Here is a 144179-nt window from a genome sequence, read left to right as displayed (position 1 = left end):
AAGTTCAACATCTTTCAAAAAATAAATAATATTTGTTTTTGTGTTACAGAACTTACATTTGTGAATGAAAAATTTAGCAAGTAAGAGGACTAAATTAATTATTTAAATTTTTATATATATATATGTGTGTGTGTGTGTGTGTGTGTGTGTGTGTGTGTGTGTGTGTGTGTGTTGTTGTTGTTGTTTTTTTTTTAATTGTTTTTTTTTTTTTTTCCTGGGTATCTGGGCCCACAGAAGTGATACCAATGTAAGTCAGTGACAGGCATCAGTCGTGCGTGCGTGCGTGCGTGGACCAGGTTAATATAAGTGATCCACATGCGGTTCTGTTTAAACTGAGGGATCCGTGCGTGGAATAGACTGACCCAGGACACGCTGGAGGGATTCTATCCTGGAGCCGGTGGATGTGTGTGGGCACAGGGCTGTGTGGGCTCCTCTGCTGAGGCTGATGACCCCGAGACCCGGACCCGGATCGGAAGAAGACAGTACGGTACGGATCCGGGACAACGGAAGATGAGTGATCCGCATGCAGTTCTATTTCAGTTGCGTGATCCGTGCGTGAAGCCACGGCTTACATTGGTATAAGTACTGCGGGCTCATGAACACATTTAAAGTCCGGCCATTGCACGGAGTTCTGTGACAGACCGCTGTCACTGATAGGAGGAGGAGCCTACGGGAGCCCGCAAGCGCACGGCCCGCAGGCACGAGAGAGATGAAATCGATTTTACCATTTCCCTTTTTTAAAAATCGTACTAATTAAAAAATCCGATTTCGATTTAAAATCGATTAATCGTGCAGCCCTAACTCATATGGACAAAAGTTTCTGAAAAGGTATGGATAATAGTGTTAGGTATGATTATGACATCAATATATGTTTGGTTTCAAAACAACTGACGAAGTGCCTGCTGAGAAAAAACAACTAAATGTTCATTGTAAATTTTGCTTCCCCACCCTGTATATATACAGGGTTCCTACAGGTTTCTACAATTTAAATTTAAGACTTTTTAGACTTCTTAGAACAGAACTTAATGCCCATGTCACGGCCATACTGGCAAAAATTTGTAACTCCTGGAATTTAGGAAAATGTATTTAGTTACTCCAACGCCTTGATTCCCACCATTCTGAGTCATTTCTCACCAGAGCTGTAAAGTTAGTGATAATTGGTTCGTAATTTCAATATAAATTGTCAGGAGTCGACTAACGTTACTTTCTTTGCAGTTTGGATATTTAACAGACACATTTAAACACAATACAGTTTATGGCAACATATCTTAAGACCTACCATATCAAATTTAATACCTTTTAAAGACTTTTGTATGGTATTAAATGCAGATTTAAGCAAATTTAAGACTTTTTAACACCCCATGGGAACCCTGTATATTGTAATAACACCATATAAAGCAAACAGACAATAATAAGCTCTAAATTGGACTTGTGTTTCTCATGCCATGACAACTATCTACAAGTCTAAAATCCACTCTTTCTCAGCCCTGCTTTAGCCTCTTTAGCTGCGAAACACTTTACTATTCTCACCAGCTCGCTGCTAAGTCTGTCTGGTATCAGTGCAGAGGTGTTGGCACCATTGGTTTGTCTGTGGCTTTTTGAGCTCTTGAAAACAGGATTGGTAATACCATGAAAATGAGACAAAACAAAACAGTTTCTGCTCATGAAACTGAACACTGTATTAAAGATGATACGAGGAAGTGCAGAGGGTTGTCGCTGTGAGTACACCAGGGATTTTCTCTTGTTCAAAAAAGTTACAAAGAAAGATGGTAAAGAACAAAACGGTTCACTGGAGACCTCTTCACTGTCCTGTTCATTTTTAGAGACTAGTGTAAAAAAAAAAAAACGCTGTCCTGTTCATTCCAATGGACACGATTTACAGATTACGACTCATTCTTACATCTTGACGTCACACCAGTAAATACTTAAAATACTTTCTCACATCTTGTCACGTTACAACCACAAACTTAAATGTATTTTATTGGGTTTGCAAAAATCTTGAACACTATGTATTAGTTTCCTTCCATTTCACAATTATGTCCTACTTTGTATCGGTTTATCACATAAAAACCCAATAAAACACATTAAAGCTTGTGGCTATAATGCGACAAAATGTGGAAAAATTCCAGGGGGGTGAATACTTTTGCATCTCCTGTGCTTCCTGACATTTAAACTGCATTCTTCAGACACACAGATCAAGTATAAATAGATATGGAGGCATGTCTGTCTAAGTATCATCCACTTAGAAGACGGGACGTGCACTATTTCATATCATTGGAGACGCATACAATGAAATATCTTTGCATATTTAGAGCAACTTTGGTTAAAAACATGTCCAGCTTCCTTTTTATGGACGTACTCTGAGATATAAAGGGTTCATATTGGCCCCTGTCCTACCCTTCCAAGAAATTGCAGTAGTTTTTGCGTAATCCTGCTCACAGACAGAAAGTGATCACATAACCTCCTTGGTGGTGGTCATAAAACAATACGTACTGTTGCATATTTAAGACAGTCAAACCTCAAATCATCACTTTTATTGCATAATTAAGACATTCTATGGCTTCTGAGTCAGATAAATTGACTTCTGACGACAGGATTTTTGTTCTGGCAAAGGCCACTCACTGTTGTAATGAAGCGGTAGAGGGGCTGCCTCCTCTCTGTGTACTTGACTGTGATTGGACTGAGGTCATATCGGAACCAGATGGCTGGGATGATCCTGCCTGTGTGACTGTAAGCAACATATTCCTGTGTGGGACAGAAACAAAGAGCGTGTTACGGATCCAGATGCCTTTTGGAGCCGTGCCTGGTTGAAACAAATGGATTTGGAAAAGCTGTTAAATCCCGTTGTGTGTATAAATCCGTTTAGAGTTATCGTTTCAGTCTTATCTGTGCAGCTGGGGGTGATGTTTATGTGTCATTACAAAAGTGGGTTCAGATAAAAAATCCATCAAAGTCATAAATGATTCATTCAAAATTAATCTTGGCTGATGAAGTGAGTAGGAGGAGGCTAGTGTGTTTTTCTTACATGATAACATCCGTGAATTCACACATATTAGATTTCAGCAAAATCCCAAATCCTCCTCTATCGTATTTAAAAATCAGCGAGAAATAACAACGGAAAGAGATGTTTTTGCTTCGGTCCGAGCCTCATTCCAGAGATTTATAAATATTTTGCCGATGAGATTTCAGAATATTTTCCTCAGGCGCTCATCGTCCCTCCTTCACAGCTGACCTGCACTGTTATTACTCCAAACCCAAACCCAGCTGTCAGTCAACACAGTTCTAAGAAGTGTGTTTATGGTTTGTTGACATCTAGAAAGCCCTTCCAGTTACTAGGGCTGAGCTTTCACTTCTGGGTGAGCGCACATGTTAACGGCAATACGTGCTTCGGCCATATGTTGGGATCATGGTCAACCTGATAGCATCAACAGTGTATGACGAAAACATGGGAGCGGGAAGAAAAAGGAGTGAAGTTGCCACGGTTACCTTGTTGGCTACGGTGTACTGGTAGGAGAACCTCTGTTTGCCCGATAGGTCTTCGTAAACTGTCGGAACGATCTTCAGTATGTAGTCATGTGAAGCTAGAGCTAAAAGATGAGCAAAAAAATTATTTCTGTTAAAAAAAAGTGCTTTCTCAGTGACCAGAAATAGATCTAAGTTTTGCTGTGATGTAACCCTCTGAAGCCCTTAAAGTCCAGATGCAGTGTCAGCTATTTCCATCAGTTGTCCAGTAGGCGCCTCATACTACTACATCATCAGTGTCAGCAGACGAACTTCCGCCACATTCACACAGTGGTTATAATGAGTGGAAGGGCCGGTGTGTATACGTACGGTTTGATGACAGCTTGTCAGCTCCTCCTAACGCGTTGAAGGCGCCTTGGACTTTATGTACCTATGTGACATCAGAGAGAGAAGTCAGCTGAGTTTCATAGTGAGCTGTGGAGAGGCAGATGTGTAGCTTTTATTTGTGAGATGTGTGACATAATAACCATGAACATTCACAAATAAATAGCACAATAATGAAAATGAATGAACAAAAATAGATCAGGATAAGTACATTAATCTAAATTTAACATAGATGATAATACCAAGGGGCTGGGATACAAAACAATAAAGACAAATGTCATAATATAACTTTGTATTACCATAAACATAATCAATAAATGTTTCATTTTCTTTAATAAACGTTTTATTCAACAGGGTTAATTTTGGATACTGTTGTTTACATTTACAGAATGCTTTGTTGGTTTTTACTTAATTGTACTCACATAATAATCAGCCTTAATCAGCCTTAAATACTGATTTGACATTTATTATGAAAATTATTGACAACATTTGACATTAATTTTTTTTTATCATGATTATATTTACAACAGGAATTGGTCCCACAACCTGGAAGTATGATGCGTTCCAGTATCTTTTTCTTTCTTTCTTTTTTCTGTTTTTTACATATAGGCTCAGATAGGCATTTAGTGTTGATAGAGCTTTTCTTAGTCTGTTTTTCTGTAGTTTTTGAGTCTAGGGCTGTTATTTGTTTTATAAATCACTGATTAACAACTTAATTGTCATGCCATGTTAATTTCATGCCCCTAAGAGGCCGTTTTACACGTAGCCGAGGGTTTTTGAAAAAGTAGACTTTTCTCAGCATTTGTGCCTATCGTTTACACGACGACGGGCACATGCACGAAGAACGAAGGTTTCTAAAGACTCTGGCCAACGTGGAGATTTCAGCAACTCTCTGTTCGCATTTGCATGTAAACAGAGTGAAACACTTTATCCTTTCTCTGTTTAGTCCAGTGCAGTAGAAGGTAAATGAAGTCATACTTTACATCCATGCACAGCGGTCTTCATGAACTAAAGACAAAACAGGACTGAAAAACAGACACAGCTGTTAACGACTACAGAACTAACACGGTTCGACTCAGCGTTAAATTCTTTTTTCATCCCCTCGCATCACAAAAGCAGTTTATGATTGTAAAAAAAGTCATCAGCTCATCCATCTGCACTGTAATGTATTGGTTACATGTCTCAGATGCAGAACCAGGGAAACTACATCTCCATAGGTTCATAGCGGAAGTAACGTTTCGTTGTGATTCTTTTCAGAATTCTGATTGGTTAATGGTACTCGATTGTCCCACTACACTGCAATCTACAAGCCTGGCATGCTGTTGATGGTATAGATATATGGGACCATATAAACACAGAGTTTTCCAAAAACAATCAAGTCTGCACATTTTTTTTTTTTTTTTTTAAATGGAGACTGGGAAATTTCTGTTTTTAAAAAATACTCGCCTATATATAAACGTAGCCTAATATGTTAAAAGATAAATAGTTTAATAATAAAGCTTTAGGAATCATTATTAGTAGCCCAGTAATTTTCTGTAGAAAGTAGCCTTTTAACATGATCTTTTCATACTCTGTTCTGGGAATATTAATGTAGATGTCATTTTTAAATTGGATGTTACTTGTAACTGAAAACAATGGGGTGAGGATTTTTCTTTTTTAAATCAGATTTGTAAACCAAACTTTACATGTGTGTTTTCTCAGATTTTTGACTGATTTGCACACGAGGAACAAGTCACATCTATGACAAACGAGGACTTTTCACTAGTTTGTCACAGTCCAACAATTTTTTCTGAAGCTCTAAAGCTCATGAAGAAGAGCCATGTGTAGGTATTAAACACTGGAACACAGATAAAAAGTTGGAGGTGCTAATTCTCCACTCAGGTGCTTTTAAACTGTAGAAAAAGAAGGGAATTCAATGTCACTTCATTAAAAGGGCACCAGTGAAATCTCAAATGGGAGGAAATGACAGAAATAGTGATGAAGTAAGACATTTTGGGTTATCCAGATGTTTTTTTTATACATGCGAATGGAAAATATTATGTACAGTGGTTGTGGCTTATTCAAAAAAACTGAGATATAGGAATTATGTAATAATTGTGACCTATATGTGTCTACCTGAAGCTTTTCACCAAATGCCAGCTTGTGGATGGTGTGTGTCATGTCAGGGCTTGTTGGTTGTGCGGTAGCACTGTGCGTCGACACATGGAAGTTTCCCGGTACCTGAAAACACACACACACACACACACACACACACACACACCTAGATTTGTTATTATCAGCTAAAGTAAGAGCACCTGCATCACATTTAGTTAACTAATGACCAGTTCTGAACACACACTCTGTTGGAAACTAAATGTTTCATGTCTCCGGAAGAACAAATCCACTCATTTAACACGTTTCACATATTTCTACTTATTCCACAAGCAAGAGTGTTAAATGTGCAACCACTGAGTTAATCATTTTAAATGTAGCGGAAAGACTGACGCACAAGCCAGCACAGGGAGAAAAAAAACAAGGCTGGACAGAGCCTCTATTTAACAGAAGTCAATGAAGAGCAGCCGCTGTGTTTAACTCAGGCCAAAGACAAATTACTTCTCATCCTAATGCAATTATGTGGCTGCAAATAAAGTGGAGTTTTGCATTTCTCTGAAGGCAACTGGCCCAAAGACAAAGAAAAGTACTTTGTTGATGGTGAATTCTCCTTCGAAGCGACATCCATCGCCTTGGTTTAGAGGAATCTTCATTGAGTTGTCTATGTGACCGACCTCATGGCGGCCCATTTCATCCTGGATGTCCAAACCCACCACTGAAAAAAACAAGGACAGACCGAGAAAATAGAGATTATGTAAAGACTGAGACAGAATATGAAGAAAAATAGTCATTGTTGAAACTGTGCAGGTTTAACACTTGTCAGCTTTAAGTGACCACATGATTAAACAAATAGGTTAAGAAAATCCATTCACCACAACTCATTAAAATGTACTACTCCTGTAGCTGTAATTACAATAATGTTTTAAATATGTATTGATCCATTATTTATTATTAGTTCTTTAAATAATAAAAAAGTCACTTTCATTGGATGAAGAGTCCAAACTGCAAACAGTAGAAACACCACAAAAAACAGCAGAGCAGTTTCTTTCTACACAACTGAAACATTTTTTTCTTTTTTTCTCTGAATGTAATTGCCTGGTTCCAGCTGCTCTTGATATTTGATTCTAACGAAATGATCAACTAATAATCTTCAGTTAACTGTTGAACATAAAGCAGATTTCCTTAGAGATGACTGGAAGATCACACATTCCGAGCCTGTGTGCAGAGTTTGACCCACATAATAAACACACAAAACCCAAACAGACACCTTTCTGCCTGTATCATTAGCGGCCCTCTGTCCCCGTACTTTTCCATCTAGACTTCACCATCCCCCCTCCCACAGCCCACTGTGTGTTGGCACATTGGCAGTGGCCTATTTTCAGAGTGGGTCTGAGTGCTGGCAAGCAGCAAGAGAGGGATGTCTGCCGGATCTCAATTAAAACCCCCTCGTGTCATGTGTGTGACCTTTGACATTCAAGACAGGTTTCAACCCCGTCCAGCCTGATCTCAAAATACAGTGTGCAAATATAAACAAAGTCTGCCACTGTGGCCTGGTTGTTTCTCCTTTTTAAGACATTTAGACTTGGAAGTGTGTTCATATAAAGTGGGTCCGGGGTGTGTGTGTGTGTGTGTGTATGGGGGGGGGGGGGGGGTTATTATAAGGTTACTACAGATGGATCTGCTTTTCCATGGAGTCACAAATCAAGACCTGGCAGCTTGTAAAGGTCAACAGAGAGCTGGTGTTCTAGTCTGATACATGGTAGCATAGCAGATAAATAATAAAAAACATGGAAATAGCCTATACATGTAAAGTAGCAAAGTGTGAGAACCAGTTTAGAAGCAGGACGGAGCGAAAAGGAAACTTTTGGCTCATTACAAACAGCTGCAGTTTAGCTAAATTAAAGTGTTTGAGCTGGTGCTGAAGAGAGACCCACTTTTCAGCAAAAAAAGAAAAAATTAGCAAATAAACAAAACCGCCATACAATCATCAAGAGCTTTAATTGGATATGGCAGGAGACGGCCTTTGTTTAGGCGCACCATGAAGGAACTGGTCTAAACACATGGCTAACAGCTGTGCGTCTGCATGCCAAAGCTTGGCTTGCACAAATCTGGACTCAATTTTTACCTAAGTATTTATTAGCTTTGCCATTTTTGGATATCACTTGAAGTGAACCACTGAATGTGTTTTCTTTGCCGGCGTGCACGTGAATGTGGTGTTTGTGCCGTTCGCTGCAGTCGACTGTGCGATTTGTCACAGAGCATAGTTTCTGAGGGGAGTCATGAGCAGTAAATATCCAGTGACTGCTCTGTGCTCTGGCACAGTTCAGCTGGACTGGCACTGTGACGCTGTAGTACAGTAGATGAGCCAACAGAGGGGTCTTTATGGCCAATGCAGATCTGGAGTGTGTGGCAGCGTGAGATCAAACAGGGGAAACATAGACTGGAGGCTGGACTAGTGTTATCTGGGGGCATGCCACAACAAAGCTGGGTAAACAAACCATTACACCGTTCAGATAGTCTGCTTTTTTTATCTAGGGCATCATTTATCTTTTGAGAATATGCCGTGTTATATCAGAAGTCAGGACAAATCATGCAAGTTATGGCCCTGATAGTGTCTGATAAGAACAGCAGTGTGAAAAACAAACTGTTAAGAGCAGACCATAAACAAGGAAAACACACAAACAAAATGTAAGGCAGACAAATTGAGACTTGTATATATGTATATATATGTATATACTCACAATCACAGTGTAAGTTTGGCAAACTGATGTTTAAACTCACATCTATCTTCCCACCACTGTCTTTATCAGGATCATCCACATACAGTTCATTTACACTGTAACAGAAAGAGGAGAGAAAAATGACATCAGATTAGATTAAGTCATTTCACTGTAACACTATTTTCACATTTCCACTATATACTGCACTTTTCTAACAGCTATGGATTCATCTTTTGCCAAATAGTGAGAAAAGGACATTTGTGCTTCCTGTGTCATTTCCTTCCTGTCACACCCTGAGCATGTCATCCCTTATTACACATTACCAAAGGGCTGACGCACACACACAAAAGCCAATTTCCTGTGAGAAAATTGACTCCATTTATTGGTTACACACTGGCCCGGCGGCATACATCATAATGAGGCTAACGACATTCACGATGAACCCTCTATCTTGTGTGTTTTGGGTTGTTTGTGTGGCAACAAAGAAACTCTATGTGCAGAATATTTCGACTACAGGATATTACGATGGATACACATTCGGGGGTTTGATACGTACATGTCAGTGGCTATGAATCCCGTTAGTTCAGACAGGAACAGGAAGAATATGAAGACACAGCAGAGAATGGAAACTGTGAACAGAGAGGAAGAACACACTGTTTACATTTAAGTCACTGCTGATCAAACAGGGTTTAAGAATGGTACTTTTAATATTACATCTCAAATTACACCAAAGGGTGATGCAAATCAAATGAACCGCAGTGTTCCACTGTGTTGGAATGGCTGACCTAAGCTGTTGACATTAATGAAATATGCTATAAAAATTTCCTCTAAATAGCTGTTTTACTGGTGGTGTTAAGCCTGCCATTACGCAGGTTTTTAAAGAGCCTCCTACACTAATTACACATTAAATACCAGCACAGCAGGCAGTCATTACAGCATATCTGCTTTCAGAGAGGTGAGCTCATTCTGCGTTAGTCCAACAAACAGCTCATTTTAGGTTTCTGCACACTGACAATCATCCAGACCAAAAATGGAGGCTACAGAGAAATGTGGCTACAGGAGATTGAACTAAATGAGGAATATTAACCTTAAATAATAAGCGTCCAGAGTGTGCCAAAATACAGCCAGAGCTTAAAAGGAGAAGAAGCCAGGCTGCCTGTTTCATTTCATATGTCAAACTAATCAGCCAAACCTTGTCATGTGTTCGCTAAGATAAATATGGAAGGAACCGATCTGTGTCTGAGCAACTGTGGTCTATCTGGTATGGCGAGAGGCTCAGGCAGAAAGCTCTCACTCAGCAGGTGAGTCGTGTTTACGTGGCAACTGTCGCCTAGGATCACACCGTCACATGACCTTGTGGTTGGCCGGGCGTCACAGGCGAACCTGTGGCTGGTGGAGGCTTTACACAAGGTAATGTTTAACTAACAAACAAGAGGGCGTGTTGCTATGACACATAGGTCACTAATTCAGGTTCATCAAAGGACTCGTACAGTAATTCTTCCCAAGTTTCAATGGAAGCAATACTGAAATGGGGTTAGTTGGAGGCTACTTACTGGTTTAGACTTAAACAGCTCTATAATGGAAATACTGACAGGACTACTGATGTACAAAGACATCACATGGGTAGTTTTTACTCAGACTAAAGGTGTAACCCTGCTCATCCTTCCTGTTTTCACACAGGAGACGCTTTGTTCTGACAGAGAGGAAGCTGTGATACAAAGTACCAGATAGAATAACACCACCAATGTGACATTTGATACGTGCCTTACATTTCCGTAATCAGATGTTCCTTTTTTTCTTCACTGACCGCGGCTCATTATTGCGCATAAAGCACGGACAAATGAGAATTTTCTTTGAGCTCAGGCAGGAAAAACAAATGCTACGACACTGTTTGACCAGTCAGCTCACACAACTGATTGATATCCTCATTATATCTACAGAAAGAACAGCTCCGGAAGCCACTGTGGCAAAAAACAGAAGTATTGTTCAAAGTAAATACCGTAAAAATTGAACTGGATGGAATGCAGCCTTTGTGGGGGGAAAAAAAAAGAAAAACAAAAGCAGACAGGGTCAAATATTTGGCCTTTTGTGAAAAGGGGGAGCCTGTTTCTGGTTCCCTCTGAGCCACACAAGCCAAAATACGACCTGACCGGCCACGGGTGAAGCTGCAACACTTGCTTCACATCCAAATCAACCCGATGCCCTCAGGCCTAGACGGTGAGCTCCAGTCGATGGAGACAGGAAGGGTGTCGACTGTGTACAGGAAGAACTTCCTTACATTTCCTCATGGGTGGAAACTGTGGCGTATATCTTTAGCACACTCATTCTCTTCGCTGTCATCCAGGAAAGTGTTTATAACCGGCTCGGAGCGGTTCATTATTCAGTGATTTCACCGCGTATCCATTCTGTCATCGTGGGTTGACATTTACTTCTTCCTTGAGCTGTCATCAGCTGACCAAGTTCAAAAAAAAAAAAAAATCTTGAAAATGACAGAGGGGCTAAAATTGTGTCATCCTGTCTTTGGTATTCAATCAGCAATGAATAATCAATACCATCCCTGATTACACAATGACTGGCTGATGACAAGCAAGAAAACACATGGTCTTACAGGAAAAGCATTCCGATTTCCACTGAAGACTTGTTCTATGCCTGTGGCAACGAAAGAGCTCAATCATTAACATTCCTAAAATACTAGCTGTGCTAAAACAGGTATTACTCCACCGCTGACTGACGTTTCCAAAACCTGTATCTGTCTCATCTGTATTCTATAAGGCAGGCAGGTACTTGAACTCATCTTTATCGATTCCTTCTCCTCTCTGACTAATGACTGGGACGTGTTTTCATTTTCCATATGGTAAAGGTGCACAAATATGCTGTATTTTACCTCTTTATCCTATGATCTTAAAATTATACAGAGGTACAGGGTTTGAAGACGTAACTTAACTTTCAGTGAAATTTAAAAAAAACAAACTCTAAACTATAATTTGGATTAAATCTGTAGGTGAAAAACATGTCAAAACCAGGACTAGTGCTACTGTGGTGGACAATATTGTGATCCGAGTCGACTTGTATGGTTACAGTTGACATTTTGATGTGTGTTTTTTCAACTCAAACATACAAACTTGAAGTGGTGTTTGAAAAAGCTCTAAAAATAAAAATGCTTGTTTCATATTTTACACAGTACTTCTCTCTGCTCAGTGTCACAGTTTCCAAACTATCACCATAAATGCTGGATTAAAGCAGTGTAATACATTCAATTAATGTAAGTTTTGAAAAAAATCAAGGGAAGGAATGCTTCTAGGACCCATAAAAAGAGTTTGTTAGAGGTGCTCTTTAGAAAAGGGATTGATAAAGTAGATAACAAACAGGAAGAAAACTCCAAGGCACTCTCTTTAAGCATTAAAATGCCTTTATTCTCACATCTGTGAGAATAAAGGCATTTTAATCTTCCTGTTTGTTATCTAATGTAAGTTTCGGTTTCTGAAAATTGTGAAAAATGCCTACATCGGAAAACACATTGTAATATTTCTCTGAAGACTCATCAAAAATTAGTCCCAATACATAATATTCCACTGGACCGCCTTTAGCTTTGTTTACAGGATGCATTCATTGTCGCCACACAATGGATATGGTACTGTCACACGAAATGTCACAACATAATTTTCCATCTAGACTTGGATTCATTTTTCACCCAGATCTTGCACTGATGACTGGCATTGGAGCACTGAGTAACACAAAGATTCTCAATGTGGTTCAGGTTCTGGACTCTGTTGTGTCCAATCCATGTGTGAAAATGATGTGTCATACTCCCTGAACCACTCTTTCACAAACCATATGAGCTCAATGAATCCTGGCATTGTCCGATCTTTATGCTGTTAAAAACACTGATGGTTGTAGAACCAAAAACAAACAAATAAACAGAGATTTTATTATTTGGCCATATTGTTCAAGTCTACACTGGACTTTTACACTGCAGCTTTAAATATACAATCGCACAAGCTAACACTGCAATTCATTTAACAGTGTAGCTCTAGTTAAAACCCACACACATTAAAAAGATTACATTATTGGTTAGGTTTGTTTGTTTGTTTGTTAACACTCTAGCACAAAACTATTTGTTGAATTTATACCAAGTTGGGTTTATAGATTGCCAGTGAGCCAGAATAGATCTGATTATATTTTGGGAAAAGTAGGTCAAAGTTCAAATTTTTAATGAATTTTTAAAATCTTTTTTTTCCCCATTTACTCATGATGAGCAAAATTTCACACATCTGTAGCAGCAAAAATGTTGGTTGAATTCATACTAAACTGGGGTTGTAGATTGCCAGTGACACAGAATAGATGTCATTACATTTTGGGAAAAGTAGGTCAAAGTTAAAAATTTTCAGGAACTTTTTAAATCTTTTTTTCCCACATTTACTTATAATGGGCAACATTTCAAATGTCCATAAAAACAGCAATTTTGTTTCAATTTACTTCAAACTTGGCACATATATAGCAGCAATTGATATGCTGACATCAGCACACGTGTAGACATGATGACATGAGGATTGATGCCGAAATAAACTACAATATGTGCGAGGGGCGGGGTTTGTTGTACCTGGCACCACATGTTACACTATTAGTGAATTTATATCAGTTTCAGCCCTTCGTGTTCATACAACATGTGAACCTCCAAACAAACTGGGACAGACCTGTGCAGAAATCTGACCAGACACTTGTTACAAAGATAATTATGTGGGACATTTGATTAATTTTGTAGAACAGGAAACATTGTGATACACAAGGGATTACAAGCAAAATGTTTCTCATGTATGTAGAAAAATGGTCTGTGTACACATGGTACAAACAAAAAGTACAATTTATTGTCTTGTGAAAAATAACTATAATGTGGAAAACCATTGGCCACAGAGGCAGTGGGCTTAAAACTATCCCACAGGACAGACTTTGACATTTTTTGTTCATTTTTGTTTTTCTTACAGAGATTTACTCTTTTGTAAGGTGACATGAATACTTGAGATACGCTTTTTTGTTGCAGATTTGGCTGGGTGAAGAAGAAAAGGCAAGAATATTTTGTTTGGGATCTAGCTGTAAAGGAACCGGTGATATGTTTAAAAAAAACAAAAAACAAAGAACAAAGAACATCGTGCGCTGAGATTATGCCTCTGATGTCTAGTAAATCAAAGAGCTGAGCGCCTTTGTGTGCAGAAAAATAAAGAATCAATATATCAATTTTAGGCTTTTCACACGAATACTGCAAGGTTGATTAGGAAACTTCCTTTTGTACATAAAAAAGAACATTTGTGGATGATACATGGATAACATCAACGAAACACAATAAAACGATTGTGATGATGTTGGTCTGTTGTGTTGGGGTCTACTCACTGAAGGCTCCTGTGTATGTGGGCTGGGTGAGATCTTTTGGCACTTTCCTGTAGATATCGAATCTGAGGAGAGAAAGGAAAAAAAGAGGAAAGAAGTTTAAAAAAAAAAGGAAAAGAGGGTGAGAAAAAAAGAAAGAAAATGTAAACATTACGTGCTGAGAAAAGAAGCACATTCTGTACCCATCAGGCTGTGCGATATTACAGAAGAGTGGTGGAATGTTAGCTCTGGACCCTCGCCATAACACACACACACACACACACACACACACACACGCACACACAGTCTTTTTACAGGGTTACACCTCTTCCTTTTTCAATGTATGCCTTGTAATTCTGACCTGACCCCGGGAAAGGTCTCGGACTCTCAACATACACACAAGACACAACACACAGAGCCAAGAAAAACACACACTGACCAATGAACACACACATACACACAGACGGATATAAACAGAGCTACAATAACAACTTCACAATTCACATTATGGCACAAAGTGATATAACACTGCTGACAGATTCAGCGCAGTAGGATCACGTCTGTAGATTTATTCTCACCTAAATCTTCAACTTTCACCAACTTCTATATTTTTAGAAAAGTAAACATGCACATAAATCAGTGAATCAGAGGCAGAGGAGTACCACGACCGCCTGACACAATCAACGTTCCTCTTGTGAAATACAGTTGTTGCCATTTTGGGGAGCTAAGAGGAGGGGGAACAAATCTGCTACTCAACACCAAAACTATTTGGGTTCTTGAGTTCTTGCGCGTGTCCTTTTTGGGCAGTGAAACGTTTTCAACCCAAACTCCATCACTGAGCGAACAAACCCCGCCCACTCGTCCTCTCATCTCCGCCTTTCACTCTCCCTCCTCATCCAAAACAGTCACATCTGTTCACATTTCTTCCATCCAGACCTGCCAGTGCGGTTCTCACAGTTGATGCAATGCAGGGAGGAAGCAGGAGGGAGGGGCTTCCTGTCCGGCCCAGACCCCGCTGCTACACTTGTTTTGCCTCAGCTCCTGCTCTGTCCCTTTTGTTGTTTTTTTTTTTTTTTTTTTATCTGAATCCTGAAAACCTTGTCCAATTTCCCCTCATCTCCTGGCCATATCCATTTCTACAAAGTCCTGCCTCCAGGGTTCGTACAAGTTAAATTAAAGTCTTTTTAGGACCTTTTTAAGACACTTACAACAGAATTAAAGCCCATTTCACAGTCTGGTGGATAATGATCTTTTCTCCAACCAGACATTATTAAATTTGTACATCCCCAAACTTCTTTTTCACTTGCAAGTCGTCCCTTAAAGGGGTCATATTTTGCTAAACCCACTTTTATTAGTCTTTGGTACGTTTATTTGTGTATTTGGACCCTAATAGTTCAAAAAGTTTGAATTTGAACCCTCCAGGTGCTGCAAAACTATCTTTATATTAATTTTGGCAAAGACTGAGTAGATTTTTACAACCTGTTTTAATTCCAGGCTTCCCTAATCCAAATGACAAATGGCATGGAATAATGGCCACTGGGGTTAGGGTTAGGTCATTCATTATTCCATGCCATTTGTCATTCAGATTAGGAAGGCCCTTTAATTCCTGCTTAATTTGTTGCGTCTATAACTACATTTGCACATATAAGGTCAAGACTTCCGATGAACATTTCTTCGAGTACAGAGAAACGGAACAGAGCAGCACAGTCAACAACCTGAAGGGGGTGGGGCGTGAAGTGGCTCATTTGCATTTAAAGGGCCAGCACTTAAAATGACCTTTCTGGTGTCGTTACTCAGAAATAGGATTGAAGATGGACCTGTGGAGTTGAATTAATGAAGAATTCAGACCCAAGCATAGCATTTACAGTTTATGTAGACTACAGGGAAATTGTTTAAAATGCAGAATTCCATTTAAAAAAGCAAAATATGACCCCTTTAAAGTTCCCAAAGTAAGCTTTCTCATGTGTTGAGCTGAAAGTTCTGTGATCATTTCTCACTGGGGGCTACAAAGTTTGTGATAATTAGTACCTAATTTCAGTCTAAATTTGGGGTTGGAACAGGTGGAACTGAGCAAACTAACGTTACTGTCTTTGCAGCTTGGACATTTAGCAGATACATTTAAACACAACTGAACAAGTTTATGGCAACATAACTTAAGACCAACCATATCAAATGTAATACCTTTTAAAGCCTTTTTTAAGGTATTAAATGCAGATTTGCAAATTTTAAGACCCCACAGGAACCTGGTACACATTTTTCAAGATCAAATTCAAACACTTCTCAAGCACTTTTAAGGGTCATTTTAAAATTTTCAGCACAGCACCTTATTGCTGGGGTATAATAAATATCTACAGGAATACATATACTCATGATTATTTTTTTTCACTTTTTTATCACAATGATGTACATTGTATTATGCTATAAATATCTAAAATTCTGTTTCATAATAGCAAAAAGTTTAGAAATTGAAGGAGAACACAAAGTTTTATCCAAAAAAAGGGAAGCCACTTGGCGTTCTTCAGACACACTTGCACCAAGATGAAGATTAAGATATAAATATACCTGGAGTCGACCTGAGAGCACCCAGTTATTTTCTTTTTTGATATAAAGTTTTATTTTTTAATATGTATCACCTCTCTGTCAGTAGCTTTGGCTTGACATCTTACCTGGTAAAGTTAATATTAAAAATAAATTAATTAATCACATCAGAGTCATAATTGCAAGCACTTAAACTAAAATTCCAGCACTTTCCAGACCTTGAAAACACAACATTGAAATTCAAGGATTTTCAAGGGCTTCAAGCCCCTGTACAAATCCTGTGCGCCCCTGTCCCACTGCACTGAGATCAGCTAATGTCAGGTCTGGCAGGAAGTGCAGGACAGACGAGCCGACAGGGGCTGGGTGGGGAGGCTCCGTCTGTAACACACTTCCTGAACGCTGAGAGGCTCAACACTGTGCTGACCTCCTCTCCACCCTCTTCTGAACTGTGGAAACCAAACAGGTGGAGCATCCCCTGTAACTTACATGTCATACAAAATCTACTCTCAAGCTGAGATGAGACCTCACATTTATTTTCCATTTCATATTCTGCACCTCCCAGCTGCCTCCTCTGTGAGCGGAAACACAGAAACTGTGTCGTTAAGGAAAATCTGATGACTGAATGAAAAGCAGAGTTCTTGAAAAGCAGACTTGGACTGCAGGACGACTAGCACTGACGCAAGGAAATAGGGATCATACAGCAACATCCATATAAATCATATCATTTCATCCCATTTAGTGCATTTTCTAAGTGATCTGTCCATTTTTTCCTCTTCCTTGTCTTTATTCTACTTTGTAGCTCACCAGCCGATAGGCCAGTGGTTACCAACCTTTTTTGGCTTGTGACCCCATTTTAACATCACAAATTTGTGACGTCCCCAGACATTCAAAACAGAGCCTTTTTTTTTCCCTAAAACTGAGATAGTTTGCTAATAAATGTATATTTTGTATTTGTCATGTCATTTATGTATGTGATTGTCTCTCAATTCACCATATATTTTTTATTAGTAAGTTTTTATTTTTATCAATTAATAGAAATTTCAGGCGACCCCATGTGGGGTCCTGACCCCAAGGTTGAAAAACACTGTGATAGGCCATGAGGTATCGTGAGGGTGCTGTGTCCAGCCTCATCTTCATTGGCGGCAATTTCTTCAAATATCTTCTCTGAAACTACTGGTTGGATTCATTTCAATTTTATATGTACCTTCATTGGGATAATGTCTACAATGTTTGTTCACAGTTTTCAGAAATTTAGATTTGTGCGTTTTTTTTTTTTACTAATTTCTGAAATATTAAAAATGTGCCTTTCCATATTTTTGATGGTTTATAACATGGAAATGGTTACAGATATCAATACAGTTACTATTGAGCACTGATAGGAAGTCATATATGGACTTTCATTTAATTTGTTGAGTTCTCCTCCAGTGAAAGTACCACCCACTTCTGTTGGGAGATTGATCTCCTGCATCAACACCACAAGACTCTAACATAGCATCAGAACTCGACAACCTTGCAAATTCCACCTGCTATTGATTCTTCATAGAACATGCCAGTGAGATACAGGGAAATTGGTTCTATTTTCTTTCTTTCCTTATTGTATTCCTTTGTCTCTTAACTTTTCTCTTTGCACTTTTAAAAATGCACACTTGTCACTTATAACATTGTAACTACACTTGTAATAATAATGAAGAATTTAAAAAATGGACTCAAGATAAGTAAACAAGTAAACATGTTGTAGAGCTGCATGAGGGGGTACCATCCCTAACTGAGCACAAACAGCACGATAAACCCCACACAGCTCAACAGTGGATTTGCCTTTAAAAGACAATTAAAAGTATGGGTCTGAGGTGGGGTTACAAATAGCTCCATCTCTAGTTACAGTACGTAATATGTATTTTTAGCTGCCAAGGTTTCCTTCTGATATATTAATGTGTGAGCGAAACAAGATCTTCTTCAAGATGTCACACAAGACTGAAACTGATGTTCATGTGAACAGCAAATAGCTTCAACCGGATGTAGGTTGTCAATCTGTAAATATCTGGTCATGACATGTAAATGACACTTCACTCTGGGTGCATGCTAATAGGACAAAGTGTATTTTGCAATAACTACTGTAGCATTAGTTATACAATGTTATGGTTTTTATATGAAAGGACAGGTTGTGATTTATAACCAAGTCTCTCCAGTTTCAAATATGTAGAGAAATTTAATAAGAAGATGTATTTTTAGGCAAAATGTATTATAGTTGACATGAAATATGCTGCCTTCACTGACTGCCATCGGCAAATAAAACAAGATGACATTCAGCGATCGCAGATATTAAAGTTGTTTCTTATTATGCGTGATTAAATATGACATTTGGCCTAAAAGAATTTAATGAAGATTTTGTTGTTTCCCATAAAAGTACACCAGCATCACACTGACTTGAAATGTATCAGTGTATATTTTTCCTATATCAGCTGATAAAATGTATGCACCTCTATTTACCAGCATATGACCACTTAAATCATGATTTCAAAATACAGATATGCATCCTAACCTTTTACTTGAATATTGATGTAATTTTGACTGACTTAAATGAGTTAAGCCATATATGTAAAATACACAATACACTGAAATGGATAAGATTCGCTCTTAAATTAATTTTTAATTCTTTAGAAGTAATTTTGTGTATGTGATGTAGATGGATCATTAATAACTGTGCATTTTTTCTTTAGGTGAAAATAAGGGCTGAACTGGGAAAAAAAAAAAGAATTGCAACATTTCCAAGTCACCGGAGCTTCAGTTTTCTGATGCAAGTAAAATGTGATACGACATTGATTATAAATGAGGGATTGTGGTGAAACAGAAGTCCCTGGTCTATAAATGTTACTCTGCAGTAGTGAAGTTTACATGTAAAAATTATCAATTTGACTAAAATCGAGACTATATTTATCAGAAAAAAAGCAATACCATTTTTTGTGCACCGTTCGAGCTCTGATGAGAACAGTGTCACTTCATTTTAATATTCATGAGTGTTCTGTTGAGCCCAGAACGTGCTCATGTATATTTACGTTGACTCTTACAAGTGCACCTCTTGGTCAACTTCCTGAATTACGGTCAATGCATCTCCCTCCATCACTTTCCACTGTTCTGTAAAGAGCCCCCACATGTTTTGTGATGAGTGAGGACATGTTGTACCACCATGTCTCTGTTGACAGCAGTAAATGAAAGCACACCGCTGCTTTTTTCGAGGAAGAGCCCTTACTAAATAAACTATATCACCCGTATGAGTCACAGTGAAGTCAGTTAAGTGAACCTCGAACGTACGATCCTCACACATCAAAACATACAATAGGTAACAGATATGCATGGTTGTAACTCATGTAGGTGTTCACCCAGTCATCTGTCAGGACATACACAACAAGCACCAAAACACTTACTGATCATGGTCACGATAACAGGGATGTGAAATCTATTCATGTGGAAAGGACATGAATAAATGTCACATCTTCACTGAAGCTCAAAAGTATTCATGACCTAATCCTCAAGAAGCAAACACTACACGAGCAGAGCAGACCAAACAACACCTACATGTGTAAATACATGACATAATCTGAAGGCTGCTGAAGGTCTGTCACCATAAACAGTCATTTATTTACTTTCTTAATCAGAACACACATTGTGCTGTCACTCTCAGGTTACTCAGTCTACAAGAATCTGATTCTTTTTTACTGTGTAAATATTATATTCGCACAGTTTAAAGAAAGTAAAGAGAAGCAAATCATCATTTAGGAGGTTTTCAATAAATTCCAATAATCTGATCAGTTTCAAAGGTGACACAGTGATAGAGATCAACATTTTTAAACTAAATGACCACAAGTTTATCACTGTCACAAAGCTAAATGCCACTAAAAATGAATAGTTCATGTTGATATATCATATTACATAAATGTCAGAAAAAATGAAATCATTCTGATGTGATGTAAAAAATATTTTCAAGACAAATTCTGGGAAAACACGTTGCACATACTGATGTCATCTACAGCGTTGCACACTCAGCTGAGTTGACTAACATCTCTGTGTTTCTGGGTGGTAGACACATCCACCACTAAATGGTTGGCCAATTGAGTTGCATCCAACTGTTGCAACTTTTGGACAATGAGGGCACACACCACCAGGGCATGACCCGTTCATCATCCTGTGACACACCCACTCACACACCTACCTCATGTGTTGTAGTAATGTAATAAAGAGTCATAGATGAAACAATTCACGTTGTGAAACCAAATCTTTTACTATATTGTATGAGTTAAAAGAAATGGAACGAGAATGATCTATCTATCTATCTATCTATCTATCTATCTATCTATCTTTAACCTGTTGATTATTAAATTGTACTTTCAGTGACAAAGAAAACGTCTTATTAGTCTCCAACAAAGGTGTTTATCTGACACACATGACTATGTTATGTCTCTTATTAAAGATAATTTAATACGTAACTAATTGTTTAAGCCTTTCCATAATGTGATAGTATTTAACCCTATGACTTAAATGACTTAACCACTTAAACTGTCAACTCATTGCTTAACAAATCCTGTTTCTTGATAAAATAATTATGTCGATCCCTTTTCTGATTCTAATACATGAATTAAATTAACATAAATATGATCATGTGTTTTTGACAGTTCCACTTTCAGGCAAACCTCATTAACCACATGACTCTGATGATGACAAATACAGTGAGTATGTGTCATTGCCCAACAGGATGACTGGAGCTCTATGTAAATAAAGTTAACGGCAAACATCCTTTCCATGACTTTGATTTGGGTGTTCTCTACTGACTGATCATCAGCTCCATAGGTGTGACCATTAGTTTAATGTCCAAGTGTCAGTGGAGAAAATGAGTTTGTGATTATAGCTGTGAATAAGGGCTCTATTTATGTACTGTAATAAATACTGTATTTTATTGCTACAAAAGCCAGGACATTACATTAGTTTAGTATATAATATTATTGACTCCGATAGTGGAAAGTGCTGCTGTGAACTGTTACTACTGTCATGTACAGCTCACATAAACATACATGAGTAAACCTGCACATGCGCAAATAGGAACCAGGACAAAAAGTCAGTAAGAATACCTGAGCATCACTCCCCCCACTCCACGCAAACCCTACTACAATGTAGCCCTTTCATGCCAAATGTGAAACACCTCTATTGCAAGTTGGAGCCGCTCATCAGTCCGCGATGCTTTTTGCTAAACCTTTGATTCATCTAGAGCTCCCAGAGTGCAACACGCCGCCTGCATCCCTCCACGTGCGTCCCCAAACAAACACAAGCCCCGTACTCACCTCCTAACATCGAAAGTCATGATGTTTTCACGTTTGACACAAGGGGATTAGCGGACAAAGCTACAAACAACGGGCAACCATAGGGATCCCTTCACCGCTACCGGTTGTTCATCGGTACCGGGCTGACGTCAGCTTAGGACGCTTTGCAAAATCTGATTGGCTGAGAGCTACTTCCGGTTTGCTGTGATTCTTCTTCCTTCTAGAGCCTCGCGTTAGTTTAACTCACTTAAAAGTGTTAAAAACATATGTGTAAGTGGATAAAAGTAGATAAGAGGTTGTTTTTTTTTTTTTTTTTTTTTTTTTTTTTTTTTTTTTATACAGATAATGTGTAGTTTATACTCAGAAGTCCGTTTTTTCTGTCGGTGTAATGTTTCACGAGCAAAATAACTAATTGTTATTAAGATATTGTAAAATAAAAATAGAAGAAATCCTTCAGCTTTGTTGTTTTTGCTTAGTTGAATGCATATTTATTTCTCTTTGTCTTTTCTTCAGATACCTTAAGAAAATTCATGAAATACGTGCATAATCTTAAAATACGTACAAAAAAATTAACTAAATGGTTTCTAAAAGCTAAAGTCAGTGTTTAGTGTGACCTCTGTCCCCATGACAAGAAACAGTTAGTTAAATGAAACCTGATATAAGTCAGAGCAAGTAATGTAAACAGCAGATACTCTTACATATTTCGTGTTTCACTCTTGAATACTCTGCCTGTCTTCTAGACTTTGTTTTCTCTATTTTGCTGCTGTAAACACTCAATAAAATCATATCTTACCTTAAATCGTCAGAAAATTAATGCAATAAATCTCCTAACGTCTGAACAAAAGGGTTAAAGATATGTTAAGTGCTACGGGAAGTCACACTAAATACAACCATTTTGGTTTATAGAAGCTGTTTTTCCCTGAATTATGTTTTAAATACTGTACATGCTCCCCATAGATCCCGATTGTATCACTGTGTGGCTATTAGAACTTTACTAAATCAACAAACCTAATGTTGGCCTGGACCTTTGTACAGTACTGTATTTTATCTACAACTAATGAGTATGGTGAGAAGCAACGTAAGCTACAATGCATTTTCCTTCATCTCATATGTATATATATATATATATATATATATATATATATATATATATATATATATATATATATATATATATATATATATATGTGTGTGTGTGTGTGTGTGTGGGGGGGGGGGGGGGGGGGGGGGGGGGGGTGCCTTTGAACATATGTATTCTTTTTACAGATAATAAATATTATTTTCTTTTTGTTGTGTACAGTGTGATTTGAATAGGTTTAAATCATGATCTACTCTGAACACGAGGAACAAGAATTTGTAAAAAATAATCAAGACCGGTTACTTATGATTTTACTTTTTAAAGGAGATAGATCCTTATATGCTTTCAGTGCTATATTTACCCAAATGATTTGTTGTTAACATGGTTTAAAGCAGCAACACAGCTACTATATGCTTTATGAATTCAAATAAAACTTTTGTTTTACATTTTTTAAACTGGCAATATATAGATACAATACCCATATTAACACAGATAAGTAATGACATTAATGATTAATATTAGTAGTAGTAACAGTAATAATAGTAGCAGTAGTAGTAGTAGTAGTACTATTTTATTTATTATGTTTACTATTTAATTTTAGTGTTTTCTCTGGTTATATTAACTGCCTTCCAAATTTATTTTAATTTTCTTAATATGTTTTGCTATGTCTTTTATCTACGCTGAACGTGTTATGTGTTGTGGATGCTCCACAGGGCAGAAACCAAAGGCAAATATCCCTGTATTGTGAGAGAACAAACTGAATCTTTTTTTGTCTATTTATTTCATTATTTTTAACTGATTAACTCGATAACAGAGTATATTTTTAAAAGCCATGTGGCCCTTGTGTTCCTTTTGTTCAATAGCCACTTACCGTGATTTACGTTTTATGAGCTGACATAATGGGATTACATGCCTGATATTGGTAAGTATTTTGGGAAATCTTGGACTTTATTACCATCGTAACCGAAAACACAGAGGTTTATGTCACATTAAGTGTATGGAAAACTATTTATATCATGCCTAAAAATCCACTAACTCTATTAGCTATGATTTTCCCCAGCTTTTTGATGTCCTCATAATCACATAATGAAACTAACAGGGCTCCAGTAATGTGCCTGTTGTTACGCCATAAAAGACAGGACAGACCCTGTGTTTTCCCATGATGGCTCAGCTGTTGCCCGTAGTGACAATGACAGTAAACAGACACAAGTGACAGCAAGTGACAGCGAGGCTTGGACCACAGGAAATGCCTCTCTGTCATCTTCTGTTTCATTTCCCTTTCTGAATGAGAGTTTGGGCTGGTTATGGGTCATTATTATGGGAATGAAAAACAAAGGAACACTGCAAACTCTATTTTCAGCCTCCAATTTCAACTTTCGGTCACTTGCAGTAAAACACAAAAATACACATGGGGTTACAGTATTCTTATATTCTCATGCTGGGAGGACATGTGGCTTTTTTTTTTTTAACAAAAGTGCACATTCGGGTTTCATAAGCCGCCCTTTTGTCAAGCACAAAGAGTTTTGGTTTTTTTTTTTCTTATAAGACACCAGATGATTTGGTCTGGTGGGAAACCAGGCTTTTCTACTGACAGTAATAGAAACACTCACTTTATGGAGTAACTTTTCCACTATGTGTCTGTGATCTCCCCCCTTCATCAGGTGTCTAATTTCTTCCTTAACCTCTAGCACGTAATCCCATCACCAAAGACGAATTTACAGTGAGAACAAAATGTTTGGGTACAGGCTGTTTTCAGTGCCTGTTTGACCTCCCTCTCTTTCCTCTTGTATAGTGTAACATTCCTACTTTGTTGCATGTGCCTCACAGTTGACTCATCTCACAGGAGTGTGAGGTTAAACCGGCTGGAGAGTTTTTGCACTCTGTTGTGACTGGTTAAGTTTCTGTCCTTTAAGCTTCCACTCCCATCCCCCTCTTCCTCTATCACATAGCACATCTATTTTTCTTACACTGAGGCAGAACAGAGGGCCAAAACAGTATATATATGGGAAAGTATTCACTTGCTTGTGAGGATGACGACATGGCCTACACTATGGGTCAGCTAGATCTTTTGAAGCACAATATATGACATACTGAAATATGATCCGACACAGTAAAGTACAATAGGTTTACCAGTAATTACAGTCTTACAGATGTTCAAAGCAGAAGAATAAGATAATCTGTTCACAATTAATCACTATTGAACTGAAACTGAAATGGGATTTTGAATGAAGCGCCATGTCGCAACACCACCTGCTTAGTAAACATTCATGCCACAACAAAACAACCCTGGTGTGTGTTGTGGGGCATGGTTTTAAGAAACAAAGATTTACACAACCTCCCGTCAGCAAACGCTTGCTGTCCGTCAACAATGATCCTCTTGCTTCCTTGTGGGACACCACTGTAACCCTCTCTGAGTCAGCAAACCACAGTACAAATCAAAAGGGTTTCCCAGAGACACTATTCATGTTTGCGTTCTCAAATGACACACTAATTTTGTGAGAGAAAGAGAGAAAACACCCTATCTGTGTGTTTCAATTAGGCCACCAATGAAACAAAACTGACAGGTCAACAGATCTCCATCTGCTCTGGTTTTCCTGGTAGACCAGTGTTTTGTTTCCAGCATGTGGAAATTTACTGGACTTCAGATTTCTATACAGTGATTAACTTTTATGGTTAGCCTTTGCTCTCGGGGCATTGAACACTATGTACCTATGGCCAATAAAAACAAAAGACTGAACTTTTATGGCCCCTGTGGCAGATATTTACTTATTATCTTGTTATTTGTCAACTCTCAGGTGAAGAGGCAAAATAGAAATCTAATTAAACACTAACATCATGGAAAATTTGGCAAATTCCTTATTTGCTGACATTAGATTAAACAAATAGGCTATTAAAATTTGGAATCATAAGGGGAATTATAAATGTTTGATAATGGTCAGTTGATGAGTAAGTGTAGCTTATCACAAATAAAAACAGAGCAGGTAATAATTAGACTAAATGAGTGAATAAACTTATTAATAACATTAAGCAGCTGTCACAGGAAATCCTTTAACCATGAAAGAACTAAACAGCTGCCAGCTACCAGCTGGTCTAAATTGGTTAATAAATATTAAACCATTAATCCTATCAATACAGTTAAATAATTCAGGCAAAATGCAGTTTGTCAGCTTTTCATTGTCATCAGATATTACTCACTTAGATGTTCAGATGCCCCATAGTGAACGTGAAAACACCAGCATCTTCTGCAATATTGATTCACCAATAACACTTGTATAGTTTGACAATTGACAGTGGTTGTACACACTTATTTCATATTGAAAAAGTCACTTTCTCCTAAGTTTGTTACTGTTCTGATAGAATAACCTTTGAATTTACTTTTAGTTTCGATATACATTTACATGATCAGTGACTCAAATATAGGAAAATACCTAATTACCACTGAAAAATGCAAAATACAAAGAATAATATTATGATAAATGGCAATAAATCACTTAAGAAATGCTAAATGAAGAGAATAATTCACAGTAAAAATAGTCCTAGGTCTTAAAGGGTTAAGATGGATTAGGAAAAAAAAACAACAAAAACAGGTAAGTAAAATCACAACTGTGTGTGATTCTATGAAGCACAGATATGTATTTTTAAGTTCAAAGAAAGAAAGAAAGAAAGAAAGAAAACACAGAGCAGTGTCACCCAGTGGCTGTAAAGTTGGCTGGACGTGCTCGCGTACGTGCGCAGCGCCTGTACAGAAATGTCCCGCATGTGCACGTTCTGCACGGCTGCGCAGAGGGCGGGCGTGATGACGTTAGCACGGTTGGCCGTTAGCCAGAAGGGGCGGGCCTCTGACGTCAGTGACCTCTCATTCACAACCACGGGTCGTATATAAAAGCTTTTCAAAGCGTTCAGAGACAGAAGCTGCTCACTGTAAAGTAGAAAAAAAAAACTAAGCTTTAATAAGAAGAACCGCAACAACCGGATACACTTAAGAAGAGAAAAGAACCTGCTTGTTTAGTCTTAAAACTTTTTTGTGTTACTGTGTGTGACTTTTTCCGTCTGTCATTAAGCTAATCTAACCGGAACAAAGGACTGTAACTTTGGCGGAAGCCTCTTCACCTCAGCCTAAACCTCTGCTTTCCCGTGGGTCGAGCTTTATGTATTTGGATTTAACGTTTCTCTCCCGCCGTCCTACTATGGTCATAATGGAGGTTCCCACCATCGACTGTGCGTCCCTCCGTGGTTTGCTGGAGGGCGACGTGGCCGGCTGCCTGGTCCTGGACTGCCGCTCTTTCCTGTCCTTCAACTCGTCCCACATATCGGGCTCCGCCAACGTGCGCTTCAGCACCATAGTCCGCAGGAGGGCCCGGGGTGGTCTGGGACTGGAACACATAGTCCCCAACGAGGACACCAGGAACAGGCTCCTGTCCGGGGAGTTCCAGTCCGTGGTGCTGCTCGATGATCGGAGTTTGGATTTAGGTCAGGCCAAGAAGGACGGGACCCTAATGCTGGCTGTTACGGCCCTGTGTCGCGACCCATGTGGAGCCGGTGTATTTATTCTCAAAGGTAAGGGGGAAAAAGTGCTTTGACTCTATAAAAACCCCAAGTGCAACTGTTTGGTTGTATCCTAACAACGGGGCAACAAATGCGGATTACAGCTGTCACCACACCAGCTGGTGTTGGTGTAAACAGTATTCCAAAATAGCCTCCATGAGCAGTTGTCACCCATTTTAAGACCCATATTTCTATGTAAATGCAGCTCTACGGTGATTTGACCTTGCCTACTTTCCTTTTATACAGGTGGATTTGACACATTTTCCACAGAGTACCCAGAGATGTGTACCAAGCCCTCCCCTCCACAGGGACTGAGTTTGCCCCTGAGCTCTCATCCTGAGAGTGCTGACCCAGGCTGTAGTCCCTGTAACACACCTTTATATGACCAGGTTTGTGTCTTTATTATCTGTATGTTTATAGATCACACACCATGACACTTTGTTTGTGCTTCACTTTCTGTTTTGCTGTGCTCCACCTGACTAAATCGTGTTTATCTCTGTTCTCTGTAGGGGGGTCCTGTAGAGATCTTGCCTTTCCTGTACCTTGGCAGTGCTTATCATGCCTCCAGAAAAGACATGCTGGACATGCTGGGGATCACTGCTCTTATCAACGTCTCTGCCAACTGCCCCAACCACTTTGAAGACTCCTATCTGTACAAGAGCATCCCCGTCGAGGACAACCACAAAGCCGATATCAGCTCCTGGTTCAACGAGGCGATCGAGTTTATCGGTGAGTTTATTCACTATTTTAACTCCCTTCACACTCCTTCAACTGCCAAATGTGAGCACCTACCACAGCTGTCACCTCTGAGCCTGTTGATGAACACAAACACCCAGCCCCCCTCCCGTTCCCCTCTTCCTCTGCCTCACAGATTTAAATGTTAAAAAGTTCCCTCCAAAACTCACCAGCTGGCTCGACACAGGCTCCCCACTCCACAACAATGGTGCTTACATCATCATCTCTCAGGCGTGGAAAAAGGGATCCCCCCCTTTTAATCAATTGTGAGGCAGCGTCCCCAAACTGGTTTTGTAGTGGGTAGGCTGGCTGGGTTTGAATAGCTCCCTCCACACCGCTCTTTGTTCTCTCTGAACAAAAGGCAATTTCTCCTCACTCACTGTCGGCCTTCCTCCCAGATCAATACCCCCAGCAGGAGACAGTTCCCCTCCTTTGTCCAGATTCAGACTACCTCCTCTGGGAATACCACCCCCTAGGCTCACACCGTGAACCCCTATTAACGGTGTTCCTGTGTCTTAATGAGAGGCGCTGAATTTAAATAGCAACTGGAAGTGTGCAGTTGAAGTTGTGTTTGTGCCTTCCTCTGACACTAGTTTAAGCTCCATTGCATATTTCAATACTGTATTGATGTTTATGTTGCACTAATCCTGCTTTGTTTTTTCCTTTCCTTTCAGACTCTGTCAGAAATAAGGGAGGCCGCGTGTTCGTTCATTGTCAAGCAGGCATCTCCCGTTCCGCCACCATTTGCCTCGCCTACCTCATGCGAACCAACCGCGTGAAGCTCGACGAGGCTTTTGAGTTCGTCAAGCAGCGCCGCAGCATCATCTCCCCAAACTTCAGCTTCATGGGTCAGCTCCTGCAGTTCGAGTCGCAGGTCTTGGCTTCGTCTACCTGCTCCTCTGAAGCGGGCAGTCCGGCCATCGGCAGCAGCAGCACAGTCTTCAATTTTCCCGTCTCCATCCCTGTGCACACATCAGCTGGGCAGCTCTCCTTCCTCCACAGTCCCATCACCACCTCTCCCAGCTGCTGAAGAAGGCACAAGGAGCAGAGACGATGCTAAAACACACAACTAACTTTGCAAACTGAACTGCACAGAACATGATCCTAATCCAAAATCCTTTATGGTGATACTGGTATCACTGGACACAAAGGATGGTTGGGGTCATCATCTGACTCTGGCCAAATCTCTGGCTATAGGTGGGCCTTATCATTTCAAGGGGAGACTTGATGGCTACTGTCGGGCAGTATTTATGTTTAACCTCCTGCATAAATGTGAAAATCATTCACAGATTTAATCCTAGATAGCAGGGGAAAAGGCCGAAATTAAAATTTAGGTTATTCCTGTAGTGGAAGTTGGAAATATTTTGTGTTTTTTTTCTTCAAAAGACTTTTTTTTTTCTCATGAAGGCAACTGCTTTTGATAATCACAATCATTTTGAAAACAAAAGTAAATGGGCAGGGCTAAATGTTGTCTCAGGAATGTAAAATCCTTTCTCAGTCAGTTTTTTTTCTTCATAATGGAAGTAGTACACACCACTTAGCCAGTCTGGCATGGAAGTTACTCTTCGTTTGACGAACAATGAATGTATCCCCCTCTTTTTAATGTTTTTGTGGCAGAAATGCTCAGTTCAGTGTTGCCATTGTTGTAAATACCTGCCTTTCAAGACATCACGAATCCTTGATGATCTGACGCATTGAGGAAAACTGACCATTAAATACCTCATGTTTCTGTACTGTGTACTGCAGCACTGAGACAGACAGAACCCCAGAACTACTAAAATGGGGCCACGTAGTCATCAGTGACTACATTCTGACATATTTATTGAACTAAAGTAATATATTTCTTTATCATATCTATTTTTGCATATGTTTGTTATATATATATATGTTGTTTTTATACTGTTGAATAAATCTCATTTGACTTTTGTACTAAGTTGAACATGATGATTTTTGTCTTATTTTGTGTTTGCACAAGTTAATGGCTTTAAATAATGATTTTTAAGAGCATAAGCCAAGATAATCCTTTATTATTCCCACAACAGGGACATTGTGTTAAAGCAGCCTCAGGGATAACAATATTAAAAGTAGGGATTAAAGTAAAGGTAGAAAACATATCTAAAATAACATTCAGTAAATACAGTAATAATGATTATATACAGAAAGATATTTGTAAAAGAGAGAAGTGTGAACAGTATTTACAATAAGTGATGCCATATACTCATTGATTACAATGCAAAAATGAGTTTACACAGTCATAGAAAAGGTCAGTACATATTTAGTCTTATTATGAACATCATGTATTGGATTCATAACCAATAACTCGTAATAATTCACAAATATTGTAAATCTCCCCTTACTTGTAATATTACAATATAAATACGCGAAATGCACCATATCAGCTTTCAAAGTGTATTCCTCAATGGTACATTATGATGACAATAAAATTCTTTGTCCAGATTCTAAAGAAATCTGGGATGAAAAATGTTCATAGCTGGGAGACATTGATCAACTGGATTGTCACAGATTTCAATGGGTGCATCCTTTCTTGTGGTGCTTCATGCGATGGAATCCTATCATATATCTGCCTGAGGTTTTTTGCCCACATAAGAAGCATGACATCATGGTGTCTGCCATTGTTTAGGCCACACTCTCTTTCTGTGAACCCATCTGAGGCCAGGGCAGCAGCAGGAGGCCTAAAGAATCAGCTAAGGAGCCCTCCCTCTGCGGCCACAATAGGAGCAGCTGCAAGGCGTTTGGGAAAAGTGTGACAACTAAAGAGCATTCAGGACTCAGTCAAGCACCGGCCTTGTGTCCTTCGCCACACACACCAATGGGAGGTGGAGACGGGAGACGGCTGTGAAAGGGAAAGGAATATGTTTGGGTTGCAAATTAGCCAAAGCATTGCTTATGACCCTTGGTGGTGTGTGAAAAAACAAAAAAACACTTCCTCTATAGGTGATAATGATGATACCTCAAGGCTTCCCCTACAAAACAATAACATCATTTATTCAATTCAGTGAAGATAGAAAATATTAACAGGGAGAAGCACTATTTTAACTAGGAACACACACACACACACACACACACACAGATGTACAGATACTGAATTGTATAAAACCTGATGTCATGTTTGAGTGTAACGCAAAGTTTTTTGTGTGGAAGAAACACAAGCAGCAGCAGTGTTTCTGTGATGAAAGGCTCTTTCATTACCTCACCGGCTCCCTTAGACAAACTGCGGTTTTGGTGACATATGTGCACCCCCTTTCACCCCCTCCCTTCCCCAAAAGCAGCCCCGACCTGCCCCCAGCCTTTGTGTCTTTAGATTTCCTGTTGTCAAGGGGGAGGTTGGCAGGAGCGTGTGTTTGTGTCTGTATGTGTGTGAAAGTCGTTAGCTTGGGCGTCTTTTATGATCTGATGAGGGTGGAAACCTTGGCGGGTTCGGGACATTGAAGCTGTGATTGTCACTGTGTGTGAGACAGTGTGTATTTGGTGTGAGACAATGTCAAGGGGATCTCAAAATGAAACCTGAAACGAGACGGTTAATCAAGAAAAAGTTTATTAATTTCCCTCTTCTGTTATTAAACCCCCTATTTTTCATAATATCCTCCGTTTATCACTCGGGCTCAATGGGCCACAATGTTATTTGGCAGTTTTATTATATCGTCACTCGCATTAAACTCTCAGTTGGCTGTTCCATTTAACAACTGAGCTCTGACTCAACTTCAAAGTCATTTTAATTAACACGATCCTAAGAAAACAAAGGTTGCGTAACGTGTCAGACCCCGCTGCCTCGACTAGAAGAGACATGGTCCCACTTCTTCTTTTGACATCATCCAGTGTAAATCGAATCTGTGCGACTTGAGATGTTTCACACCAACTGTGTGGCTGAAGAAATTTACATTAAATCCAGGCCTGATCACACATATAGTAAAACTGTGCATTTCCAATACACACTCTAAAGACTCAAAGACCTCCTTAACCCATACAGACCCAAACATCGACTAATGGCCAAAACTATCTGACGTAAAATGTTTAATAACTGTTGATCCATTAATCCTATTGATACATGTAAATGATTGGTGTAAAATATGGTTTGTCATCTTTTCATGGTCATCATATATGACCCATTTGGACGTTCAGAGGCTCCTTAGTGAATATGGAAACATTATCATCTTCTACAACATTGATTCACCAGTAAAACCCACGTAGCTTGACAAATAACAGTAGATGGAGACACTTGTTTTCATGCTCAGTTAATGATATATTTTACTAAAGAAGTCACTTTTCTTCAGTTTTCTCCATTTTGATATAATAACCTTTGAATTTACTCACAGCTTTTATGAACATCTACATGATCTGTGAATTAAATATAGGAGAATACATGATTTACACTGAAAAAACTCAAAATAAAGAGGATAATATAACAATAAATGGTGATAAAACATTTTTAGGTAGGTTTAATATAGAGACAATTTCATTTAGGAGCTACCACAAAAATATCACTGGGTCTTTATGGGTTAATGATACGTTTAGCTGAAAAAGTCCCTTTATCTTATTTCTCATAGTCAGGGAGTCTTTCATGTGTTTTTTGGGAAACTCTATGTGGGCTTCATGTGTCTCACCCTGGTGGAGGGCTGCAGTGATGGTTGACTTTCTACAACTTTCTCCCATCTTCCCACTGCATCTGGAGCTCAGCCACAGTGATCTTTGGGATCTTCTTTACCTCTCTCACCAAGGCTCTTCTCCCCTGATTGCTCAGTTTGGCTGGACGGTCAGCTCAATGAAGAGTTCTGCGCTGCAAAAATCTAAATCTTACCAAGTGTATTTTTCTTATTTCTAGTCAAAATATCTCACCACACTTAAAATAAGACATAATCACCTAAAGAGTAAATTTTCAGTGAGATATAAGAACTTATTTTTAGACAATAGATTTTTTGTTTGTTCATCTGACTGTTAGCATGATAACTCAAAAAGTTATGGACGGATTTGGGTGAAATTTTCAGGAAATGTTGATACTGCCACAAGGAACAAATGATTACATTTTGGTCGTGTTGGGGGGTGTGTGGCACTGATCTGCCTTGGCAGAGGTCTGCGCTCTCCTAGTGCTTTTCTAGTTTTCACTTGTTCCATTGGCTTGAGTTAAGCAAAAAAAATCTTGAATTAAGCAAAAAAATCTGCCGATGGAACAAATGAAAATTTTCTTGGTAAGATTTCTTGAAATAAGATTTTCAAGATCTATTGTTATTACCTCTGCCAAGGAATGATGGAGGGTATGTTTTCATTGGGGTTTGTCTGTCTGCTGTCTGTTTGTCTGTTTGTTTGTCTGTTAGCAAGATAACTCAAAAAAATATGGACAGATTTTGATAAAATTTTCAGGAAATGTTGATACTGGCACAACAAACAAATGATAACATTTTGGTGGTGTTGGTTGGGGGGGGCTGATCTGCCTTGGCAGGGGTCTGCGCACTTCGAGTGCTTTTCTAGCGTAAAAATAAGTTCTTATATCTCACTGAAAAGTTACTCTTTAGATGATTATGTCTTATTTTAAGTGTGATGAGATATTTTGAGTAGAAATAAGAAAAATACACTTGGTAAGATTTAGATTTTTGCAGTATGGTCATCCCAAATGTCTTCCATTTAAGGATTACAGAGGCCACTGTGCTCTTAGGAACCTTAGGTGCAGCAGAAGCTCGTACCTTGTAACCTTGGCCAGATCTGTGCTTTGCCTCAGTTCTGTCTCTGAGCTCTTGGGGCAGTTCCTTTGACCTCATGACTCTCATTTGCTCTGACATGCACTGTGAGCGGTAAGGTCTTATACAGACAGGTGTGAGCCTTTCCTACTCAAGTCCAATCAATTTAATTAAACACAGCTGTGATATTTCGGTTTTTCTTTTTTAAATAAATCTGTAAAAATGTCTACAATTCTGTTTTTTTATTTCTGTCAAAATGAGGTGCTGTGTGAGGAAAAAAATATTACTTAAATGATTTTAGCAAATCGCTGCAATATAACAAAGAGTGACAAATTGACGTGGGTGTGAATACTTTATTATCTACCCACTGTAGATAAGTAGATTAACGTCAGAGTAAGGAACTGGTAACTGAAACATATTTGTTGCTGAATATTAATGCTATTGTCCATCTGTGTGTAGTGTGCAGCATCAGGGATCGTCTACAACTTTTATTATTTTCTTTATATCTTTGCAATCACAAAGCACATTTTGCTTTTATTGTCATTAAAACAGTTCCCCTTTTCACTCTGAGTTGATGAGTTGATGTTGCGCTTATATTGATTAGCCCCTGACGTGTCTGTGGTGAGTGTTCTGAATGTATGATTTAATCTAAATATTCATAAAAAATCTACCATTTGCTCAATAGGAAAAATTTCAACAGGTGCTGATAGAATAGACCTTCTTCTTTCCATAGACATCTGAGCATGCTCAGTTCATCCTCTGCTGCCTGTGGAATAGGAGGTAAAACACAGAGTAGTGAGTGAGACCGACTCATTTAGGCTTTTTTTTTTATATATACATTGTTTTCTTTGTCTTTTTTTGTTTTTACTGTTGTTTGCAGTGTTCTCATAACTTTCCTTTTTTCTTTTTTTTTGTTTTTTTAACTGTGTTTTTACTGAGTTTTGGCCATGTAACTGCTTTTGGCACCTGGTTGAACTCCAAAAAGCAGTTACACAGTCAAAACTCACTATAATGATTTAGAAAAAAAGAGTGCAAAAACAAAAATTAATGGGCCAAAATTGATGGACATTCTGAATGCCTTATTCAGTAAAAACCTGTCAAACTTCAGTTCCTCTCTTTGTCTTTTTTCTGTTTTTCCGCCCTGTTTTGACCCTAAAACACACAGTGAAACAAAACCACTGAAGAAAAAGAACACAAGCACATACTCACAGCAGCTTTTATGACACGTCCACAGATGCAAATTCACAGTAGCCTGTTTCACTGACATAATGTCTAAGAGGTTAATGGGTTAAAACATAGAAAGAAACATGTAAAAACACAGTGTTTGCTGATCCAAAGTCCTGTGGTCTCAACCATTTGAGGTCTTACAACATCAGTCTTTATCACATGAAAAGCATCTGAACCATATGCACTCAGATCCTGTACTTAAATGAACGTAACGCCACATTACGAAAAATACAAGATATGTATTATTAGCAAAATGGACTAAAGTATGAAAAGTACAAGACGTCACTATGCAGTAAAGTGCCCCTTGAAGCAACACTTAACATTTAGTTTATTGCAGACATTATAAGTCAGTGTACTTAGATGTATAGTTTTCTAAAGAGTGGATTTGAAGAGTCAAACTGTCAAATACAAAGGAATAAAAAAAAAAAAAAGATAATATATAACTATAAATGTAGTGAAGTATAAAGCCACACATAATAGAAAGCACCTCAAGGTTGCACTTTAACTTACAAAGACCCAAACATCCACCAGCAACCAAAACCATCTACTGATGTAAGCTCTTTAATACCTGTTGATCCACTATTCCTATCAATTCATGTAAATAATTGGTGTAACACACAGTTTGTTATATTTTCATGGTCATCAGATGGACCCATTTAGACGTTCAGAGACTCTGTAGTGAACATGGAAAGACCGTCATCTTCTACAACATTAATTCACCAGTGAGTTGGATCTATGACAGTTGTTTTATGTTTAGTTAATGATACAGTTTACTGAAAAAGCTTTTTTTTTTTCTTCAGTTTTCTCTGTTGTGATATAATAACCTTTGGATTTACTCCGAGTTTTTTTGAACATCTAAATTAAATAGGAAATTAAGCATAGGAAAATACATGATCTACAGTGAAAAATGCAAAATACAGAGGATAAAATTACAATAAATGGTGACAAATTGCTTAAGAAAGGTTAAATGTAGAGAAAAATTCATTTGGGAAGTGACACAAAAGCAGCTCCGGGTCTTTACAGGTTAAGTACAGACCTTGAACTACAATACATTCCAATGCTGACTACAACATTAGGTGTATATCATATGAAGGGCATTTCAGCCACACAACACAAGCATCGTCTCTTTAGAACATGCTTGAAATGCAGTTATATTGAGTAAATGATTAATGAGTGGGCTCACTGCCACAAAAACTACAGCAACACCATGAAGAAATCATGTATAACTGGATCTACATGATGATTTAATGGTGAAAAGAAAAATTAAATCCAGAGCAGCACTGTTTTTGTTAATGAAGTCACTGGATATGTTCATATGATATGTAAACATCACCACTGTATGACAGAAACATGACCAGGTTCCTTTTGTGAATGTGAATGTGATTACTAGAAATTACCGGATGCGGCTGAGTAATTACACCTCTCTCAACTTCATAGTATCCTGAAATTGGATTAAAGTCTCACTAACACACTGGCAGACACACACGCACACACACACAGACACAAAACTCTGGCCGAGAAGATTTAGTCCACACACTGATGTCATGGCAAAATACTCACCTGCTGTAAATCTATAAGAGGATTATGAATGAGACTGGAGGCCTGTGTGACATCCTGTGGATGCATTGTAACAGCTTGTTCTAACCTTGACATCAAGTCAAAGTGTATGCACCCACAAAAGCAGTCAGTTTTAATAAATGCCATATCTCCACTTTCCTCCAGAAAAAAAAAAAAAGAGGTTGAGTTGAGGCAAATGGCGTCATAAACGTTGACGTACAGAGCAGAGGCCGATAAAGAGCAGGAGAAAGACAGGGTTGCATAGGCTGTGATAGTGTGATAAGCTGCATTCCACATTTGAAAACGTTTTCTTTAATGTTTTTCCGCCACTTACACTGAAAAACCGCACCTTTATCTAACCCTGTAAAAGCGGCCAGACATGCTGTGGTTGCATGACAGGCGCTGAGATAAGACCAGATCCTTGACATGATAACGGAGGCTTGTATAGCTCAAGGAATGTCAGGATATTACATATGGTTGCGCTGTGAAGTGGCTTTTCCTTGCCAGCAGGGCTCCCCTTCCTCTAAGAACCCTGTCTGGAATGTGAGACAATGGTGGAACTGTGTGGAACTCAAAAGTGTGCACTACTGGAAGACATGTTGTACCTATGTGGAATGTAATTTAATATGAATCTACAAGTAACACACATAACTTTAGCCTCAGAGCATAACTGCTTAACCCATAAAGGCCCGTCGCTGCTTTTATGTCAGTTCCCAAATGAAATGTTCTTCATAATAAACCTTTCTTACATGATTTATTACCATTTATTTATAATATTATCCTCTGCATTTTGTATTTTATCAGTGTAAATAATTTATTTTCCCATATTTAACCCTTTCATGCATGAATTATGAGAACCTAAGTCAATATTTTTTTTTTCTGGAGTGTTTTTATTCCTCTTTAGGCATGAAAAAAACAATGCAATAATTTTTTTTTTTTTTTTTACCTATTTTTCATGGAGTTAAAAAAGTCCACTCAGCTGGACATTTTTTAACTCCATGAAAATGTAATTAATTATTGTAAAATACAGTTCTTCATCTTTTCATGGTCATCAGATATGACCCATTTGGATGTTCAGAGGCTCTGTAGTTAACATGGAAACACTGTCATCTTCTACAACATTGATTCACCAGTAAAACCCATGGAGTTGGATCAATGGCAGCGGATGGAGACATTTGATTAACGATAAACTTGCTGAAAAAGTCACTTTTTTTCCTGTTTTCGCTGTTTCTGATTTAATAACCTTGGAATTTACTCTGAGCTTCAATGAACATCAACATGTTCAACAGATTAAATATAGGAAAATACCTACTTTACAATAAAAAAAACAACAAAAAACGCTAAATACAGAGGATAATATAATAATAAATGGTGATAAATACTTAAGAAAGGTTAAATAGAGAGGAAAAAATCATTTGGGAACTGCCATAAAAAAAAAAAAAGCGCTGGGTCTTTATGGGTTAAACATTAATAACATTTTATTTCCTTGCCTTTATATTCACTCATGCAGATATTATGCAGGTACTGTTATAGAAGTTCAGGTTAAATTACATTGTAGAATAGCTGTCCACTGTAGTGACGACTATGCAAGCTCAGATTAACCCATAAAGGACCCAGAGCTACTATTGTGTCAGTAGTACCCAGTTAAATTTTTCTCTCTATTTAACCTTTCTTAAGTGATATACCACCATTTATCATCATATAATACTCTCCATTTTGCATTTTTTCAATGAAAATCAGGTATTTTCCCATATTAATTTACTGATCACATACTTTAATCATCGTGCTGAGATTCCATTTGAGGATTATCATACCAAAAACAGAGAAAAAGTGGGAAAAAGTGAGTTTTTCACTCAAATAGATCATTAACCGAACATAAACCCAGTGTGTCTATCCACTGTCATGGATCCAACTCCATGGGTTTTACTGGTGAGTCAATGTTGTAGAAGATGACGGTGTTTCCATGTTTACTACAAAGCCTCTGAACATCAAAATGAGTCATATCTGATGACCATGAAAACATGACAAACTGCATTTCACACCAATTATTTATACGAGGGCTATTCAATAAGTTCATGGCCTCACCCAGAAATACTGGTTGTTATAATACAGGATGTTACATTCTTTCGTGATGGGATAGTGATGCTTGAACATCGATGGACCAAGTGCATTGCATTGCATGGAGATTATGTTGAAAAATAAAATATAAATTATCAGTCTGTGTTGTTCTGTTCTGGGTGAGGCCATGAACTTATTGAACGGCCCTCGTATGTATTGATAGGATTAGTGGCTCGAAAGTTATTAAACATTTTAGATCAGAAGATGCTTTTGGTGACTGGTGGATGTTTGGGTCTTTATGGGTTAAAGTTGAGGGTTATTATGTCAAAAACAGAGAAAATTGCAGAAAAAGGGACTTTTTAAGTAAAATTTATCATTAACTGAACATAAACCAACCATTGGCATCCACTGTCATTTGTCAGACTTTTAGTTGGTGGTGGATGTTTGAGTCTTTATGGGTTAAATCATACACTATATGGACAAAAGTATTGGGACATATTGAATTCAGGTGTTTCTTTTTGAACAGAGAAAAAACAATAATGACAAATATCAAAATATAGTTTTATATTGTGATATATACCATATTGATTATTAATATTGATGTTCATATGTCAAATCTGCATGAACAGGACATCTTGTGGCTGTAGCCATGATGTGTCCCAACATTTTTTCCATGTAATTTATAAACATCAATATTTCCTTTTAAAGTTTACAAGGATATTTTTCTTCCTAAATGAGATGTGAAGAAAGTAGATAGTTATTAATGGTAGAAAAAGATTATTTACAGCCAGAATAGGAAAAATATTTTTAGAAATTTAGTGGTAGAACATTTAAAATCATAGTAATGGATAAAAACAACAAAAAACAAAGCCAATGTTGAGAGGAATTAAGTAAAAACCATCTCTGAGGTATTTTGGAAACAAAGATATCAATTTAAACAAAACCAATGCAATGATATTTATCACAATATAAAACTATATTATGACATTTATCGATCATGTTTTGTATCTCAGACCCCTGTTAGAAAAGAAACATCTGAATTCAACGTGTCCCAATACTTTTGTCCACATAGAGTGTATGACTTGGACAATTATACTATGAGGTGAATGATAAGATACATTTGTGGTGTGAGTTGAACAAACTAGTAGCTGAGAAAAAACCCACTCATACTCATAATATTTGAGTGATGGCCAGAGGTCAGACACCTTTGGATCCTCACAGAGCCTTTTGAACCCCTCTGACCCTGAACGCAGGCTGTATTTTTCCACTCGCTGAAGGTGTAGGGTTGTGTTCACAAGCAGAGTTGAGATCCTGTGTGGAGTATTCATGGAATGTCTGGCATCCTGTCTTCTGCACTGACTGCGCTCTGACTCGATGATGTCACATCCAAAGAGTATTTGTACGAGCAGACTTAGACCCTGAGGCCACGAGCAGATGTGTTTGGCCCATAAACGTTCAAAAGGTGAACTACTTTGACTCTCCATCAGTATTTTCTAATTAAAGTGTATGCTCATGTGGCTTGAATAATGGTTCACACTAAGTTAACATCATCTTTGTGGATGTGCCGCAGGAAATAAGGCTGTTTCGTCTGGTTTCCATCAGAGAACTGTGACCTGAAACAAACGTACAAACCTCCCTGTTCTTATCCAACCCACAGCATGCACTGCAAAAAAAAGGGACATCTAAAAATAAGATAAAAGCACTAAATCGGAGGAAAAAGGTACTCAAAACAAGTGAAATATCTGTCCATGCAGTAAGATAATTACACTTGACAAGATTTATGAATTAAGACTGAAAAAGATAACAAGATAATTTATAGATAATTTATCTAACACTTCTAAATCTAAGTTTTTGGTTTTTTTTTTTTTTTTTGTAAGAAGCAAATAATTTGCAGTGTGGAACCCATGTTTTCTGATGTTTGCAGAAAAGGCTGATATTGAACAACAATAACAAAGAGGGAATCAGTAATCTTATCCTTTCATATTTTCCCATGAGACCTGCTTCAGACATTTGAGTATTAGACAAAAACAATCCTGAATCCAAACTTTTAGATACAGTGGTTCACAAATGGTTTCAGTTCCCACATGGCTCTTATGTTTACAGCTCATATGGTCTGCCAATGGTTCTACAAATTCATGCAAAGTCTTTCCATGATTTTATTTTATTTAGTTATGTCATGACTTTAGTTGGTTTATTAAGAAAAAAGAAGAAAAAAGTCTGTAAATGACATAACATTAAACTGACGCAATGCAAAAACACATCACAAATCAGTTTTTTGTGTTCCTTTAAGAGTCAACATGAAGCCTCATGTCCTCTCACTTTGTTTTGACATCTCACATTAATTTATTATAAATATTCTAACTCTGAAAGTGGAAAATCCAAACCTTATTGACAAAGAATCACAAACTTCACATAACAAAAGATCACATAATCTGATAATACTCTAAAACCTCATGGTTTAGCTCTATTTATTTGTTAATAGAGATATTAATTTTGCATTTTTACACAAAAGGTGATACAAAATATTATACAGCTATGAAAAAAAACAAACAAACCATGAAACATTTCAATGCAGTGTCATTTCATATGACATCATCATATATTTTTGGCTCATGGCCATCAACCCAGGTGAATTTTTAACCCCTTAGCAGAATGACTTTGGTGACCTTTGGCCACAGTGTAATGTCACAGATTAACCTGTGACAGAAGGGTCACATATATGGAGCAAATGGTAAACTCAGGTTGAGTGTCACACATATGACAAGACGCTGAGCAACTGTTTCCAAGTTCACTGTCGGTGAGCGCCACCCTGTGGACAGTAGCTGAGCTCCATGTTGAGAGGAGGATCAGTTCTCTGTCCTCTCCATGGAATCAGAAATATCAACTGGATCAGTTCTCAAGGTCTGTGTTGACATTTGATGATCACAGTGGGAGGACAAAAGTAAAGTTCAAACACATGAGTGGAACTGTGGGATGTTGGATTAACCTGACCTTAATGTGGGCCAAAGAGAAGAGCTGCCACACGTTTCCACAGTCTCTCAGTCATTTCATTGAGCTGCACTGTTAATTAGAAGGCAACCCAAAACCAGAAGACTCCAATAGATGATAAACTGAGTGCACTGACAGACTACACCTCTACTGGACTAAAACAAGTGAATCTAATTCAAACTGTTGGCTTTTGACCAGTGATGTTAATAAGTAATGTTGTTGTCAGTGGGTGTTGCAGAAATCCAATGAACAACACAAACACTGAAAGAGTTGGTTAATAATGAACCTTTGAAAACTGCATACTCAGCATTTCAGAGTTTAAAAAAGAGTTTGTAAGTAAACCATTAGCCCATGCATTGTTTTTTGACATAAAATGTTCATTGTCATCTCTTAAAGACCAAGAGTATAAGTGAATTTGGTTCTGTAGTTGAATTAAAAATGATCTTTTTCAGAGCTTTGAAAGTGTAACAGTGAGCCCACATGTACCATGTACAGTATTAATGTGCTTGCATAAGTTCATGCGAGAAGATTAGCAAAATGTTTACGGTTAAAAAACTCATCTCCATTTTCATTTTAGCCTGTTATTTCTATGTGCTGTTTGTTTTCTGAGTAAAAGAATTTAAACACTTATTCCCCCGCTGATTCACCAAATCAAGATGCCTTTATAAAGCCCCATTATTACTATTTACACCATGCAAAAATAGCTGGGTAGTGGGCGAGGTGATGAAATAGGCTACAATGGACTGTCTTAGTGGTGAGTAATTTGTGTTGTGTATTAGCTGCAGCTTTGTGTTTAATTTGGAACATGGCGCTGAATGTGGTATGTGTGCGCAAACATTTGAATGGCCACCTTCCCCTCGAGGACGGGGGTATTACTGAACCCACCCACTTCACCTTTTTAGACACTGTGCGGTGACAAAAGTCAGTCATATATATCTATATCTTTATCTATATCTATCTATCTATCTATCTATCTATCTATCTATCTATCTATCTATCTATCTATCTATCTATCTATCTATCTATCTATCTATCTATCTATCTATCTATCTATCTATCTATCTATCTATCTATCTATCTATCTATATCTCCCTATTTCCCTATGGGGACCCTTTATTGACATAATATGCTCCCTGGTTCCTTACTCTAACATCACAACTGAATCTTTGACTTTAAAGTTATTCTAACTCAAATCCTCAAACTGAGTTTTCAAAAAGCAGCCGGGAAACATGAAAAACTTGCTTTCCCCTCAGTGACTGGACACTAACCCTTTGTTAATGAGCACTTACAAAGTCCCCACTGGGATATAGAAATAGAAACCATGCAGACACACACACACACATACACACACACGCACACACACACACACACACACACACACACGCACACACACACACACACACACACACACAGACAGTTTCTCCACGTGCCAACGTCCTTCCCCTCTAGGCCTGGATTTTATTGGACAGAATGGAGAGATAACAATAGACACGTGCTCATGTTTACACACCTTCAAATTTCAGGCGGGATTCGCTCTTGTTGCTAAAATAACAGTTTCAGACAAGCAGAGCTCATGAACTAGAACCAACAAACAGACTGGACTTCAAAACTGAACTTATTTTAGCTACTTTAGCTCAGGCCAGTTTACACTTTCATTACACAGGTTGTGAATGGGAAACAATATGGGAAACAATCAGTCATCCAACGTGTGTACATCCTTTGGTTTGTGCAGTTTGCCTGTTTCTAACAAAGGACAGAAGCTGAATTTCAGCCCAAAGGGTACGTCAGCATTTTCTTTTCCTCTTCTATTTAATGTGTTATTCACCTCTAAGCTTGTAAGTACTTTCTTAGTCTAAGAGTATTTTTAATTTTGTGTATTTTGTGTATTGTACCCTTACATAACCTTATATGTGTGTGTGTGTGTGTGTGTATATAGATAGATAGATAGATAGATAGATAAATAGATATAGATAGATATATATAGATACATATATATATACTTACTGTACTGACCTGTTTTTACATCTGTTGTGTTCTACTTTGCTGCTGGTGTCCAGTCTTCCTCCTTGCGTAGCTCCTTTGTGAGACACATTTTACATACATATGTGTTCTTACCACATCTTATCTTCATTAAACTGAGATTTGTTATTTTAGACGGACAGGAAATGCCTGTCCCTCTTCTGTTGCAGAATCAGCCACATGTGGGTGAGAGAGGTTCACAGAGACCTCTAGTGATGTCATAGCTTTCCCAGACCCCTGGGGGATGATGGGAATGGTTGGGAAAATAGAAAAGGAAGTCACTGGACAAGAACCAATGTAACTTAGAGGAAATGAAAACAAACTCATTCTGGTCTTTTATAAACTTCTGGAAGGTCCCTCACTATCTGTGTCTTCCCCTTTCCTTTATATGTTTATGTAACTACTATAGCACTATTGTCTGTACTATTTGGTCTTTCTACTATTTGTACAGTTTTGTTATTTGTCTCTTTTTTTACCATATGCTTTTTACTTTTATTCTATATTTCTATGTATTTATTCTGGTTTACATATGAGCTAAGGATATACAGCGTCAAATCTCCTGTTTTGTGCACAAACTTGACACACAAAGCTGATTCTAATCCTGATTCTAGATAGTTTATGCTGTGTTTATGTGATAGTTTATGCTGTTAAAATGAACTCATCTACCATAACTGGCCATGACAAATGGGCTCGTTTCATTCAGTTCAAAATTCATGATATAGTACACTAAATGCAGAAAAAATGTTACATTAATTTTATATCTTATTATTACAGAAGTAAATGTTGTCTTTCAACTACATGATTCAGTACCCTTCAAGGTCAAAAACACAAAAAAATGCTGAAATTCAAGATACAGACAAGGAAGAAGGCATTAAAAAATATATATTATTATACCATCCACTAGAGGGCGCTAGTATGATATATTTGTATCCATAAGTGGGGGAAGGCCATTGAGGGAGTACCTCGGGATCTAACTTTGGCAAGTCAAAGGATGAGTTCATTGAATTATTGTAGCCAAGCTGCACTGCATCTTTCATCATTTTTTCTCCTATATTAGATCACAACATAAAATATTAAACATTTTCCCCTTTGAAATATCAGTGCTCCAGAGGCAAATGCACATTTTGTGAAACGGGGCATTATTAACACATGCTGTCCAGGGAAAGTGTTTGTCTTAAGCAACAGGTGTGGTTGTGTAACATCCCATCAGGTCTGCTCTGTACAGTACAGGGGGACCTCTCCTTAGAAATGTTATGAGAGTGGTTTGTTTGGAACATTCAGCCCAATGTCAGTAGAGAACTTCATACCATCAGACAGAAAAAGTGTTTTTATTAGAGGACGAAGGTGGAGAAAGACGTAATTAAGACCTGAGAGTAGAGTTTCAGGTCAGACAAAGATCCATCATCATGACTGCCTCATCTGTTGTTTTCACTTCACATCTGTTTGCTTAGTTTATGTCATGTTGCTCAACTGTACGCTCAACCAGGAAAATGAGGATGTAACCCCCATCTGTGTGTGTTGGTGTGCATTTTAGTGTCTGTGTTTGTGTGTGTGTGTGTGTGAGTGAGTGTTATTTGCGTGATTACGACCTTGGCTATTTCCCTCACATGTCATGACCCTCTTGAGGGAGTCGGTTAAACATTCAGCAACGTCTTAATTATTCAAGACTTCTGCACTGTTTGTGTGCAGAGAAGGAGACAAGGAGAGAAAGATACACAAAATGACTCACAGTGATATTATCATTAGAGCTGCAGTGATTGATTATTATTGTAATCGATTAACCTATCGATTATTTTCTTCAATTTGATTCGATTAAGCAATTATTTGAATAGGCAAAAAGAAGAGTGAAAACATGAAAAACACATATCTGAAAATGACAAACAACTGGTCCCTTATTCCAGAACCAGCTGAAACAACCACAAAAAGTATAAAAGTAAAAGGATATATAAAAATATCTGCATAAAAATAACAACAATAACAACAGTATAAAAGTAGATATAAATATATCTACATATACACACAGCAAACAAGTCAAATAACATGACACAAACTATGTACACCACTGTGTTCAACAAATTAAAAAAAACACTTCCAAACAGTTTATGATGTAACTAACATACACCTTTGTGTTGATCCTGCCATCATGTGCGTCACAATAAGTGTCCGTGTGAAACTCAAAAGTGGAACCAATGTTTAACGGCAGCGAAATTACGGAAACAGAGTTTTGATTCAGGAAAATTGTAATCGAATAATTCTTTAACTGACTTGAGTTGATTTATTGATTAATCATTTCATGTTTAATTATCACATTGTACTTCTCTATAGTTTCAAACAGAGTGGATTACCTTGGATTTCTGTGGAGGTTAATACACTATTGTATATCATGAGCCACATTTTGTGTCTTGTTTTATGTAAAACCAGTTTTCGGCTAACAGACAAAGAAGACTAACCACACAAAAAAATGGTAATGTATTTGAGAGGTTTTAGCCCTAGAGTTGTTCTTGTTTTTAATAATCCTCTGGGATATTAGATATACTTTAGGAAAGGAAGTTCTCATATTTACGAGATCCAAAAATAGCCTCGTCACCCAGCACTCTCAGTATATCAGTGTCCTTGTCCAAAGCAGGGGCCCCGCTGAAGTTTCCCACACATGTCACAGGCCACAGTCATGACAAGAGGACCAGGGAGGGAGGACTGGGCCCAGGGAACAGGCGGCCGTAAGGGCCGAGGAAAAGAATGAGTAAGATAAATAGAAGCTTACAGTCATGTTAAAAGTGCAAAGAGGTTGCGATAAAAGGCTGGAATGGTAGTTGACCTGACGGCAGCAGAGGGACTTTAGGAACAGGAAAAAGGGCACAGATGGGCGGAAGCACTCAGTGGTGTAGAAGTGTTAAAGGTGAAGCGAGTGTCTGTGAAACTGACCCGATGTCAAATCAAAGACACTTATGTAAGGGTGTTTAGGGGCCCAGGGCTTTGTCTTTCATCTCACAGATAAGGAATGAAGGCGCTGTCATTCCTACCTGTTGCTTAGTCGAGTTGTTTACCTGTTGGAGCAGGTGCCCGACATTATTACATTATAATATGTGAACGTCCTGAACATGAGATCGAGTTACAGAACGAACGCCCGTCGGCTCATACCGTCGCATGACAGTTGTCTTTGATGTCTGGTATGCAGTCCATCTATGGAGTGAGCCCCCAGCGTCCAATCTATCATAGTACACGCTCCCTGGAATTATCAGGTACATTTTAACGACAGTTACTGGAAACCACCTCATCTGTGGCCTAAGATAATAAAAATCACACACATTAGAGGTACAGGGGTGGAAATAAAGAGGAAACCACAAAGCAAGGACCTTGGCTCCGAAATCAAGTCACTATGTTAATACATTAAAGTCACATTAACACTGACGACTACTGGATTCTACAGAAGAGGATTAGGGCCGCTGGAAAAAAAAAAAAAATTAAGGTCCAAGATATTTTTTTAAATTATTTTTCTGAGATTAAAGTCAGAATTCTGAGAAATAAGTCAGAATTCTAAGATTAAAGTCCGAATTCTGACTTTTTTCTCAGAATAATAATAAGAAAAAATTTATTGGACCTTAATTTTTATTTCTTTTTTCCTGTGGCCCTCATCCTCTTCCATAGAGTTCTGGCTCTAAAATGGATCTCTATTGAACCTGTCTCTAAAAATACTGAGTCAGTGCATTCCTTCCAGGTGTCATTCTGGTTTTTGTTTATTTTATTTGGACGCCAAAGGGTTCTGGTGGTCTGTCATTAAATTATTTCTCCATTGACAACATACATAAAATAAGCAGTGATGCCTGCCTTGTGGTTGTGACAAATAAGTTATACTAAAAAGACTGGAAAATTAATTAGCTATACCAGTGTTTGAAGATGGCTACCAGTTTACCATAGCGTTAACCCAGCCATCTGCATTAGTTCACTCATCATCACTCATACTCCAGGAGCTCCACCTTGTGTCCAAATATGGTCACTTATTAATCAAGAAAGTCTACACAGCTATGGCCAAAATGTAAAGCTCTTTTTTGAAAACACTGAAAACCAATGGATTTCACAGTAGCTGCAGGATCAGGGGTAAAAACTTATGACAGACCGTAAACAGAGTCCAGAGGAGGTGCAGAAGTCTTGTTTCCTCTTAGCCCCTCGAATTATAATACTGTCACTTTTTTTTGACAAAAGTGACTTTTTTTTTTTGATAAATCATCATATACTCAATTTGTGGTTAAGTTTTTTGTGTTTCCTGAAAAATATAACAAAATTGTATAGGCGATTATTTTAGGTAGGTGATGATATGCAAATGCAACTATGGATTTTTTTTCCCCAGAGACTTTAAACACATGTAAGATTAGTGTGTGCTTGTGTGAAATTTGTGTTGGAGTCTGTTTTATAGCTGTCATCTGTTGACATTGGCCACATTACATCACACTTTTTTCTTTATTTATTATTATGATTACAATTTATGTCATTTTTAGTCACTTACGCAATTTCAGATTTTTTCTTTATCTTCTCTTTATTTTTCTATATGTATTTGATGCCTCTTGTCTTGTGCTGCTGTTACATTTGCATTTCCTTTCTTGGGGACAAATAAAGTACAGTATATCTAACAACGGTCTCAGTCACCTTCACCCTGTACTATGACTTTTTTTTTTTAGATGATTTTATGAATCCTTCAGTGCCTCCATGTTATGTTCCTTTATAGCAGTAACACTGTTCAACACAGACTATCGTTGGCTTAGAAATAGTCAACAACACTAAAGAGTCCAATACAAACTCCACATAAGCATGACTCAACACGCAAGTCTAACAGACTTTTAAGAAGTATGTTGTTCAACATAAAATAGTCTCATCTACCCCAATATTTTCTAATTCATGACACATATGTTTACTTTGAATGAATCAGTGTGCTATTGTTTGGAGCTCAAGTGGAAGTATCCCATCAGTCATCTGTCTCATTTTTATACAAAGAAATGCCTCTTTTCTTTAAAAACAGATTTTTGTCCTTTAACTTCAATTTCAAAAACTTGGTAATAATGTTGTTTTTTGGTCTGGTACTTCAGATGGGTTGGCCAAAACAAGTGGATCTGAATTATAGGAAAACAGAGCCAGCTGAGCCTTTTGCTGCTGAGCTGATCTGTCTGTTTCCTGGTTCAACTGCAGCTTTGGGTGTCACAAGTCATCAAGAGTTTCTGTAAATGATTTATCTTGTGGTGGCCTGGAGACCTACTTACAGCTAATTTTTTGTTTAGTGAAGATTAGCATCGTAAGATAAATAACCATGATGGCTTTAAGAAGGAAACAGATAAAGACATTTTTTAAATAAACCACAAGTGCGGATCTGGAATGCATGTTTTTATTCAGTTTCGGATGATGTGTACTATGTAAAGCTGTAGACACGGTCTCTTAGTGATGCTCTCTGGTACTGTCAGAATGTGATGAGGATAAAGGACCCCGTGGGGTTACCTCAGGTAGCTCTGCACAAGGACACCACAGTGTGCTCAGTGAAGGGCATTCATCCAGAAGTGGTAGCAGTGGAGTCGCTACACACCTTAGCTTCAAGCTGCTCCAAGGGAACAGGGACAGACGGCAGCCGTTTCCCTGGAGACCTGAACTAACACGACCCACTCTCTAATTACCTGCACCCACCCAAGTCGGCAACAGGGCAGGGGGCATGTCTTCGCTCAAGACCCTTCACACTGAAACAACCAACATCTCTTTGACTTCATGTTGTTCTGACTTTGCTCTGCAAGAAAAATACAAAAAAAAAACAAAAAAAAACCCTCCAGCATTTAAATCCATGGAAGCAGGAAAGGAAGCAACACAGGAACTTGGGATACAATACAGTAGAACTGAGCTGACAGGTTAAAAAAAAAAAATACAGCAAAAATAAGCACTGAAGTTGCTCATTTGTGAAACAGGTGGCAGCATGATTTGCATTATCACGCGACGGATAAAACTACCTTGCATGACGGGGGGCTAGCTGTGTAAAATAAGCTTGCAACATGTGACATTACGCAAGCTAATTAAACCCCAGCATGACTTCTGCGCTCAAGTCAAAGGGCATGATTGTTGGCATGCTACATAAAGTCAGCCAATGATATTCACATTCATTAAAGCCTAAGTAAAAAGAGCTGTAGGCCTTGAAATCATCCCTGATGTAAAAAAGAATGGCATATTATTACCAGACCTGCTGCTACATTTCTGTTAGTGGCATGGATGTCTTTTATGACAGTTGACTCATGCGCCCCAGAGATGTAGAAGAACAGAATTGTGGCCCTCAGCGTGTCAATTATGTGTCCTTCACAGTCATGCACAGTCCAGTGGAAGAAGAAAAACCACTTTGTGTCATGGCTTCTGTTATTTGTGCTCATACTTTTTGATCCTGGCTTCTGTTTTTGGAGTTGAGCCATGACTGAAGGACAGAGTTTTAATGATATCCTGAGAAAAAAAAAAAAAAAGAAGAAAAACACTGATCATGATTTATCAGGTGAAACCTAAGTGAGACATTTCCGCCCTCACTTGGATAAATTCTGCAGCGATGCAAAGAAACAAAATTACTTCTGTGACCTTTGACGTGTGCAGATCCAATGCGATTCTTCTACCTTGTAAGGGAAATGTGGAGCTGGGCAGCTTCTGTGCCACTCGTAACCTTTACAGAGGAATGGGGAATGGAGAACTCAAGAAAAAAAAACAAAAAAAAAACATCAGACAGGAAAGCTCGAATTGCACAGAGGTTACCCTAAACTCAGATCTGTCTTACTGTCCGTTGAAAGGAAATATGCTATTATGTAATGTGGTACCTGGAGCCCCCGTTGTCCTTATATGCCCTTTTTCTTGGAGACCGTGAAACAAAGCGAGCACATACTAATTTTCAGTATATACGTATGACAGCTGCTGGCTGGTCTTGGACTTCTCCTACTTCGTGGAAACCATGAGTTTATCCTGTTGTTGACAGGGAATTAGACAACTTTTTCTTTTTTTTTTTTTTTTAGCTTACCTAATGACTGGATGTGGTAATAATAGCAAAAGTATGTGGTGTCACAACCTCCAGGGCCTTTAGTCTGTTGCTGAGCCCTTCACGGTCAAGGTCTTTATCACCTTGACCACCAGCTTCGTGTAAACATGTTATAGCAACGTGGGAAACATTATATTTGCCTCTGACTGATGTGCTACATATGAACAAAACACTTTATATCCTATTCATAAAGCTCGTCCTCTTGTTATTTTTTATAGCATTCATTCTGTGACTCAATTACTTTGTACATTTTAAAGGAAATAATATAATATGTATAGTCTTGGCTGAGTTTAGTACTTTTTAATTTTGTGTACCTATCTGCTGCTTTGGCTTTTTTTTCTCACATTACAGGATCAACACATGAAAGAGAGTTACATAAAGAAATTGATTAAAATGGTAATGGTTGTGGCTGAAAAGCTCTAACCAGGGCCGCTCAGCAGTTCCTCAAACCACTCACATTTCTCTAATGAGATTTTGGATTCTTTTCTCCCAAATATTTGAGAGTGAAGCAATTTAGAGGTTAGAATCTGGGAGCCTGAAGGCAAATTCTGACAAGCCTTAAATTACTTGGGAAACGGTTTCCTTTTGAACTGTGTCATAAATTGTAATGATGTTAACGGGCTTAATTGGGTTCCTCTTAACTATAGGTTTTGTTTTTTAATATGCACCAACAAACCACAAGAATCCACTGCTTCCCCCTGTGTATGCCCGACAGAATTAATATGAATATGGCACAAGACATTTTACAACTGTGGTACAGCAATGAAATGCTGTGGGTCAACAACATCCATCCCTCTTTTATAATATTATGCCACAAAAACACACACAGTAATACTCTTGGTGTAAATATGCACACCATTACAAAACTCTTTCATTGTTAAACCCGTGGAACTTATTTACACACTTGGTCTTTACTTTCAATTACATACTACTAATGTTTACAAGAGTTCATTTAAGTTTTATCTGTTTTCAAGAATGATTAAAAATATATGGCTTCACCTTGTAAATTTTAATGTTCGAATGGGTATTTTTGTCTGATGGGCTGTCTGACTAAGCCTGTTATTTGTATGGAGTCAGGCTAAAGATGACAAAGACCTTGACACGGACGCCTATAAAACCTTGCTATTACTGTTTGCATAGAGACCCGACACCCCCCAGAGCCACGATTAGCTCTTTTCATGAATGGCCTGGATCCATTACGTTACTTCGCTTTAGTTCAGTCTCTTGCCATGTGTCTGACGCCACTATGCAAAAGGCTAGAAGAAGTTGGCCGTGTTGTTCTGGGCCAAGAGTATTTCCTGCATCTCCTTCGGTGGTGCATCCGCTCCTCATCCCAGAAAACACTGAGACAATAGAACAGATGGAGGAAGAACACTGTCCGTGCATCTGGTTTAATGCATTGACAGGCCATTTTTAGCAGGTCTCCTACTGACAGCGAGGCCTAAAACAACATTTTAGTGGAGCCGAGCCACCCTTTGATGCTTCTGTAGCAGAATGTGAAAATTATAGCAAAGTGCAACAGTGGATTAATGACATATTGTGTAACGTGAAATACTGTTTAAAGGCAAATGCTGCTTGTGATATTGTATCAGGGTAGGTGGGGTCTTTTAACCCATAAAGACCCAGTGCTGCTTTTGTGGCAGTTCCCAAATGAATTTTCCTCTATATTTAACTTTTCCTAAGTGATTTATCACCACTTACTCTAATATTGTTTTCTGTATTTTGCATTTTTCAGTGAAAATCTATTTTCAGTCATTATTTTCCTATATTGAATTCACTGATCATGTAGATGTTCATTAAAGCTCAGATTAAAGTTAAGTAGTATTATATCCAAAACAGAGCAAACTGAAGAAAAAGATACATTTTTCAGCAAAATATGTTGTTAACTGAACATAAAATAAGTGTCTCCATCCACGTGTGTTTTTCTGGTGAATCACTGCTTTAGAAGATGATGGTGTTTCCACATTCACTACAGAGCCTCTGAACATCCAAACAGGTCATATCTGATGACCATGAAAAGATGACAAACTGCATTTTACACCAATTTTTTTTTACATGTATTGATAGGATTAGTGGCTCTAAAGTTATTAAACACTTTAGATCAGAAGATGCTTTTGGTCACTGGTGTATATTTGGGTCTTTATGGGTTAAAGTTGAGGGTTATTATATCAAAAACAGAGAAAAAGTAACTTTTTAAGTAAAATTTATCATTAACTGAACATAAACCAAGCATTTCCATCACTGTCACTGTATTGTACACCAACTATTTACATGAATTCATCGGATTAGTGGATCAGAAGTTATTAAACATTTTAGATCAGTAGATGGTTTTGGTTGTCGGTGGCTCATTGGGTCTTTATAGGTTAATTTTAGAGCCTACCGTGTTATGTAATGAATTTGGAAGCTATAAAAATCTCAGTCAACTTTTTTGTCCACTTCCACAATTCAGATCACATGCTGTATGGTCACAATGTCCACAGCCACAGGGAACTTCAGTCACATGACATCCTTGTGCATAAGTTTCCTCTTAGACTATTTGATCTAAAGTATAACAGACAAATAAACTTCTGAATAAGGTATCAGCTGCCAACATAACACTAAACACTCAATCAGTGTAAGTATATTTGAGTATGATAATAATTCCTACATGCTTTCTTCCAGCCAAACAAATTTAGTTTCATTTTATGGCACTTTAATCAATAACACGCTGTGCTTGTTTTTTGAAAAGAAAAAAAAAAGTCCAAAAAAAGAAAATCAAAAGTTCATACTATAATGAGGTGTACTATTCTTCATATTTAATTTTATTTTACTGAGCTAAAGGGCAAATGAACTTCCCTGAGGGGAATCAATAAAATTTATGTGAATGTGGATCTAAAATCTCAGCTTCTTCCTCAGACAATGGTTTGCTCTGTCATCATGGAAATACTGAAAGTATGAGCAATAAAGCTCCATCGCCATGGCAACTGATGAAACATTTGCTGAAGAAGACTATGAGATTTGATTGAAAGTTGAAGAAAAAGCAAGTAGTGAAACCTGCAGTTCTTTTTTTCTTTAGCTTGGTTGAGAAAACAGGACATTTTTTTGTCAAATGAAGAAGAAACAAATCATTTTCCCCCACAGTCTTGGACCCAACCCATGGTGAGACTGGATAGTTAAACTGCCTGAGGAGGGGCTGACATGCCATCTGCTGTTTCAGTGTTACAATTTCAATGCAATCTGTGAACAAAATGAGAAATCAGCAATATGTTATTCCAAGTCTTAATACTATTCATCAGTTCATGGAAACAATTTAATAAGAAGAGCACTTGGTGGAATACACGCCCCAAGTACCACTGATGTTTCATGAAAATGGAGCAGTAATTTTTACGTAATCTTTCAATGTTTAAGAAAAAGTAAATCAGTGATAAACAAAAATCCAGCCCCCACCCCTTTTAATGAATCTGGGGTTTGTCCTTGGCCCTTCCACCGTGTTTTATGAAAACTGGTGTCGTAATTTTTGCGTCATTTGTTGACCGATAAACCAACCAGTAACCTACCAACAAACAAACCGACAACCAGATGTGGCCGATTACATTACCCCCTCGGTGGAGGCAAGAGATACTTTTGCACAATTAAATTATACGTTGAGCCTGAACGTCAATTTAAGTCAATTTACAGCATTACTGTGCAGCATGCAGAACAGCGGCAGTCCTTTGTTTCCCCAATTTACACCACTTGCCAATGATTCAGTTGTTAGTTGTGTTTTTAATTTACTGGAATCTGAAATTGCAGAAGTGAAACCAAGCATGCATCCATTTTGTCTACTCAACCCTGCCACAGCATTCACTCTCATGATCTGAAGATTTTGGAAATTAGAACAATCTGTAAGGGCACATGAGCACACAAAATCTCTGACTAAAATGAGTCCAATTAAAGGCAAATGTTACAGAGTTGCTTTCATTAAGAAAAAAAAAAAGCACTTTTTACTAAAACACTTCAGCTTACTATGTCTCATCATCACAATGAGGGACTTTTACTCACACAATGGCTTTGGCAGCAGTTGAACTCTGAGTTCTCAAAAAGCAGGTGCTTGACTCCAATGGTCTGTTAAGAGTCGACTTAATGAAAAGACAGGAGTGCATATTAAAAACAGATGTGAATGCACTGTAGTAGAAAACAGCGCTAGAACAAAATGAGGTGACCAGAAAAACATTGTTGTATGAAGTGGCTCATTGTGTTGGCCCATGTATGTTTGATGGAGATGGTTGTGTTCACATCGAAGGTGGGTATGACTCACTTCATCCATTAGATCAGTGGCTGGGGTTTGGACAGCAGCCCTCCCCTGATACCGAGACCACCACATACAAACTTCCCAAACAACCATCTGCTCAGCATTTCTACACTGCCTTTGAATCTTTAAAGAGAGTTAAAAAACTGCAAATGTAACACTTTGCTGTCCAAGGACCAGTCACTCCTCTGTTCTGCATGGCAGCAGTCACACTGCTGTGGGCCAAGTTTCCTTGAGCAAACGAGGCATGTCTGCCCTCCTTCTCTGGAAATAACTTCATTCGCTGTGGGGGCCCTCGTGAGATCGCTGCATCACAGATGCCTGATACCCAAAAAGGGGACAGTGTATATTATGGTTCATATTAGAGCAAAGCATTGCAGTTGAAAAAGAGATGCAGCTTTCTAGGAGTGGTTGTATAACACGTCCTTCACCCAGTTCTGTTAATGTAAATCACAACTCTTGCCCCCTCCATTTTCACAGTAGCTACTCACACTAACCTCACGGGACTTTGGCAGAGGGGGTACCTCTGTGTAGGTTAAAAATATTGTGTTGAACTGTACGAATTTGCGATTCTGCCCTAATTCTGTTTGTATGAGTGGTCAAACCAACACTCTTTGTTCTCCGCATCAACTTCCAGAGGCTTCTTTGCCTTTGTCATGAATGTCAGAGCAATCGGACTGACATATCTGTGTTGACTGTGTCCAGGGGTCAGGGCTCGTGGTAATGTCGGGCTGTAATTGAGGCTTTGGCTGATGAGGAAGAAAACCACTGACATGCTTTCTGAACCACTGACTTGTGTTTTCTGTCCACAGACCTTCAAAACATTGAGTGACATTTAGATAAAAATATGACAAGTACAGTATAAATATAGAGCCTGATAAGAGTACACTATTATATTTGAGTGTTTTGGCCAGTGCATGCAAAAGGATCTCAACTGAACAGTAGCAGTCCATGGGAGGTGGTAATGTTAACACTTGTAGGTATTTCTGTAGACACCCAAATATTTTTACATGATTGTGCTGAGAATTATCCTTAAAGTACTGTTCTTGCCTTTGGAATAAAAGTTGCCCCAGTAATCATGATGCTTTCATTAACACCCCATAGTCTGCGCTCAGGCAGTAAAGCAAGCATCAGGGGAAACAACACTTGTTACTGCGGCTCTGCTGTGTTTACAGGGAAGGCTTGATTGCAGACTCCATCGCAGCCTCATATTCACTTCCTGTGTTAATCCCCTCTTTCTTTTCTGGAGCGACTGTGAGGGTGTGGGGCGGGGGTATGTGTGTGCGTGGGGGTTTCACTTCTGCTTCGCTTCACCCCAAACACCATTCACCCAAGGCTCATATAAGGACCCACCATATCCTGCTAAAACAAACACAACTGAGGAGGTAGAAACAAATGCTTTTGTCTTTGAGTTATATTTAGTTTCACCATGCCTTCACCCAAACGCCACCTCTCACTATAGACCCTCAGAATTAGAAAGTTAGATCATACGTGACCAAAGTGGCAGCTGTGGAAGCCGGGGAGCACGTTTCCTTTGTATGCCAGATAGATCATGTCAGTATTATTGGCCTGCATACATGGACAAGAGAGTGAACCCTCGAGTTCTGCCATATAGTTGTGATAGTGTTCATTATATAGTTACATAGATGGTAGTGGCTTCTATTATTTGTACTAACAACTGCAGTAGTAGTATATCCACTGTTAACCCTTTATAGGGCACTCACAAATACTCTGAAATACAACATTTCAGGATATAACAAGAAATTTTTTTAATGTTATGTAGAAAATCAAGGTCAATGAAGATACCATATTTGGTTCCTTACCCATAAGTGGCAAAAATAAATAAATAAATAAATAAATAAATAAATACAACAAGCTAGATATTAGATACAAGTAAATATAAAAAAATACAAGAAAAATACATATGATGTGAAAGGAACGTGTATTTATAGAACAGTAGAACATCACTTTTAGAACATTAGACCAATGTAAGTGCTGATCCAGACACCTGTCCACATATACATTATCCCTGTAAACATCATTACTTACATTAGTACCATTACTTAATGGACCTGAGATTGTTGTCTCACTGTCCTCACTGAAACTGTTACTGTCACTGTCTGGTAATGTATGTGGAAATGACCAAAAATAGCCCTTTGCCTGATAAAGGGTTAATACTTGTTTTTGTAGTAATAATATTAACAGTTATGGACATTTGCTCTGGCTATTTGTAGTTATACTAGCACCAGCTGTTTTAGTTTTTAACAGCTCTAGTTCAATTTACTGTGCATCCATGTGCCCCCCCAACCCTCCCCCAATCTCTCTCTCTCTCTCTCTCTCTCTCTCTCTCTCTCTCTCTTTCTCTTCCTTTAACCCTCTCTCTTTAACCCAACTGGTCACAGACAACCATCCTCCATTAGTCAGGCTCTGCTCCAGGTTTCTTCCTGTTAAAAGGTAGTTTTCCTTCTATTGTCACCAGGTGTTTGCTCCTGGTGAATTCTGTTGAGTTTCTGTAAATTGGCTTAAGCTCTAAATGTAAAGTGTCATAAGATAACTTTTGTTATGATGTGACACTATATAAACAAAATTTGATTTGATATGTTATGAGTTCTATTTTCTAATAGACACAATCTGTCAGACATCACATAGATCAGGGGTGGGCAACCTGTGGCTCTGGGGCCACATTTTGCTCTTGGGCCCTTTTCAAATGGCACCATGTAGTTTTGTTTAAAACATCTGGAAATGAATAATGCTTACTTTTTACACATTTTGCTTTTCCTGTCACAACCATAAAGCCATTCTGCTGTAATGCAGATGTAAACATGTCCACTCCAAAAAACAGAAAATAAATAACAGTAAAAAATAGAAGTAGTAGTTGAAACAGACTGCTTTATTTTATGACATTGAATATATTCATCTGTATTCTTCATCGCAAAGAAAGCCTTCACATACCAGTCCACAATAACAAAAATTTTGCCATTTTCTTTAGTGTATTTCTGTAAATGCACCAAAACTTTGATTTCTTCCGTACAAACTAATCCTAAACATCTTCTTAAAGAGTCCCCACTTTGAGGTAAAACATATAAGGATATCATTTGGCTCCAGACAGCTTTATTTTTCTATTTTTGTCCTAAAATGGTTCTTTAGAATGCAAAGGTTGCCGACCCATGACATAGATGAAATAGAATAATTTGCATTTATCTCTATTTCCATGCCTTTCATAACTTGGACCCTATATTCAGTATGTGTAAAAAAAAAAAAACACAGCTGCTTTGACGCCTAAGGCTTCTCTAATTCTGCACTTGGGGAGTGAGGATACACGCTCCCAGCCCTCCCTGCTCTGATGGTCTCGGTCCTACAGTGCAAACCCTGCAGGCCATGGATCCTCAGAGAGCAGTGTGGTCCAGAAGACAGGAAACAGCTTGAGAGAAGCCCAACAGTCAAGGCTGTGGGAGGGTAGAGGATAGGGTGGGAAAGAGGGGATTTCCTCATATGCTGCTTGGACTTTAATCAAAACGGTCTTTATCTGGCTGTCCTAATATGAATATAAAATCAATCTGAGCGCATGATCTATATGTTACTGTAGGTTAACACAGGCATAGTGAAATGAGAATGGAAGTTGCAATATCCAGGTTTCTGTATTAATTTTAAGCACTTTAGGATGATACATGAGAGAAAATGTGTCGAACAACCACAGATGATTGTACAGTCTTCATGCTGTTATCAAAGTTTGCACCATACTGTCTGCACCAGCCTTTATATGCAAATCCACTGTCATCCTGTCATCCTGTAGATTACACACATCCTCTTCAAGCATGATGTTTGGTGACAGACCTATAGGCTATGCACTCATTAAGCTCAAACAGCAGGGTTTGAGTAAATTATTAAATGAATTATGCAGAGGCTGTGTGATGCTTTTGAGAGGGATCCCTGCTTACTGTGTCTTTAAAGTCGTGCAGAGGGGAGCCTATACTAAAGAAAGGAGGGGGCTGCTGTGCGCCAGTTGGAGGTGTCTGCCTGTCGCAGCGGCTCGGGGTTGACATTAAGAAGAGCGCGTCCATGCTTCAGCTTGGAGATAAAACGCAAAATTGAAGGCAGTGCTCCTAAAAAAAAAAATTGATCTTGGTTATTCTGAGCAGATACTCAAAGATAAGACGCACCAGATCGGAGATACATGGATGGACAGACGAGGATTGCAATCGGAATTAAGTTATCAGCCGGAGCGAGGAATTTCTGGAAATAATGGGGAATACGACACCTAAACCTTTAATAGGTGAGACTGCTTATTCGTTTTTTGTTTTATCTTATGGGTTTGTAACGCACATATGTAAGCTGCCTCTCCTCCTCACACAGCTCGGTCGAGGCAGATATACACATGGCTCGTCCTAATTCCTGTCGCTCTCTCTGCGTACAGACGCGCTTCCCATCACGGGGGAGCCGAGCGTGATTCCCAGGGAACAAGTCCAAAGCAGCGCTCCTGCAAATCCACTTTTTCTCCATCACTCTAAAAAAAAAAAAAAACAAAACAAAAAAAAAACAAATCAGTCATGCAGTACTAAAAAAAAAATGCTGAACTAAAGTGTGCACCACTATTAACAAATGTGACCTTATAATGTTATATTTATCATCATCATTATCATCATATATGTCTGATTTGCCAAATTAATACCTGTCAAACTGCTGGGAGTTTTACTATTATGCACAATCCATATCCAGTCTTACTCCTTGTTGCATGCTCCTTGTCACTTGCTGTAAACATATCAATATGCCTTTCATTTCATCCATTTTTCCCCCCCCTCCCTCATCTGCAAATGACATGCAGTATTATTTCCTGGTGTCAAATCTGCCTTATATAAAGTACTACCTCAAGTGATTGCCACTGAATTATTCCTACGACTTGATTGTCAGTACTGGTTCTTGCATAAAACTGTCATTACGAGCTCTCAGAAAATCACTTTATGAACCACTTTGTCATAACACCTAAGCACATTACTTGATAATCAGTTCCCCATATCACTTTGATTTAATGTCCTTCACACTCCCACGCCCCTAACAGACCCACTCGGTTAAATGATGTGGTTACTGCCACCAGAGCCAGCTGACGTAGGGTTTGGACTGAGAACAGTTAGTCACAGAAGAGCAGAAGCGCTGGCAGCTTGGGTCCTATTGCTTGCACTGTATGGTTTCAATTAACATGGAATTGATAGAATATCTGTGTTTGTTAATGTTGTGTTCGATGCACCAGGCAGTGCATGTTTGTTGTCTTCATTCCTTTTAATGCCCAGGCTGTTGGTGTGATGAAGAGGTGATGATGCCAGCTATAGGAGAAGAGCTTCTAGTGTTGTTATTGAGCTGCTCCTATTTCTTTTCATAACTTCTCAGAACAAAAATGCAGCAAAACACATCCTGACATTTCTCTAATTCCCTTAAATCCTCAAAGGCTTGTGTTTTGCTCTGCACATACAGCCTCAAGATATGTGAGAATAAAGAGCCTGATCATCTTGTGGCCGAAGATGACTCTGACGCAAGCGCATAATCAGTTTTACATTGTTAAAAGCTTTTCCTTTGCACAGTAATGTGTCATGTGCAGTCTTATGATTGCATTTATATATGTATAAGGCTTTTTCTTTCATCAGCATCAAGCTATGGAGACACAATTCCCACATTTCAGATATGACCCACCGGTGTCAAACGTGAAGAAAATAAATCGTGCGTTTTGTAGGATTTGTAGGGTTTGTTTTTGACAGTGAAACTCAGCCGAGGTGTGCACAGTGAAGGGGCCTCTGCCTTTTTCATGCCTTTTTAAGTGGAGTTGAAGTTTGTCTCATCAGTTTCCAGGCATACAGAGGTACTGTTTATCCTGTTCTCTAGTACTATTCATCTCGGTGGTCTTCACAAGGACGTTCAGGCACGGTATCATTTTCTCTTCACATCACATGGTGGGCTTTTTATAAATGCTTTAAAAAAGTTCACACACAAACAGGCTTGAACTAATGTCTGACATTAACCCATAAAGACCCAGTGCTACTTTTGTGGTAGTTCCCAAATGAATTTTCCTCTATATTTAACTTTTCTTAAGTGATTTATCACCATTTATTGTAACATTATCCTCTTTTACTTTGTGTTTTATCAGTGAAAATCACATATTGTTCTATATTTAATTTACTGATCATGGAGATGTTCATAAAAGCTCAAATTAAAATTGAAGGTTGTTATTACACAAGCAGAGAAAACTGAAGAAAAAGTGACTTTTTCTGCAAAGATATCAAAAACTGAGCATAAAACACATATCTCTATCCACTGTCATTTATCAAACTTTATGCGTTTTACTGTTGAATCAATGTTGTAGAAGATGACGGTGTTTCCACGTTCACTATGGAGCCTCTGAACATCCAAATGGGTCTTATCTGATGACCATGAAAAGATGACAAACTACATTTTACACCAGTTATTTATATGTATTGACAGAATTAGTGGATCAACAGGTTTTAAACATTTTAGATCAGTAGATGATTTTGATTGATGGTGGATGTTTAGGTCTTTATTGGTTAACCTCATGGTTTTAGTGATTATCTGTATCTCACTGACCAGTCCAGTGAGCCGTGACCTCTTGTGCTGTGCTTTTTTATTTAATAATGGCCTAAAACACCACTTTTTACCACAGACTCTCTGGACGTCTCTGAGTCAGATGCCTAAAGGCTGGTGTTCTTCACTATACAGTTTGACCAAAGTATATTTTAATCCCTCGAAAGCCAAATTCCCAGAGTAGCCTGAGTTGTGCTTAAAAAAAAAAAAACAGGGGCACCCACATGTCATTTGAGATGTTACAGATGTTCTTGCTGCCGCTTCATAGTTTAGAATATAATCAGTGATAATGTCTAATTTGGGAAATGTACTGTGGAACATTTCACTGAGTTATTGTCTTTACCCAGATCACAGTGAATTTTAAACAGAAATGTAATCACTACATGGCCCTGGGGGAGTAGAAACACCGCCTTCCTTTCAATACTGGATTGTAGCCAGTCTATACCATGAACAGTCATCTGCAGCTTTCATTATATTTAATATCAAAACCAAATAGTCCAAGATTCACTGTTTATCTTGTTTGATTTCTGATCTTTGCTAATTGGATGTTTAAGGCTGTGAAAACAAGCAAGTATGGTACTGACTCCAGTGAAGATGGGATTAAAGATGAAGCCTTTTATTGGGGTGTTTCTATACCGACCAGGCACCGTGTGATTCATTCTCCACTTCTGAAGATAACTGTGAGGAATGAAAGGGGCTATTCAGGGTTTGTTTATGCTGTAGGCCAAGGGTGTGTGTGTGTATCCCATAAATAAGAAGAAGATTTAACCCGCCCGTTGTCGATTTTCTTTAGATCTTTTTGATTATTTAGCCCTTTCCTAATACCCTTTTTTTTGTTTGAGCTAATATTAGCATTGCTCAAATCTGTCCTCATGTTATATAAGCCATCATGTTGTTGTACATTATTTTTCAGTAATATATACACATGGGTTTGGTCTAAATTTACAGAGTTATATTTCTGCGATATAAATGTTCCATATGGATGTGGTAAGGGGACTGAATTGGGACACTTTGCCTTTTTAACGCCGTAAATGTAGGTTACATGTTAAAAGAGACTCTTTAATGCACTTGTTGAGAGGAGTGGAGTGTCTTTATGGTGTCTGTGCGGGAAAGGAAATACCTCAGACTGTGGGCTCCTTTACAGAACTGGCCCCTGCTCTCTAAACCAACTGTCATGGACCACTTGCAAACGAGTTATAATATGCTGATATGTTGCCTCTTTTTACCAACAGCTGCCGTCTCTAACATTGTGGTTTTGACCTTGTCTGAGTCATAAAAGCAGACCTGCTGTTCACATACCAGGCTGTTCTGGAGTTGTGTTGATCAGGTCATTGATGGGGTTTCTTTTCTCTCACTGTGCCCTTGATATTTTCATGTCTACAGATGCGACTCTTCAACCCCGCCCAGTGGCAAACAGGCAGTACTACACCCTTCCTAACAATGGTGTGGAGAGACGCACCTCTGCTCCTCCAGTCAACATCAACGTGGAGTCACCTCGCTTTCACCCCCACGCCAAAGGCAAAAATATCAGGCTGGATGGGCAACTTCGCCGTGCAACACGCAAGAACAGCTTCTGCAACGGCATCACTTTCAGCCACAGGCCAGTGCACCTCTATGAGAAGGTATGTGCTCATCTCATGTGTCATCCACTGCAAAAGATAAAAACAGTCATAATTCAACAAAGTGTCATCCCCTTCCTGCAGGTGCGTCTCCGGCTGACCGGCGTGCACACGGGCTGGAGTGGAGCTCTGCGTTTTGGATTCACTAGCCTTGACCCCAGTGAGTTGGTTGCTACTGATATCCCCAAGTACGCTTGTCCAGACCTGGTGACACGACCCGGATACTGGGCCAAAGCTTTGCCTGAGAGACTCGCCTTGAAGGACAACATATTGTCATTCTGGGCTGATCGCCATGGACGGGTTTTCTACAGCATCAATGAAGGGGAGCCCATCCTTTTCCACTGTGGGCTCAGCATCGGCTGCCCACTGTGGGCCATCATAGACATATACGGCATCACTCAGGAGGTCACACTGCTTGGTGAGGAAAATATGGCAGTCTCTCTCTTTTGTTTCATCTTGTCTCATAACTCATCCCTTAAAGACCCATAACTATACTTTGGTAGCGATTGTTTCTCTACATCAGGGGTGTCAGACTCATTTTAGTTCAGGGACCACATTCAGCCCAATATGATTTCAGCTGGGCCAGACCATTAAAATAATAACTTAATAAACCTATAAAGAATAACTCCAAATTTTTCTCTTTGTTTAAGAGCAAAAAAGTGCAATTTTTACAATATTATGCGACATCTTCTCATTTTCGCATAACAGGCATAATATTGTTAAAATTACACTTATTTTTTGTTACACTTTTCCGGGTGTTTGTAATTGTTCAGATTATTAACATTTTTTGTGAAAAGATAGTTTGTTAATGTAAATATTTTCATGCAATTTTACTTTTTTCACACTGAAACAAAAAAGGAGAAAAAATTGTAGTTCATTTGGAGGTTAATTGATAGTATTTGACCTATCTGATCCACTTGAAATTAACTTGGTCTGTATGTGGCCTCTGAAATAAAATGGGTTTAACATCCTTGACTGTTATAATATCTTCAGTGTAATTTTTGTATTTCATAGTCATCCCTGGGCCACATGTTTGACACCCCTACTCTACATTTAAACTTTCTGAAGTGATTCATCACAGTATGTTATTATAATATGATCCTCCACATTTTGCTTTTTTTTTTTTTAATTTTTTTATTTTTTCTACATTTAATTTACTGACCATATATACAGGGGTTGGACAAAATAATGGAAACACCTAACATTGTGGCATCATAGAAGGTGTTTCCATTATTTTGTCCAACCCCTGTAGATGTTCATAAAGCTCAGGGTAAAGGGTTGTTATATCAAAACTAAGAAAACTGAAGAAAAAGTGAGTTTTTTTAATCAAAATATATCAAACTGAACATAAAAACAAGCATCTATAGCTATTGTCTTTTATCGAACTACATTGGTTTCACTGGTGAATCAGTGTTGCAGGATATAATGGTGTTTGCACTTTCACTATGGAGACTCTGAAAATCCAAAAAAGACAGATCTTAGGATGCTTACAAGCTGAGAAGCAACGTTTTACTTGATTCTTTTAGGTTTATTGATTGGATAAACATAAATATGATAAACATTTTAGATCAGTAGATGCTAATAGAGGCCAGTAACTGTCACTGAAATATATCCTATAAAACATTAAATGGGCATTTGTTTTCTTTTGACTTTTGACTGACTTCAAGAGTCAACCAGAAGGCCATTTATTTTGAACATGGCTTTGACAACCCTGAAACCACAGGAACTTATTTTTATAGTGTCCACACATTCACAGCTAATTTAAGCAGCTTCCTGAGAGTTCAGAGAGCAGCTGTGTGTAAAGCTCCACAGCAGCAGATTAGTTGGTGGGGCCTGTGGCTGCCCACCAACTCAAGGATCCACTAGCTCTGGGACAAAACTAGTCTGGGTTTGTCTAAAAAAACACACACTGAACAGACTTGACATGATGAGACGGACGCGGAGCAGGTTTGAATGTCGACCCCGATCTTTTAAACGCTTTCTCCGAACCCACCCTCACGTTCCCGCGCTTTGTTGCTTTATTCTGTCCTCTTTTCCATCACCCTCTCCCTTGTGGTTCCCTCTCGTTTTCATTGAGGCTGTTTATCTTCAGTTTGACAGGAGCTATGGCCATGTTTGGTCAAGGCGGCAGATCCCAGGAGCTTTGGTGAGGGGCCAGTGCTCTCAACTGCTCCAGCATCCCTAGAAATAGTAATAATGGAATGTATCATAAGTCAGAGGGGACTACTAGCACTACACTTGTTTATATTAAGCCTTAATAGATAGATTTCAGCCGTACTATGAACCGTGTGCATAAACATAGCAGAGGAGAGCTCATGTAACCAATATTTTATATTACTTAATAAATATTATATTAGATTTTGTAATCATACTGAAAAATTCAGAGGAGATGAGGCGTGGAATATTAAGGAAAATTTCTTGGTTCGTGAGAGATAAAATGATGGCTCAGAATATTTAATTCAGCAAGTATGTATAAAGCTGACAAAGTCAATGTTGTTATTTTTTCTCTTATTTATTGGTTGAAGTGTCAAGTGAAGTGTATTAACTAATAAACTGTCAGAGAACAGTAGTTGGAAATGGATAAGCACATAGTCACAATACTGCATTTAAAAGACAGCAGAAATACATATGAATGCAATAATATGTAAATACAGTAAATAATTCAGAATGTTGTTACTTAATCTACATCTATACAGAACTGTCAAAAGTATTATCGCCACCATTAGCTTTGTTGGTTTTGCAGGGTTGAAATGAGCATACATATTTATTTCTCATTCATTCTTCTTCAAATATAACAAGTAAAACAGCAAAGATGTGCCATAGAAGACACACAACAGACTGAACTAAATGGGATGTAAAGGTTTAAGTCAGCATTTAGTGTGACCCCTGACCCCATGACAACAAGCAACACAAACAGTAAGAAACATCTGACATGTGTTGAATGAAACCTGGTATAAAACATCAGCAAATTAACGCAATAAATCTCATAGTGTCTGAACAAAAGGGTTAAAGACATGTCAAGTGTAAAAGGGAGGTCACACTAAGTATTACCGCTTATTTATAGAAGATATTTGTTCCTGAAACCTCTTTTTACAGCTGTTCATGCTTCACATATGTCAAGATTAAATCATAATACAGAGACTGGGAAAAACTTTACTAAACCAACAAACCTAATGTTAGCCCAGACTTTTACACAGTACTGCATATAATAAGGAGCAGAGGTGTGACGATTGGCATTAACAAGAAAAACCCTGTGTAATCAAAACATGTTAATTTCTGATTGCTTCACAGACAAATAAACACACAGGAAATGTTCTAAAGGGAAATAACTTTATTAAACTAAAAAAACATAATGTTGGCCTCGGACTTTTACGCAGTTCTGTACATGATCATTTGTCCATCAAATATAACCCTCCCCCCGCGCGCGAAGGGGAAGCGAGGAGTATTGTTTTTGGTATAGTTTGTTTGTTTGTTAACACTCTAGCAGCAAAGCTATTGGTTGAATTCATACCAAATTGGGTTTACAGACTGCCATTGACCCAGAACGGATGTGGTTACATTTTGGGAAAAGTAGGTCAAAGTTTAAATTTTTAATGAATTTTTTAAATCTTTTTTTTTTTTTTTTGCAGTTTGTCATACTTATGTATTTTTGGTCAAGGAACAGACTAGTGAAAAGGACAAGTTGATAGGACCAATATTTTTAGGAGATATTAATAATTTTGGAATACAATAGCCTGACACTCACGTTGCTATACCCAGAATGCTTTGGTGGTGACTGCTGGACAAATGTGGTACAGCATGCAGGAATACACAACAGCATACAAACTACCACATAGAACCCATGATCCCCACAGGTCAATGCGCTAGTTTATTTATAATGGACAAAATTTAACATGTCTGTAGCAACAAAATTATTGGTTGAATTCATACCAAATTTACTTTACAGACTACCAGTGACCCAGAATGGATCTAATTACATTTTGGGAACAGTAGGTCAAAGATAAAAATTTTTTAATGAATTTTTAAAATCTTCTCATTTATTTATAATATGCAAAATATGTGCAAAGGGTGGGGTTTATTGTGCCTGGCACCATTTGTTAAAAATTGTATTGTAGTCACAAAAAAGCACATATAGCAAATGGACCTGCATGGAGATAAAACATCCAAGAATGTAATGAAGCTCAGTGATCCTGGTCAGGGATGGTTTGTAAAATGTTAAAATAAACAAATAAATTATTTTTTTAAAAGGAAAGGAAAGGATGGATGGATGGAGCGTGAGATTGACAGACGGATCGGTGCAGTGTCTGCAGTGATGCAGTCGCTGTACCGGTCGGTTGTGGTAAAGAAGGAGCTGAGCCGAGAGGCGAAGCTCTCGATTTACTGGTCAATCTACGTTCCTACCCTCACCTATGGTCATGAGCTTTGGGTCATGACCGAAAGGACAAGATCCCGGATACAAGCGATCGAAATGAGTTTCCTCCGTCGGGTGGCTGGGCGCACCCTTAGGGATAGGGTGAGGAGCTCAGTCACCAGGGAGGAGCTCGGAGTAGAGCCGCTGCTCCTCCGCGTCCAGAGGGGCCAGCTGAGGTAGCTCGGGCATCTGTTTCGGATGCCTCCTGGACGCCTCCCTGGGGAGGTGTTCCGGGCATGTCCCACCGGGAGGAGACCTCGGGGAAGACCCAGGACACGTTGGAGAGACTATGTCTCTCGGCTGGCCTGGGAACGCCTCGGGGTCCCCCCGAAAGAGCTGGAGGAGGTGTCTGGGGAGAGGGAAGTCTGGGCATCCCTGCTTAGACTGTTACCCCCGCGACCCGGCCCCGGATAAACAGTGGATAATGGATGGATGGATGGATGGATGGATGGAAAGGAAAGGAAAGGACTTGATCTTATTTGGGGTAAATGACATGACACTATATGTAAACCATGTATTCATATTGTCCATCTGTTCTTCCACAGAAAGCACGTTTGCTGAGAGTGTTGGGTCCAGCTGCCTGAGTGCAGCCCGTCTGAGTGCCTACCTGCCCCAGAGTAGCCACGACTCGGCCAATTACAGCAACAATCAGCTGGAGAACAACCAGGCTGCTGCCAAGATGGCCGACCTGCAGCTCAATAACTACACTCAGCTCATCCCCTGCTGCTCCACCACCTCGTCCTCCTCCACACCGTCCTCATCTTCTTCCACTGGATTCAACGTCCCCAGGGTGGTCCGGGGCCTTCCATCCCCCCTGGACAGTGACTTGCACTTTCACCCTGTGCGTGGCTCAGATGTCATACTGTCTGCAGACCGTTCAGCCGCCTGCATTCACTTTCTGGACAGTAGTCGGACTCTGGTGTTCAGTGACCGGCCGCTGCATTTGGGTGAGACTTTGTACGTGGAGGTGGGTCACCTGGGCCTGCCCTACTTTGGAGCGTTGTTGTTTGGTTTAACATCATGTGACCCAGCTAGTCTGCACGCCGCAGACCTGCCGGCAGACCCTGAGGTTCTCCTGGACCGTAAAGAGTACTGGGTGGTCCACCGGGGCTTCCCCATGCCTTGTTCTGGAGATGTGCTCAGTTTCAGCCTGCTGCCCACTGGAGAGGTGCACTATGGGGTTAACGGGGTGGGACGTGGCAGGCTGCTCTGTGTGGACTCGTCTCAGGTCCTGTGGGCCTTTTTCACCCTCCACGGGGCTGTCAACAGACTCAGGATACTAGGTAAGACCAGTCTGGAGGCTGAGTGTATTACTGCACCCAAAACCATTTATACTGAGATGGTATCAAGAGCAACAACAGATCTTTTCGCTTGTTGTTATTACATGAAATGAGAAATAGATTAATTGCAAATGGAATTCAATTAGAATACTGAGTGCTTAAAGCTACAGGGGAAAATCAGGGTGAAAGCACACCAGATACCTATCTGCCATGCTGCCTCTGTGACAAGACTCAGACTACAGCAGCTGAGTCACGTCTAGCAAAGCCGAGATAGAGATCGGTAATTAAAGCTGTCAGTCACATGTTGAACCAACCTGCCTCTGTGAAAACAGCCAGAACTGACCAAAATCGTGCAGTGCAGTGTAGATTTTCCACACAGATCAGAGGAATTTTCTTGTCAGATGACTTAACTCACAATGTACTGAAAGGTAATTATATCAATCAATCTGTCCAACTATATTATAGACTTAAGTAAAAACAACTGAGATGTTAAAATAATAACTGCAGAAGAATATAGAATATGTACCCACTGATGTCTGAAAGCTACAGCTAAAACAATAATGTTTGGCATATTTAAACCATTTATCGTCAGCCTGTTCTGGAGCCTGTTCAGCTCATGTAACTGATTTTTTCCCAGACAAGAGGAATGCATTTGAGTGGTTTATGTCTGCATGTGGCTGTGCACTTTGGAGCTGGGACCTTCTGTCTTATTCCCACTCCTCCCACATGAACTCCTATCAATGCAGAACCCGTTTTCAATTATTATGGATTTAACCCTGTAAAGCCTGAACCATTAAATCATTGACAGAAAATGCCAGTTCTTTGAAACTGGAAACTTTATTGGTCCTTCTGAACAACCCTAACTTTTTTTTTTTTCAAACATCAATTTCCTTGTATGATTTTCAGTTTTGTATCAAAATTGATACGTTGGGTCTCAGTGCTCATATTTTATTATTTTTGAACAAACAAAAACATAATATAACACAAACATGTCTAATAAATTGATAATTCCTTTTCAAAATTGGCAAAGTTCTGCCTCCTTCCTCATTAATGACAATGTTGTTGTGTCACTGGAAAGGCCTCTGGTGAATGAATTCCTCCCCCCTGGTGGATTATCCGTCTATTGCATGTATCTAATTATATACATCAGGCTTTCAAGAAATAAATATCACACTGATCACGTAGAGGGCTTCAAAACTCACGTATCAAATATGATATGTTTGGCGTTATAGGGTTAACAACCCCACGCTCAAGCAGCACTAACTAAAATAAAACCACCATGAAACTCCAAAGGTGCATATCTAATCCAACTGGTTCTGAGTGGTTGGTCCCAAGCTCTGAATTTAGGTTGAAATCCCTTGTTTAGTTCAAGGACATGTGTGGAAATGATGACATGAGTCTAAGTATCTGTGGTTTGTTTATATGTATTTATCGTGGTGACACAGGAACACTGCAATCAAGTCCTCCCTCCACATCTCCCAGTACTTCTCAGAGCAGCAGCCCAGACGACAGTGACTCAGACCTGGCGTTCAGTGTCAACAGATCCTCCTCTGCCTCCGAATCCTCTCTGGGTAGGTTTCCAACCGATGACAGCACTTAGGCTATGTTCTTGCGTAAATATACACGCCACTTTTAATTGGCGTGTTATCTGTACGGATTATAAGATTTCCGCATGTATGTTCACGCCGCGTCAAATACAACGCGATTAGCAGTTAGGGTTTAGTTTAGTTTATTAGTTTAGTTTATTAGTTTATTATATCGGGGACAATCCGAATTAATCAACTATATCAATAACAGTAAAAAGAGGCAGCTTTAGCCAACATGGTTAAGTATCCTGCTGTAGTCCCCTGATGACAATAGGCATCCTAAAAAAACCCAATATATTACAGCACATTCATTAAAAAGAGAGAGTTAAGACAGCTAATATACTAGATAAATCGATAAAGATAAAAAAGATAAAAGAGAACAGTGAAACATCAGTACATTCATACAGAGACAGCACACAGGGTTAGCGGTTACTGATATGTAAATCAAAAATGTTGGCATAAGTTGACACGCGATCAAATGGCATTGATTAACATGCAAAAGGATGAAAATGCGTACGTATAGCATGCCAAATGCCATAAAAACTGACGTGACATACAACGCAATTTCATGAGATCTGTCTGACAGCAGGTCTTAATGCACAATTTGGATTTTTTGGTGAAATCCGATTTTTTTGTGTGCTTGTTCATATTACACATTAAATGCAACTCAGTTTTGGGTATCAGCTGAATGCGACCCTGAAATGACCCGCATGTGCAAAAAATGTCCTGATATAATATGTGAACATGCAGGCACGCACTGTGTTAACGGAGGTAAGTATGTATTTCCCGCCACACTGTTCTGTTCTGTTCACAATTCATTCACAAATCATTTAAAATAAGTATGCAGCTTGTATTTATAATTTACAGCAAGATATGATTTTGTAAAAAGGGTAACCCCAGAAGCATTGCAAAATATCAGATATGTATCAGATTTAGGACTGCATATGAAAGTGGCCTGGGTCGGATTTGAAAAAAATCTGACTTGTGCTGTTCAAACTGGCTTTAACAGATCGGATACAGGTCACATATGGGCAAAAAAATCGGATTTGGGCCACATTTGCCTGCAGTCTGAGCGCAGCTTTAGAAACTTTCACATGATCCCTGCAGAGGTGTTTATAGTTTTCAGTTGCAGTAATTCCTGACGGACACTGTTAATTTCTTTAGTAATGATTTAGCACACATTCTAAATTCAGATCAATCTTTTAACCCTTTAACCGCTGAGACATTAAAACAGGTAAATGTCCTGCTGTGAATTTGCGTTTGTAGAAGTGTCATTAAAGCTGCTGTGAGTATGTGTTTGTGTTCCTTATGTTCAGTGGTTTTGTTTTACTGTGTGTTTTAGGGTCAAAACAGGACGGAATAACAGAAAAAACAAAGAGAGGAATTGAAGTTTGACAGGTTTTTACTAAATAAGGCACTCAGATTGTACATCAGTAAGAGATTTAGGATGGTGAACATGAACTGTGAACTGGAACACACTGAACAACAAGTATTTGACCCTTTTATGCATGAATTATGAGGTCCTTAATCAAGATTTTTTTCCTGACTGTTTTTATTCCTCTTTAGGCATGAAAAAAACAATGTGATTTTGTTTTTTGTTTTTTTTATGAACCTATTTTCCATAGTGCTACAAATATGTCCACTCAGCTGAACACTGTTCGTTTATTTTTTAAGCAAAGAAACATGCATTTACTGACATACTGTGTGTAAAATATGAAATAAAAGCATTTTTAACCCCCTGAGACCCAGCAATGCATTTCTGTCCTCTGTAGGGGACAAAAGTTTGACAGTTTTACTTAAAAAAAAATGCTGTCCATTGTAAAGGACATCCCATTTAAAGAAAAAAAAAAAAAAAGTCTCAGAAAAACAAACAAACAAACAAACAAAAAACTGTTGCATTATGTAGTTTCCAATCAAGACAATTGTTAAATGGAAAAAAGCTAAAATTTTCCCTTTCCTGGGACTCAGGAGGTTAATGCTGTTAATATGATGTTTTGTCACATTTTAACATACTCTAATATTTGTTATTACTCACTTTACGGAGATAATATGCAAAAACAAAAAACAAAAAACCTTTTTGTTAAAAAAAACCCCTGTTAATTACAGTCTCATAACAATAACAAGGAACTAATTTACAGTCAAACATGTTCCTGCAGATCAGGAACAGCAAAGTTACAGCAGTTATATAGATTGTAGTGTATGGGATGGTGCATAAGCGTCCACTGTGTCGGCTGATATGGAACTAAAACCATAAAATCCATGAATATACAAAAGAACACCATTGAATAGCTGTCCACTGGAGTGACCAGTATGCATGAAAGGGTTAAATTTAGGCCCAATAGTTTTTGTTTTGGGGCTCTTTTTTTCTAAATCAGTTCTGCTGCTTTATAGGCACCTGGTTGAACTCCAACATGGTCAAAACTCAGTGAAAACAAAGCAAAAAAAAAAAAAAAAAAGGAAAATCACTACAACACTGCAAAAAACACAAGGAAAACAGTATATAAAAAAAAAGTCCAAACCCTCTATTTTTATTTATTTTTATTTTTTTTACAGTGAGTCAGTCTCACTCACTGCTCTGCGTTTTGCCACAGATCTCAGATGTCTATGGAAAGAATAAGGTCTATTCTATCCGCACGTTTTGAAATTTTTGCTATTGAGCAAATGGTTGGATTGTGAGAAATATTAAAATAAATCATACATATAGAATGCTCACCACAGACATGCCAGGGGTTAAAGGGTTAACCTGGAATTTTGTATGTGATGTGGTTCATAAATAGATAAAACCCCTCAGTGCACATGCATGGACTGATAAAAGGCAGACAATCTAAAGGAAGCTGTAGGAGGACAAAGCAGGGACATTAGTCATCCATGTTCATGCGTTCATGTCTGCTCCATTTCAAACCATGCACATGTTGTTTCTTTCTTTCTGTTCCTCTAGTGACTGCTCCCAGCTCCCCACTCAGTCCTCCGGTTTCTCCTACCCTCACTGCCTCCGAGCTGCCGCCTTGTGGTAAAAATGGAGAATGCACCATTTGCTTCGACCACGAGGTGGACACTGTCATCTACACCTGTGGACACATGTGTCTGTGCAACGACTGTGGGCTGAAGCTGAAGAGACAGATCAACGCCTGCTGTCCGATATGCAGGAGGCCGATCAAAGACGTGATCAAAACCTATCGGCCGTGACTGACGCGTGTTTAAACCTTAGGTGCTGTGACTTCTGGATGCCACCTGCTTTCTCTCTCAGGCTCGGTTGGACGTGGATCTTAACTCTGGAGATTTGCCACACCATGCAGGACAGAATTGTGCCTAAGGGAATATTTCCATTTAATATGGGTAATCATTTCTAGAGGTAGATGAATATTAGGCTTAGGTAGAACTGTGATGATGCTCATCTACATTGACTGCATAATTGCCTGTCATACTCTATGTGGACAAAAGTATTGGGACAAGTTGAATACAGATGTTTCTTTTCTAACAGGGGTCTGGGATATAAAACAATAATGACAATTATCTATTGTGATAAATATCATTGCATTGCACTGGTTGCTTTTGTTTAAATTGTTATCTTTGCTTCCAAAATGTCTCACAGATGGTTATACTTAATTTCTCTCAACGCTGATTTTTTTTTATTGATGACTAGGATTTTGAATGTTCTACCTCTAAATTTTTAAAATATTTTTCATGCTCTGACTGTACATAATAATTTTCTACCACAACTAACCATCTACTTTTCTTCACATCTCACCATTAAACTTTAAGGAAATATTGGTGTTTATAAACTATATGATCAAAAATATTGGGACACATCATGGCTACAGCATGTAAGGTGTCCTGTTCATGCTGATTTGACATATAAACATCAATATTAATAATCAATATGATAATATAAAACTATTTTATGACATTTGTCATTATTGTTTTGTAGCCCAGACCCCTGTTAGAAAAGAAACACCTTAATTCAACGTGTCCTGATACTTCTGTCCATAGAGTGCATTTCTTAGGCAATTATGCCAAGAGGCAAACAAAATGTGAGCTTCTATATTTTGACTAAATAAGAAGACTACATGCACCTGTTTTGTATTTTCCATGTGATTTCTCTTCTTTCACAGAAATTATTTGTATTTGCTGAGCAGAAAACCCTGCTGTGAATATTTTTTTCCGTACCCTCATGTTCCCAGATCTATGTGTGCTTCAGCAGAATATGCCGACCGTAGTATCTGACTCCTAGTGCCTTAGATTTTTGTCACATTTGTGTCCAAGTAATTATGCTACCAATCCTAGCCATATTTTCAGTGTATTGTGCTGAAGGTCTGTGGTAAGAAGGCCACAAAGATACAGAGGTGTAAAAAAAAAAAAAAAAAATAGTGAAAGGGTGTAAATGTATGGCAAGTGATTTCTGTAGTGTGTTTTAAGGAAAGTATGTTTGGAAAATGATGAGAAAAAGTTTTGCACATTGAGAGGTTCAATAAAAGTGGAATTATATATACCAACTTGTTGTTTTTTCCCTTCTTTTTAATGTGACTTCAGGATCAATGAAGTGTATTATTCATACTGATGAGCAATGAATTTGGAAATATTCCCAAACATAACTTTGTTTTTAATTTTGTTTATGAGCTAAAACAAAACTATTTAAGCACACTCATTTAGTTGTTTTTAAGCATTTTTTGTAAAGCCACTGACCAGAAAAAAATAACTTTACAAACAAGTGAAAAAATGCAGTGGTTTTAACTTTAATGTCATTTCACTGTTTGATGAAACACATTTAATGTCCTCAAGGAGGCATCCAGCTTCTGTTGCAGAGCACTGAATATTTCTTTTTTATTAGCAGGGTGTTTTTAATGATAGAGAGTTGGAAAAGAACGAGATGACAGTATTATGGTGTGGAAATTTTGTGTAAAAACAACAGCACATTTTGCCTGTTTCATTAAACATTGAACACATAACTTATTTACATTTCCATCCACTATTGATAGTATTAACCCTTTCATGCATACTGGTTACTACAGTGGACAGTTATTCTCCAGCTCTTCTCTTTTATATTCATTGGTTTTGTTGTTTCAGTTCCATATCAGCTGACACAGTGGACGCTTATGCATCATCCCATAATACACTGTAAATCATACCATTACTGTAACTTTGCAGATCCGGTTGATAAACCTGATCTGCAGTAACGTGTTAAATCAATTGCTAATTGTTATTAGACTGTAATCAACAGTTTTCTCAATCAAAAAGGTTTTTTTTTTTTGCATATTGTCTGCATGAAGTTAGTAATAACTAGTATTAGACTATGATAAAATGTCAGAAAACATCAGATTAGTTGCATGAAAAATGTTTTTATTTCATAGTTTTCACGCAGTTTATCACTTTCTGATGATGGGTTTTAAATACATGATTTTTGCTTCAAAAATTGGTGTATTCAAAAACATATGCAGCAGCCGTAGCTAAAGTATCTACTGATCTAAAATGTTTAATAACTATAGATCCACCGATCCTATCAATACATTGAAATAATTCAGATAAAATGCAGTTTCTCAGTTTTTACTGGCATCAGATATGACCTATTTGGGTGTTCATAGTGAACATGGAAACACTGCCATCTTCTACAACATTGATTCACTAGTAAAACCATGTAGTTTGGCAAATCACAGCAGTTGCAGACACTCAGTTAATGATATATTTCATTGAGAAAGGCACTTTTTCTTGAGTTTTCTCTATGTTTATTTAATAACCTTGATATTAACTCAGAGCTTAAAACTTTTATGAACATCGACATATTCAATAAATTAAATTTAAGAAAATACATGGTTTTCACTGAAAAATACAAAATGCAGAAGATAATATAATGTAATATAAATGGTGATAAATAACTTAGAAAAGGTTGAACATGAGGAAAAATGTAGTTGATGTTTAAATAGTTCTAGTTTTTTGATGGTTTATGTACGAGTGCTACATTAACTATTCACACAGAACACATTTATAGGATTATGTTTGACTCTCGGACACACATAAGGTTCATTTTAAAGCCTTTTTACTCACTTAAGCAAAAATAATTGGGGTAGAGAGACATGAGTTTGTGGGTGTTGATGAACTCTTTATAGGGCACCAATAAAATTCAACCTTACTGTTATTGGAGGACATAACAAGACTTTATTACTTCTGTGAAATTTTTCAAAATGTCTTATTGCCATGTACAAAATCAAGGTCAATGAATTTACCATATTTAGCCCTTGGCCATAAGTGGCAAAAAGAAAATATCCCAAAAGTACATATAAACAAGTGGTTCCAGGCACAACAAACCCCACCCCTTACACATACTGTGGGTTATTTTGGCATCGATCCAGCTGATGTCATCACGTCTATGCATGTGCTGATGTCAGCATATCAATTGCTGCTATATATGTGCCAAGTTTGAAGTAAATTGAAACAGAACTGATGTTTTTATAGATGTGTGAAATTTCGCCCATTGTAAGTAAATGGGAGAAAAAAAGATTTAAAAAATTTATAGAAAATTTGAACTTTGACCTACTTTTCCCAAAATGTAAACGCATCTATTCTGGGTCACTGGCAATCTATAAACCCAATTTGATATGAATTCAACCAATAGTTTTGCTGCTAGAGTGTTAACAAAGAAAGAAAGAAAGAAAGAAAGAAAGAAAGAAAGAAAGAAAGAAAGAAACAAACAAACAAACAAACAAACAAACAAACCAAACCAAAAACAGTACCCCTTGCCTCCCCTTGAGGTTGCGGGGTAAAAATACAAGAAAAACCCATGTAAGGTGAAAGGAACACTTATTTTAGAACATTAGAACATCACTTTTAGAACATTCGACCAACATAAGTGCTGATCCAGACCCCTGTCCACATCCACATTCTCCCTTTGAACATCATTCCTTACATTAGTACCATTACTTCCTGGTACCTAACAAAGCAGGTACACTCACTGTTCATGCAGAGGTGGACCTTACAGACCCTGTAGACCACATTGGACCTGAGATTGTTGACTCATTGTCCTCACTGGAACTATTACTGTCACTGTCTTGTAATGTGCATGGAAATTACCAAAAATAGTCACTTGCCCGATAAAGGGTTAAGATACAGAACACGTTTTAAAGTGTGAACAGCACAAATACAACTATTCATTACTGTTGACATAATGATTATGTGATTTCAACTTTATAAAGGACCGTTTTATGCAATACATAATAGTTTTATTCAGTTTTTCTCTACAGTGCAGTGTGTTCAGCACATGACTTGTTTAAGCTCAGTGTCACAGCTCATATAATCAGTTCCATACAGGACTAAAATAACTCAATAAGTGGTTTTTCTCAGCACAACTGAGATGTTATTATGATGACAGTGATGATTATGATTATTGTTGTTGTTTCAGATATTATACTGTTGTTTCTTAAAGTTGGAATAATTTTATCTTCAGACACATTTCCTTTTTATTCCTGTTTACACACATCAGTAATCACTTTTGACCAGGTGCAATAATTACATACTGAGTTCCTGTTCTAGAATAAATCACATCATAATCATTTCATGACAGGAAGTAAAAAATATTTTATTCCAACATTATGGACAAAAGTTTATTATTGTCATTTTTATTAGCATTTTGTGTAATCTATTATTTTTAGTGCATTTAGAGGACGCATTTTAGAAACATTCAACACAAGCACATCCCAAAAATGTAATATAAATACAGGCATACAGGTTGATTTGAGTTAAATATCCCTGTTATAACACATAATGCTCACTTTGTGCAATAACTCATTTTCTTTCCACATACAAAAAATGTTCAGTTACCTTATTAAAGAAATGACATCTCATCTTCTTTCCTTATTGGACACGCAAGATAACATGACGATCTTCACAGTGGTATATGGTCTATGTGCAGCGGTGGTTTCATTGCACTGTTTTTCCTCTGCAAGATCATGATTGGCTCCAGAATAGTTGCAGTGTCATGCCTTGAAACTCTGCACGGAGGTGAGCACAGATATGCTTTCTCCCATTAGCAGATAAATGTGAAAACATCCTGGCGGTGTCAAACTGTGCACAGACATGACAGTGAAACTCCAAGATAACAGGGAGGCAGGGAAACGTAGGCCTGTGGAAGAACAAGTGACAACGACTCAATAAAAATGTTATTAATAAAATGATATTGATCGGTTTTGAAGCTGCTCTCAGGAAATGAACCATTATCCTGCAGTAAATAAACATGACAAACTGAGGGAATATGCAAACATGAGGAGGAAATACAGGGAGGACATTGATTCTTTTAACATCATATAGTCTATTTAACTAGTTGGGTGACACAGCCCCCACTTTAAGACCAAACAATCACTTTGATAAAGATAATAAATATAGTTAATTCGGTTTCAGCTGCAGAACAAACACACATTCATGCAGAGATCATCACTGAATTACAGCCCTTTTTAATATAGGGGATATAGTTGTAAAAGTTTTGACATTTTTGTCTGTATCTTGGAGCTCTTTTAAGTCAGTGTGTTCAAAATGTGACACAAACAAGTTACAAGTGTCTGCTATAAAATGGCAACACTGCAACACTGACAGAAAAGGCATGGTTTAGTCTCAAACACAAGGAGAGAAATGTTACAATCCACCCCATCATCTGGGTTAGTTGTAACACACTCCAGGGTGAGATGTATACTCAGTGCCAATGAAAACGCAACACTTGAATGTGTTTTATTGTTCCTGAGCTGCATCAATATGTTAAAGTTTCACCTGTATAAGATAATCCCAGACAATTTCTCAACAACCTGAGACAGGTTGAGCTGTTGTCACGCTTGAATGAACTTGTCTGCATTCATAAGACTTGTTTTTCTCATTGCTCAGCAATGAACTGCTCAACTTAAGGAACTGTGGTCAGTTAAGGAGTGGTCATGTTCTGTATATAAAGGCAAGCTGAAAAGCACGAAAATCATTTGCAATAACTCAGCGATGCCTAGACTGACACGTGACCAAAGATGCCATGCTATGGGGCTTCTGGAGGCCGGAATCTCTGCTCGGCAGGTGGGGCGCCGTTTTGGATGCAATGTGTCCACCATAGTCAGGATGCAACAGAGGCATGAAGAAACTGGCTCAACTGCAGACAGACCTCGCCCTGGACGAGCACGTGTGACCACGCCACAGCAGGATCGCTACATTGAGCTGCAGCACCTCCGGGACCGCTTTGTGACTTTTGGTTTTGGGGGTCCTTGAGTTTCTTCCTTTATCCTTATTTTTTGTCAACAAATTTGGATGCGATTTTTTATTTTTACTGTGAAGAAATGACCTATGATTAATTCCAAAGAGCTTATGGAATAAAAATCCTCATCGATTTAAAAAAATTTAAGAATCTTTAAGTGTTGCGTTTTCATTGGCACTGAGTATAACATTATTAAATAAGTATTATAACAAAAATTTGATTTTGAAAGCTTTTAATTGCACACTTTCATTCCTGTTTAACATAACTTGTGTGTGTGTGTGTGTGTGTGTGTGTGTGTGTGTGTGTGTGTGTGTGTATGTCAATCACACTTTTTACTGTGAATCATTTTAGTTGCAGGTATTTTAAATGAGCAGCCCTCATCAAATAATTTGTCAGTTCTGTTTCTTGCTCTGTGGTGAAGACTTTATTTCCACTGTGGAAGCCAACACGTGGAAGCTCACTGGATCCCTTCTCTTCAAGTTTCAGTTTTTCTTTACAAAATCTGTATAGAGTGACATGGCATATGCCGTACAGTTTTGCCACTGCTCTTCTTGACTCTCCCTGCTTCTTCACATCATTTGAGGCCCTTTCCAAACTGCTGAGAGCCCCCCCCCCCCCCCCCCGCAGTCAGTCTTTTGCTTCCAGCTCCTAGGCATACTGAAATTCAATTAAAAAATGCACATGCATGTTTAAAATGTTGGTTGGGGTAGGTTGTAACATTTTTCCTTTTCGTTCCAACTAACCCAGAACCCTTGTACATAGTCATGAACTAGCTTACCTTACAGCTAACAACTAAAACATTAGCACTGACCACTTGCATGAATAATATCTACATGGAAAGGCCATGGCTCAGGTGGTAGAGCGGGTCGTCCAATAACCGAAGGGTTGGTGGTTCGAATCCCGCTCTATCCTAGTCAGTGTGTTGTGTTCTTGGGCAAGACACTTCACCCTCCTTGCCTCCAGTGCCACCCACACTTGCGTATGAATGTTTGGTGGTGGTCGGAGGGGCTGTAGCCATGAATTGGCAGCCATGCTTCTGTCAGTCTGCCCCAGGGCAACTGTGGCTACAGATGTAGTTTACCACCACCAGAGGGAGAATGTGAGAGCGAATGAATAATGGATCAATAATGTAAAGCGCTTTGGGTGTCTAGAAAAGTGCTATAGAAAATCCAATCCATTATTATTATTATTATTATTATTATTATTATTATTATTATTATTATTACATAGACACACATATACATGATTTAAGTTTGATTAATTTAACTGTAAACCAGGTCATACTATAACAAAGCTAAGTTAAGCAAAATAAATAAATAAATACTTTCTTACCTCAAAATTTCTTTTTCCCTATAAAATTTTTTCTGTGTGAGACAGGCTGCTACTTTTTCTCATGTGGGACAAGGACTAAACTGAGCATGTGTGGAGTGTATCAGGTGATTTGTAACTTGTTCCTGATTGGAGAAATCGAGAGTGTTACAACCAACCCATGTTACAACTATCCCCGGTCTCCCCTAAAGGTAGAGGAAAATATAAATTAAATAACTACACTGGTAATATCTGGTAATAAACTTTGCATAAGTTATGAAAGATGAATCATTTTTGCGTCTCGTGCGTGTTTTACTGTTTGCAGGAGTGTCCACTGGACGCATGACGGCGCCATTTCCACGCACATGACGAGGCTCAAAATGAAGATGAATTAAGCAACTAACAAGTTTGTAGTGACAGCGGCTGCAAACCTCACCGTTCATGACAGCTATAGTATGTTTTTGCCGCTCCACGTTAAGCCCGCCTGGTTATTTCCTCCCGTGGGAGTGGATGACAGACACCTGTCAGGACGCAAAAAACGCGCAACCATATAGTTTTAACGCACGACTCGCACGCCAGATTTGATTTTACGCAAGAATGTTAATCCGCCTGCCTGAAGACACAGCTTCGGGCAAACAATGTTTTATTAATGGCCGCAAAACCCAACACCTCAGTCTGTGTTGCCGTGTATATGAGCCTTGTATACTTCCATTACGCACAGGAGAGCGTTCACATGCCTTTTGGACGGGCTCTCCAGGCAGAATGGAGCAGCGCGCAGGAGGAGACTTGGTGATTCATGAGGACCACACGGAGGGCGGCAGTGAAACACGAGTATGAGGCATCTTTATCACCTTATTAAATTAACTTCATAAATTTCCCTTCGAGTTGAGGCTATTAATATTATACCTATCTGATCATGGTGCGCGTACTCGTGTTCCACAGGCTCAGGAGTAGATTTCGTCCTCCAAGAAGTTCAAGACTCCCTCCAGTAAAGTCCTTCTGATTATTTGCTTGTACATTTCTTTCTTTTATTTTTTTCTTCAACTGAACAACGGAGTATTTGCGCTATGGCAGTTGAACCCTGAGGGGAGATGGATTTAGAAGTGAAGGATGGGAACGGGTCGAACTGTTTGTCCCGGAATGAGAGCGACCCCGGACTGAGCGCGTCCTCTCCTGGAGTGTCCACTGCGCTGGCCAGCGTGCTGATCTTTACCATCGTGGTAGACATCCTGGGTAATGTCCTCGTCATCCTGTCCGTGTACAGAAACAAAAAACTCAGGAATGCAGGTGAGGTTTTGAGAGGAAGAGATGGAGAAGATGCGCAATTCTTCAATTTTTATTATTTTATTTTATTTATTTATTCATTTATTTATTTATTTATTTGTAAAGGTGTAAACAGCTTTAAAATAAATGCATAGGTTATATTAAATGTAAAAAAAAATATATATCATAAAGGAAATTATTTTCTTAGTTTAGAAGTCCTTACTTAACTAGTTTTACATTAACATATGCTTACAAATCAGCTCACATTAAGGGATGTTTCAGTGAACTACAATATCTGGGCTGCGTCCAGCTTTCTGCCTTCATTCATGACTACAATTATGTAATGTAACGTGCAGACTGACCTCTGTGTTTGACAATAATCAGCAGACTCACAGGCAGCTAACTAAAGTGAGCCTCCAGTCTCAGTGTGATGGACTTCCCACAGCCTTGCCTGTCTGCCTTCATATTTCTTCATAAATAATACCATTCCTTTCCTGGCTTTATCCTTGGTTCTTCAGCCCAGATAAATCAAACGCCTCCTTATATCAGGACCTGTAGTGTCCCACGAGCTGTCAAGGTGAGAGACGCTGTAGCTTGCATGTCCTTTTGTACCCCTTTAATGTTCAACACAACCTCGTATTTTGTTGTGTTAGATTGACAGTGTGAAGGTGAGTGAGACATTTGTTATGGTCATCATTCAGATGCACGTTTTCAGTCCAATCCAGCACTCATCTCAGGCCACTGAGTTCTTCTATGCCTTGCAGTATTTTGAAAAATCTGTCACTAATTCAAGTCTTAAAAAAATGTAATTGTCTGCTGGCGTATTAATATGTGGTGATGCACCTCTCATTCCATAAAAGATATCTTTATATTCAAAGCTGGCTTGTGTTTCTGGCATCTGAAGAACAAAACAGTCAAAGAAATAGTCACAGGACAGTGTGAATATAAGGAAACCCTACAGGGTTTATGACGCAATTGTCATAGAATATATACTTTACCATGTTTGATTTCCAGCAAGAAATCAGAGGGTCATATCTTATTTCAGTTATGATTAAATCTTGTGATCATGCTATGGAACTAAACATAGAAATGAGACTGAGAATAAAAACAGTATGTTGTTAAAGCTGAATTTGTTGAATCTTTAAAGTCCTGAAGATTAAACGCAACACAAGTGGTTGAAACAAAAGGAAAGGAAGTCCTCTGCTGAGACAAAAGACTGAACTCAGTGATCATAAACCTATGCTAATGAGAACATGCGGATAAGGCAGTGGGATTAGGTCAGTGAGCGTTTGGAATAATGAGCTTTTAATTACAATTTCAAAAATATTATGTAACACATCTAATGTGCTCCTGTGTACACCAACAAAAAGCAGTTTGGTAAAAATCGTAGGGGCCCCTGAAAATAATTTGATTATCCGGTTTGCAAAAATGACACAGTCGACTGGTCTGAAACAACAGGGCAGGAGTAAATGGCCTGTTCAAAAGTCTTCTCCACACACTGATTACAGGCCTTATGTCAGTGCTCTCCAACACTAATTGGACTGACTGACAGGTTCAGTCACACGAGAGACCTTGCAGTGTCGAGCTGTCCCGCTGCTCAGCATGTTTGAGTGGAAACCTGAAACTCCAACAAGAGCTTAGCACCTCTGTCCCCTGCTATGTCTTTTTTTTTGTTTTGTATGTGTGTGTGCGTGTGTTTCTTCATGGGTGTCCTTAACTGACTGAAATGGTTACCTCTGGTAGCCCATCAACAATCTCTGCTCTGTTCATAAGAAGCTATTTATAGTTTTAGCTGAAGTTGTATGAATGTTTAATTGTAGAGTATCTGAAAGGAAAGCATAGATGTGGCAGAAGAAAGTAACGCTGGGTGTGGAACACATGCACAAAACAAAAAACAAACAAAAAAAAGCAACCTTGCTGGGGTCAAGCTTTGTTATGTACAGTCAAGTCCTCTGGGCCTTCACACCCACTCAGATTAATACACGGATGCGTCGTTTGTGATTGACAGGGTAGTAAAGAACACATACCCATATTCTTGTGGACTCGGGCGTGTCAGGCAGGCAGCTGAAAACATCTCCTCTCTTCATTACCCCTCTTCACACTCACACAGTCTCTCACACAGAAACACACACACAGCAGGACCTTTCCGCTCTGCTTCACCCTGACACACTCGCCTTACACACTGCTTCCATATATTCTTCTGCTTCCCACCACTTAACCTCCAGTCCTTTTGGTTTATGGACTTTGATAGATGTTTTTTCAAGTGACAGTGCAGTGCAAACCTGTATCTCTGCCATAATACCTTCACGTATTTGGTGATAATAAGAAGCTTATGTTCCATTTTCACACATTTGTTGGCTCTGTCAAGTGTGTAAACGTACCACAGTCATTCAACTGAGGGTAGAGTTATACACTATAGAACTGCCAATAGGGTGTTAACATTAGAGTTTCCCACTGGGGTTAACCATACTAAAAATACACTCACCAAACACACTCATGAGAGGAAGAGCAACAGAGGAAGAAAATGATGGGGAGCAGATGGATGAAGGAATTAGTGTGTCCATGTCTGTGTGTCCATGTATGTGTGGGCTGGCACCTTCATGTCAGGAGCTATGGCTCATGGAGTGTGTGAAGCTGTGGATGGAATTCAGTTTTGTGAAATCATGCATTGCATCCTCGTAGTCACTCGACGGTCATGAATAAAAACCTAAAAACTGGAGTGTCCAGAGGGGGGTTAATTGAGTCAGTGGACGTAGTGACTCAAAGCAGAAGCCGATCTAAATTGACAGCACAGATCCACAGGGAATATCACTTAGCACACTACATTAAACATGCCTTCTTTTCCCGAAAATGAAATAGCAGATGACATTTAGGTTCCTAATGTTGTAACTGAGGAGGTAGATCATGATTAGATTAGGGTGATGTGAGTGAACCTCACCTGGATGAAAAATTCATCTCATGTTTACATAACTTGCAGTCGTCCCTTCAACCTTAGGAGGCGTTTTAAGGCAGAATCTACACAATTGACTATCATCCTCGGACATTTTTTGGGAACGTGACTAACGAGTGAATCCCAGTCTAACCAGACGCAGTGTGTGTTCCGATGGTTTGATTTTCTCTCCGGGCGAGTGAGTCTTATTTTCTCAGACATAAGAGGTCTGATTGGTAGATGAACTTTGATGATGACGATGATGTTTTTGGCTGGGCTCATAGCAGGCTGCATCACCAAAGGCAGCTTGTGTCAGTTTAATGTTAAACTTCTTAGAAAAAATTCTCTGGCCCCTTGAACATGAGTTCATGAAGTAGTCACTATTAATTCATCATTGCTTACGTCCTTGCCGAAAGGTTATTCTTCCTTATTTCTGATAACATGTCCGATGTAATCTAATTTGGTACATACACATGTAGTAATAGCTGTGTGCTGACATTCAGCCGGATTCAAGTAATGCCAACACTCCTACACATTTCTCTGAATTCGTCTTTCCTTCAAAGGTGTGTAAATATAGCCTGGTGAAGCGAAGCACAGTGTATCACGTTTCCAGTATGAGCAGTGAGAGTGATGGGATACAGACTCTAGGTTGACAGATCAACATAAGCCCTTGAGATTTTCAGCCATGCGAGTTGTCAGATGCAAAGTTGACTTGGCCCGCGGGCTTTTGCTTTATCTTCCTGAAATTTGTTTGTTTCTTGCATCATGCTTATTATGTACCTATTATTACAGCAGCATAACTCCCATACTATTCCCTACATTGTTCTTTTTACTACTCAGAGCTGTTCAGCGGGAATGAAGCAATGTGCCATAAATACGGCCCCATTGTACATACACACAGATCCTATTTTAATACATATCAGGATTTATTTGAGTGGGGGTGTGAGGCAGCTTTTGTCTGATATATTTTTGGATACCCTGTTGTGCATTGGATTATTGTGGTGACAAATATCTGGTTTCACTCACGCAGAGCTGTGTAGTTTTCGGCTGTCCAGTTTTGATAAATGTTTCATCTGATTTATGTTGTTAAAAGAGCTGTGTATGATAGACAGACAAAAAGTGTAATACGTTTGAGTACACTGGGATTGTTGCCTAACTCTGTGAAAGCATTTGAAGCTGTCGTGTTAGACAAGATGATTACAGAGCCATTGGTGAAGTTGAAGGAGTCTAGTCAGCTTTCCCTGATGGCCTGTAACCAATCAGCTATCAGGTTAGGCTCTTCTCAGCTCACACATGTTGATAATAATAGCTCCCAAAGACAAATGACAGTGGGTATGAGTCTTCTCTGCCACCTTCTCTGTGAACCTCTGTCATGGTGTGTTTTACACTAAAACAATAACCTGTTGGCTGTGATGAGCACCAGACTGGCCAAGTCAGTCAATTTAACATGGAGACGTAAGGGTTGTTCCACTGTTTTAAAAATGGACGCCAACAAAACAAAGACACTCATCTGGCTGTTTCATATAGCAATCCTCTCAGTGGTGTTTTAACACTTACCTCATCCTCTTGACGATAAGGAGGAGAGAGGGTTCAGCCAGAGAGAGCTAACACTCTAGCATGCCCCGTCCAGTGCACATGATAACACTGAGCTGCATGATGTCAGTGAGGAATCAAACCTCTGCACAATGACAAATGCACACAGCGAGTACTGTGAGCATCACAAATACAATCTGACAGATTTGCCCACTGAGCTGACTCGAGGATGAAGAACAAATGCTTTTATTTTTATCTCAACAGGCTGGAGAGATAGCTCACACTGTTTTTGTGACTTGAACATTTTCTAAATTACTGAACACATGAGATAGCCTTGTGGAAGAATTGGACAACAAATGTTTAATTTTGCTGAAAAAAAAATAGCATAAAAGGTGTAGGTGCAAAATATATCAACATAAAGTTTTGGACTCTGGCAACTTTCTGATAATATTTACAGTTTATTATTCTAGTTTTATGACATTTTAAATCTACTAATCAAGTCCAAGACAGTAAATTAAAACTGCACTGGTTGCTAAATAACATGTACTCTTGGGTACAGGGATTATAACAGGCTTTGAATGCTGTGGACGGATGGCCGACATATGTTTTAAATCCACCGCTATCGTATATGCCAATCAACACTGTTGTTTCAGCTGTTGTTTGACTGAGTAAGTAACTTGCGCCTTCAGATTTCAGCTTCAGAAGAAGGTTTATGTTATATTGAAACAGGAATCTCCCCAGTGTCTGACGCAAAATGTTCTTAAAACGTGGCACATTATATGTAATCCATCACAGAAAACTAAGAAAAATCATAAACATTTATGTTGTTATCAGTGATGTAATGACCCACAGTACAACCAATATAATGGTATATTTTACAAATGTTTCTCGTTATTTTTACACAAATTTTGTTTGCATCAGTTTGTTGCTAAAATTAAATTAATATAAAAATACATTATTTCATTGTACAATGAAACTTATGGGAAGAAAATCTTCTTTTGTTAATTGAGTTGTGTCTCAGCTGTATGTTATTGCCATCTTTCTTCTTATCTGACCTTACATTACAATTTGATTTATAGTTTTCCCCCCACCCAGAACAGCTGCACTGTAACATTATCAGATGTCATTTTTTATGATTCATGTCTTGTGAGGAGATCCAGTGTCCCTTCGGCTTAGACCCCAACAGGAGGACAGGAAGTTGTTTGGATGTAATCAGACACTAAAATCACCCATCTCCCCTTTTTATGCACTTTAAATTAGTGTTCATTTCTCCCTGGAGGCAAAAAGAAAACTTAAAACAAGAAAAACACAAGACCTGGCCAAATAAAATACTGTTTGATTAAATATACATTTGTGCTATATGTATTGTGTAGCTTAGTCTGGTGAAACTGTTAGTTTTAAAGACAGTTAGAAGAAGAAAAGCGACACTGTGAGCTGTGATTATAAAGCTTTAGCCTGGATCCGGGTCTGAGCAGTCAAGAAGAGTACATGGTAAAAGCCTCATCAAAATGAGTCTCAGAGGGCACAATGAAGCTGCTCTTTTATGATGGGGAGTCAGTCTTACCTCCAGTGACCCGGTTTATTTTAAGGGACATAACCTGAAGCGCAAAGTGAAAGAAGAGTGGTGTATGCTTTAATCATAAGCCAGTTGGGGTCATGTTTTGTCTTATATCTAAACCTGTTCTGTTCCTTTAGGCAACATCTTTGTGGTGAGTTTGTCCATCGCAGACCTGGTGGTGGCGCTGTATCCTTACCCTCTGGTCCTGACCGCCATCTTCCACAATGACTGGACCATGGGCGACTTGCACTGCCAGGCCAGCGGCTTCATCATGGGCCTCAGCGTCATCGGTTCCATCTTCAACATCACAGCCATCGCCATCAACCGCTACTGCTACATCTGCCACAGTCTCCACTACGACCGTCTGTACAGCCTGAGGAACACCTGCTGCTACCTGGGCCTCACCTGGCTGCTAACCGCCATCGCCACCATACCAAACTTCTTCGTGGGCTCACTTCAGTACGATCCCCGCATCTACTCTTGCACCTTCGCCCAGACCGTCAGCTCGTACTATACTATCTCCGTGGTGGTTATCCACTTTGTAATCCCCCTGCTGGTGGTTTCGTACTGCTACTTGAGGATATGGGTGCTGGTGATTCAAGTGAAACACAGAGTTAAGCCTGAGCAAAGGACTAAACTCAAACCTAGTGACGTGAGGAACTTCCTGACTATGTTTATGGTGTTTGTGTTGTTTGCAGTATGCTGGGCTCCTCTGAACCTCATAGGTCTGGCTGTAGCTATAAACCCCGTGAAAGTCGCACCAAATATACCCGAGTGGCTGTTCGTCACCAGCTACTTCATGGCGTACTTCAACAGCTGCCTCAATGCCATCATATATGGACTGTTGAACCAAAACTTCCGCAAAGAGTACAAGACAATCCTCCTCGCTCTTTGTATCCCTCGCTTGCTCATCATGGAGACTTCCAGATGTGCCACAGAAGGCCTGAAGAGTAAGCCTTCACCCGCTGTAACAAACAATAATGTAGCAGAAATAAATGTATGAACTCAAGTGTCACGGGGAAACTGACATAAAGTTACACTGGAGCCTCATTGCTGACGTGTGCCACAATCCTCTCAGTGCCTTTACCACAGAGCATGCTGTTTTTCCAGTTGTAAAGATGTAATTATGTTTGGACAGGACACTGACACCAGCCTATTTCTTTCTTTATTGACTGGGAAAACAATTAAGTATAGCACCAGGGTAGTGTAATGATCTGTGAGAGTCCGGACAGGAGTCACATTAGATCCACTAACTGGTTAAATAATTCAATTAAAAAAATACTGACGATAATAAAAACAACTCTCCTCTGCTGTGATGACAATCTTCTTGAAAGCTTTAACACTGAAAGTAAATATATATCCTGGATATGTATTTGCATCCTGGATCTCTAAATACATAACCTGGATAATTGTTTCCTCATATTCTAAATACATATTTGCTGAATCCAAAACAAACCATCTTAATGTTATCACATCGATCCCTGTATTTGGATTGGAACACTATTTCAGCTACATCTGAGCATGGGTGTATCACATGCACACAAATGACTTGCTGCATATTTGCACAGATCGATTATGAGTCCATCATCAACATTCTGAAAAGAAATTAAACATTTTTCTCCATTCCCACTGTGTCTTTCACAGTCTTAAATGCAGCATTAATGATGACAAGCCTGAAGGTTCGTTGTTTTTCTTCAATAGAGCACTTAATCTAATTTTAAACTGAATCGCTTTCGTTCACCGCTTAGTCCAATTACCAGGGATCTAATAGTATTATTAGTATTTTTGCTCGTGAATATTAAAGTTGGAACAGCGCCAGGTCTAGAAATACATTTTAGCTATGTGTTGTGAAGTTACAGTCCCATATTTCAGAGGGGTATTCCGTACAAACTTTGCCTCCATTTCACTGAGAATATAAGCTGTATTAATACACCGTGATACTGTTTCACCCTCAGGCTTGTCTTCTGAGCAGCGATGCCTTCACAAAATACACTAGGAAGATTGTAGAAGCTTTGGCTCTGGTTGAATTCATGGGTGAAAATGTGAGAGTGGTTTTGTGAGCTAAAGGAAGATGTTGTGCCTTGCTGCAGAACTTCTCTCATTGCTGTCACTTCTTCCGGTAAACAAAATTCTCTGAAACTATATTGTGCATGTCTTAAAGTAAACTACCTCCCCATGGTTAAGTACATCAGACTGATTAGTTGGATTAATGAATTCAAAGCCCCAGGCATCCCTCTTTCAGACCTTCAATGATTCAGGCATTTGCAAAATTTGAAGGGGGAAGAAGAGAAAATAAACAAAGCGATGTTTCTTGTTTATTAAATGCCTTCAGGATAAGATATGATATCAGGAACCAGATGTAATTTTGTGATAGTGGTAGTGTGCCAGAGCACATGTCATCTTAGCCAAGATCAGCTCTGACAGCCTCCAAGCAAAACTTCAACTAAGCAAATAGACAAATAAAACTGTGAGCATGTCACCTTACAAGGAGTTTCAAAATTGTGACACATTCTTGATAAGATGCACTGTTAGCGGAATATTAAAGAGATTACACATCTCTAATGTCTAATTCAAATGATTTATATATTTACAGATTGGTGTCGAGTTTGTGATTTATGATTTTGCTGGTGGAAACTAATCTTGGATAGGCTACTTGAAACTATCTCCACAGACAGTGTATGTGATCAGATCTGTGTGTCTGTGGGTCTTAGATCATTACAAGAAGCTGCAAACTATCAGGTGCTTTCATATTACCGAACAACAACATTGCACAAACTGCTCAATTCCACTTGCAATCTTACAAGTCAGTGTGTGTGAAGTGGAGAAGATGCAGCCCACATGCCAGTGCAAGGTCAGCCACAGATGAGTGGCGAAAGGGACTCGAGGCAAGATGACAGTGTCTGCTCTACTACACCAAAGAGTCACCGACTAATGACAGGGTCATTCTTCATCCTACTGCTGTCTTCATTCTCTCCTGTTCTTCCTCTTTTCACCTGTATTTATGTGCCCTGCTCTTTTAAGACCCCGTGACCGTGAAAAATCTTTACATTAACTATTTAACATTAAACCCACAGTGCAGGCATCATTTATCCAAGAAAACTGAATTGGGGGTAGCTTCTGCAGTACTGGTGTGATTTCCAAGATATATGACCTTTATGTAAAACATAAGCAGACTTTTTTATTCTAAACATGTTGACAGCACACAGTCACATACATCGCACTACATAAATCAAAACCACAACACAGGATCCACAATGAATAGCTGAAATGACTGGTTTGTCCACCCACACTGTTTGTCATTTCTCCTGTGATTTAATATGATGCTGATGACTTGTGGAGACATTTTTCTTGCAGTTATGTTCAAAGACAGTGTGATTTATACACACAGCCCTATGCTGCAAGATCACACATAATTCATGGCTTTATTCAGCCAATTTCACATATATGTGGTTCTGTCCATGTGTGAATTATGTCCCTTTTCTGAACAGTCTTTTGCAATCTCCTTGCTTTGTCTTTAACATTGGCTCCATTTGCCTTTATCCTTGTTGCTGTGATGTGTCAAAAGTAATATCTTTACTGCCAGACCACAACATAAATATACTGTCAGAGTTTGATATATAACACAAATTAGAGAAAGACTCTGATGAAGATGGTGTCTTGAAGGATGGCAACACCCCCATCTAATGGGTAGGAGGGGTCAGTGGTTAGACTAATGAGCATAAAAAAGATGCAAATCATGTGCTACCTTTACAACTGTCAAATATCAACCCAGCTTAACTCCCCTGGGATTTTCTGAGGTAACATGCTATACAGCGCCCTCCAACATCATCATCAAAACATCACGAAGAAACATATTTTGGAAAAATGATATTCATCCCTAGAGTAGAGATCTGACCGTGACCCAACAACTTTGATTCTTCCTTTAAAGCAGCAGCAGTCAAAATCAAGAGAAAAAATATGCAATGGAGAAAACACACCTTCCCTTTGCAGTTCTCCTACTTTGGTCCAAGTCAAAAGTATAAATGTAGATCAACTGACACTTTTTCAAAACATCTGTATTCAGCCACAGGCTAGAGCAATAGATTCACCTCTGACTGAATCTTATCAGTGATTGGTAATTACAGCTGTCAATCATACATTTAAAGTTGTTCTATGTGGTATTGATGTTCCTTAATTCTCAACAGCACAGGGACGTCATGCAGTAGAACACACTAAGGACCAAAACCACCAGCAAATCAACCCTATGTATCCACCGACTGTATCACTTCAAAAAAAAAAAAAGTATGAAAGTCATTGTTTATACACATATTGACATTATGGTTCTTCTTCCAATAAACAATTCATAGCTGTTTATTTTGGCAACAACAAAAAAAAAACCACTGAGTTTTATAATCTTTACATCCTCCATTAGTTTACTCTGTTAGCTTAACTCTTAAGCTAAACTATAGTAAACACAAATCACCTCTGTTTTCCATATGGTTTGTGCTGTTACATGATATGATTGAAAGCTATAGAAATAAAACTGAACTGAAGTGAATTAAATTGTCAGTAACTGCACTAAAGATCTATTTTGAATTGTTCAAACCGGGTCATAACTGTCACCATTTAGTCTGAACTGTGAATCAACAAATGCTAAACTTAATGAAGATAATAACTTTATAACTTCATAAAAGCTTGTATGTAGAAGAAACGTTGCCATTTCAGCATCAAACTCCATCGTTTTCATTTAGAGTTGTGTCCAGTGGTGAAAACAACAACAGTGCTTCAAACTTCTATCATTTATCATTTTCTTTTATTGTAAAAGTTGTTTCTTAGTGGTTCTCATGTCATCTCATCACTTTTTCATGCTTTGCTCAAAGGCCCTGTGGCATTAGTTTTCTTCACCAAGGGAGACCGGAGTGGCTCACTACTCCCTCTAGTGGACACATAAATCTGATGGTCCATCAGGCTAAATAAGTTTAGTTCATATGCAAACCAGTACATTTGCACCTGTAGTAAATTTTGTAACTGTTCATGCCCAACACTCTAATGTTATGTTTAGTTCATTTGCATATTTAATATTTCAAAGTAGAAATAGTAGCCCCTTTGACCCCCTTTACCTGTCTGAAAACATCAAAGCAAAGTCTGTGTCACAGGGTACATTTTCTACAGCCTGAAAACAGAGTCTTGGGAAGGAAGAAGTATTGTTTCCTGTCAGACTTGAATTACATTATGCTGTTAAATATGGAATTTTTTTCACAATGATGCCAAAAAACTATCTAGTGCTGCAGCTTCAATTCATCACCCAGAGGGTGCAATTGAGGTATCTCTGTTAATCTTATTTTTTGTAAACATATATCTAAAAGCTCTGCATTGCATATCACTGAGTATTTATTGCCAGAATCGGATAAAGTGTTAGAGGAGCTGGGCATAAATATGATGTTGTCTAAAGATGGGATAGTCTTTTCCTTCCACTGCTGTGTTCGTACATGCTAATTTTCTCCTCCTGCTCAGTGGCATGTGAGCAGGAGAGGCCTTGAAGAAACAAATTCTCATTTATGGAAGATAAAGATTATTTCCACAACAGCAGAACGCTACCGCAAATGTGGTTAACACAAAACGGTTGAGCAATGAGGCATTATATGGCCTAACAGTAGCATGACATGATGGTTTTCGCCCGCTGGTTGAAGCCAGTCACAGCTCCCTCTTTGCACAGAGGAATTTCAACATCTCTTGCACATCATTGCATTTTACAGCAGTGGGGTCTCACTGTGGGCCTGCTGCCACAATAGCAAGTCTCCTAATGGATTTGTGCATCGGGTTTAGCACTGCCTGTGTTTTCATGCATATGATGTGTTCCTACATGTCCCGATGGGCTGTGGGTCACAATACTACCAGGAGGTTTTAGGTGTCACGGGTCCAAGGAAGCAACTAAGAGCATGAAATAAGGCTGATGATTATTATTTGTGTCAGATTTTTTGACTATAAATTTAGTGAGTCATGCTCTGCTAAGGGGATTATAAATGCATTCTAACATGTTTAATAAATTCTTCACCGTGTTCATACGCTCTATGTGAGTTGTGTGCCACGCGAAAGTGCACACCAGTTGACATGAATTAAGGTTTACAATACTTTCACTGATGGTGATTTTAGGATTTCAAATGGAAACTTTGTGTACAGTTATAGCTCTGTTATGGCGCCTTAAACACTGTGTTGCTTGGTCAGAGCAACAGGTGTAGAGTGCGGTTTGTGTCATGTTTGACATAGAGTACTGGTGACACAAGGAATGCAAAAGGCATAGCAACAGGAACCCAGACAAAGAGAGGCATGGGAAAAAATACAGACGGCCAGAGGTCAAGATCCATGGGGAAACACAGGCTAGTATTCCATCTACACCGTGTCTTAAGAACATGGCTTTTGTGAAGCTCTTATTTTGGAATCTGTTGTTTTATTAGTATTAGTAACAGAGTTGTGTTTGTCTGGTGGGTGCTTCAGCTTTGCCCTCTGTGTGTTTTACACTGATTTCCAAAGTTCAGTGCAATAACCTATGTAATTTAATTAATATTTACTTTTGTATCTGTGTCCAGGAAAAATAACATCCTAATGTTTTGGGTGGATGTCATTTTGATCTGGAATTTGATGCTCTGTTTTTGAAAACAGACGGTTTGTTTTTTGGCATTTGTGAAAAAAAAAAAAAACAGTTGTCCTTACTGTGGGACTGTAACATTTGAGATGCTAACCTAAAATATTGATTTACACCAGATACAAAAATGTTTAATCAGAAGCTTTGTATCTTTTCTTACATGCAGGTGGATTTTGCATAGGGCTGATCAGAGCCCTAAATAAAGGGAGTTGAGTCACTGTTTTTCACTTAGACTGATTCATAAAGTATGACATCTGATGGTAAAGTTGCACATTGCAAACACATGGATAACCCCCTTCACCCTCACTTATGGTGGCCACAAAAACATATAATACCCTTGCTAGAGTATTTAGTTTTATTTGTTCTGGACTTTTTCACGAAGACGATATTAATTCTGGTCTACACTCAAACATATTAGGAAATACTATAATGCACTTAAACTGCCGTCCGTCCATCCATCCATCTTCTACTTATCTGGGTCATGAGGGCACCACAGTGCAGTGCCTCCACCTGATATAAAAAAAAAAGGTGTGAAAAGGTTAAAAGAAGAGGAAAAAGTCTGTTCTGAGCTGTTGTAGAAACATGGATGGGCATCATGACCAACTTTATGGAAGCGACACCTGTTCCAGCCTGTTCCAAGGTAACATACACACAACATTTCTAATTCTAACACTTTTTCCTTTTAAATGCATGTACTCACAATGCTTTAAATTTAAGCTCAATATCTTTCTTTCTTTAAAGATGAAAACAGTCTAATGATAATAATAATGATAATACATTTTATTTATAATAGCCCTGTTTGTTTTTTTCTTCCCTTTTAAAAAGGTGTATTCAAATAATATATTATAGAAATATGTTGATTTTTCCCTGTTCCATCCAAACTTTGCCTCTATTGACAGACAGGTTATAAAAATAGCGCTCATCTACATGTGGTGGTACTTTAACTCTGTACTTTATTCATGCAGTCTGTTGTCAATGATGGAGGGTGAGAAGGAAAAGCTAAATAACAACAAACAACAAACAAAAAAAGCATAATGTACTTCAGAAGTAGTTAAAATTATTCAGTGGCTCAACCAGAATGTGATTTACTGGGGCACTTCTCTGCAGCTGAAAAAGTTGGTGACATCCTGGGCTTTTTGTAACTACTTGGGGGTGAACTTACTGCAGAATGCAAAATGATTATTTTGAACACACATCACTGAATTGTTCTTAGTGGTTCTGTCAGGTCCCATTGGAGAGTCTTTTCAAATGAAATGTGTCTTGAGGAACCTGCTGAGCATGGGACCTGTGAGAAGAAAGCCAACTGGAGCAGAAAGTGCCACTCCTTGACACTCAGCCAGAGAGACTTCAACTGGAAACACAGCCAGTGCACTGACACTAAATGTATACGCTACGCACGAAATGGACTAAATGGCTCTCTGTTACCTCAGCAATTAAACAAGAAACAGTCCAAGGTGTTCCATTATTCAGGAGTGTGGCGTGCAGATACTATACATGACATGTACACTTAAAGCATGTCCAGCCAGTGGGAAATCAGATCGTTTCATGCTCTTTTATGTTGTTTCCCTGAAAACATGCAATTATTTAAGAACGTGTGCAACAAAAATTATGTTGAGCTTTGTTTTTGTATGCTATTAAAAACTATTGTGGTAACAGTATGTTAGATATGGATCATGACATTACTTCTCTATCTTCAATAATACTAAGTGTTTGTTTTTTCCCTATAACTTCCACCCTCACAGTGGAAACATAGATACTGCCTCAGTGAGGCTCTCCAAAACAGGGCAGTCAGTGTTTGCATCACATAGAGCTCTATTTATTTTGACCATATTTATTATGCTATTCTGCAACCTCTGTAACGGCTATAGAGGCTATTTTGATCTCCTCCCTCATTTCATAACAAACATAAATGTCATGTTTTACAGCAGGTCCTGCAGGATATCTCCTCTATATTAAGGAACTGGAAAAAGTTCCAGTAGGCTGTAAAATTGCGTTACTGCTAATATCGAGGATTAAAAAAACAGACAAAATGCTTTTAACACTCCTCTGCTCTTCTGATGTTCCCTGGATAAACCTTCACACCTGTATTCAGTAATATTACCTGTTCATTTTTGAGGAATTAAGCAGACTCTCGACGCAGTCTGGCATCGCGAGACTTCTTCCCTCTTGTGATAGTCGCGTGACGTAATGCGGAAGAAGGGATTTCAGTTGTGACAACACAGTGCAGACTGGGGTAAACGCTACCATAAACTAGCTTTCCTTAATCTCTTTTATCTTTATTTTGCCTCCCATCGGCCCTGCAATGGACGGATCCGCAAGAGCGTCCTCAGACGCCGCACCTGGACCCCCTCCGTACTTTAGAGGGTGAGAAGGCCACCACTTTTAATTGAGCTTTTAGCATTAGCATGCTAGCGTCTCATCGAGTTTGCTAGCTTTTCTGTCTGAAGGGTGACAAGTAGTCTGAAAATCCCAAAGTCCTCGGTTATTGTGGTTTGCTGTTAGCCAGCTTGAACTCAAATTATTCTTGCAGACAGCACTAATCATCGCCAAACCACAGTCCCACATCAGTAGTCAGCATGTTGGAGTACGGCTGCCTCTTAACAGTAGGTCTTGTTGTCTTGCTGTCTTGTTTCATCTTGGCTGAGTCATGAACTTGTATTCCTCTGCAGAAATGAGAGCTCCTTGGTTTCAGCCCTGAAGACACTGTTGTTCTTCACAATCCTGATGGTCACGCTGCCCATCGGACTATACTTCGCATCAAAGGCGTACATCTTTGAGGGTGAGGTTTGTTACAGCAGCACTGAGTGTTCACATGGCACTGAAGCTTTTATGTGTTCATGTTGTGTCACTGATTTTAGATGAAAGGAAGAGAACACCACAACATTATTTTCACGTACTTTGATATCTAACATCTCATCTTTGTTCCTATAAAGAGAACAGTGCCTGAGTTTTGATGTCGACTTTCAGATTATTTTTACTGCAGTAAAATTAACTTGCAACTTCTTTCTTGTGGTCAGAGTAAACTGTGTCTATATTTCAAAGAGCATATTTTTAGGCAGGTTCTATCCCTCTTTTGGAGGCTAGTGTTCATTCTATATTATTTATATTAATAATCATTTATCTATCTGTAATGACATTGTATTTGTTGAGGGACAAAAGTTAAGTTTTTATTTTCTTGAATTTCTTGACAAAGCATTTATGTGTAACCCAGGCTGGCTTTAAATATCCTTTCTCAGTTATTGACACTATCCTCAAGAACACAGCAGAACCCCACAATATCTAAGGAATATTTTCCCACACAGCAGTAAAGAAAACGCTTTGTTGTTAATAAATGACAGACTTTGCACTTGAACATGATGGATTGTATATGCAGTTGTGTCTCATCACTAGCTTTCCACTTCCTCTTCCCAGGTTCGATGAAGATGTCAAGCTCTGACAGCTATTTCTATGCAGCCATTGTCGCGGTTCTCGCTGTGCATGTGGTTTTGGCTTTGTTTGTTTATGTGGCCTGGAACGAAGGCTCGCCTAAAGGGAAGGGCAAACATGATTAAGACTGTCCTTATCAGTTCATAAGACCGGAGGAGACGGACAGACAGGGGCATGGATCCACCCCCCACCACCACCACGGACTCCAGCACTAAACACATTATCTACTGACCAGACAGCTTGGGGATCTGGTTTGCGCTTAGGCTTTAACCAGAAGTTTAAAGCATGAAACGGGGGAGTGGAAGCTGTTGGGTGTTTTCTCACCAGCCTCAGTGGGCCTGCTTTTTGACTTTCTGTTCTCTGAAAATGGTACTTTTGTTGATGGAGGACGGACCCTGTTTTTTAAGAGGCTTTGTTCTAAGCTGTATTTGGCTAAGAGCTATAAGTCCCGTCACTGCAAAGTGTTTGTCATGCAGGAAAACATCTTGGGTTTGTGATGTTTGCTTGTGTGTGCCCAGACACTGTTTGTACTTGTAATGTATTTTTATGAAAGATTAGATTCCAAAATGTTTTGCAGCCATTCTGTGAAACTGTGCACTACTGAAATATTTCAAAATATTTGGATCCCGTCAATCAATCTGTCCTCAGTTTTAAGTTCTTCATAAACAATTTGTGACATGACTGTTCGTCAGTACAAACCTATAATGTGATTAAATTTCATGGCGCATTTTGAGAAAAAACTCTGAATGCTGTCTGTCATTAAAATAATCTGATGCATCTGTTTGTCCTTGTAAACAAACATTTCTCTGTTTTAGTGTTTGTGTACTGTAGTTAAATGTTGTTTTGGAGCCTATTGCAACAGCAAATAGCTTTTAAAGAAATCATTGCTGTTTTGTGTTGAAGATGTCTTTTTGATTTGAGATTGTACATCTAAGTGAAAATGCAAAGGAGAATGACAACTTGGTTAAATAAACTGGAAAAACTGTACATCTCCCTTGTACTTATTCTCAAAGGCATTTTTTTCATTACAGCTGTTATCTATCCAAAAATGAATAATACAGCTGTTTATCTGATCTGATGAAGGAAAGAAGAGTACTGTAAATCCTGAAGAATATTTCAGAATGTTGAGGAAATGAATTATAGTTATTCACAACGAAGGAAATAAAAAGAGCCCCTTTTATGTGTGTTACTTGTTTAAAGAACAGAAGCATCTAAAAAAAAAAAAACTTGGTTTAGGACTTTCCAATATGACCAACCAGTCACATTATGTCTTTTTCAAATATGGATTCTTCTAATGGAACATATAAGTCTATCAAACCAATTCAAAAATCGTCAGATTTCATTAAACCTATCACAAGCATATTACACATAAAATATATATATCTGTGACCTAAAATGCAACTATTTGAGAGGATCCTGTGATGAAATCCAGGATGGACATTTTTTGTAGGTGAGCTCTGCGTGTGCGATTAAACAGGCTACATCACCAAGAGGCCATGGTTTCCCCGACCATCTGTTGTGAAAGCCACACCAAAGTAAAATGATTTGCACAGAGATGCACGCACTGTATGTGTTGATTTACTTGGGGACTTTTTTGTTATGAGGATTATCAGGATAGCTTTATCTATGCTTGGGCAAACTCACTGCTTCTGTTTGGACAAAATAAGGCAGAAAATCTTTGTGGTTTTCTGGGAAAGATAGCTTTGTTGTTGTAGATTGTTTATCCCAGTGGTCACAACACAGTCACAACAGGAACAAGACTGACAGGCGGCAAGAAAATGATTTAGTGAGAAATATTAAAAATCAGTTACCGTCTTTATTCTCTTTCATCTCAAAATGCACGAACAAAAAGGCATTGTAGTGATAAATAATAGTTTTCTGTGTGAACGGAAAAAAGCCCTTTGACTTCTAAATTGATTACCTTGATCATTCCCAGGCTTAATATGGATTATCTGGGCAAAAGGTCAATAAGAACAGACGCCTATTCTCATGACTGCTGAGATGACAGTCCACGGGCTGCAGGAGCATCCTGTGTAGCGTAGAGCAGGGGTCTCCAACCCTGGTCCTCGAGATCTACTATCCTGCATGTTTTAGATGTAGCCCTCTTCCAGCACACCTGATGGTCATTATCAGGCTTCTACAGAGCTTGATGATAGGCTTATTATCTGAATCAGGTGTGTTGGGAGAAGACACGGTGGTGCAGTGGATAACGCTTGTGCCTCACAGCAAGAAGATCCTGGGTTTGATTCCAATACCAGTTGATGGGGGTGGGATCTTTCTGTGTGGAGTTTGCATGTTCTCCCATGTCTGCGTGGGTTTTCTCCAGGTACTCCGCTTCCTCCCACCATCCAAACACATGCACTAATTTAAATCTAAATTGCCCATAGGTGTGAATGTGAGAGTGATTGTTCATCTCTATATGTCAGCCCTGTGATGAACAGGCAACTCGTCCAGGGTGTACCCCCCCCCCCCCCAAAAAAAAGGACCTGGGATAGTCTCCAGTGACCCTAGTGAGGATAAAGCAGGTTCAGAAAATGAATGAACGTTGGAAGAGGGATACATCTAAAACATGCAGGGTAGATCTCGAGGACCAGGGTTGGTGACCCCTGGTGTAGAGAATTTCAGCTGTCACATGGTGGCAGCACACAGTCCTGTTCCCAATGTACAGACAACAAAATATTGAAGCCAAGAAAAAATGACAGATGCCAAGGCTTAATGACGTTTTCTGCCTCAGAAATCATGTCAGCAGCTGATTTATGCTTGTTTCCTTCTGCGTCGTTTGAGTCTCTTTCCAACAGCTCCCCAGTACAGCTAACACACACTACATTCAGCCGCGTTTGCTGTTTGGATGTGAGGTCTGCATTGAGTTTAACAAGGCTGGTGTTGGTGATGAGGTGACAGGCCTGCAAGCAATCAGACTGAATCAGTCAGCAAACATTAGAAGTCCTATTTTGCTTTTGGCTGATATTTCATAAGCTCACCCTCACGGCACCACAAAGTTGGTGCAAGGGCAGGCTTCGCTTCTGGCGTTTTGTCATTTATCACACATTAGCAGGTTGAGTGCATAATGTCAATGTGATGAAAACCAGACCAGAACGAGCTGAGCAGTTACTAGAGTCATTAAATAAACTCTACAGCTGTTCATTGATGATTTTATGCAGCCTGTCCTGTCTATTTTACATTGACGTTCACATACAGCACAGACCTTATTTCCTTATTACATGACTAGATAATGCATGCACAACTGCACTCTTGCACTTAATATACTCAAACACAGAAGGCACTGGGAAGTTCACATTTCCAGTTGGACCAGGATTTATATTCCTAAATGTCCAGCAGATGGCGTGGTCAGCTGATGTACAAACCCTGTCAGTGTTTGAGAGGAGGCAAAGGGAGAGGGCAGTAGTGCACTGTACTTCAGATGAGGTGAAACAATGGCAAACAGAAAACCACAGGGAACAGGATAAAGTGATCGAATAAGTCACCTGGATATTTGAAATGATATCTGTCATTAAATAAAACCAAGACGCTGTGTATTGTTTTAGTCTGCTCTGTTTTTTCCCATGACACTTGAAGATGGTTACTGCTTTTGTTTCAGTGGTGTTGCACTAACAATGCTGGCATTTTGATTCCAAGCATGGAAAATGCATCACAGTGGGCACAAATGCTAAGATGTGCTATTTGGATATTTGAATCATGTGCAATCTCAGACCATGTGAGGTGTCACATTTATTTAACCCTTTCATGCATGAATTATGAGAACCTTAATTAAGATTCTTCTTCCTGAGTGGTTTTATTCCTCTTCAGGCATGAAAAATAAAACAAACAATGCGACTGAATTTTTTATGAACTTATTTTTCATGGAGTTACAAAATGTCCACTCAGCTAAACACCATGTGCTTAATTTTAGAAGCAAAGAAACATATATTTACTGATATATTGTGTGAAAACTATGAAATAAAAACATTTTAATACAGCTAATCTGATGTAAGTAAAGTTTATTTATAAAGTGCTTTTTACAGCTAAAAATCACAAAGTGCTGTACATAAAATGGGTGCAATAAAACAACATAAGAATAATGCATAATGTCCATATTTATCTATATTTTCCTTTCAAACTTAATCTGAATATACTAGTGTGTGTGTTTTTAACCCATAAAGACCCAAACACACAAACTATCTCCAGATATAAACTGTTAAATACCTGTTGATCCACTAATCCTATCTATACATGTAAATAATTGGTGTAAAATGCAGTTTTTTCATCTTTTCATGTTCATCAGATATGACCCATTTGGACGTTCAGAGGCTCCATAGTGAACATGGAAACACTGTCATCTTCTACAACATTGATTCACCAGTAAAACCCATGGAGTTGGATCAGTGACAGTGGATGGACACACTTGTTTTTACATTCAGTTTGCAATATCTTTGCTGAAAAAGTAACTTTTTCTTCATTTTTCTCTGTTTTGATATAATGAACTTCGAATTTACTCTGAGTTTTCATGAACGTCTACATGATCTGTGAATTAAATACGGAAAAATACATGATTTACACCAAAAAATGCCAAATACAGAGGATAATATTCTACCAAAAAAAAAAATGGTGATAAATTGGTTAAGAAAGGTGCAAATAGAGAACAATTAATTTGGGAACTGCTACAAAAATAGCCCTGTGTCTTTATGGGTTTATATGTGAAAAAGTCCATCAAAGATAGCTTATAAAGACAACTAAACTAAAATCACCCAAAATCAGTGTGAATGTAATAGGCGGTTTTGATTTGGGAGTAGGATAGTCAAAAAGAGAAAAAAAAAAATGCCAGTAGACACTACACACATGCAAATATGACTCATCGTATCTTTCTCAGTGCAGTGACATCTTCATGTTGGGTTGGTCAGGAAACCAAATATCAAAGGTGATCATTCCGCTGGTAGCTCAACTTGAACTGCAGCAAAACACAAATAGGGTTTCCCTTCAGTTTCTGGAGGGATCATGAGCTGGATGGGTGGTGGTGAAGTGTATGATCCCCCTGCCCCAAAATGTTATTTGAGGAAACACAAGTTCGTATTCATGCATCTTTACTTAACATTTTCTCATAAAGTTGAAAAATATAGACAAAATTAAACAGAAATTGATGATAAAGAGACAATATTAGACCTGTTTTCATCTCAGTGAAACAAGAAAATAAATCTGCAAAATGATGATATAAGCACACAATTCCAATATTATAAATAAATACACAATCCCACTTATAAAACATAATTTTCAGAAAATAAAGCAGTCTGTTTTGGCAGATATCATTTCTATTTCTTCAGTTTAGGTGCATTGTAAAACATACAGGTGCTATGCTTAAGTCTTAGGGAAAACATTCAAAGAGCTGACACTTTTTTTTAATAACTATGTTGGACTTCCTTTAAATTATAATATAAAATATAATACTGCAATATGTAGTGAAATATACTCAGACATCTGTGTTGGTCCAACTTTATGATAGAGTTGATACATCTTGGCTTTTCACTAGAGGGATTTAATTTCAAAGTGCTGGATATCCGCATATAACCATAACTCATATCTATTCAGCTGTCAACATTAAAAAGCCCATATGATTCCTTTCCCAAAGATGACCATTTATATTGTTTTAAGATGATGTATGTGTTAAAGTGACTTTAAATAACCTTCATGCTTTATTAGACTATTTTTTTATGAATTAAAGACTATTCTGGTTTATGATCTGATTGATGGTGCTTCACACTGCAAAAAACGCTGCCAACTATTTTATTTTGTTATATTTGTTTTCTCAAATGACATATACATAGGGAATGTGAAACATATTGTTTCTGGCACCAATACACATTAAAGCAGCATGTTCAGACTACTCAGTCATATCTCAAAACTGCAGTTTTAGGACAGAGTATTTCTATTGAAAATTTCTAGTGTTTTTATTCCATTTATATCTAAGTAAAACATTGTGTTTTTCTTTGCCCTTGAAACTTTGAGTGTTTACGGGAAATAATGAAGGTCAGCCCTGAGATTCCTTGTTATGAACATGCTCATCTCATTCAAGGGTTTCACACAAGGGGTGTTGACAGGTGACATTTTCCTGCCATGGATGATCTGCATGTGTAGGACATGCAGACAGTAATGGCTTTACACATGACATGTTTATTCCCGCTCAACCAGGCAGAAATGAGTGTCTGTATATGACTGAAACTGCACCTGTTAGATTCCAATTTCAGACTGTCAGCATCGCATTCAGTAAATATATATAGAATATATATATAGATAAAACTCAGCCAATATTATAATGTATACTCCAGGGATAACCTTGTATTAACCTGTTAATCTATTTGAAAACAATTAGGGAGAATAAGTAAGGATGAAAACAAAAGAAAGTCATAATGCAGCATATGTTCCAGTAAAATGTGTCTATATATACATGTATTTATATTTCATGATAAAGACTTGAGATTATAAGTGAACTGCTAACTTAAGACAGGTTTATTTCAAGCAGATTTACAAATATGGTTATCACCAAGTGCTTTACAGACAAAAAAATGACACAAACAGGATATAAACAATGATAAACAAAACAATGTGCTTATAATTATGTACTTGCTATCTGGCGCAGTAAAAAGAGACAGTACAAATCTGTGAACTCCTGAGACCAGTGCAATTTCTTTTTGAGGCACGTCCTGGAATTAGTTACACTATTTCCAGTGTCCAATATGTTGTAAGTTATTGCACAACATTTCATTTCAAGTCTAAGCAAGTGAACTATGTTGGTTGGTGACCTCAAAACAGTTAAGGAAGTTAAAATTAACTATTTGCCCTATCTTATTTCCTCAAATGAGGTCAGGTCAGAGCAGAGAAAGTCTCTGCCTTGGATTTTATTCTCAAAGTTTGGGCAGCTTTTTACAAGGAGTTGTATTTTTCACATTCATTCATATTCATCACACGTTACGAATGAACAAAAAGTCCATTTAAAACCTGAACGCACCTCTGTCATTCTGACTTTGTGGATGTTTTTGCTAGATTCTCTTTGATGAGATTTCATTCACATAAAAACCAAAATATATTACCTTTCCATGAACGGTGTTCCATGAAATCTAATTAAGTTTTCAGAAGGGCAAAAGGAAATTTCAATCGATTACGGGACATTCTTCAGTAAGGAAGAAGTAGAAAATACTGTTCTGAGGAACACCATCAGTCTTTACAAATTACAGTACAAGTTTCTTCATGTGCCCTATAAATCTCACTCCTCTCTAAGCTGGAATGAGTCAAACCTGTGCCATCTTAAAGAGGAGAGTCAGTCAGACGTGCGAATGCCTCCAAACAACATCTAATCCTTCACAGCAACTTAAGACCCCTCAGAGAAACATAAACCTCCTCATATCTTCAGATCGTCTATTCTAGTCTTGTTGTTGCTGTGTTTGGCATTGCGACCGGGCCTGGCCTGCGTAGGTGACCCGGGGGCAGATCCTGCTCCCTTCTTTCCTTTCAGGTCAGATTCCTCAGGCCTGGTGCTGCTCCTTTCTACCGCCAAGTTGTCTTTATTCTGTTTGTAGGCTGTTTTGCTGTGATAGGGGTGAAAGGACGAGTCTGTGCCCTCAGACAGAGGTGAAAGGTTGTAACTGGGCACTGGGGCGTACGGAGGCTGGACTTGCCCGTGGAAGTACTCGTCATAACTTGGAACAATGGGGACCGCGGCCTCACTGGGCTCCTTGGAGTAGGTCCCCGAGGACTGCTCACCTCTCCTGAAGGTGATGCCCTGGCGACACTTGGTGAAGCCCAGGTGGTAGATCTCTATGAGGTTGAGAAACAGAGACACACTGGCCACTCCCAGCATGAAAATGATGAAGATGGTTTTCTCTGTGGGACGGGATATGTAGCAGTTCACCACATTGGGACAGGGCGGCCTGTCACAGGTGTACATGGGCTTAAGCTCAAAGCCATACAAGAGGTACTGGGCTACAATGAAGCCCACCTCAAACAGGGTCTTAAAGATCACATTAAAGACATATGTGCGCAGGAGCTCCCCCTGTAGGCGCACTCGCCCCTTTTTGTCTCGGATTAAAGCCTTCTTGTGTTTATCCCCGATGAGAGCCTGCTTCTCCGAATGATGTGCATGGTCTTTTTCCCTTTCCGTTTCTTTTTCTTTTTGCTTTTCCTCCATCCGCACCAGATGGAGGATGTGTCCTAGGTAGATCAGCGTTGGTGTGGACACAAAGATGATCTGCAGCACCCAAAACCTGACATGGGAGATGGGGAAGGTGATGTCATAGCACACATTTTCACAACCGGGCTGTTTGGTGTCGCAGGTGAATCCTGACTGCTCGTCGCCCCACACCTTCTCTGTCGCAGCACTCAGGATCAGAATGCGGAAAATGAACAGGACAGTGAGCCACACCTTCCCCACCACAGTGGAGTGCTCCTGGGCTTTTTCTAGAAGTTTTCCCAGCAGATTCCAGTCCCCCATGGCTATGTGAGGTCAGGCCTATAATCAAAGGCATTGGAAAAGAATTTAAGAAAAAAAAAACAAAAAAAAAACCCACTTGATTTATGGCTTGAATCAACTTGTCTATAATTATCTATAAAGGAAATACATGACATGCCTAAAATAAAAAATTATCTGCAGGTTAAGGTAAACTTCAATGTTCATGACGACTACAGATATTTAATATTTCTTCTACACTAATATGTCTTACCAAGTTCAGCAGCTTAGACTAAATGAGTCTCAAGGGAGCCAAGCTCTTAACGGACTGTACAAGTGGAAGACTCCTGCTGAGCAGGTAGTGGCCTTTTGCCACGTGGACGCAGACTGGATTATATTTACTTTAGGAGGGTATATATTTGGTAAGTGTGGACAGGGGGTAAGGCAGCTTCTCGTCATGTTTGTGCAGCTCCTGGCCTTCACAACCTGAGTCACAGCCACATGATGTGAAATAAAACACCAGGCATAAGTGGTGGAAGTGTGAATTAGGGGCAGTTGAGTAATGCTAGTACTGCCACATATTAATGGGGTATAAATACATCAGAATGACTGTACTGTACAGTAGCAATCAAAGGTCTGGATGTGACATCTAACTACATACTGAACAATAACTTCATACAAAGTCTGAAACCAAATTATTCTGACAGACAATGGAATTCTCCAAGGGATCCTAAGGAACTTCCTATGAAGGAAACAATCGCAAGCAAGAAGCTGCATCTTCCCACATAAAGTAAACAAACTATTCTTTGTCCTTTTCAGTGTCTAAGGCCTAATTATGACCGACATCTTCTAGAATGACTTCTTCAGGAAGGTTAAAGCACACCGTCCCAAAAATAAAACATACATTCTTATTTACTAGGTAACCCACCTTGTCAACTTATACATCCCCTGTGGTGAAGCGCTGCTCGTCTTCGAGGATCCATGAGGCCGCCTGCTCTGCTGACAGGCCTCAGTGCAAGACTGGTCTTGGACTGGCCCCCCACAATGCCCTTGAATGGAGAGGAAAAGTGGACTCCTGCTAGCCGCAAACGTCTGATCCACACCAACAAACCCCCTGACTCAGCCCTCAGTCTTCAAAAACAGCCGAGGCAGGATCCAGGCCCTGGGGGTCTTCCACTGACCACAACACACATAACCTCTGGCCACTCTCTCAGCCATGTCCGGCCTGGCCTCCTGCAACCCCCTCCCCTCCATGGTTAAATTTGGCACAGAGCACACTCTAATGTAAACTATCAAAGCCCGTCTACTTGCTTGTTACAGTGAGTGACACAGCAGCTGGCCAATGATGTTGTCTGCTAAATCTGTCTGACATAAGTGCTCCTGCAGTCTAATTATAACACAAGGGTCTCTCCTATCATGGGGGTCTAGATGTGTGTGTGGGTGGAGGGGGGAGTAGATGGAGATGAGTTGCCATCTCCATCTTCAAGCTTCAAATCTCAGTGATAGGAAAGAAAAAAATCAGTGAAAAAGCTCAATTTAAGCCTATTCACCTTAATGTGTACAGGCACCACAGTTGGACATATTGTTATTGTTAATTTCTTTTGACAGAATTCATTGGATTATCCTTCCAATGCAAACCATTTCATGATACACTAAACAATACAATGACTTGTCAGTGCTTGTGTCAAATTAACAGGTAGTTTATTTCTGTATACTACATAATTACACATTTCAACCCATTGGACAAACTGACTGGATTGTTTACCTGGATGTAAACTGATATATGTACATATCTGCACAGATGTCAAGGCATCTGCTTTCATTACAGTGTGTAAAAAAACAGGTTAACTTCATACCAAAGCAGGTGCATAGATACCAGCGTATGGGATATTTACAGGACCAGAGAGACATCGGATGATAAACAATTCAAAGAGAAGCAGGTGACAGTGATGGAGTTCTGTTAAAACACAAGTTAACATCACACATTTCTCTGAATGAACAGACAGAAGCTGCAGTGAAGTAACTAATCTAATATTCCACACTAAAAGTAGATGTGCAAATCTAATAGGTTAAATTCTGAAAGTGAACCAGCAAAGAAAACACAAATAACTTTTTTTTTTTGCTGTTTTATCAGTTGGAAACCATGTAGCATCTTTAACAGGTGAGTCTAACCTGGTCAGTGTGTCCAGGATGAGCTTTACTGAGGTGTCACAGTGAGGATTAAAACAGTTTTGGGACATATTTCTGATAATCACTTAGAATGAATTGAACTAATTGTTAAAAACAGTACATACATTTTTACCCAAACCAGAATATTCACTGTGTTGTACATCTCCATAGTTGGACAGTACTTTATTTTAACCCTGAAAGACCTAGAGCTGTTGTTATGGTGACTTCCAAGTAACATATTCTCAACATTTAACTTTTTTAAGTGATTTATCACCATTTACAATAATATTACACTCTGCATTTCACATTTTTCAGTGAAAAGCAGGTATTTTCCTAAATTTTGCTTTAATGGCTGTGTAAATATTCATAAAACCTCAGAGCACATTCAAAGGTTAAAATAAAGCTGAGTGTAAAAACTAGCATTTCCAACCACTGTCATGTAAAATGACATAGGTTTTAATGGTGAATCAACACAGCAGAAGATGATGGTGTTTCCACAGTCAATACGGAGCCTCTGACCATCCAAATGGGATATATTTGATAACGGTGAAAATCTAAGAAACTGCATTTTACCTTAATTACCTCCGCCAAGGAGGTTATGTTTTTGCCAGTGTTGGTTCGTCTCTCTGTCTGTCTGTGTGCAAGATAACTCAAAAAGTTATGGACGGATTTGGATGAAAATTTCAGGAAATGTTGATACTGGAACAAATGATTAAATTTTGATGGTGATTGGGGGGGGCACTGATCTGCCTTGGCAGAGGTCTGTGCTCTCCGACTGCTTTTCTAGTTATTTTAATGCATTGATAGGATCAGTGGTGAAAAGTTAATAAACATTTAAATCAGTAGATGTTTTTGGTCACCAGCAGCTGTTTAGGTCTTTGAGGGTTAAGTTGTCTTTGGTTTTATAGCACCATGTGTAACAATATTCCCATTGCAGTTTGCTAATACAATGATCTTATAGTTGCTGCACAAAGGTTTGCATGGTCAATAACTCATGACATCTGTGCAATAAAATCTAACCATTCCATTCGTGGTTTAAAAGGATTGTTATTAAAAATCCTTTTACCCACATCAACATTTGCACTGGTTTTGACTCAGCTGGAAAGATGGATATTTCTAAATATACCTTAGCAATATTTTAATGTAGATGAAAAAAGTTCACTCTCCTATCCAGCATTTAAATGTCTAAAAGGACCAAACCAGTGTTTCAGAACATTATGGCCAATTTACTGGAAATGCTATTTGTTTTACATTAATAGTTATTATTCTCCAACTGCTTTCATGCCTTTCCAGACTTAGTGTATTTGTAATAAGTATTTCGTCATCACTGTAGTAAAAGCTCAAATTTAGTTGTGTTGTAAAGCAGCTGAAATAATGGGGAAATCTTTCAGATGGTAACTACATTCAGCTGCCAAAAGCAACCTATATGATACAGATATTTAACCCTTTTTAAGCATCTGATTAACTTCATATTTATCTAGGATGTTTGATTTTTTTTCACATCAAAACTCATGTATAGAACTGTATGACAATAACAAACACCAATTCGCCAATATATTCCAACGTTATAGTATATTACACCACATTAACCAAAATACAAATTAAATGAATCTAAGATGGGATGCGAAAAAGCATCTGAAAAATGGGTCAAATTGTTTTTCAGACAAAATAATTTTTCGGTCATCATATCTTTTTTCACACACAAAATGCTTTTCCATTATTTCTTAATGTACCAAATGGCATGCCAAAATGTCTTCTAGATTGATGAGTGAATATAATACCCTGCTTTGCTAACGTGAGGGGTAATGATGCAGAAAGTCGCTAATGTTGACAGCAATGCCAGCTATGTCGGATTTGTAGTAAATTGACTATAAAACATAAAAAACACTGCTATGGTCCTTTAACCTTTACATCTGGTTCCAAGTACTTCAGAAGAACTGCCAACAGCAACTAAAGCTTGTGTCAGTCATGAAAAGAAAAAGAACAGTAAGTGAAAAACAAAATGGCATGCGTTTGTAATACTGATCAGATATACAGTATAAGTGACATAATGCTGAGCACCGCGCTCTGAGGACATATGTGACTACTGCTGATTAGTGTGAAGGGAATATAAGAGTCTTAGAAGGCAGAACACCTCTCATCCTTCTCAGTCGGGCTCTTTTTCGTCACAGCGAATTTAGACTTGAGAGAGTGATCTGCTATCAGCTGATTGATTTCATTTTGCTTATAAGAAGATAACCTTTGACTTATCCATGCTACTTTGGACTCATCATCAGATCCACGACAGCACCGCTTGCAGGCCCGGCCTATCAGGTATACCACCTCAGCCAGATTGAGCAGCACACACACCCCAGACACTGCCAGCATGAACACAGTGAATATGGTCTTTTCTGTGGGTCTGGAGACAAAACAGTCCACTGTGTTGGGGCAAGGGTACGAGTCACATTTCACCAACCGCACCATCTTAAAGTCAGGATAGATCAAGTAGAAGATGTAGAGGAAAGCCACCTCGAAGATGATTCTGAAGATGATGCTGATCATGTATGTCCACCACAGGGCTCCAGTGATCTGAAACTTCTGGTTCTTGATGTGTTCTAGCTCCTTGGGGCTGCCGCGGCCTGACCTCTTGAGGATCTTCTTGTCAATGTGGCGCCGGTGGGCCACATGCATAGCCACTAGCAGGGCGGGGGTGGAGACCAAAATGAGTTGGAGCGCCCACAGGCGGATGTGCGAGATGGGGAAGAACTGGTCGTAGCAGACACTGTTGCAACCGGGCTGCTGGGTGTTGCAGGTGAAGCCCGACTTCTCATCTCCCCAAACACTCTCGGCAGCAACTACCAGCACCAGGATGCGAAAAATGAAGATGACCGACAGCCAAATGCGTCCGATGCCAGTAGAGTGCCTGTTTACGCCGCTGATCACGGCATAAAAGGTCCCCCAGTTCATTTTTGACTCCAGGTCTGCAAAATAATAAAAGAGAATCAGCCAAGGTTACATTGATAGAAGATTGGCTACATTTAAGGTTAGGGTCCACAGCTACTAACACGTCAATAATGTGTAGCAATATTTTGAAAATTGATTTAACAAAACTGAATAGTTGGCTAACCAAACAAACATTTGCTCTTAATATACATTTAAAATAAAATTGCAATAAATAACTTTAGTACTAACAACATTGTCATAGTCCATGACAGCATAATGTAGTAACTAAGTCACAGTCTAAGTGTTGTAGCATTTGTGTTTGGAGGTTTACCAGGCTCAGCCGGCGGTGCAAGCGGCGTAAGCAGCACCGGGTCCAAAGATGACCATCATGATGTGTGGCCTGAGCATCAAGCTGGATTTGGCAGAGTAAGGAACAACAGACAAGAATTGCCAAGTAGTCTGCTGGCCCTATAAAAGCAGGGGCGATGGCCTACCATCACGGACCGTCATAAGACGCAACAGGTCAAAGCCAATTGCGAAACATTCAATGAGCCACGTGATTTTCTCACCCTGTATTAATACTGTACTCCCAAACTGACCTACAGCCCAGTTGCAGACAGACTGCCAGCAAATTTCTCCAAGGAATCAGCAAGACATCCATCTCATTATGAGAGACCTCTATTGTTTGCATGAACAGCTGAGGACCAGATTTGCTCAACAAAACCAAAGAGATACCACACTGTATCAAAGCTGATTCAGTCAAATATTAATTCTTAGAATAATTTCACCAACAGCATGCCAAGTACTTGTCATCACATCTGGAATTTGTCAGCAATCACTCATATAAAATGACAACACTGCACACTGGTTGTTAGTATAAAACAGAATTAAAGTATAGAACATTTATTTTACCTTCTGTTGTGGTGGTACACAAATATGTGTACAAAAAAGGCAGAAATGAATTAAAATATTGTGCTTTTTAGCCAAAAGGCCGGACTGAGAACACCATGCGTTTGGAAAATGCTAATCATTCCTCCGCCACTAGCCACTGCCCTGCACCGTAACAGTCATATGCTCTTATATAAACTATTTACATACAATGGCAGCCTTTATTGGGCTGCAACAAGACTCTTTAGAATTCAGATCAAACGCCTCGATTTCCGCCTACCCCGGGCAAAAGAAGGAATCTGTGTGGACACAAAGGCCTTAGCCTGCCACATTATTTATTGTGCTTGGCAGGGCAGGGAAGTGAAGGACTCTTTTGACCTGAGCCACTGTCACTGAGAGCAGAGTCACCAACAGGTCTGCAGATTCATCCAGAAAATAAATTAACTGTTGAGCTACTGCTAACACTAATATACTGGGTAATCATAGACTGAATGAAAAGAACCAAGATGCAAAGTATGCTGTATCTATAGGGGTGTTTTCAAGGTTCAAATGTAATCTAAACTATGCTGACAAATTGAATGTTGCATTTCACAAATTTTTTTTAAAATTCAGAACAGGAAATGATTATTTTTAAATTGTTTTAGGCCTTAAGATCTTAGTACTAGTTTTTAGGATCAGAGTATTCCAACTATAAGTTCTATTCTATAATTTCCAGTATTAATAATATCACTCCATGACATTTCTGATTGTAAGAAGCCAAGATTACTTAAGATCAAGAGTAATTATTTACATGTTAACTAGTGCAACAATCTCGGCCTAATCACAATCAAGGTGTACAAGTATATTTGCATCAGTTATTAATCAGTATTGCAAAAAGATACCCCCAAAACCATTCCCAAAATGATTCTTTGGCCATCTTATTACTAGATCTTGCAATCCTCCAAATTTGAAGAAAATCGGATAAAAACTGATCAAATGGCAACCCAATGAGTGTGAAAACGTGCACAATTTTATTGTTATAAGAGACCAAAATTATTGTATATAATGTTTTGTAACACAATAAATACTACTCAACTCCTGTGTCTTTTTTATTACAAAATACACACATCACATTGCTTTTCATTTATTGATCATTTTTGTTGAACAGCTGTTTGATTGTCTTAATACTGAAAATAAAAATTGATAATCAACCATTTTGTTCTGAAAACCATTCTTTCACAGCCCTTTAATTGTAATAATAGAACGGGAACCTATTATTTAAGTATTATTATGACTAAATATGCACAACTAGACAGATTTTGGTCTGCTCCCTGGCTGCAGAAAATTTGGGAACAATGTGGCAAATGGATGTTTATGTCGAACCGCATGTTTTCAGTGGTGCGTTGTTCACCAAAATTCATGTAGTGTCTGTACACCAATATACTTCCATCAATAATATTGCGTATATGCCTTATAGATATATTGTTATAACTTGTTCACAAATGTTTATTTCCTCCTGTACCAGGAAGACTTAGTTACAGATCTAACACAGATGCGACCCTGTGGTAAGCCAGATTTCCATTCTAATCTTGTAGAGTCCGTACACCAAGTAGTGTCTGTACACCATATTCAAAATATGTGGGTCTAATTTTATTGTTTCTGTTAATATATGGAATTTTTCAGCACGCATGCTCTGGACACGACATCTTTGCAATAAACAATGCATGATTATCCTGAGTGCTGAAACATTTGTATATCTTTGTAGGCATTAAATATGGAGGCTATTAGGCTGTGGTGTCTGTACACAGAATAATTTCTGATTTGACAGGGGTACAAGCCTGCGAAATTTTTAGTAGACACCATAATACAAAAATATTTTGGGCTTTAAAAGAGAAATATCTGACAAATAAAATGGCCTGTCTGATTTTTTGATGGAGCATTATTATTTTTTACCTATATGTGCACCCTTTCTGGTACCCTTGATTGTGATCCGGCCGTCTATGTTTTTCATGATGCCAGTAATAGGAACCCTAACTTTTACGATTTATCTCGAGCCTCATACTTTTTATTACTATTATCACTGTCTATTAGGTTTAGATTTCTTTATACTTTTATATTGTTTCCCGACTGTGCTTCTTATAACCCTTGCCTGATGAAGCACTGAAACTTCCCCTCTAGAAGATCAGGGAAATTCTATCCGTCTCTGCTCCAGTTTAAGGCAACTACTTAAGTATAGTGTGATAGACTCACTTTAAATACTTTGAGAACTTCAGAATTAAAACACTCATATGCAGTGAAATGTAATCTCTATTCATATCAATAAGAGTCGATTTGTTTTGGTCCAACTCCTCCCTCTAACAGTACAAACAATTTACAGTAACAACAAACTTGAATACAAGTGAAAACACAATGTAACTGTTGTCATGTGCTATCAGATGACCTACAGCGGTGCACTATGCCATGAGCGTTTCTGCGTCACTTATGACAAATGTAGTAGGAGGGTTTGGGTGGTTTGGTAATTCCTTGAATGAAACAGATCGCATTTATATTCTCTCCATAGGCGATATGCTACTCGAATGGAGAAACAAGGCGTAGAGTTCAAGATACACATCTTTATTTAGAAAGCAGATATTAAATAACACATCTGCTACTGCACAAGAACTTCGTAAAACCAACATTAATTGTAATTAGAGGAAAATTACATTAACTTTTCATACAAAGCAAGTATAACTAAACTGAGGACAGATAATCTGACTGACCTGGCATCATCTAGTGACTGCTACTATGGATAGCTTTCACTTTTACAAACTTAAAAAACAATGTCCAAAACAAACAAAAACAATCTTCAACAAGATATAAACAGCGCTGCAGTTCAATATCTGAATACTTTTCGTATACAAAAATTACTAAACATTAAAATACCTGTTAGAAATATAAATTGTGCTCAAACTTAATAGAGAACATTTGCTATGTTCACTTGACATATTGTTCTTAATTGTAAATTGCTGTAGTAAACAAAACAAAACCTACACATAGCACATACAGTGTACTAACAGTCGAGGTTTTCCGTTATAATTCAAAATTGTGTGTTATTTGTGGCGTTTTATAATTTATATAGTTACAGCAAAGTGCTAGTCACAGCGGTTTGCCAACATGTTGCCATTATTTACTAATTATTATTATTATTATTTAATTAAGTCCACTGCATTTACACATGTATGCAAATGGTTAAATGAACATTCCATCCATCATTAATTAGACATGCTCATTTGCCAATGTATCAGATTTGTCTGACTCACTGAAGAAGAGGCATTTGCATTCTACTTTGAGTATAACACGAGATGAGGTATTTCTCCCATTTGGACTCCTGCTTTTTCATCTCAAGTTGAGCAGTATCTGAAAATCAAAAGATACTGTATTAAAAACAAGCGTGTGCAGCACTGTTTACACGCAAGAAACACTGGTACTACTGTATATGCACAATTTTGACAGTTACTCACTTCTTTTCATGGGACCAGTAGTCTTCAGTTTATCGTGTTTGGCATGTCCATTCTGGGTCAGTCTCAAGGACAGGGAAGCGCCCCTCCTACAATGAAGATGACAAAACCATGGCATACCTACTATTGCGTACAATCCCTTGATAGTAAAGCACACTACATACAGCTATTCAGTCATTCTTCATTTATTTATTTAAAAAAAAGGAAAAAAAGAGATATTTGCAAGTGCACTTGTTCCTGCGAATAAATCACTGATTTAATCACCATTTTTGGCGTTCACATTTTTCACAATGGATCATTTAATACTTCCCTACCTCATAGCCCCCAGCTGTCCCCTTTCCAGGAAGAGATCGACTGTAACTTTGGGCCCCTGTGGGTAAAGCCGGGCATAGAGTGTCCTGTTGTGTACCATTGCTCTGAACCAGCCCAATGCCTCCTCAGACCAATGTTTTCCATTCACAGGCATTACCTGAGGGGGGGGTTTCACACACAAAATACCATGAACTGAGATAATTCACTTCCTTTTATCACACAACAGGAGATAAGACTGTGACTAATCTTGTGGACAACTGCCAATAATGCAGTCTACAGTCAGAGCAGACAATATTAACCGTTTCCATGTATAGAAGTACTCAGAGGGGTAATCTGAGCGGTTTCTGAAGATCCAAACTGTTCTTCATTAACAACATTTTGCATACATGTTGGAAACTCTAAATCTGACAGCTGAGTAGTCCCAGTATGATTCTACATACATGTGCCAAGGTGACCTGTATAGCCTGGACTGGTAGGGCAGCCATTTCTTGGGTCAGCTCCTTCATGTTCCTCAGTGACAAGCAGGAAGTGTCCCCATAGTCCAGTCTCTTCACCTCAACTTTGATGGACAACTCACTCCCAGTACATTCACTGGTATTATCGCCTTGCATTCAAAAGTCAGACAGCAAGGAGGGATAAGCTTAAAATGGCTACATGCAAGCAAAGTGACACTGCCATCTAGAGGATCAGATTTGTAAATCCATTCCAGTAAACAAACACTGGACCTACCTCCACTTACTCCACATATCTTCATCACCTGAGACCTGCACCACTCTTCATGCTGAGGGAACCAAGCCATGACTTGGGTTCCAATGTCTGGTATGCAGTTCTGCTCAGTGTATGAACTACTTGGTTTCCAGCTGCTGCAAATGAGAAAAATAATGACAACCAGAAACATGTGGAATATTAAAAAGAAAAAAAGGAACAGAATCTACAAAGAAAGCAGTAATGACCAATACGGACAAATGGGTCTTTAAGTCATGTGAATGTGATCAGACAAATCAGGGAGGGTTGTGAAAAGTTGAGAAAAAACAGACAAGAGATTAGACTAAATGCAGAACAACTTACTCTATGACAAGAGCCTGCAGCTTGGTGTTGGAGTCTGCATGCTGGATATAGAAGCTGCCAGGGCTGACGATATGAGACACCACAACCTCAATCTCGTCAAATCTCCGGTTCTGAAATTTTGGAATGGTTACATGGTTGATGGCTTGTGTTTTTGAACCAACACAGCTGCTCTCATGTTGAGGATTTGTGACAGACTTGGTTTTCCACTGGGTGTTTTCACAGGAGCTCTTCACTATATTTTGGCTGTCTTCACTCTCCAAAGAGCTGGTTTCAGAGTAACCCTGTCCTGTCTCTGTGACGATGTCTCCTACATCCCACAATTCAGTCTGTGATGCAATCACACAGGTGTAAGTCATGGAGCCACTTGATTCCACTCGTTTCACTCTGAAAACCGGGCCTTGGTTTTCAGCATCTGAGAGCAGTGTTTTTGGAGCTAATGCATCCACTGCTTCATCTGCCAACTCATGTTTGAATTGGTAGCTTTGTGCTTCTATGTTGGGAGATGCTGGCTGTGACGAGCCTGAAGTGTACATAGAAGCGTTTCTATGCTTGACAACAGCGACATCCAGAGAATTCATGCTTTTAGCCTTTGTTCTAATTAAGGACAGGAGCTGGATGGATGATTGTTTTTGGTGTGGTACCTGGACCTCACCACTCTGTCCCCATTCCGTTAACAGTATTGTATGTAGGGGTTTGACGTTGCCATTTTCTGGGAGTGTAGTTTTAAAGGGTGGCAGAAGTGGCGTATTCTCTGTAACACTCTTGTGAGCGTCAATAATGGCAGGTGGCAGCATCACTGCATTTGGAAGGCATTTTTCCTCAGAAGAAACCGCTGTGGCTGCCGTTTCTTCTTCAGCCTTCAAGTGGAAGGATGGGGTTGTTTTGTGCTCACTAGAGTCGTGGCTAGATGAAAGGCAGCAAATCATATCACACTGCTCCTGGACCACTGATGCCTGAGGGATGAGAAAATGTTTTAACTGCTGAAACGACAATGTGGCTCCAACCACCTGGACTGCTTTGGCTATAGAGCTGGCCATCAGCGTATTCTGCAACAGAGGCCCAAACTTGATAACATCAGTCATCAAGACAGTTTTGTCTTTGAGTGGAAGACAGAAGGTTTTCATCCCATTTTCACCAGCACGCTGGACACAAACTTGAGGTTCTGTGAAGAAGAGAGCGATGCTGTTTGACAAATGGATTTCTGAAATTTAGTGAAGTGTAGTTGAAAGCCAGAATTGTGCTACTCTGTTTTTTTGACTCACCAAGTGTTAGGTCCTTTAATAAAGCTGAGAGCTTGTCAATAGCTTGAGATTTGGCATCCAAGGCCATTAGGAGATCACTGAACACAGTGAAGGGAAAAGATGCATTCAAAAAATTCTGGACATCTTCATAGGCCTGATGGAAAGATCAAACAAACTTAAAATTACATTGGATGACCTTGGAAGGAGATAATAGCCTACTCTTTTTTTTTTTTTTTTAACAAAATACACAGGAAACACCAAAAGTCAGACAGAAAATCCAAAGATCTGTTGAAATCCATTTTTGTTTGGTTTTATAAAATGGCAAACATCCACTTTAATTCCTCTAATGTGACTGTGTTATGCTTTACTTAGTGTTATCAAATATATTTAACATTAAATTGGGTCACTTTGGAAGCAGATAACACTTATGTTAACACAATACAAGTAAAATGGTATTTAGACAGAAAAATAAAATGATTTGTTGTAATCAGTGGTCTATTTGTACAATTACAAAAATCCACTCTTAATTCCTCTGATGTGAATGTGTTTTGCGTTTCTGTCTTACATAGCAAAAGTTTAATATATTGAGGTTTTACCACAAACCTAAGAAGAAACAATATTAATTCATCATTAATACTAAATGCTCTTTGTTAACGAACACAAGCACATTCATTGTAAGCTACACATAGTAATGAAGAGGGGAATAGACTGGTGATTACTCACCTTATTAGTGAAATTATTGAGTTCTTCATTCAGTGAATGACGGGCATTTTCCAGCAAAAACAGCTTGTGAGTCAGCTGTACTTTTTGGGCGGTAGTGCATGCGGGCGGCTGCAGCCGGACACGCCGCTGATGTGAAGTCATGGTCGGCCGGTGTCCGTTCCGGAGCCCGGGCTTTGATTAACTTAGTTAGCTCCTGTTAGCCAGCTAGCTAGCAAGTTAGCAAACAACCGCGCACGAAAATTGTTGGTAAAGTTTGCAAATACCTCTTATGACAGCAGGTATAGTCGGAGAGCTTGTTATTTCTGTTCTCCTAGCAGATGTGCTGAGGAGTGGATGGTGAAATGTACCTTGTTTTTTTTCTTCAGCCACTAACAAACCGCCGGAGGAAAACTGGGCCTAGGAGTGGAGTGGAGACCCGCCATGATGAAACCCCCAAACCTGACACCGCTGTGGGCTAATTCAGGTAAAGACATCACTTTAATTGAATCTGAGGTGCCCTGCTCTTTCTTCAGCTATCCTTAGGCTGTGTGTGGCTTGTTATGAGCTGCTGTTAGTCGTATTCACTTTTTTTTTTTTTTTGACGTGACCTGGACTAAAAACTAATAGAAGATGGGGTGGAGTTGGCTGTTGAAGGTATTGCATTGTCTAGAAACAGTGTTGCTAGATAGGAAATGACAAATTATAGTACATTTCCGATTTGACATTGCTCAGGACCATCTGCTACAGTAAAACATTACCACAGACTATGTATAGTGGAGCTAATAATGCAGATGTACCTTTAAATAAACTAACAGCACTGTTGGAAAAAAGCTGCCAGTGGCAGAACAGCGCCCCCACCTGTGTGGCATGCAGTACAGGATGAGTCATATTTAACCATCTTCTTAATCATCATGTATCAAGGTCCTGTATCTTAAATATTTTGGGACTTGATCTGTTTATACATTTGGAATAAACATCAATCAATCCACATAAACTACGAAAATGCTTGATAATTGAAGAACTTGCTGAAGAAAGCTGTTTTACAGTTTTATTGTGTTCAAAACACACTTTCTAAATCAGAAATTAAAATCATGTGTCTCTTCAAACAACACTTTACATGCGCTACTGAAAGCTTTAACTTAAATTAAAATCACAATCATGTGTCCCTTCAAATAACATTTCACCTGAGCTGCTGAAACCTTCATAAACTGTTGTTTACGTTGCGTGTTGCCGTGCTAAGTGTTGCATCACTCGTACAACGTGTGTTGATTGGCTGTAAAGAGGAGCATGAGACAATGTGCAACATCCAGTGGAGGATGTATCCTGTTTGTGTTTGCTAATGTACTGAATGGGTCAAATTATTGTACATTATGGTATTTTTGGAATTATTGATTGTATATCGTACAGAGGATGAAATTATCATACAAATACGATAATTATCATATGTCTGGTAACGCTGTCTAGAAAAGTTAACACACAATATGTCACACTAAACCACCAGGGGTGTCACACTCATTTTATTTCAGGGGACCAGTGAAATAATACCAGAAAACAAAATAATAATAATAGCAACTTTATTTTTTCCCTCTTTGACTATAACAAAGTAAAATTACGTTATGAGCATGTTTATATTTACAGAATGTCCTTTCACAAAAAAAATGTGAATAACCTGAACAACACTGACAACAACCTCACATTTCTTGAGAGCAATATTATGCCTCATTTCAGCATTTTCACATGCACATTACAACTCACAGGCTGCAGTGGATCTACAAAAACACAGAGCACATAGTAACAGGTAGCCTATAAATTTCAGCTTGTGCATAGGTTAGCTGCATTTTTTTTTTTTTTTTTTTTGTTAAAGGGTAGTTTGTAAATGTAAATATTTTCATAATGGGATTTTACTTTTACACTATTCCACACTGAACAAAGAGATAAATAATTGGAGTTGTCAATATTTATGGGTTTTTATGCTATAACTTTACTGGTCTGACCCATTAGAGATCAAATTGGGCTGTATGTGGCCCCTGAACTAAAGTGAGTTTTACACCCTAGACTGTTAATATCTTCAGTGTAATTTGTGCACTTTGCAAATACATCCTGTTGCCTGGATTGGACTCTTTGGTGGGCCAATTTTGGCCTTTCGGTCATATGTTCGACACCCCTTGGTTGGACTGTATACACACAGCCTGGCCAACCCAAACAAACAAACAAACAAACAAACAAACAAACAAACAAACAAACACACAAACACACACACACATACACTGAAGCCTTCTATTGAATAATTACTACAGTGATCAGTGTGTTTCAGCAGGAAACAAATTCTTTTAGTAACTTCTCATTTCTACTGTGTAACAACCACTGCTAGGAGCATACATGGTCTGATGAGAAGAAAGGTGCCTTGAGTAATTACCCATCATGCCTAGTGGCTGTAGTACAAGCCTCATGGGGGCAGTGTTATGACCTTGGTCAGGTGTAGGATCAATAACATGTCCAAAACATCATGGAAATGAATGTAACACTGCATAAGCTTATTGAAATGTTGCCACAGTCAAAGCTAAAGGAGGCCCAACTAAATATTAGAGGACAGGACCAGTCTGCGTAAAAAATATTTATGTGCAGTGGAGTGGTTAGAACCATTATTAAGAAAATCTATATTGTGGTTGTATTTATAGGTCATGAGATGTTGGTGATGAGGAAAACATGCAGTTTCTTTAGCTGTAAAACCTGGTTAACCTTAAGGACACATATTCAGCCTGCAGACACAGTTTGTAGCTAATATTTTCAGGGGATAATCTTTCAACTCCTCTCTCTCTCTCTCTGTTGCTTTGCTATATGACCAGAAATATACTAAAACTGTCAAACCACATTAAGATTTATGGATAAACATTTGACAGTTTTTATTAGAGACACTTCTTTGTTAACAGTAGGCTAGATACTTTTCATGTACTGGGAGGACAAGGCAGGATGCATTAGGAAACCGCAGTTTAGCATCAGTGTGTTTCTGAAATGGAACAAAAACACTGTTCACGGGTAGAACAAACAGCTGGTTGCTGCGTAAGCATTAAGAAGTGAATAAACAGAACTCAAAACCATGACTTGGAACAGTTTTATTCTGAAATTTGCAGCAGAAAGTTATTTCACTAAGAATGTGACAAAAACTATCTTCATGGTTACAGATTTTAGTATTGTCAGGCTGAGGCTGATTAAGAATAATTTTACATTTAAGGTTGGCCACTTTCACTGGAAATGTTGTAACTCTAGGCCATTTGGGAGAGATTTTTTAATACTGCTGTAATGTACTAACAAACAAGCTGCTGCGAATGTTTGGATGCCAATACCACTAACCACCGAATAGAAGAATGAATACAATTTGCTACTTGCATTCCTATGGTTTTACACCTAATACTATCTACACAGTGTTCTTTTCTTTGAGTGCTCTTTTCTTGAACTTGTCAAGCTGCTACTTGATCTAGTACCTAAATCTAGTGGGTGGGGCAACAAAGACATTTCCAACAGTTATATTGCTCAAGAGTTGATTAATATGTATCCTGGCACTTTTGACCCTAATGTTGAATCTTAAACATGGCTCAGGCTCTGGCCAGTGTCTAAAATGCCTGAAATTGTCTATGAGAAGAAGTTTTTGTAAAGAGGATATCCTTCTACTAAAGCAGCTTCTCTCTAGTGGACCCATAGTTGTTGCTTTGTCCCTACTACTACAACTATTCACTATGAGTTTTCACTGCATGTCACCTCACACTGCTGCCTGTGGATTAACAGTGACACACAATGTCAAGTTTATAAAATCTTATTTGGTCAAACTGATTTTAATGACAGTATACTACATATATGGATTTTCTTAAATAAGAATATTCAGCTTCACCAGTTGCATCATCTGTTCGCACATCACACACAGAACCACTTCATCAAAGGCAGAAACAGGGTTTTATACTTGTACACTGCAGTTAAAACCAGAAGAACATTCATATTAAGTACAGCAGCCTTGATGGTTTCAGTATATTTATTATATATTGTGTAAAAGATGGCATAGTTAATATAGATTTGTTCCAACTAAATCACAGACATATAGAAAGTGCACAGCAAAACACAAACAACTGAAAAAAAAAAAAAAAACTGTATTAAAATGCTTCTTTTGTAAACCCCTACTGTGAAATATGTCATTTGTACTAATACATGTATAAAGAAACTCTTACCAGGTTTCTTATTGACGTTGTGTTGTTCAGTCCTAAGAAACACTGTGCAAGGTCTCACAGGCGCCATAAAAATTAGAGCCAAGGATGAAGCAAACATTTCACAATGACAGATAGGCAGCGTTCTCTGCCTGTTAAGTAAGTTGTCATGCACTGCAAGCAAACAACTTGGGAGTCAATAAAGCCAAATTCAATCACAATATTTTATCTGTTCAGGTCACACTATGTGATGAATATTCTTCACAGTAATTATGTAGAGTAAGAATACAGTCACATGCCAGATTACAAAGTCTTTGCTGCACGTTGTCTCTGACGTCAGAAAACTGGTAAAACTGTAAATCTTAACAGCCAGCCATTCAACTGCACTTCTCTTTATGTAAAATGGTACTCACAGGAGTTACGCTTCAGTAACTGTACACTCTTCTCCCCTGAGTGCATTCCATTTACTCACTTGATGTAACCCGTATTGATATGAAACAATAATGATAGTAATAATAATAATAATATTAATAATAATAATAATAATAAAACAAAAAAAGGTTAAAATCACACTACAAATGATGTTTGTGTGCAACACAACTTTCTGCTGAACATGATCAGTGCTGTTAATGTTACAGCTACAAATAAAATAATTATGAACATTTGTCCAACATGGATTTTCTGTGCATTTGTATGAAATAAACAATAATTTAAAGGGTTTTCCAAGTAGTCTGTCAGCAGAATATTGTTTTCACTGGTATAGCATTCAGCATTACTGATGTCAGGCAGTTTTATCTTCAGCTCATTTAGGGTTGTCAGCCATCGACTGTCGCAGCAGTTAAAGTTATTACCACTAATGTACATAATTTGAAGGTGTCCAGATAGATTAAGAATCAAAGAGTGGTTTAAAGATCCCAAAATATTGTTTCTAATGTCAATTTCTGTTAGAGGAGAGCAGCTTAAGCTGTTTGGTATGGTGTCTATGCGGTTGTTGGATATGTTGAGGTGGGTCAGTGCAGGCATACGGGGTAAAGATAGATCAGAGCCACTCATGTTGATTTCACTAATGGTCAAGGACTGAAGAGTTCCCTGCACTTCTTCCAGTGCACCTGCATGCATTACCATATGTGCATTTTTTGCAAGGTTAAGGGAAACCAAGGAGGTCTTCTGAAACATGTTTACATGAAGCTTCTGTATATTATTTTCTCTAAGATTTAGATGTTTAAGACTCCTTAAATTACCAAATGTAACACAGGAGATGTTAGGATTCAGGATGGGATGTTCTGCGGGGGCACAAGGCTGCAGAGAATTCCCTTGCAGATTTAGTGTCTCTATTTGTGTGAGCGCCTTGAGAAACAGAGGGGAAATATGTGTGAGTCCATTGGCCTGCAGGCTGAGGTATTTTAAGGAGGAAAAGAAAATTTGTCGATTGAATCTGGATTCACTATCATTTCTAATATTCCAGACAATGTTTTGGACACAGTTATGACTAAAATTTAGTATTTCTAAACTAGAGAGAAGGCTCAGCGTTTCCAGTGGAAAAGTCCTAAAGTGGTTATAACTCAGGTCAATATAAGTCAGTGGCATCAGCCTCCAGGTAGAGTGTAGATTATTTTTAGCAAATGGAATATAATCCTGATGTACAATCTCATCATAAAGAGAATTGGCCTCTGATACCATTTCGGCTTCCGAAGTCAAGGCACCAACCATGTTATTCTGTAAATGAAGATACCTCAAACGGTTCAGCTTTGGAACAATTGGAAAGTAAAGGAGTTTGTTGAAGCTCAGATCAAGAATCTCAAGCCTGTACAATCGTTCGTCTTCATGTGTAACAAAGAACTCGATTGAATTTCTGCTGAGATTCAGATGTTCGACTTGATGTAGTTTAAAGTCACAGATGTGGGCGAGATTATTTTTGGCCAAATTCAACACCTCTAATCGGCTCAACGACTCAAACGTCCCCTGTTCTATCACTGATATCAGATTATTGTCAATGGAAATAGTCCTCAGGTTGTTATTGTCTTTAAACATGCTACGTGAAAGCCTTGTTAGAGCATTACCAGTCATCTTTAGCTGATCAAGAGAAGATTTGTTGCGTAGGTACAATTCCACTGCCTCATCATTCAGCCTGTTCATGGATATGTCCAAACTCTTCAGTCTACTGATGGATTGGAGGGCTTTGCTGTTTCTGCCAAGGTTGTTGTTTAGTGCGTTCCTGGACAAATTCAGCTCTTCAAGTCGAGCCAGGTTTTCAAAAACCCCTTCGGAGATGAGATCCAGCTGGTTGCTGCTCAGGTCCAGCTGCTCCAAGTATGGCAAACCAAGTGTGTGCAACTGTCTGATGAAGTTATTGGACAGGTCGAGTCTTCTAAGCCTTACATCCAAATCCAGTGGGACAGAATAAAGGTTCTGGTTGCTCCAGGACCGCTCCTTAAAATGAAAGCAACATTAATCATAATCGGGGAAATAAACCATGGAAACCAACAGATTTCGAAACAAATAACACTGAATCTTTTTGATAAAGACATGAATAATGAAATACCAATGATTTTTCTGCTTTAAATTTGTTCATCTTACCTTTGGGTCATGGCATGGCAGTCCATTTATATAAATCTCTTGGTTGAGAGACCAGAGTAGCAGGAGACTGGGCAACATATGTCTGACCATCCTGTCTGTGCTGCTTCTGCTGCTGTACCACTACTGTTACTAGACCTCACATACACACACACACCCTCTTATAGCATGCTTCATAAAAAATAGAGCGAAAAAAAAAAAGCAGCTGTGGACTTTAGATAGGCACTGATGACACTATATTTAGACAATAAATACTGAAGCTGTTCATTTTGTGTTTGGAAAATGTTTCTTCTCAAGCGAGACTGTCTAACTTTGATAAAAACTATTAACTTTCAGAAGTTGTTATATTAATGTGTAAAGTATGACACAGATACATATACCTAAAATGTGCTGTGAACTGGAGATCCACTTGACATTTTTGTGGTACTACTCAGACACAAACACTCTGTATCACAATGGTAAATTATGATATATTTAAGCATTACATTATATTGCTTTATTTCACGTGGACCCCAACAACGCCTCCTGAGAGATATAAATGTATGCTTTTGTTTGTCTTAGGAAAACGGAAACCATTTTAAAATAGACGAGAGGAACAAATAAACAGACGGTGTGGAGGTGGAGCTGGAAGGAAGCCCCCAGCGAGGTACAAAGAGACAAGCTAAAATAGACTGATGAAAGGAGGTGGTAGCAGATATAAACAATGTTAAGGGACAGGCCCAGGCGGACTACCTAAAACACACACTTTAATGCTTTGAAGCCAGAAGGATTGTAAAAGTAGTTGTCTTCAAATGGTTCATTATGTGTCCTCTGGAGTTAAATGGCAGTTCATAAGAGGCTGCGAAGTTCAGCTGTTCCGCGGCTGTCACTCTGTCCTTTATCAGCCTCCCGTCACACAGCTGTGTGTCAGTTCATCCTGCTACACAGTTATCATTCTGACACGCTGATCACGGCGTTGTTTCAGTTGAGCTGTATGACACCGAAAAAGGTTGAGTCTGCATCCACAGAGATAAGGGCTTGTGGTCTGTGCAGTATGACCAATTCGAGCTCATCGTCCTGATGCAGCTGGAATATCCCTGCAAGAGAGGATACGTAACTGTTCAAACAAAAGCCATCAGTAACAAATTAATGGAAAACCCACCTGCCACCACTACGAGCAGAATTAACACTCCCAAAGAGACACTGAATGTCTCTTTAACTCCACTGGAGGAGGACGTTTTCCCCCATAAGATTTTCCCTCATATCCCTTTGTTATTCATTTGGGATGGGATGCGGTGTCTGTGAGGGCCTTAATGTGAACAATATTACCATTGTACTCAACTAAACATGTTGTGACGTTTTAAAAACACCAATATGTGCGTTGTTGTATTTTTCCTTTAACTTGTGACCTGTTTTGTATTGGACAACAGCTGACATTTGACACACAGACGGGTGAAGACTGCTTATGTAAAACATTTGATGTTGGGCAGTAGTGTCTCACTGACCTGAGGTGTAGCAAGTATTGGCAGGAGTTGCATCTGGCATCTCTTGCAAGCAGCGCAAGAGCTCTGTTGATTTTGTCCCTGATGCAGCGGAACTCCAACATTGTACAACATAGCCCATAACTGTGCGAGCGCTCTTGAACAAAACCTGTGAAATATGCAGAACATTAACTGAATAGTTGGAACAAATCAAAGGCAATATTAATTTAGTTATGCTTGAGTTACAGTGACACAATACTTGTCCAAACACCAAGTAATAACCATCTTCTTGGACAACAATTCTGTTTTCTTTTGTTGAAATTGTATTTCCTTGCTGCACAGAAACAGTCCAAGGGATCACTGTTATATTTCCTGTGGGAAAAGGCAAGTTACACTTATTCAAAATAATGGCAGTTGTTACGATATTAAAGCCAAAGTCTTGAAAATAGTTTTACCTCTTCTGACTGGCTGTTTGTTAGTGTAAGCTGTTAACTGCAGAAATGATGTCGGAGCTGGCGAGAGGAGGAAATAAACACAGTACTTTAATTTTATTAACTTAGCATATACTGTTTATGGTCTCACTACCAGATTAGATCGTAGCTAACAGATACATTTCAGTTCTCAGCTCCAGCCCACCTCTGCAGCTGCCCTGTTCCCGTTTTACTCTCCTAGAGGACATGTTCAGAGAACTCTGAGCTTTTTGGAAAGCACTTGACTTTAAATCCTTAGAGAAAACAAAGCATTGAGAGAAAAATTATTATTGCAGCGCTATCTGAATACTCACTAATAGCATAAATCTCAGTAGTACAATGTCCAAGATGACTCCATCCTGCATAATCAGTGACATACCTCCCTTGTTTTAGACATCTTGGCCATTTTCCCATTGACTCCCTCAGAACGTGGCTGATTTAATTGTAGAATTATGTCCCCTTGGAGTTTTTGAAAATCGTTTTGTAAAATACTGGCTCTGTGCACCAGGAAAAGACTAAGACAAAACATAAGTGCTGTTAGTGATAATAAAGCATTGTGAAGCATATTGAGGCTTGCAGCCTGAATGTCTTCAAGTGACTCAAGTGGGTGAGGTCACACATCAGTTAACCCCGGAAACCTAAATGTTTAGTTTCAAAATTTGTTTCTAAATGAGGAACTATCTTTTCTCTGCCTCTCAACATGGAACTCATTTAGATTGTGCAAAGATTACAGCCAAATTTGCAGTGTATTGTGAAACCTGCAGTCAAAGTAAGAACCACAGTTTATTAAAGACAAAGGCCTCACTCGAGAAAATACCATTTGTTTTTGTCAGCACTTGTGCCAGTGGAGGCCGATGCGAAACAGAAGTTTTAATCTTTCAAATCAATACCACCAGCTGCAGAAACACAAGACAGACAAATGCATTTAGACAGAAAATGAAACATTTTAATCCATCAATCAACTCCATTTACAAAAGTATATCCCATTTTATATACAATATGTACAGAGACGTATAAACAACTATCATTTTTCCACATGGATTCATTCATACGGTGACTAAACAATAGCAATGTAACAAAACATATCACTGATATTCTGCAGGGATGCTGTAGTGCAAATGTGCGCAAAATATATAGTGCTGTTGCTCGGTGAATACCTTATAACTCCAATTTTAATGGGGTTTCTCAGTTTTGCATAGATACCTGTATACTTTCTTTGAATATTTATATGATCTTATAATTTTTATGAACACAGGGGCGTGAGAATATTTCAAAGCCTCTGTTAAACCACTTATAACTGTTAATATAACCAATTAATACATGAAATTAAGTAAAAAGGCCAAGTACAAACAAACTGCAATTAAAATATCTTGAATAGCTGGTGTTTTTGGAGATACAAGATTATCATTCAACAGCACTTAGAAGTATGTAAATATTAAGTATCTGTCAGCGCAGTGTCCTTCCTTGTCATAAAGAGAGATTCTGTCTGTGTTGACACAAAATGGTGAATATAAATAGAAACGTTTGTTTGATGAGTAAAAGGACATGTGGCTCATCAAGGCTTGTCTCTTTACACAGAATTGACATCAGGGGAGGCATAACAGTCCATATTGTCCTTTTTAATAGAGCTGTGAAGGTAAGCTAAAGTCACCCAGGGGCCTCCTCAACTTTAATAACTCAACAGATTAATTATCTTCTTGACAGGGTCTCAATGGGCAAGACTTGTGCTAGAAGTTGCTGCTCAATGCAGATCTAATCAATTCATCAATCCTATGACTGGCAGGATGAAAAGACAGGAGAACTCTGGGCTGCTGTGACCATTAAGAGCAACTTGAATTGCGTATCCTGTAGAGAGCTGGTTGTTATGTAGTTATCAGTTCTGTCCAGCAGATGGAGCCTCTCCCAGTCTGACACTTCCCAGGAATGTGGTGTGGTTGGTCATACTGATGAGCGTGTCCTCATAGACAATGCGTATGGAGATCCTTTGGCCAGCACGTAGTAAGCTCACCCCGGCAGTGTAGCAGGTGTTGAACTTACGCTGGCCTGTCTCGATGCTGCAGGTGCAGCGAAGGAAAGGATTGGAGTCCACCATCACCTCATAGCTGGCAATGTCTGTGAAGTTGAGGTAGTACACCTGGAGGGTAGGGGAGACATAAAATTCACAAAAGACTGAGAGGGGTAGTTAACACAAGCCCACATGATACTTGGGGGCTTACTTAAAGCTCAAACAGCTGGAATATGAGAGTAGCCAACAAGGATTTGAGTTACAGAGTTTGACATTTAGCCACAGAGAGTGGAAAAGAAGAAATATGTTCTATAACTCAAACACATTGTCATGGATAAGTAAAGCTTAACTTTTTAAGCTCAATTACAGAACAACTGCCAGATCTTTTAGCTTTGAACTCTAAATTATAAGAGTTACGTCAAGGACCGTACTCACTTCTACCTGACTATATATGAAGTAGACACCGTCCAGCAGCACCTCTAGCTCTCCAGAGCGAGAGTGCATTTTAAACACACGGTGATGGATGGACACCATCTTCCAGTTCCTAAGGATGCCTTCAGACAGATCTAAATATTTGACAACAAACAAGAGGCAAACAGTCAACATAAACAGCTTTCAGTGATGTTTAACTACAACCAGAGCTCAGTACACAGATGTTAAATATCAACTTGCTAATGATGCTTATACTCCTTTCAGACTGACAAAGTGGTATAACATGACCAAAGTCTGCCTGCGTGCAAGGCTTTTGCTCTTGAGCAGTGATAAATACAGGTTTGACATATACTACAGCGTAAACCTAGAATTCTATTGAACTGTATTATCTTTTCTTTGGAAAATAATATAATGTTTTGTAACAACTGCAATAAGGAAAAGGCTAATCTAATTGGTGTGGTGAAATTTTGGGGTTTAACAGACATGTGTGTCAGTTCAAATGCAGACCTACTGTGGTCTTTGAAAGAGGGCACTGATAGGAAATAAATACTTTAATTATCTTATGTCAAACACTGGGTTTTCTACATGAAAACAATGGAAACACAACTAAACAGACAAAAGACCAACCTTCTCTCACTTGGATGGTTGTTTCCTGGCCCTGCAAATGCACCACTGCAGGCTGAAAAACAAAGATGACTGTCAACTAATGTGAATACACAAACAGATAACATGAGCAGCTGTTTCATCAGTGATTGTATGAGGGATAAAATTATAATTCAAAAGGTGACATAATCTACCTGGAATTCCTTTGTTTTTGACTTATCAGGAACCCCTGCAACAATAAAAGAGACATCCTTCATCACTGCTCAAGAACAAAGAAATCACCATTATTAAAACAAAACAAGCCCCGAAATAGTTTAAGGATACATCACTGCTATCCCACACAATGTTTGACATCCTGCATCAGAAACTCTCACTGTTAAGGCAATGAGTTCATTGATTTTGACAACTTGAGAGCCCCCTTCTAGTGTGGGAACATGTCTACATCCAGGCAGATCCTGTGTAATCTAAGAACAAATCTCTCAGCTTGTGGGTGTTTTCAAGTTTTCTGGCTTGTTACTCGAGTCTTGGCTATCGCAGTGCAATAATGGTATCATTTCTATTTTTGAGCTTTATACCCGCTGGACCTTGAGCGCCCGGAGGTCCCTGTGGCCCGGGGGGTCCAGGAGGTCCTGCAGGCCCCACAGCGTTGCTTCCTGGAATACCGGGGATTCCAGGGATGCCCGGTGGCCCCTGTGGACCCGGGGGACCAGGGGGACCAGGGGGCCCCGGCACAGACCTTTTCTTCCCTGTAAAGAAAATGCAAAAAAAAAAAAAAAAAAAGGTTAGAAAACACAAAACCACGGGCAAGTTAATCACTTTACTGTCAAGTTAAGTTGATAATATTTATATAGCTCAAAATCACAGCTTCTACGTTCCCTCACACAGCTTTCTGTACAGCATCTGTGCAGACAGTAAATTATGGTAAATTAAAGAGACAAGAAGCACGGAGAGTGGGAGAACTCTTGTCTTAATGGGGAATTTCAAATGCTTCACACTGACTTAAGGCCAGCACAGTTCTTGGATGACATCTCAAGGATACTGCCAGAAAGTAGGCAGCAGGTAGCAAAAGAATCAATGATCAAGATAACTGAAATTTACGTCGAACTTCGCATTACCTTTTTTCTTTTCTTTCCTTTTTCCCTTGTCGGTCGATTCTGAAAGAAACAAAAACAGTGTGATTAAGCTTAAAATGGTCTCCTGTACAATTATCATCTCAGATAACATCTAGAGTATCCAGCTCATTCAGTGTAGGTATCTTAAATAGGCGAAAATAACAGATTCAGATGTTCTGCAATGAGCAATGGAGTGGAGGTATGTCAGTCTGTGGTATCTTCTAGTGTAGTAATTTGTAAGTGTGGTTTCACCTCCTCTGTATGAACAAGTGCCTTAAGCATTCACAGGCAGTGGAACTGGAGAAGATCATTAGAGAGATACTTTATCCTGCCAAAATCCTTTTCTTTGAATTAAGCCCAGATGGAGAATGTAGATGAAAGTGTGTATACATGTGTGTGCGCATGTGTTTATGTGTGTCTCCCCTTTACAACCATGTGCATGTGTGCGCGCATGGATGTTTGGTGGGGCATCGATGTCAGTGCATGAAAGACAAAATGCACTCTAGTGTGTTTCTACGTGTGTGTGTGTGTGTTTGTGTATGCCTCTATGTAGAACTGAAGAATCCTTTTCAAAAAGCCGTCTCGCTGCTCTTGTGTTTACCATGTCATTACAACTACAAAGGCCATTTAACCTTAAAACCTCACAGTTTGAGTCCCCCTCAAACATATGGCCAGTGTTTCTCCTCTGGCTAAATGACTGGATGCATCCGCATAGATTTCTCTTAACGAGCAGCCCTATCTGGAATCTGGTGCCCGTTAGGAGTGCCGAGAACGCACACATACGCACACACGTGCAAACACAGGACACACACATGCACACAAAAACACACTTCTAAGGCTGAGATTACAAAAGCCTTTGTCTGTGCGCTCAGAGCAGAGGAGAGACCTGGGAATGATTAGTGTTTAGAGGCTCGGGACTTTACTGATTTATGTAGAAAGTCTCAAAGGTGAGTTTTTTCTTCTAATTTAAACACAATCACTAAACTTCCCCCCAAGTATTCAGTGTCACGCCACAGACATTGGAATGCTTTGTGATCATGCTGCACTTGTTGCACTCAGACATGAACTTCAAAGGCTCACTTTTTTATTTGCATAGCTCACATTCTAAACAAAAACTACAAAAGCAAATTCAGACATATTGAGCATATGGTTTTCTCTTGAGCTATTGATTACGATAAATCAATTCAGTTAATGAAAGCCATCAAGGAGTCGGATAATGAGCTTTCTGATAAAATGACCACCAGGTTCCCTAAAAATGATTGTTTGTTCTACTAAGTGCATTTTTAGATCTTATTTTCTGACAGTTCAATCCCGATGAATAGTGCAGCTGGATTCAAAAGTCTATATCGGCTCGGTTGACAGATACAAAAGATATTTCTGGGACCTGCTATTATTTTGAGACGGGGAAATCAACACAGGCTTGTCTGTCTGTTTCAAATTGGTGAAACCCTTCTAAACTCCTTTGTGTCCTTGTTTGCTATCCAAGTAATAATCAATCCCATTCTGTTTAATCTCTTGCTCTATAAACTCTGCAACACTATGTGGTGGAGCTGCTTTGTTAAGTAAGCACAAAGCAGTAAAAAAATCAATTCCACAAAGTGAGAAACCATTAACAAACTGTTTCCAAAATTTAAGAGCTCTAAGCCCACCATAAGCCTGTTATTTACACTGTCCCCAATCTCCTCCAAACAAATAAAAGTTGGAGAAACCATTGCTCAACAGCTGACCACGATGTTGCCAATGGCATTTCCAGAAAATGATGCAGGTGCACTGTGCTTAACTAGTCGTATTCCACATTTTTTGATGCGCAGAGCATGAATCTGTTTTGTATGAAGACACCCACCAATGTACTTCTCATTTATTTGTGTCTGAGAAGCTGCACGTTCAAGAAACAAAGACGTTGAATATGAAAGTCAGTTCATACCTGAGTCTGACTGTTTGCCGGGACTCCTTTTCGCTCGCTGTGTTATGCCCCTGCTGTCTTCTTTGGCATGAAAGTCGCTATTTCTGTGTAGTAACTTCTCCTGATGAAACAAAAGAAAAATAAATAAGGATCTAAAAATTAAGAGAAACATTCATGGGAAAAAAAAATATTACTGCCATAATTCAACAACACAAGAGTTCTGCTTTAATCAGAGAATCTCCTGTGAATATTACTTAAGAGCACCTTGTATTAATTCTGGGAAGCAAACATGAGTAATGAGTGATACAAGTTTTTTGGGAGCAAAAACCATGTCACAAGTGCTCATTCTATTCTTGGGGTATAATGTTTGCACAGAGACAACTTGGGGCATTTGAAAAGATGTGAGACACTGTCAGCCAGTACATTCACTTGTGGCCAAGTCATTGTCTGTCCCATTGGGGCTGTAACCTATCCTGTAACCCAAGTCACTTTTGTCTGTGTTTCTGCCGTTTGAGACAGTCACCTGGACATGGCTGCTCTAAAATTCACCTTTTTACACAAAAGGACGACATGAATTGTGGTTAATTTGAGAGCAATACCCATTCATATGGCACCTGGTCCCAGCCCTATTCAGGGGTGGCATGAATAAGCTAAAAAACAGAGTCAAAGAAAGGATGATGGAGCTGGTCTGAGCTCATCTGTAAAAACAGGAAAAGCTGTACTACAGCGGAGGGGGTGTTCCCATGGGCGAGTGAGTGGCGGGACAAACCGCATGCCGTCTAATGTGACTGGTTCTGGTCGACCTACATTCACACGAACTCTCTAGGACATGTTGCCCTGACTGTAACCGTCCAAAACACTCTCAGACATGACCAGCTCTGACAACCCAATGTTTCGTGCTAAGGATTCAGAGTTCCTTTTAAACGCACATTGTTCAAAGTCACATTGTGTTAGAAGAGCCAGTTTGTGATCACATCTTTGGAGGATTCCCAAAATCCGATAGACAAAGAAACCCAGCACTTGAAACACAACAAGACCACCCAATGCCTTCATTTCGTCGAGCCTCACAATATACCAGATCACTTTCGGTCACACTTTGGAGTGTCAACATAAATAATGGTGAGGGTGTGCGACATAAAGGCTCTAAAACGCTGAGGACAAACGACCATATAACATGTATTGTGCTGGACATCTGCTCGGAGTTTGGGCGACTGAAATTTCACAAGCAGCGGCGTTGTGCAGCACCTTAGTGTAGATCAGCAGATAATAAATAATGTTATCATTTAGTCTAGGAAACCCAGCAGACATCCTTTCTGGCAGACACTTCAGTGGAGGCCTATCCCATTTGGGTACAAGATACTCCATGTTTCCACCTGTGGCGTTCAAATGAAAATAGTTGCTACACTGCAAAGACAAGAAATCTCCTTCCCTGAAAGCAGCGTGAACTCCCAGTGCCTCTTTGTGTGGTTTCAAGGAGAGCCACTGAAAGACAGACAAGAAAAGTTATGTTTCGATTTTCTTCCATACCTCGTCTCAGATGTGGGAACCCCACCTCCTGCGGTGTGGGATGAGCTGTATCATGTCAAACACCCCCCGCTGGCTGTGTTGGGCAAGCTCAAAGTAGTTAAAGTCTACATCCCTGACCAGCTGCCAGCCATGTCTGACCTTATAAGCATGGGAATTCCAGCCTGATGGAGAAGTATGTGTTGGAATGGTTTATCGACACACAGACCTCCAGATGTTCCCGCGAGCAGCGACGTTTGCTGTTCATTTGGTGTGCAGGTGTCTCCACATCTCCTCTCCAGCTGTTGGCATATAGGGGGCTTTTACCTCTCAAAGGATTCTGGGTGTATGTTCGGGCATATGGCATTACACTTTCGTCTGTTCTGACAGCCAAACATGATTCAACAGCCAATTTCTGGCCTGAGATTAAGCCCCATCAGAATGACAAAAAACAAACAAGCAATCTGCTAGGCTACTACCAAATCTGGTGCGGCTGGTGCTTAAGATGAAGGCAGCAATAAAGAAAAGATATTTCATTATACGTCAATGAGAAATGGTTTTGTGTCCTTGTTTGCTTCATTTCACTTCATTACAACATTTACAGCCTTCATCCCCTTCAAAGGCACGCAGAGTTACAGTAAATCAGGATGACAACGTGTTGGTATGTATGCCAAGTGCCAACTATTGAGTAAACCATTCTTTTTCAGCACAAGGGAAAAATGCTATTAATTAGAGGGCTTTCAAATCTTCAAAGCATGTGGGGAGGGGGGGTACTGTTGCGAGCAGAAGACGCGATTCCCTGTTGCTCCGTGAGGATATGACTAAAATTCACTCACCCCAGGGATGTGTAATTTAGTGATCACAAGATTCTTTTGGCCCTATTAACACTTATTATTACAAAGGCGCGTATTTTTTTTTTACCTGTTTGCGTACATAAACTACCGAAGTTCCTTGATATTCTGTTACACTTCTATGAAATTTATATTTCTTTTTACACAGATGTCTTCAGTACACTGTCCTAAATTAGTGTTTTCCACAAAAATACAGAAATTCTGGTTGTCGTCAGCCCACCTCTTCTAGACGTAGAGGATCAATTAAAAATTAGTCACTACATTGCATCAGACAACATGAGGTTACGAAGTTCAGGAGGTGAAACTGGGGGCTCATGGATGCGAGTGCCAGATGCAGACGGGGAGAAACTGGCATTACTAATGTAACTGACATGCATTCTGTTGAGAAATTAAGGTTCATAATACTCCTGTGATTCATGCCGGAGAGAACAATGATAGTGTGTTGTTTTCTTTTTAAATATCATAAAAAAGGAGTGGTCACACCTTAGTCAGTATCAGCGGCTGGTTTCTGACAGGCCATCTGTTTTGAACCACAACTTGAGTAATTTAATAATAGCATCCATAAGATTGTCATCTAGAAAAACTGTGGAGCTCAACCTAAGGGAAATGTTCCCTGTCAACAGCCAATCACATTTGAGATTGTTGCAACACAGTTGGCAAAGTGAATTCAAATAGAATGCTGTGAAGGTCTTGAGAATTTATTATTTTGGTAAATGTTTGTGACTCTGGACTTAATCTTGACTGGGCGTCTACACCATCTGTCTGTCAAGATAATTCAGTCTTATACGGAAAAGTTTGCAGCCTCTTATCTCTGATGTTGTGTCCTCCTCCTTCTTGTGCTTTTCTGACACTTTTGTCCATTATGATTAATTTTTGATATGGAGGCCTACTCTTTTCTGTACATACGATATCGCTGTTTTAACCGATCATGCACTGGTCACAATTAAAGCAGATGTTGGTGACAGCCCACCCTGGCGCACCAGAGCATGTATGCTGCTGAGGACTTTGTGTCCCATCAAACTGACTTTTTTAATAGCCGTTAACTAGACTCCAGATGTTTCAGCATCTGTTCTTTGCAAGACTTTGAAGGCATACATCAGAGGAGAAAATTATTTCATATAATGGTTATAAGAAAAATGTTAAGCTCAAGAATAAAACTCAGTCCAACCTTTCACAATTACATAGTCAGAGGGGCAACTTTTATTACGTTCTACTCACACACGTCAGGTGAACAAAGGTCAGGCTGACTGAGAGTGGCACTTGTTCTCATTCACCAGCGCCCCGCATCACACTTGTACTTCAGAATTTGGAAAAAACACACCTTCTCTGCAGGGAGTTTTACTATTGGGAACTGCGCAGATCTGTTGGACAGCTGGGATTTACTGCCTTGCTCAAGGGTATAACAACTGCAACTGCTGATGGGAAAGCTGTTTGTTCACTTCCTTGGCCTACATCATAAATGACCAAATCATTTGCCCTCATTACTAAGTAACCAGAATGATCTAAGCTAGTGTGAGATGTTTAGTGGTTCATGTAATGAATCACTTTCTACTATCAAGATCTCACGAAACCGTTCATTACTTCCAATAACATATCATATAACTTATTCTGTTTAAATATGAGTGAGTGTTACTGCTAGGAAAAACTCTCTGAAAGAAAACTTGCATGTGGATGTTTGGCCTGGAAAAACACTACTGTTCCCATTTCTGAGGAGTAAAGTTAAATCAAATTTTATAGACATCCTGACATATATTTGACATTCTCATACTCTTGTTTTATTGTCTCACAAGTGCTGCTAGATAAATTTGGCTGTGCCTTATTTAATCTGCCTCCCATCACTCCAAATCCCTTTAGGACACTGTAACTTATGAGCAGCTCCTCCGCTGTTCACAAGAAGACTGAAAACTGATGACAGGCTTGTCGTATTACATGGTACAAATCTTCATCTGGATGTTTTCCACAGTTACTTTTTCAGATCAGGTGTCTGTAATTATAAGTTCTGCCATACCCCCCCACACATAAATATCATCTGCTCTTATTACTGGATAAAGTAAAAGCAACAGGTGATGCCGTAAAACCATAAAGAGACTGAAATTGCATTTTTTAAAGATTGAAATGAATGGTGACAGGATAAACACAAAGAGAAATGAAGTTAAAACTGCTGCCGAAAACAAACCACTTTTTCTTCTTTTCATGTGCACAGTTATTGTGCTCATGACAACATTGTGGTCTTGATGGAGCAAACGTTCTCAGGGCAATGCCATGTCAAGTTAATTTACTTTTGATGCTGAACATCAACATGAAAACTTTCTGACAAGCACAGAATTTGACACCATTTGTGTTTAACAAAATATAGCTGTATCAGAACAGAGATAACCTGTCTGTACTGTCCTACTGATGCCTATGAAGCCATGTCTCATCAGTAGGATGTACGTAAGTAAATGTTTGTGCTTCTCTCTAGTCTTAGATTGACTCTTCATATTCCGTTTCAGTTGTCTGTGTACCTGCACTTCACTTCAGATTTTCAATGATGCTTCTGAGATGCCTTTGATGAAGACTTGTGTGAAAAATCCAATAAACAATTTTAAGTCGTACAAGAGACATTCTTCAAAGGGAACGTCTCAAAAGTTAACAAGTGCGGCCGCTGCGTCCAAATGCCACATGCTCCTGTTTCTCCAACTATGTAAACTGTGGGATGTGTAATCAGAGTTGTTTAATGCAGACATCTGGCAAGGACAGCATCACAGCGCTGTTAAATATTTACAGCTGGGCCATAGTCTTTCACCTCATGAAGCGTCACCATCTGGGTTGAATACCAGGACCATCTCACTCCGCTTTAACTAGGGAAACCACTACTATCTAAAATAAGCTGTGCAAAGGATATGGCGAGATCTAAATGAATAGGCTTAGCTTCCCACTTCTGTAAGGAAAATGTTATAATGCGTCTCCATCCTTGAATTCCTCTGGGTTACTATCAACTTGACGGTTATGCACAACTAAATGTCCAGCCAATGCTGCCCCACGCAGAGGATCATTTTCTCCGTAAAAGGTTACACAAGCCATGACATATGAGCTAATTGGGCAAGCAATACAAAGTTGAGACCTACACTTGGTCCCTTTGTACTGATGAAATTAGGGAGTGTGTGGAGTTGGGGTGGAGGGAGGGAGGAGGAGGAGGGGGGGGGGTTGTTGCCAAAGCCACAGACAACACAATGAACATTCAATCAGCCAGCTGCCAGAAAAGAAAACACATGTGAGACGAAGCTGGCTCAACTCCAAGTACCAACTGCCCCATCTAAGTCCTGATGAATTTACATCAGCCCTTGGGCTTTGCACCTGCTGGTGATCCAGTTAATTTTCCGTCCACCTGCTCCAGCACACTGACTGACCCATCTCTGTGAATCCAGCTGGGCACACTGCCTAAGTTCTGTGCATCAACCTCTGTCTGTTTATAGGGGGGGGGGTCTCTCTGGAAATAAGACAAATTGAGTTAAATGTGGTTTGCTTTACAAAAACAGCTTACAGCCGATTCAGAAGTAGAGTTAAATTCCTTGTGTTGTTCAATAGCAGTTTCTTTTATTTAGGTGCTGGCAAACGTGGACCACAACTGTGCACTTCCTTCTTGATATGCCTCCCCTGGATGTGCTGACCTGAGCTGGCACGGCAGGGGGATTTGGCCAGGTGACAGATTTTAAGCTCATACCTTTGTGCATCTTTGTCCAAGAGGCTGAATCACGCAAACGGGAGCACTAATTCAAAACATATCTGTCTGGAAACTGAGCTGGCAAAACTTCGTGACAGGCTACTGTAAAGTAAGTTGCCCAGAAACATGCCATAACAGAGCAGACACAAAACCTGACACCGTGATAAGGGAACAGGAGGACTGAGCGGAGGTGAATGAACACGAACAGCCTCCGTGTGAGGAATGAAAACAATGCCGCCTTGGAGGAACTGCTGCTGTTCTTCATTTCTCCTCTCCTACCCCCTTTCTTTTTTCTGCCTGTTTTTAGTTACCTCATGACCCTCCCCGCCGCGGCTGCTGCCGGAGTCCAGTCGCGGGTGGCCGGGCGAGAACACCGCCGCCGGGTCAGCCAGGTCAGTCCCCGCAAGTGTCAACATGGAGTCCCGCTTCTGGTGGATTATTTCCCTTTTGACTTCAGACCGCAGATCCAAGTAGCAGACGAGAGTGACAGCGTGCAGAGACAGCGACAGCAGGAATAATCCCAGGAAGACAACACTGCTGCTCCTGTTCCTGCACTTCTTGTTGCACGTGCACGGGGCTGCTCTGGGCATCACTTTGTCCGGGAAATCCTCCCCAGAAGAACCATCGCATGCCATTATTGGACAGAGCGCGAGTCAGATGCTCCTTATCTCGGCATAATCGGGTCGTTTGTCTCGCGCGGGCCGCGGCTATTCATTAACGTACAGACTCATAGGTGCAGCAGCAGGTCGGTGCAAACTTCTGCGAGTATCTGTAGTAACAATGGAGACACGCCCACAACTTCTGTGATTGGTCCGGGGACAATTACAAGACAGATAATCCGGGCCAGAGGTTGGGCGCTGGATGCACGAGACGCAGTGATCGAGCGACACCTAATGGACAAACCCCGTCGCTGCAACTCTCGCGGGAGAGTAAGAGAAGAGGATGTTTTGAGGATATCTACTAGTTGTGTGATTATTTGGTTAGGAAAAAAAGAAAGAAAAACCTCTCGTGACCTTCAGTGATTAATGTTTTGCTTTTTTTATGTCAGTGTGAATGGAAGGGGTGGTCACTGATGTAATGTATGTTGTTTACGCATATGTTGTAGGCTTTGGACATGCTATTTTTCATGGGTGTACTTTGTTTGGCACTTTGTTTTGTTATGTGGGTGGCACATGGATGGTGGTACATGGAGTGGTGGTCCTGTGTGAAGAACTGATTCAGAACTGTGGTAAATATTGTAAAGTGTTGTTAGTGAAAAGGAATATGCGGTTGATGATTTCAGCATATCATCAAAGGATGGAACAGTGTTGCAAATTATATTTTTAAACAGTACACATTATGTAATTATATTTAATTACATCTGGACCCTGTCATGCTGAGGAGCATGATAACCGACTTGGAAGAAAATCAATGTCATAGTGAGGTCAGCACCACTCTGTGTACAACACCATCAAACAGTCCAAACACTTGTCATTCAGCCGGACTTGGGGAATAGTTTGACATTTATGTTGCCAAAAAGCCAGCTGAGAACAATACTTTAACTAGATTGACTGTGGCATTGTGGTTTCACCTTTTTCAGCATTCAAAGACCAACCTTAGTTTTGTTCTTTCCAAAGACAGACACTTTGATCTCTGAAGCAAGGAACCAGCCAGAGGGTCTGCGGATCAGTCTGCCCTTGAATCCCGAATGATGAAACCCGTGCACTGACTGAGCAGGGCTGAAACTTGGTGCTTGATGGATCACCAGCTTAGATTAGTTTTCAGGCAAGTGCCACAAAACATCTATCTTTATTTCTCCGAGACAAAACCTGACATTTGTGTGCACTTGACCTACAGAAAGGTACATCCTTTCAGGATATGGGCTCACGCTGACAGACACTGAGTAATTGTTTGTCTTCATATCACCATGTGGAGAAAAATAATGGAGAGAAATGACTTTTGGAGATCAGAAAATGGTATTGCATCTCTGAGAAATGTTTTCAGTATGAAGGTAATTACTGTAAAAAGGTAAGAATCTGTTATTTCATGAGGCAGATTCTGTTTCTGTTGCCTATAGACTGTTTCTCCAGAGCACAGACTGATTCAATCCTCGAAACCCATCTGCAGAAAAAAAGTGCTTCTAGTCAGCTGCCACTGAAGGGCAGCATTGCCAAGCCATAAATCAATAACACTGCATACCATAGTCCTGTTGAACTTTACACATTAAACAGCCCATTTTGATCGAGTAATGAATTCCAAGTAATGCCTTGCTGTTTATATTCCGTATGTATCTTTATATAGCTTCTCTGTGGACTACTGATCTCAAATTTAGCATCCTCCCTCTTTCTCAAGGGAAGCCAATTCTCCATTGTTAGAATAGGAGATAGTGAAATCGAAAAGAGAAAGACATTCAAAGTAACCCTCACAGGGCTTGTGACTGAGAGCTCAGTCTAAGCATGTTTGCCACGCTTTTCATCTGAGCAGCAATGACTTTGAGAAGCAGTGAATTTAGGATTGGAATAAGTTAGGCACATGCCTTTTTTTTTTTTTTTTTAAGAATAATTTCACCCTATTTAATATTTATAATACTTTAGGTTAATATGCTCTATATGAGGAATTTCTGCAGGCTATTTAAGTGATTGAATTTTATGTTTAATTATTATTGCTCTGAAAAGAGGGAGCCAGATACCCTTGAGTCAAAGGTCAAATGTCAACATGTCAACATCGAAGTCAGCTTTGCGTCCACAACCCCAACTTTAAAGCCTGATGATAATTAAAACAAGTTTTGCCATGATTTTTTTCCTTGGCATCCAAAAGAGCAGGAATAATTCTTATAACATCCCCTGGGCTTCAATGCAGCATCCATAAATGGTGTGGGACTCTATCCTCTCTGAGCTTATAACAAGATTTAGAGGCTTTCCCTGCCAGATGATAGAGTTTTGCAGGAGGAATAGGCTGTCATGTATTTTACCATGAAGGGTTGAGTGGTGGGCTGTGGCTGCTACCAGAGGGCGCTGGCTGTTGGTTGTCACCTAAAGAGGTGCTCCAACCTTCCTTTGGTCACTCCCACTTTGCCGCTTCCCCAACACAAAAAGCGCAAAATAAAATGATGTTTGATGAATCACAGATGTTCTAATGTAATTCATGGTCATTACATCTTACAGTAAATTCAATTCAGTATCATAACATATTACAGTAAATTGCTTTAGACCTCTCCACCCCCTTATTGCCTTCTCAGGAGTCATTGTTTCTCCGCATTGAATTGCGGAGGTGTAACCATGGCTAATTGATATGCTGTGGCGTTTGATTTCCAACCTATAAATCTCCAGTAAAGTGGACCGTGTCTCCCACTTCCCTGAACAATGATTAATTCACTCTCATTGTGGGTGTCTGTCTTAAGAGTCTTTATCAAGATCAGAGAGCACACTCTCTGCTCCGTCTTTTTGTACTGTGCCTTCACACTTTCCTCCTGCCTCCATTTATTAACTCACTGTTGTGTGGACCTCAGTGTATCGCTTTAGGTAAACTTAATTGATTTTTTTAAATTTCGCATAGAAATGCTACATTTTAGTGGCCTTTTTAGCTTGCAAAGGGTAGGGTTGTGTGTTTTCTCAAAGTTTCAAGAGAATCAATAAACAGTGACATTTAGAAAGTGACTTACTAATTGTTTGGAGCTTAATATTATTTAAGGGGATTAAGCCTTCATTGGACAGTAACACAAGGGAAAAAGACAGAACATATCGGGCCAGAGAGAAATGTAAGAGGAATAAGTATGCAGACCTTACAGAC

At 39.0% G+C, this 144179-nt stretch overlaps 10 protein-coding genes and 1 pseudogene across 13 annotated transcripts in view; 4 read left to right on the top strand and 7 right to left on the bottom strand.

Moving 5' to 3' along the window:
• ergic1 (endoplasmic reticulum-golgi intermediate compartment 1) overlaps positions 1–22028 on the bottom strand; it is a 26871-nt gene extending 4843 nt beyond the window's left edge. Inside the window, exons 1-9 of the mRNA XM_030146008.1 lie at positions 21887–22028; positions 14043–14104; positions 9214–9286; positions 8679–8773; positions 6528–6652; positions 5962–6066; positions 3832–3892; positions 3487–3587; positions 2623–2745 (exon numbers count right to left, since the gene is read on the bottom strand). Coding sequence (XP_030001868.1) covers positions 2623–2745; positions 3487–3587; positions 3832–3892; positions 5962–6066; positions 6528–6652; positions 8679–8773; positions 9214–9286; positions 14043–14104; positions 21887–21906 — 765 coding nt within the window. The 5' untranslated portion in view covers positions 21907–22028. The remainder of the gene's footprint in view (positions 1–2622; positions 2746–3486; positions 3588–3831; positions 3893–5961; positions 6067–6527; positions 6653–8678; positions 8774–9213; positions 9287–14042; positions 14105–21886) is intronic.
• A 4793-nt stretch (positions 22029–26821) lies between these two features.
• Positions 26822–30162, top strand: dusp1 (dual specificity phosphatase 1). The gene is made up of 4 exons (XM_030145695.1): positions 26822–27500; positions 27735–27877; positions 27998–28217; positions 28898–30162. The coding sequence occupies exons 1-4, from the start codon at positions 27092–27094 to the stop codon at positions 29251–29253; spliced, it is 1128 nt and encodes a 375-aa protein (XP_030001555.1). The 5' UTR covers positions 26822–27091; the 3' UTR covers positions 29254–30162.
• Positions 30163–58857: 28695 nt separating this feature from the next.
• On the top strand, positions 58858–74080 carry neurl1b (neuralized E3 ubiquitin protein ligase 1B). The gene is made up of 6 exons (XM_030146410.1): positions 58858–59335; positions 63031–63269; positions 63351–63684; positions 68223–68960; positions 70403–70528; positions 73482–74080. The coding sequence occupies exons 1-6, from the start codon at positions 59305–59307 to the stop codon at positions 73727–73729; spliced, it is 1716 nt and encodes a 571-aa protein (XP_030002270.1). The 5' UTR covers positions 58858–59304; the 3' UTR covers positions 73730–74080.
• Positions 74081–81528: 7448 nt separating this feature from the next.
• Positions 81529–91233, top strand: mtnr1c (melatonin receptor 1C). The gene is made up of 2 exons (XM_030144649.1): positions 81529–82349; positions 88483–91233. Exons 1-2 carry the CDS (start codon positions 82154–82156, stop codon positions 89346–89348), a joined length of 1062 nt encoding a protein of 353 aa, XP_030000509.1. The 5' UTR covers positions 81529–82153; the 3' UTR covers positions 89349–91233.
• Positions 91234–97147: 5914 nt separating this feature from the next.
• vma21 (vacuolar ATPase assembly factor VMA21) lies at positions 97148–99393 on the top strand. The gene is made up of 3 exons (XM_030145895.1): positions 97148–97331; positions 97637–97746; positions 98379–99393. The coding sequence occupies exons 1-3, from the start codon at positions 97270–97272 to the stop codon at positions 98516–98518; spliced, it is 312 nt and encodes a 103-aa protein (XP_030001755.1). The 5' UTR covers positions 97148–97269; the 3' UTR covers positions 98519–99393.
• Positions 99394–104938: 5545 nt separating this feature from the next.
• On the bottom strand, positions 104939–108032 carry LOC115427364 (gap junction alpha-3 protein-like). The gene is made up of 2 exons (XM_030145894.1): positions 107753–108032; positions 104939–106887 (listed from the first exon to the last, which is right to left on the bottom strand). Exon 2 carries the CDS (start codon positions 106867–106869, stop codon positions 105781–105783), a length of 1089 nt encoding a protein of 362 aa, XP_030001754.1. The 5' UTR covers positions 106870–106887; positions 107753–108032; the 3' UTR covers positions 104939–105780.
• Positions 108033–109786: 1754 nt separating this feature from the next.
• LOC115427710 (gap junction beta-1 protein-like) lies at positions 109787–112953 on the bottom strand. 2 transcript variants are annotated; one of them, XM_030146402.1, is made up of 3 exons: positions 112828–112953; positions 112247–112327; positions 109787–111953 (listed from the first exon to the last, which is right to left on the bottom strand). In XM_030146402.1, exon 3 carries the CDS (start codon positions 111937–111939, stop codon positions 111112–111114), a length of 828 nt encoding a protein of 275 aa, XP_030002262.1. In that variant the 5' UTR covers positions 111940–111953; positions 112247–112327; positions 112828–112953; the 3' UTR covers positions 109787–111111. The 2 variants fall into 2 exon arrangements, with proteins under 2 accessions (XP_030002262.1, XP_030002261.1); XM_030146401.1 differs by lacking the exon at positions 112247–112327.
• Positions 112954–116052: 3099 nt separating this feature from the next.
• Positions 116053–119764, bottom strand: LOC115426841 (uncharacterized). The gene is made up of 8 exons (XM_030145070.1): positions 119624–119764; positions 118922–119054; positions 117660–118821; positions 117321–117454; positions 117032–117195; positions 116594–116748; positions 116283–116368; positions 116053–116178 (listed from the first exon to the last, which is right to left on the bottom strand). Exons 1-8 carry the CDS (start codon positions 119762–119764, stop codon positions 116078–116080), a joined length of 2076 nt encoding a protein of 691 aa, XP_030000930.1. The 3' UTR covers positions 116053–116077.
• Positions 119765–123611: 3847 nt separating this feature from the next.
• On the bottom strand, positions 123612–126569 carry LOC115426589 (transforming growth factor beta activator LRRC32-like). The gene is made up of 2 exons (XM_030144690.1): positions 126373–126569; positions 123612–126225 (listed from the first exon to the last, which is right to left on the bottom strand). Exons 1-2 carry the CDS (start codon positions 126460–126462, stop codon positions 124363–124365), a joined length of 1953 nt encoding a protein of 650 aa, XP_030000550.1. The 5' UTR covers positions 126463–126569; the 3' UTR covers positions 123612–124362.
• A 159-nt stretch (positions 126570–126728) lies between these two features.
• Positions 126729–128920, bottom strand: LOC115426590 (tumor necrosis factor ligand superfamily member 13B-like; annotated as a pseudogene).
• A 299-nt stretch (positions 128921–129219) lies between these two features.
• On the bottom strand, positions 129220–141171 carry eda (ectodysplasin A). Of its 3 annotated transcripts, none has more exons than XM_030144666.1 (8): positions 140723–141171; positions 134376–134475; positions 132455–132493; positions 131915–132085; positions 131534–131568; positions 131364–131415; positions 130746–130870; positions 129220–130433 (listed from the first exon to the last, which is right to left on the bottom strand). In XM_030144666.1, the coding sequence occupies exons 1-8, from the start codon at positions 141044–141046 to the stop codon at positions 130173–130175; spliced, it is 1107 nt and encodes a 368-aa protein (XP_030000526.1). In that variant the 5' UTR covers positions 141047–141171; the 3' UTR covers positions 129220–130172. The 3 variants fall into 3 exon arrangements, with proteins under 3 accessions (XP_030000526.1, XP_030000527.1, XP_030000525.1); XM_030144667.1 differs by having other exon boundaries at positions 130740–130870; positions 131924–132085; XM_030144665.1 differs by having other exon boundaries at positions 130740–130870; positions 140723–141170.
• Positions 141172–144179: the final 3008 nt, after the last annotated feature.

The sequence above is a fragment of the Sphaeramia orbicularis genome, chromosome 10, assembly GCF_902148855.1.
Source record: "Sphaeramia orbicularis chromosome 10, fSphaOr1.1, whole genome shotgun sequence".
Taxonomy (NCBI): domain Eukaryota; kingdom Metazoa; phylum Chordata; class Actinopteri; order Kurtiformes; family Apogonidae; genus Sphaeramia; species Sphaeramia orbicularis.
The sequence above is the reverse complement of the archived record's forward strand: the minus strand, read 5'-3'. Positions and strand labels throughout refer to the sequence as shown.

Excerpts from the sequence above, each read along its gene's own strand:
- LOC115426589 (XM_030144690.1), bottom strand. The coding sequence starts at position 126,462 with ATGGTCAGACATATGTTGCCCAGTCTCCTGCTACTCTGGTCTCTCAAC. Across the intron at positions 126,226-126,372 it reads TGCCATGCCATGACCCAAAG|GAGCGGTCCTGGAGCAACCA; the intron begins GTAAGATGAACA and ends TTTCATTTTAAG.
- LOC115426841 (XM_030145070.1), bottom strand. The coding sequence starts at position 119,764 with ATGACTTCACATCAGCGGCGTGTCCGGCTGCAGCCGCCCGCATGCACT. Across the intron at positions 119,055-119,623 it reads TCAATAATTTCACTAATAAG|GCCTATGAAGATGTCCAGAA; the intron begins GTGAGTAATCAC and ends TCTTTCCATCAG. Across the intron at positions 116,369-116,593 it reads GGACAGCTGGGGGCTATGAG|GAGGGGCGCTTCCCTGTCCT; the intron begins GTAGGGAAGTAT and ends TCTTCATTGTAG.
- LOC115427364 (XM_030145894.1), bottom strand. The coding sequence starts at position 106,869 with ATGGGGGACTGGAATCTGCTGGGAAAACTTCTAGAAAAAGCCCAGGAG.
- neurl1b (XM_030146410.1), top strand. The coding sequence starts at position 59,305 with ATGGGGAATACGACACCTAAACCTTTAATAG. Across the intron at positions 63,685-68,222 it reads TCAGGAGGTCACACTGCTTG|AAAGCACGTTTGCTGAGAGT; the intron begins GTGAGGAAAATA and ends GTTCTTCCACAG. Across the intron at positions 68,961-70,402 it reads CAACAGACTCAGGATACTAG|GAACACTGCAATCAAGTCCT; the intron begins GTAAGACCAGTC and ends GTGGTGACACAG.
- vma21 (XM_030145895.1), top strand. The coding sequence starts at position 97,270 with ATGGACGGATCCGCAAGAGCGTCCTCAGACGCCGCACCTGGACCCCCT. Across the intron at positions 97,332-97,636 it reads CCCCCTCCGTACTTTAGAGG|AAATGAGAGCTCCTTGGTTT; the intron begins GTGAGAAGGCCA and ends ATTCCTCTGCAG. Across the intron at positions 97,747-98,378 it reads AAAGGCGTACATCTTTGAGG|GTTCGATGAAGATGTCAAGC; the intron begins GTGAGGTTTGTT and ends TCCTCTTCCCAG.
- eda (XM_030144665.1), bottom strand. The coding sequence starts at position 141,046 with ATGGCATGCGATGGTTCTTCTGGGGAGGATTTCCCGGACAAAGTGATG. Across the intron at positions 131,416-131,533 it reads CAAAAACAAAGGAATTCCAG|CCTGCAGTGGTGCATTTGCA; the intron begins GTAGATTATGTC and ends TTTGTTTTTCAG. Across the intron at positions 130,434-130,739 it reads TCATATATAGTCAGGTAGAA|GTGTACTACCTCAACTTCAC; the intron begins GTGAGTACGGTC and ends CCTACCCTCCAG.
- LOC115427710 (XM_030146402.1), bottom strand. The coding sequence starts at position 111,939 with ATGAACTGGGGGACCTTTTATGCCGTGATCAGCGGCGTAAACAGGCAC.
- mtnr1c (XM_030144649.1), top strand. The coding sequence starts at position 82,154 with ATGGATTTAGAAGTGAAGGATGGGAACGGGTCGAACTGTTTGTCCCGG. Across the intron at positions 82,350-88,482 it reads CAAAAAACTCAGGAATGCAG|GCAACATCTTTGTGGTGAGT; the intron begins GTGAGGTTTTGA and ends CTGTTCCTTTAG.
- dusp1 (XM_030145695.1), top strand. The coding sequence starts at position 27,092 with ATGTATTTGGATTTAACGTTTCTCTCCCGCCGTCCTACTATGGTCATA. Across the intron at positions 27,878-27,997 it reads ACACACCTTTATATGACCAG|GGGGGTCCTGTAGAGATCTT; the intron begins GTTTGTGTCTTT and ends TGTTCTCTGTAG. Across the intron at positions 28,218-28,897 it reads CGAGGCGATCGAGTTTATCG|ACTCTGTCAGAAATAAGGGA; the intron begins GTGAGTTTATTC and ends CTTTCCTTTCAG.